At 41.4% G+C, this 118,686-nt stretch overlaps 12 protein-coding genes and 1 long non-coding RNA gene across 16 annotated transcripts; 4 read left to right on the top strand and 9 right to left on the bottom strand.

Moving 5' to 3' along the window:
- Positions 1-3,644: 3,644 nt before the first annotated feature.
- On the top strand, positions 3,645-14,796 carry LOC125879787 (C-factor-like). Its single transcript, XM_049561862.1, has 6 exons — positions 3,645-3,828; positions 12,078-12,132; positions 12,261-12,448; positions 12,540-12,701; positions 12,839-12,949; positions 14,608-14,796. Exons 1-6 carry the CDS (start codon positions 3,685-3,687, stop codon positions 14,719-14,721), a joined length of 774 nt encoding a protein of 257 aa, XP_049417819.1. The 5' UTR covers positions 3,645-3,684; the 3' UTR covers positions 14,722-14,796.
- Positions 8,145-9,393, bottom strand: LOC125879802 (uncharacterized). The gene is made up of 3 exons (XR_007447972.1): positions 8,884-9,393; positions 8,499-8,605; positions 8,145-8,247 (listed from the first exon to the last, which is right to left on the bottom strand). It is a non-coding gene; the product is annotated as an uncharacterized LOC125879802 (long non-coding RNA).
- On the bottom strand, positions 14,772-22,030 carry trim35-12 (tripartite motif containing 35-12). The gene is made up of 6 exons (XM_049561832.1): positions 19,893-22,030; positions 19,520-19,615; positions 17,188-17,418; positions 17,084-17,106; positions 16,878-16,996; positions 14,772-15,462 (listed from the first exon to the last, which is right to left on the bottom strand). The coding sequence occupies exons 1-6, from the start codon at positions 20,442-20,444 to the stop codon at positions 14,903-14,905; spliced, it is 1,581 nt and encodes a 526-aa protein (XP_049417789.1). The 5' UTR covers positions 20,445-22,030; the 3' UTR covers positions 14,772-14,902.
- Positions 22,031-22,163: 133 nt separating this feature from the next.
- On the bottom strand, positions 22,164-27,311 carry gipc1 (GIPC PDZ domain containing family, member 1). The gene is made up of 7 exons (XM_049561857.1): positions 26,964-27,311; positions 25,952-26,514; positions 25,668-25,853; positions 25,301-25,481; positions 24,090-24,202; positions 23,915-23,996; positions 22,164-23,819 (listed from the first exon to the last, which is right to left on the bottom strand). The coding sequence occupies exons 2-7, from the start codon at positions 26,249-26,251 to the stop codon at positions 23,668-23,670; spliced, it is 1,014 nt and encodes a 337-aa protein (XP_049417814.1). The 5' UTR covers positions 26,252-26,514; positions 26,964-27,311; the 3' UTR covers positions 22,164-23,667.
- A 3,578-nt stretch (positions 27,312-30,889) lies between these two features.
- Positions 30,890-34,525, bottom strand: dnajb1a (DnaJ heat shock protein family (Hsp40) member B1a). Its single transcript, XM_049561856.1, has 3 exons — positions 33,912-34,525; positions 32,326-32,909; positions 30,890-32,225 (listed from the first exon to the last, which is right to left on the bottom strand). The coding sequence occupies exons 1-3, from the start codon at positions 34,120-34,122 to the stop codon at positions 31,995-31,997; spliced, it is 1,026 nt and encodes a 341-aa protein (XP_049417813.1). The 5' UTR covers positions 34,123-34,525; the 3' UTR covers positions 30,890-31,994.
- A 4,747-nt stretch (positions 34,526-39,272) lies between these two features.
- On the top strand, positions 39,273-49,744 carry tecra (trans-2,3-enoyl-CoA reductase a). The gene is made up of 11 exons (XM_049561855.1): positions 39,273-39,803; positions 41,431-41,482; positions 41,585-41,629; positions 41,733-41,836; positions 43,958-44,073; positions 44,296-44,401; positions 44,552-44,624; positions 44,713-44,756; positions 44,867-44,924; positions 45,027-45,115; positions 47,349-49,744. Exons 1-11 carry the CDS (start codon positions 39,636-39,638, stop codon positions 47,520-47,522), a joined length of 1,029 nt encoding a protein of 342 aa, XP_049417812.1. The 5' UTR covers positions 39,273-39,635; the 3' UTR covers positions 47,523-49,744.
- samd1a (sterile alpha motif domain containing 1a) lies at positions 49,528-60,454 on the bottom strand. 2 transcript variants are annotated; one of them, XM_049561838.1, is made up of 7 exons: positions 59,845-60,454; positions 56,999-57,353; positions 56,500-56,639; positions 56,305-56,365; positions 51,871-51,952; positions 51,457-51,571; positions 49,528-51,084 (listed from the first exon to the last, which is right to left on the bottom strand). In XM_049561838.1, the coding sequence occupies exons 1-7, from the start codon at positions 60,205-60,207 to the stop codon at positions 50,938-50,940; spliced, it is 1,263 nt and encodes a 420-aa protein (XP_049417795.1). In that variant the 5' UTR covers positions 60,208-60,454; the 3' UTR covers positions 49,528-50,937. The 2 variants fall into 2 exon arrangements, with proteins under 2 accessions (XP_049417795.1, XP_049417794.1); XM_049561837.1 differs by having other exon boundaries at positions 56,500-56,642; positions 59,845-60,447.
- Positions 60,455-61,974: 1,520 nt separating this feature from the next.
- prkacaa (protein kinase, cAMP-dependent, catalytic, alpha, genome duplicate a) lies at positions 61,975-84,222 on the bottom strand. 3 transcript variants are annotated; one of them, XM_049561851.1, is made up of 10 exons: positions 83,416-84,222; positions 73,040-73,101; positions 72,369-72,497; positions 70,817-70,915; positions 70,629-70,711; positions 70,420-70,546; positions 70,212-70,307; positions 69,879-70,001; positions 66,177-66,341; positions 61,975-65,084 (listed from the first exon to the last, which is right to left on the bottom strand). In XM_049561851.1, exons 1-10 carry the CDS (start codon positions 83,459-83,461, stop codon positions 64,959-64,961), a joined length of 1,056 nt encoding a protein of 351 aa, XP_049417808.1. In that variant the 5' UTR covers positions 83,462-84,222; the 3' UTR covers positions 61,975-64,958. The 3 variants fall into 3 exon arrangements, with proteins under 3 accessions (XP_049417808.1, XP_049417807.1, XP_049417810.1); XM_049561850.1 differs by lacking the exon at positions 83,416-84,222 and adding an exon at positions 81,312-81,598; XM_049561853.1 differs by lacking the exon at positions 83,416-84,222 and adding an exon at positions 77,381-77,757.
- A 624-nt stretch (positions 84,223-84,846) lies between these two features.
- Positions 84,847-91,316, bottom strand: asf1ba (anti-silencing function 1Ba histone chaperone). Its single transcript, XM_049561875.1, has 4 exons — positions 90,892-91,316; positions 89,956-90,071; positions 89,019-89,195; positions 84,847-85,651 (listed from the first exon to the last, which is right to left on the bottom strand). The coding sequence occupies exons 1-4, from the start codon at positions 90,998-91,000 to the stop codon at positions 85,460-85,462; spliced, it is 594 nt and encodes a 197-aa protein (XP_049417832.1). The 5' UTR covers positions 91,001-91,316; the 3' UTR covers positions 84,847-85,459.
- A 1,908-nt stretch (positions 91,317-93,224) lies between these two features.
- On the top strand, positions 93,225-98,819 carry crb3a (crumbs homolog 3a). Its single transcript, XM_049561876.1, has 5 exons — positions 93,225-93,523; positions 93,721-93,790; positions 94,071-94,267; positions 96,722-96,768; positions 96,863-98,819. Exons 3-5 carry the CDS (start codon positions 94,135-94,137, stop codon positions 97,070-97,072), a joined length of 390 nt encoding a protein of 129 aa, XP_049417833.1. The 5' UTR covers positions 93,225-93,523; positions 93,721-93,790; positions 94,071-94,134; the 3' UTR covers positions 97,073-98,819.
- A 956-nt stretch (positions 98,820-99,775) lies between these two features.
- On the bottom strand, positions 99,776-102,691 carry tubb4bl (tubulin, beta 4B class IVb-like). Its single transcript, XM_049561778.1, has 4 exons — positions 102,426-102,691; positions 101,508-101,616; positions 101,234-101,344; positions 99,776-101,138 (listed from the first exon to the last, which is right to left on the bottom strand). Exons 1-4 carry the CDS (start codon positions 102,480-102,482, stop codon positions 100,081-100,083), a joined length of 1,335 nt encoding a protein of 444 aa, XP_049417735.1. The 5' UTR covers positions 102,483-102,691; the 3' UTR covers positions 99,776-100,080.
- Positions 102,692-108,821: 6,130 nt separating this feature from the next.
- Positions 108,822-112,956, top strand: LOC125879230 (zinc-binding protein A33). The gene is made up of 6 exons (XM_049560965.1): positions 108,822-109,427; positions 109,681-109,776; positions 109,860-110,090; positions 110,177-110,199; positions 110,277-110,395; positions 111,135-112,956. The coding sequence occupies exons 1-6, from the start codon at positions 109,038-109,040 to the stop codon at positions 111,671-111,673; spliced, it is 1,398 nt and encodes a 465-aa protein (XP_049416922.1). The 5' UTR covers positions 108,822-109,037; the 3' UTR covers positions 111,674-112,956.
- Positions 112,957-113,089: 133 nt separating this feature from the next.
- On the bottom strand, positions 113,090-117,577 carry LOC125879570 (G-protein coupled receptor 183-like). The gene is made up of 3 exons (XM_049561520.1): positions 117,565-117,577; positions 116,420-116,515; positions 113,090-114,050 (listed from the first exon to the last, which is right to left on the bottom strand). Exon 3 carries the CDS (start codon positions 114,038-114,040, stop codon positions 113,090-113,092), a length of 951 nt encoding a protein of 316 aa, XP_049417477.1. The 5' UTR covers positions 114,041-114,050; positions 116,420-116,515; positions 117,565-117,577.
- Positions 117,578-118,686: the final 1,109 nt, after the last annotated feature.

The raw sequence follows: 118,686 nt of genomic DNA, 5'->3' as shown, positions 1-118,686 counted from the left end.
CTCATCTGCCACAGCCCGTCATGGAGAGGGTGAGAGGCAACCCAGTCGCCAGAATAATTGCTGGTCATAGGAGAAACACTAGCGTTGACCCAATTGATATGAGTACAGAAGGGGAAGCAGGCAGCAGGTTCCACTGAGAGCAGAGCAGTTTTATTTCAAAGGCAGGGTAGATAAGTGTGTGTGGTTATAGCTCTGCAATGACAAAGCAAACTTATTTAAAAAAAAAACAAAACAACCAAAACAACAAACACTATGCGATAATAAGATAAATTAGGTATTAAAGGAAAGTAAGTTACAGGACGTACAAATCATGGCTACTGTACAAAGAATGAACAAACAGAAGAAGGCTGTAAATAGCCTCTTGTCTACAAAAGAGTTTGCGCCTGACAAAGGTGGATGCTTTCCTGCCAGGCGTGTTTGTTTTATCCTCCCTGCCTCAGGCAGGTAAGGTAATCTCTAGTCCCACCACCAGACAATCAGAGATCTCCGCCTTCTGATAGTCTGGGGACACTCCTTTCTAAAGTGTGTTTAACATACCGGCGAAAACAGCCGGCAACAAAGCAACGCCTCTTGCATTATTGAAAAGGACACGCCTTCTCGGAAATGTGCGCTCCCCCTTTTCTCGTCAGCAAGGAAACAAACACACAGAGAGCTTGAAAATGGATGCTGAGAGATTTAACTCCGTTTTATCAAACGTGTGCTCATCCGTGAAGAAAATATTTTTTCCAGCAGATGTCTTAGTTACAACTTTATTGAGCTAACTGGAGTAGTTTCATGTCGTATCCGACAACGGGAGGCTTTAACAGATGACGTCCTGATGTTAGCTTTGCTGCTGCTGTTAGCTGTCCCTGTCAGCTGCAGCCACTGATGCTTTCTAGACATTGTGATTTCCTAAAACTGAATAAATACCACAAATAGCAACACAAAACTGCTTTGCTAGCTCAATCATGTTGTAACTAAGATATCCGCTGGAAAAGATATTTTTTCACGGACCGTTTAATGAGTTATTACCTATTACAGACACTGCTAACGGCTAGCAGGGCTAACAGCTAATGGTTAGCCCAGCTAAATGTGCACACAGAAATAGTAATGTTTGTTCAATCATTGTGTTTATAGACTTTACAAACATCGGATTAGTCCAAACGGTGATACAGTGATGTGAATATGTGATATATAGGCTATATATATAGCTAAAAGCTCTGCTGGTTTTCTACCCGGAAGTATTTGTAAACAACAAGGCGATTCCCTCTAACGTTATAGTCCGGCCGGACGGATGAGTCATGGCCTTGTAAAAGGTTATGTTTGTTTCTTTTAGTTGGCGAGAATGTGTCGCCGCAAACGCGACAAACATCCACTAACTTTGACGGCGTTTCAGCGAGCACGACTGAGTCATTTTGTATCGCTACACGTACTTCTAGTGGGACTATGTTTACAAGCACAAGAGTTCAGCGAGCCAGAAGGACCGCCCTGCAGATTTACTATTGGTTCTGCAACGTAGGGAGTTTTTTTAAACTCTGAAATTGTATCCGCTCATCTAAACACAAAATCACAAACAGTTGGTATTGTGTCTTCAAACCACAGATATGTTACATTTCTACATTCCATATGTGGTGGACATGTTAAATGTTTGTTTCTTTACATTTTATTTTTCAATTTTATGTTGGGGCAGCTGGAGTTAATGTGTGGTTAGATGTAGGCACAAAAACACTTGGTTAGGGTTTGGAAAATATCATGTTTTGGCTGAAAGGAATAGTGAGTAGTTGTTGACGTTCTGGGACTGTGTCAAATTCTGCATGTTACAGGCATTGTCTTCTTTCAAAATACACTTCCGTTGTCACAGGAAATATAATGTTTACATACAGTCTCTTATAAAATAAACACACTGCTTCGGTACGACACCGCCAATTGTCGTTATTTTTCCTTCAACAACAAACGCACATGGTTGGGTTTAGGAAAAAAGAACAGGGTTTGCTTTAGAATTTTACGGGACGCGAAAACCGCTCTCTTGGGTGATAGTTGGTGTTTGTTGAACCCATCCACCACCCCGAGGCCCCAGATGGATTTTTGCCACCATAACTTTCGTCCTTGTCCTGCCACGTTTACCCCTGACACCACTGGGTGGGCACCGTAAACTATAACAACAACCGTCCATGTATCATCCTGACATTAAAGAACGCCTTTTTTTGTTGGTTTCTGATGCAGCAAGTCACTGCACAAACGCTGGATTTCAATGACTTCAGAGTGAAACCGGGCTCTGATTGCAGATTGCAACCAGCTGAAACTCCTCTTAATTATAATTCCTTCAGTGTTCATTGTTCAGGAGGTTTTTACTGGGAACCAATTTATCTGCAGATGTCTCTTTCTCTCCACAACAAAGGGACCAGATTATTTAAACCGGTAAAAGCACTCAATGAAGCAGTTTCACATTACAAGTCAGTGCTTTTCCGATGCTTTTGTCGTGGAAGGGCTGCTAACTATGGTGGAGATGCAAAAAACATGAATGGCACTATCTAGAGCCAATATTTGGTTTGTCCAATCTAGGCTAGTTTAAAAATATGGTGGTGTAACATGGTGGTGTCTTGTCTTTGTTGATGCATCCAACAATGGAGGAGTTGCTGCAAAAAAAAATTCTAGGTGGTACAAACCTGAGTTGAACCAGAAGAGTTAAAAGAAATGACACCAGGACATTTCCTTGAGGTGCACCGCTGGTGTTGCTTATCATAATCTCAGTCACTGCCATCCTCTCTGACATGCTGTGGTCAGACAGTGAGGTAGTCATGACTTAGGATACAGCGTCCGGAGCTTTTTCACTTGAAGGCAGGGCTGGATGTTGTTGAAAGCACCGGAGGATTCCAAAAACATGACCCTCGCAGTGTTTCCCTGCTTCTATAGAGGGCTTTGTGGGTCAGAAAGATGACACTGGCTGTTAGTTCACCCCACCCCACCCCCATTGTGTGGTGTATTGTTGCTTTTTTATTGTAGCATAGCATGTGCCCTATATTCGTGTAGTTATCATATTGTGCAATGTCAGCTGGTGTGTGACTAGTCCACACCTGCCCAGGGAAAGTCCAGTCAGTTTTGAGTATATGTTGTGTTATTTCAATATAGTTAATAAATTGAGCCAAAGGCAAGGTTGTCTTAGGCTAATCTTTGCACTGTTTGCATAAGACAGTTCATCTGGTTTGCAAATGCGCTCAAGTTCCCCATCAATGTGTTACAAAGATCAAAGTCTAACATGACTCAGCATGTGCAAACTGTTGGTTAAGTTGTGTCTTTGACTAGAAGTCAGCTCACTAGACAGTTTCTTTTGTGTTTGTCATCAGGAAGTCCTTCACTGTGTGAGAGTTGCTTTGCACTCTTGTTCTTGGAGCTTTAAAAAGCAACTACACTCCCTCTTTTCATCTAGTATATTTCGATGTTATGACCATATATTTTAGTATGTTTGTTATCTTTCATTTCTGGCAACACTACATTCTCTCAGCATGTGTGCTAAATTCTGCACATGCCTGACTTATCACAGTGACTTGCACATTTATTGAGGTGGAGCAAAGAAGCAGAGGATGGGATATCCTAAACAAACTGCCACATGAGAACGTGGGAGTGGCCAGGCTAAAAGCACTGAGGCTTATATAAGAGCTCAGAGAGCTCAGCACACAGAGAATTGTGTAAACTGAGGCAGAGGAAATGGCGGCTAAACCAGTCAGCGTGCTTATCACAGGAGCAAACAGAGGCCTGGGCCTGGAGATGGTTAAGCAAATGGTGGAGTCCCCCCGTCCATTGAGAAAGCTGTTTGCCTGTTGCAGGGACCCAGATGGACCCAGGGCTGAGGTGAGATTCTGTACTTCCTCTGTGGCTCATTGAAGTCTTCAACAAATAACAGAACAGACAACACCAAAAAGTTGCAGTGATTGAAACCCTGCACAGGTAAAGGCAGTGGTGGGGAAAGTATTCAGATAGTTCTCCTTTAAAACGTAGCAATACCTGATAAACTACTTAAACTGGTCAATACTCTGCAGGATTGCCAGTTAAGCAAAAAGTTTACGTTAAAGCCAACCCTAAATCCACTCTTGTTTGACATTTCATCTGTGGTTCTTGGATGCTGCCTGCTGCTTACAGTCTCACACCTGGATGCTGCCTTTTTATAAAGCCCCAACCTCACCTGAGCAGGGTGGGGGTACACGCCTATAAACATCCCAAACACAGAAAATAAGAAAATACAGGCAGAAGACAGTCTGTGCAGAAAATAGCACAGCCACACACCCCTAACGGGCGATCAGTGATGAATGAAAACAATGACACTCCCAGGGTGGAGCTAGCACAAAGGTCATGATATCTTACTAAACGGACAACCTGAGGCATCCGTTGGTACCATACTGGCATAACTTGTTGGTAAGAGAACTAAACAATGCCCCAAAGTTTGGCTAAATTTTGGCGAGGTAACAACATGGCCTTTTACAAAGGGTCCCTTTAACTCTCACCTCAAGATATCTGAATGAAAATGTGTTGTATGGGTACCAAAGAGTATCCGTATTAGCCAATATTGGCTTTAAAATGAACTATCAGAAAGAGCCAACATGCTTTTTCTTATTTTGCATAAGGAATGAATGTTACATACTCTGAAAGCTTTGTGTTTAATGTCTCCATCTGCTGGTGGGCCATCACGATAAGAGTATGCATGCATGCACTTTTTTTTTTTTAATCACATGTTGGACGACATACTATACTGTGATATTTTTCATCACATTTGGATAACATACTATACTATGACTTTTTTCTCATGATTTTGGACAACATACTATACTATGTCTTTTATAAATTATTTTGGATGACATACTATACTGTGACTTTTTTCTCATGATTTTGGACGACATACTATACTATGTCTTTTATAAATTATTTTGGATAACATACTATACTGTGACTTTTTTCTCATGATTTTGGACAACATACTATACTATGTCTTTTATAAATTATTTTGGATGACATACTATACTGTGACTTTTTTCTCATGATTTTGGACAACATACTGTACTATAACTTTTATAAATTATTTTGGACGACATACTATACTATGACTTTTATAAATTATTTTGGACGACATACTACACTATGACTTTTTTTCATGGTTTTGGACAACATACTATACTATGTCTTTTATAAATTATTTTGGACGACATACTACACTATGACTTTTTTTCATGGTTTTGGACAACATACTATACTATGTCTTTTATAAATTATTTTGGACGACATACTACACTATGACTTTTTTTCATGATTTTGGACGACATACTATACTATGACTTTTTTTCATCACATTTGGATAACATACTATACTATGACTTTTTTTCATGCTTTTTTGACAACATGCTATACTATGACTTTTTTTCATGCTTTTTTGACAACATGCTATACTATGACTTTTTTCTCATGATTTTGGACAACATACTATACTATGTCTTTTATAAATTATTTTGGATGACATACTATACTGTGACTTTTTTCTCATGATTTTGGACGACATACTATACTATGTCTTTTATAAATTATTTTGGATGACATACTATACTGTGACTTTTTTCTCATGATTTTGGACAACATACTATACTATGTCTTTTATAAATTATTTTGGATGACATACTATACTGTGACTTTTTTCTCATGATTTTGGACAACATACTATACTATAACTTTTATAAATTATTTTGGACGACATACTATACTATGACTTTTATAAATTATTTTGGACGACATACTACACTATGACTTTTTTTCATGGTTTTGGACAACATACTATACTATGTCTTTTATAAATTATTTTGGACGACATACTACACTATGACTTTTTTTCATGGTTTTGGACGACATACTATACTATGACTTTTTTTTCATAATTTTGGACAACATACTACAATATGACTTTTATAAATTATTTTGGATGACATACTACACTATGACTTTTTTTTCATAATTTTGGACAACATACTACAATATGACTTTTATAAATTATTTTGGATGACATACTACACTATGACTTTTTTTCATAATTTTGGGCAACATACTATACTATGACTTTTATAAATTATTTTGGATGACATACTACACTATGACTTTTTTTTCATAATTTTGGACAACATACTACAATATGACTTTTATAAATTATTTTGGATGACATACTACACTATGACTTTTTTTTCATAATTTTGGACAACATACTATACTATGACTTTTATAAATTATTTTGGATGACATACTACACTATGACTTTTTTCATGATTTTGGACAACATACAATAATATGACTTTTATAAATTATTTTGGACCACATACTACACTATGACTTTTTTTTCCTGTTTTTGGACAACATACTATAATATGACTTTTTTCATGATTTTGGGCAACATACTATACTATCAGTGGCGGCTGCTGGTCTTTCAAGGAGGGGAAGGTCATTTTTGGCCTTCATCACAAAATGTGTCTGTTTATTTATACGTAAATTCTACCCTCTGGGGCTGCTGTGCAAGGCTAGTGTGACCACCTGTGAGTGCTTTGGGATGGTGGAGCGGTTCACAGCAACACCTGCTGCTCGTCGGGGACAGTAGCTGCAGAGCGACAGAAGTCAGAGTCTCCAAACACGAGTACAGTCTCCAATAACACCAGAAAAAGATGCTAGATTTGTCGCTAGTCGTTTTTAACAAAGAAAAAGTCACTATAGGATTAGAAAAGTCTGCCCCATAGACCCCCAGAGACGCTGAGCGTCCGATGGGCGGGACAAAACCGAGCATTTATCCAATGACTGTCTAGTTTCGCTGCAGTGGAACAACCCACTCTATGCTTCCCCATTGAAGTCTTTGGACGCTGAGCTTCCACTGTTTAATGCACTATGACTGTACGGGAATGAATGAGAAGAAAGTCGCGTCAGTGACCTGTGATAATTACTGATTCTGAACAAAAGTTTGACGCGTTCTAGCGCATATTTAGTCAATGAAATGTAAACACAACAGTACATATTTGACCACTTATTTTTTTGACAGTGCAAGGGAAGCTGAGCTTCCCTTGCAGTTTTAGAGCAATCGCCACTGTATACTATGATAGCCTGAGTGCCGGACTGAAGCTCCCAGAACCTTCAGTCTGACATGGCTAACATTGAAGGCGATTTACAAGGGGGAAGGAATTTGATTTTTCCCTAACCAATCAGTAGAGATCAATGACTCACCCATAATCTGACGTCATTAGTATCCATGCCTCGGGGGTGCCGAAAACAAGCGAGCATTGCCCGTTTAAAATGTCTCCGTCGTCGTGCACGCCCAGCTGCATCGCCGTTAAATCCAGTTTAGCAGCTTCCTTAATTTGGTCCTCCATTAACGCGAGTAGTGGCGAAATACCTCGATAGCATCGTTAATGTGGTCTGTAGGATCTTTAGCTGCATCGCATTTATCCTCACTCTAGTTCCCCATTGACAGCTTTGGACGCTGACTGACTAATCCACTGTTTAATCACTATGACTGTACGATAATGAGAAGAAAGTATGCCAGTGACCAGTAATGATACCATTCTGAACAGTTTGACGCGTTCTAGCGCATATTTAGTCAATGGAACCAACAGTAATATTTGACCACTGATTTTGACAGTGCATACTATAGCTATGACTTTTTCATGATTTTAGACATACTGTATACTATGACTTTTTCATGATTTTGCGACTATACTATGACTTTTTCATGATTTTGGACATACTATACTTTTGAAGGCGATTTTTCATGATTTTGGAAGGAATTTGATTTTTTCATGATTTTGGACAATGACTATATAATCTGACGTCATTAGTATTTCATTTTGGAAAACATACTATACTATGCCCTTTCATGATTTTGGACAACATACTATAGTTCATTTTTCATGATTTTGGACAAATACTATAGCATACTATACTATTTTTCATGATTTTGGACAACATTGTTGCTATTCACCAGTTACAACATATGACATCATGGACAACATACTATACTATGACTTTTTTCATGATTTTGGATGAGATATACAAATTTTTCATGATTTTGGACAACATACTATGACCTTTTCTGATGATTTTAACATACTATACTATGACTTTTTTCATGATTTTGGACGACATACTATGACTTTTTTCATGATTTTGGACGACATACTATACTATGACTTTTTTCATGATTTTGGACAACATACTATGACCTTTTTTCATGATTTTGGACAACATACTATACTATGACTTTTTTCATGATTTTGGACGACATACTATGACTTTTTTCATGATTTTGGACAACATACTATACTATGACTTTTTTCATGATTTTGGACAACATACTATGACCTTTTTTCATGATTTTGGACAACATACTATACTATGACTTTTTTCATGATTTTGGACAACATACTATACTAGGACTTTTTTCATGATTTTGGACAACATACTATACTATGACTTTTTTCATGATTTTGGACAACATACTATACTATGACCTTTTTTCATGATTTTGGACAACATACTATACTATGACTTTTTTCATGATTTTGGACGACATACTATACTATGACTTTTTTCATGATTTTGGACAACATACTATGACCTTTTTTCATGATTTTGGACAACATACTATACTATTAGTTTTTTTAATTATACTATGACTTTTTTTTCATGATTTTGGACAACATACTATACTATGACTTTTTTTTCATGATTTTGGACGACATACTATACTATGACTTTTTTTTCATGATTTTGGACGACATACTATGATGCTTTTCATGATTTTGGACGACATACTATACTATGAATTTTTTTCATGATTTTGGACGACATACTATACTATGACTTTTTTCATGATTTTGGACAACATACTATGACCTTTTTTCATGATTTTGGACAACATACTATACTAGGACTTTTTTCATGATTTTGGACGACATACTATACTATGACTTTTTTCATGATTTTGGACAACATACTATGACTTTTTTTCATGATTTTGGACAACATACTATACTATGACCTTTTTTCATGATTTTGGACAACATACTATACTATGACTTTTTTCATGATTTTGGACGACATACTATACTATGACTTTTTTCATGATTTTGGACAACATACTATGACCTTTTTTCATGATTTTGGACAACATACTATACTATGACTTTTTTCATGATTTTGGACGACATACTATACTATGACTTTTTTCATGATTTTGGACAACATACTATGACCTTTTTTCATGATTTTGGACAACATACTATACTATGACTTTTTTCATGATTTTGGACAACATACTATGACTTTTTTCATGATTTTGGACGACATACTATACTATGACTTTTTTCATGATTTTGGACAACATACTATGACCTTTTTTCATGATTTTGGACAACATACTATACTATGACTTTTTTCATGATTTTGGACGACATACTATGACTTTTTTCATGATTTTGGACGACATACTATACTATGACTTTTTTCATGATTTTGGACAACATACTATGACCTTTTTTCATGATTTTGGACAACATACTATACTATGACTTTTTTCATGATTTTGGACAACATACTATACTAGGACTTTTTTCATGATTTTGGACAACATACTATACTATGACTTTTTTCATGATTTTGGACGACATACTATACTATGACCTTTTTTCATGATTTTGGACAACATACTATACTATGACTTTTTTCATGATTTTGGACGACATACTATACTATGACTTTTTTCATGATTTTGGACAACATACTATGACCTTTTTTCATGATTTTGGACAACATACTATACTATGAGTTTTTTTCATGATTTTGGACGACACACTATACTATGAGTTTTTTTCATGATTGTGAACAGCAACCATTATATACATTCAAATTAAATCCACATCAACTGTGTAGAGAACCCTCTCACCTAGAGGTGTGTTGGTTTTAGTTATTTTGTGAATGTATGATGTGTACTTGTTAACACAAAACTAATAAAAAGTAAAACAAGAAAAAAAAAAAGATTGTGGACGACATACTATACTATGAGTTTTATTTTGTGATTTTGGACGACATACTATAGTATGACTTTTTTCATGATTTTGGATGACATACTATACTATGACCTTTTTTCATGACTTTGGACAACATACTATACTATGAGTTTTTTTCATGATTTTGGACGACACACTATACTATGAGTTTTTTTCATGATTGTGAACAGCAAGCCATTATATACATTCAAATTAAATCCACATCAACTGTGTAGAGAACCCTCTCACCTAGAGGTGTGTTGGTTTTAGTTATTTTGTGAATGTATGATGTGTACTTGTTAACACAAAACTAATAAAAAGTAAAACAAGAAAAAAAAAAGATTGTGGACGACATACTATACTATGAGTTTTATTTTGTGATTTTGGACGACATACTATAGTATGACTTTTTCCTGTTTTGGGTCAACATACTATACTATGACTTTTTTCATGATTTTGGACAACATACTATACTATAACTTTTTTTTCATGATTTTGGACGACATACTATACTATAACTTCTTTTCATGATTGTGAACAACATACTACACTATGACTTTTTTTTCATGATTTTGGACGACATACTATACTATGAATTTTTTTTCATGATTTTGGATGGCATACTATACTATGACTTTTTTTCATCATTTTGGATGACATACTATACTATGACTTTTTTCTCATGATTTTGGACGACATACTATACCATGTCTTTTGTAAATTATTTTGGACGACATACTATACTACAACTTTTTTTCAGAATTTTGGACAACATACTATAATATGACTTTTATAAATTATTTTGGACGACATACTACACTATGACATTTTTACGTGATTTTGGACAACATATTATACTATGACTTTTTTTACATGATTTTGGACGACATACTACACTATGACTTTTTTCATCACATTTTGACGACATACTATACTATGACTTTTTTTCTCTCATTTTGATGACGTACTAAACTGGGATTTATCGATATCGGTATCAGTTATCAGTCAAATGAGTTTTTACATGTCTGCATATCAGATATCGTCAAAAAATCCAATATTGTGCATCCCTACCTTCAACTTGAGGAGGCTTGTTCCCATAAGTGTCTTGGTCCTTACAGGCAATGTGCTCTTTCAAATGAATGCCTCAACTCTCATACTGCATAGTTTTCAACTAGACTTTAACAGCATAATGAAATTCCTGAAATTCCACCTCAAGATTTTCAATGGCCTCACTGGACCACCATTGTAAAAAAAAAAATAAAATAAAATCTGGGAGCACCACTGATTAAGAGGGATTACTTCTGTATGAGTCTACATTGTTTTGTAGGAAAATCCTGCATAGTATATCTTTAAGTAAAGTTGTGAATGCCCTAAATTGTAGTCAAACTAACAATGTCATGTCACACGGGTCTGAAACTAAATAATGAAATGGCTGATAAGATTAACATCAGTAAACAGGACAGGAGAGAGGCCATTTAGGCAGTGGTAATGAGAGGTAAGGTAAATCTGGCATATGCTCATGCGCTGATGGGAGGGGTGTATTTTTTTGGGTGAGTTCAAATATCAGTAGTCTTTCTCAAGAATCCCTGGCTACACATTTAATCTACCAACAGTAAAACACTCTACTTATGTAGAATGGCCCATTTTAGAAACATATGTTACTGGATTATGACTAGTGATGCATTAATGTTTTCATCATTTTAAGTTGCAGCAGGTAAAGGGGGGATTTAACTACTTTATATAGTGCTTGGTAGTTTAACCTATAATGATATGCATCATAATGCATTACCTGATTTATATTTTCTATTGATAATCTAAATCTGCAATGTAGTAAAAAGTACAATATTTGCCTCCAACATGTAGTGGAGCATAAGTATAAAGAGGAAATACCCAAGTAAAGTGCAAGTATCTTCAAACTGTACAATACGTTAATTAACATGTACTTGGTAACTCTCTACCACTTGATAAAAATGAGCACAAGTGATCAACAGTGTGTGGGATTCTTTGCTGAATTACAAACATGTCTTCTCTGTATATTAACAGGCCTTACAAACACTGGCAAAGAAGCATCCTGACATCATCTCCATCATCCGTCTGGGTACAAGCTCTCTCATCCTGTTTCCATGTCCAGGCCTCGACTCTATGAACAGTGCAGAGCTCTGATATTTATCTGACTGTCTGCTACTGACCACCGCTGATGTTCCACTTTCTTTCTCTCTCTGTCAGACGCCAGTGACCTTTGTAGCATTAAACAGTGTGCCCAGCAGGTGGGCTCTCTGGTGGGGACGGGTGGTCTGAACCTGCTGATTAACAACGCAGGCATCCTCGCCAAAGCTACCCTACAGGAAACTACAACCGAGGACATGCAGAGTTCCTTCAACACCAACGTCATGGGCCCTATGTACATCCTTAAAGTGAGAAACAGGACAACCACAAACACAGAACTTTAATGGTGTACAATGAAAGTTTCCTCTTGTTGATTCTCTTTCTGGTGGTTGTCATTAGGAGTTCCTGCCTCATCTTCGTGCAGCAGCGAAGGCCAGTGGGATGTCAGGGATGTCCACCAGCAAAGCAGCCGTCGTCAACATCAGCTCAACTTTGGGTTCAATGGAATTTGTAAAACACTCATACGTTAGTTTCCCTGCTGTCGCCTACCGCATCAGCAAGGTGAGTGACAACCTGATAACACTGTGACCTGCTACTCGAAGGTCTCATCTTACATTTGTTAAGTGGAAAAGTTCAATCACCTATCACCTAGTTGCTCTGTCTGTCCATTACTTTTCCTCTCTCTCTTCTCCTCTCAGGCAAGTTTGAACATGCTGACACTGTGTGCTGCAGAGGAGCTGCAGAAGGATGAGATCCTGTTTTCTCTGCTGCACCCTGGCTGGGTGCGCACCGACATGGGTGGAAAGGATGTGAGTCAGCAGATTTCATATACGGGAAACAATCAAACAATGTAGAGGAACCAGTCCACTCTGAATCATAGTTTACTTTATTAAAGACGCCCTCCAATGAGAATCAAGACTTTAATTTTGTGAAAATGTCCTTGTGGTGTTTTTTATATGCTACAAGCATGATTGAAATAAGCTGTCAAGGCCATGAGCATTTCCCCCTTGAAACTGCAGTCACACAAGCCCCTTTTACACTGCTTCTTAAGGCAGGGGTTTCACGCTGTTACTCTGCCTCACTGTTCTGCATAAAAGGTATAATCGCAGTCTCGCCTCTGACCTGGGAAGAGAAGTAGTAACAGCGCTGAAATGACTTCTGTATCAGGACAGCTGGCAGGACGGAATCATGGGCAGCAGGAGTGTGACATTTTGGTGACGTGTTATGCCACTGCAGTGGATATAAAAAGTAGCTGATAGCAGTTAGCGACTAACTCAAAGAACAGCAGATGAAAATGTCTGCAAATTAGGAAAACAATGAGGTCTTGGAACTCCTTACGCTCTGAGTAGAGGACAAGACCAGCTGCCATATAACAGGGATGGTAAATGATTGGTATAGCCATTTTATGCCATTGTCATTGTTTGGAAAGCACTGCCAATGCACTACATTAGAGACCAACACTGTTATCGTACATGTCTCACCTGTCATGCCTCTATTGATTTGTCCATGCCAGCATGTTACCTAAAATGCACACTAAGCCACCCTCTTTGGTGCTGAGTAAATACACAAAGGCAGCATGAATAAGCAACTTTGTAGCGGCTCTATAGTGTGATCTCTTTGTAAAAGGGGCTACAGATTCAGACCAAGCCCCCAGTGGAATTACAATTTCCAGGTCCATCACGTGATGCCATGGGGCCCAAATGACTTTGTCCCATTAACTTAAATTAAGAAAGAAATGTTAACAAATCAGTTAATATGTACCAGTATACCATTTTAATCTACATTCAAGTTAGCAGAGTGCTAAAGCTGAAGTGAGCTGCTCGGCTGGCAGAAGTTAGATCACTAATTTAAGGAACAAATCCCATCAAACTGCAAGGTAGAGCTCTCCATATCATTAGCATAACGCTAAGGTGAAATAAGGGGTATTAGAGGAGAATCCAGGTGTAGCTATGTATCAGCATTTTGCAAGCCTAGTTGTATTATTTTGCAGAGACATGTATTTACAGTATGTAATATAATTAGGTAATAACAATGTGATGAGGAAATGTATTTTAATTGCCGCTAATCTGCCATTAGCATTGGCTTCTTTAGCCAAAAGGAAAACTTAAATTGCCTGGTATCAGACAGAATTGTCAACTTGTTTCACTCCCTTCCCATCAGTGTGATATTGCGTCCATTTTAACTGATTTCTGTGGGAGAGGGGATTCGATTTTCCCTAGCCAATCATTAGAGACCAAAGGATCTGCTTGAATGAGAGAGAAAACCATTTAGATCAGACTTAGAAAATGGATCACCATTATTAAATTTTTTTTTCCACACTTGTCTCTCTGAGCTTCTGTAGACATTCAAAAATGCTGTCAAGTCTACAACTGGTCTGTTGGTAGAAACATTAGACTCTTAACTAAGAGTGAGGAGAATTGACCTCCTTTGCCAGCCTTCATGTACACTGTGTGTTTCTGACCACCAGGGGGAGATTGATGCTCCGGAGAGTGTGCAGGGGATGCTTAGTGTGATGGCCTCCCTGACTGAGAAGAAGAACGGAGCCTTCCTGGATTACAAGGGCGATACTGTCCCCTGGTAGTTTTAAACAACTGCTTCATAAAATGATGTCAATCACTAAATGAACCCATGTGAAATAAACCGTTAGTTTCAATTATGTTGCTTGTATCTCATTTTACACACAAACACGCTCTTAAATGATTTGATACACACTTCTGTAATTTCTTAAATTTTCAATATGTCCTTTATAAGGTGTTTTTAAATCACCATGTGGCACTGTTCCACACAGCCACCTTTGCAGGACAGATCTTAAGTGGGTTGGGGTTATTCCCATTGATGTTGGCTCCAGGGCAGAAGAAGGGATACATCGTCTCAGTGAAGACATCATTAAAGGTGTAAATGGGCGTCATGCTGATGGGGTTGGAAAAGGTTACCTCCCCAGAGTCGTAGTCCAGCTGCACCCTGACTCGGGTCAGCTCTCCCTGCGGATGCAGCGGGATGCTGGGCCTAGTCATGGCCGAGTACTCACCCTCATAGTGCGAGATCATCCAAAACCCACCCTCAGGGCAGCCTGATATGCGGCCTTTCCTATCAATGGACTCCTTGACCACCCCAAGCATCCAGTCCGCCTTGTCGCCCACCTCTACCTCCCAGGCGTGGCGGCCTGATGTAAAGCCCTCTGAGCCAAGTATGAACACAAAGTGGCCAAAACGTTCTGGATTGTCTGGGAGCTTCTGGAGGCATCCGCTGTTGGCGACACGGGTCAGGTCGGTGGAGAGGGACAACCAGGAGTAGGCAGTGTTGGGGTCAAGGGTGATGGGAGCTGAGAGGGAAAGACAAAAAAAGGGAATTAATTCCTCTTAAAATTCAACACACACACCTTTATTAAAGTACAACACATTTTACTGACATGTCTACTGTAAGGAATAAAGGTTCCAAAAGGATTATTGCTGAAGGGCCAAGGTTCCAGCCACAATCAGGGTGGGTCAGTTCTACTGCTCGCTGTATGTGCTTATGCCCTGCTCACTCACACACACTCATTCTCAATGACTAACTGACCGGCATTGGTGATTCATATTATGATGGCATATTTATCGTGAATACAGTCCATCTGATGCTCATTTTGTTAATGTTTTTTTGCCATTTCGTCACTACTAGAAATGCAGCTGTAGCCAGTATCTCACTATCACTGTCCTCATTCATATTTTAAGAAGCTACAAATTATATTCAGCCACAAAATAGGCCTAAAAAGCTGGAAGTACAGAGAGTTGTTGCATAGAGATGATACACTATCTCATGTAGTTGCATTGGTGTGACCCAGCAGGTTTTTAGAACATTGCACAACAGTGCATTGCAGGTAGTTATCTGTTCAACTTGTCTCATCGCAAATCTCTGGTCTGAGCTGCGCTTAATGAACCTTTTCATCCAACTCCTGAGGACCTTTTCTGACCGTGGTGGCATCAGTCATTTTCTATGGAGTGGTCTGCTGGGGCAGCAGCATCTCAACAGCTGACAGGAAGAGACCCAACAAACTGATAAAGAAGGCCAGCTCTGTCCTGAGATGCTCCCTTGAACCAGTGGACGTGGTGGCAGAAAGGAGAATGATGGCCAAGCTATCATCCCTTCTGGACAACATGCCCCACCCCACGGAGGACACAGCTCCTTCAGTGACCGGCTGCTACACCAGTGATAAATGAGGGAGAAATACCTCAGGTCCTTCCTGCTGTTGTCAGACTATACAACCAACACTGCTCCCAGCAATATCTACACTTGATATGTGCAATAATGTAAATTCTGCAATTCAGCTTGTCTATTTATTATAGCTTGCTTTTATTTTTTTATTGTTTAGTACATGCTAGACTGTGCAACGTCTCTAGAATTTTTTTTGTTAGTTACAGTTATATAAAAATTCACCTCCTGTGCAGTTGTCATGAACAGATAAATTAGCTGTAGTGACTAAAACCCATTTTTTTGTATCAGGCTGTAAACACTTTTTATTTTTGCTATAAAGTTGGGCATTTTAACATGTGGCTCTAAGGGGATTGATTTGCTTTTGAAGCCTGCCTCAAGTGGCCATATGAGGAACTGTGGGTTTTGGTACTTGACATGATTTCATTCTTCAACCCCAGAGGTTGCTGCATGTTTAACACCTGTTACAAAGAACTACGCTGACTTGAATCACAAAAGTATATTTGACATGTTTCCAAACATCACACACAGAGTCAAGTAAGCGCTTACTGTACTGGACCAGCTCCACCATCTTCTCCCACACATGGTACTTGAGGGAACCGATGTGCTCGGCCACATTTATAAGAGCACCTGACACTTTTTCTGGATTGTTCGGTGGGATCTGTGCTCTGTGAGAAGAGAATCACACACATCAGCCTACCAACATAAAACAATCTGGTACACAGAACAGATGCAGAACATTAAAAAACTGTTACCTTTTCTTTGTGTTGGCGTAATTCTGAAGCCAAAAGAGAAAGAGAATTTTACAGACTGTAAGCATGGTCAAATGAATTCAGAGAAAAAAGGTATAAACACTTACCTTCAGGAAGAGAGCATCGCTAGAAGCAATCTCATTCTCAATGGCAATAACGGCGTGAGAGAAGGTGAGGATACCTCTGGTGATGCTCTCTGACTTTTTCTTCACCAGCTCTTTCTTCTCCTCATCCTCCTGCCGCAGGGCAGCCAGTCGAGCTGTCTCTTCCCTCTGCAGAAACTCCCGCAGCTGCTCAAACTCCTCTTTGATCTGCTTTTCTGTGGCCTGAGTCTGGTTCTGGCAAACATGGAAATAAGGCTTAACATGAAAATACAGTGAGTGCACAATAATGTGACTGATGCTGAGTTGTAGTCTGTTGTTATATTCTACTTATATATTGGCCTCTGTCTCTGAGGAATATTACCATTACTTAGATTTAACACACCTGTGTACATCTTAAAAAACGAGTCTTTAATATTTTGCACATTAAATGTTGTCTAAGGCCGTAAAACAAAAAGAAAATCACTATAATATCCTTCTATAACCCTGCAGTTTCCATTTCCCTGCATTTGTTATCTCTAAAAGCATCACTATGATAAAACCTGTTTGATTTTATCACTTCTCCCTCATTTTGTCACAGTATTCCTCAGTTCAGTTACCAGAAGAAAATGTTGGCATTGTACATTTCTGACAGACCACTGCAGACTGCTGAAAACATTCATGGGCACTTTTATGTGCCATCCAGTGGTAGGAAGGGTACAATACATGAATCTGTGTAAAAACAATATGGCAGCCATCTCTGCAAAGTCAGTCTGGCAACAAATTTGACTAATTTTAGCAACAGTAATGCTAAGACACTGTTAATTAGGAAGTACTTGTTTGGAGACATTGGGACTTTATCATAGTTTAATTTGAGGACAATGGGACTTAACTGTCTTTGATAATGTCTAGTTTTTTATACATTTCGGGTACTACTGATCCCAAATAGCTAGGAGAATTTAAAAATGCATACCAAACAAAAGTTCAGGTCTCAGGAGAATAGTGTCACAAAAAACAGTTGTTTTTATGCCTTCACATTGGCGATAGCTGTAGGTACTAAGTTCTTGGGTTGTCCATTTATCCATCCCATTCTTGAGAAAGCAATATCTCTCTCTTGGGGAAATTTCTTCAAATTTGGCACCAACATCCACTTGGACAAAACAATGAACTTATAAGGTTTTGGTGGGCAAAGGTCACTGTGGATCTTGCATCCATCTCATTCTTGTGAACGCGATACCTTAAGAACACCCTTAGGGAATTTCTTCAAATTTGGCACAAATGTTCACTTGGACTTAGCAATGACCTGATTAAAATTTGGTGGTCAGAGGTCAAGGTCACTGTAACCTCATGTCCATCTCATTCCTGTTAATGAAATATATAAAGATTGTCTAAGGAAGTTTTCTAAAATTTGGCACAAACACCCACTTCACTCAAAGGTAAAGGTCACGGTGACCTGACAAAACATGTTTTCCGCCATAAATAAATAATTCATATGCTAATTATAGCAAAATTTCTAATAGGATATAATAATAAAGTGATGACATGTTTTTATCCAAAAGGTCAACTTCGATGTGACACTGTTCTGCAAACACTTATGGCCATTACTCGGTGTCATCTCAGGAACAGACGGGGAGACATTTGGTCAGATACATCAATCTTGGGTGTCCGTCTTGAAACCATGCTCATTGTAAAGATCTTCTGTGTTGCCGAGGAGAAAATGTGTGTGACGCACCCATGTTTTCATAGACATGGATATAAACTGTAAGTGCAAGCAGTTGTTTTTACCAATACATCTCTTTGTTTTTTTTGCCAAGATATTGCCACTAAAAGTGGGCATTTTAAGCAAAAACATAATTTTTTCCTAACCATAAGCAAGTGATTTTTGTACCTAAACCTAACCATGTTAACCACAGAATTGTTAAAATATAAAGAAATGTAAAGTTTTAAAATGTCTGCAATATAATAACATTCATATGTAACACATCTGTGGTTTGGAGAAATGTACAATGCCAACATTTTTTCAGGCAGGTGAATATACTTAATTTTAGGGCCTCTAGTTCTGAGTTTAGCAAACAATCAAAATTCGAAAACCCCTCCTAAAGGTGTCATATTTGCAACTTTGTGTTCTTGTTTTTGAAATAAATAGTAAAAAGCACATCCTGTAGCTCTGACTGTTCAGCCCAAACAACACTTAGACTCAGCTTGATAACTTGTACCCTAAAAACAAACTGGTTGGCTCTTCCAACACCTTGACTGACATGTTTACACACTAACAGTGGGTGGCTCAACTTCAGTCACAGGCATGTCAGCGGTCATGCTGGTGCCTTCTTGTTTCATGGAACTCTGTGTTTATTGATACCTTGATGTGCACAGTTGTGTCATCACACTCCTGCTTGGCTTCATACAGGCAACGCAGGTTCTTCTTCAGAGGAATCACATCATTCCTCAGCTCTGCCTACACGGTGAGGGTAGAGAAAGTGCCAGAATGTCAGACAAAATGTAGTGGGTAATTACATTTGGGAGCTGAAAATGATCAGTTTGACACAGACTAAAATGTTTCTGATGTTTCTGACTTTGCACAGAAGGGAGGTCAGATGTAACTACTTTGCTTAATTTCACTGCAGTGGTGTGGAATTTGGTTTACAAATGGATTAAACCCTTCAGTGAATTTCTAACAATGATTGAAGACATGAGTGTTTAAAAGCATAACAGACAAAGCAAGAACACATTACCTTAAGGTCCTGAGCTGCCTCATCTATGGGGCAGACTCGGTGTCCCTGGTGCTTCTTAGAGGTGTGACATATACAGCAGAGGACTTCAAAGTCATCCAGACAGAAGAGCTTGAGAACTTCCCCATGTGTGGCGCACTCCACCTCCACTATCCCTATCCCGTCTTGCCCTCCTGTCCCGTCGGCCCCTTCCCCTGTTCCAGCTATGGCCGCCCTGCGATTCTGCTCCCTTAGGAAGGTGTCGGCCACGTTCTTCAGCGCCAGGCTGACCGTGGGCTCTGTCAGGGAGCACTTCCTCCTGCACACGGGACACTCGCGCCTGGCCTTCTTCTTGTTCCAGAACTGCTGCAGGCAGTCTCGGCAGAAGCTGTGGCTGCACTTGAGCACCACGGGCTCCTTGAAGATCTCACAACAGACAGGACAAGACAGCTCCTCTTCCAGCATGGAGCCCGAGCGCGAAGAAACGGCCCGCGGTCGAAGGGCAGAGGCCAACTTGGGACTCTGGAAGAAAGAAAGTTTTCCAGGCTGAGAGGAAGCACGTGGGCGCAGCGCCATGGCGGGTTCCTGTTGACGGGGGACTGCTTTTATAGCTGCAGCTGTTTGTTTTAGAAAGAGCAGTTAGGAAGAAGCAGTGCTCCTCTCTGGCTTCTGTGTGAGACCACAGGGCAATCTGGACACAGTTTATGAGCAACCAGGGTTATAGATCAACAGGGACTTGAAAAACAGGTTTGCTTCACTTGTAGTAAATACAGGACGTGTCACCACCCCTCATCTGGTTCTCTGCTCTGTCAAACAGGGCAGACTCCAGCTGAGTCAAAAAGATGACATTTCCTTCTTTATGGAAAAATGTTGCTTGAAGTTTTCTGTCAGTTTTTTTAGTGGAAAAAAACCAACAAATGCAGGAGGTGTAGAAGTAAGACACAAGAAGGTGAGCAGAATTCAAAACAGCTGCACAAACTTTCCTGGAAAAGGTATTTAGTGTTGAACTGGGGCACAGGCCTGGAGATGACCCCACTGAGCTTGACCAGCACTATCAAGTTTACTAACATGTATCTTGTTACGCTACCTCTGATGGCCTGCTGACACTCAGAGTGATCTCTAGTTAGATGTCATATATATTTCAGGAGGACACAGGAGTGAGAAGAAACACAAACACACCAACGGGTGGTTTCTGTCAATGCTGGAAAACACTCCAGCAGATTGTAGCCCTGTCTCTCCTTTTAAAGGAGGACTTAGGTGTAGGATTTACGGGGATATATTGGCAGAAGTGGATTACAATATAATTAGTATGTTTTCTTTAGTGTATAATCATCTGAAAATAAGAATAATTGTGTTTTCGTTACTGCAGAATGAGCTGGTTATATCTGCATGGGGAGCAGGTCCTCATCCACAGAGATTGTCATTTTGAACTGCCATTTCTCTACAGTAGTCCAGAACAGACACTGGTTTTAGATAGAGCCATCTGCATTTTTTGCCCACCTCCTAAATGTCCAGATCTTAAGTTATTAGAGAGAAAATGTGAGCACCATTTGCAGGTGGTGGGCTCGTGGCCCGTCTGCACCGTGCTAAACAAGGAGAAACACTCATTTTTAATGTGAAACTGCTTTATTCAGCATTTGTACCAGTTCAAATCAGCTCGTCCGTTTGTTTTGAAGTGGAAGAGACCACTTTGTATAATTTGGCCACCAGTAAAAACCTACTGGACAATGAAGACTAAAGGAATCATAACCAGGAGAAGTTTCAGCTGGTTGCAATCTGCAATCCTCACCACTAGATGCCACTAATCCCGTAAATCATACACACTGGATATTTCTCCATCCATCCATCCATCCATCCATCTTCATCTGATTATTCGGGCTGGTTCGTTGGGGCAGCAGGCCGAGCAAAGCGCCCCAGACGTCCCTCTCCCCAGCAATGCTTTCCAGCTCCTCCTGGGGGACCCCGAGGCGTTCCCAGGCCAGATGAGATAAGTAATCCCTCCAGCGTGTTCTGGGTCTGCCCTGGGGCCTCCTACCAGTGGGACTTGCCCAAAACACCTCCAACGGGAGGCACCCAGGAAGCATCCTGATCAGATGCCCAAACCACCTCAACTGACCCCTTTCAACACAAAGGAGCAGCGGCTCTACTCCGAGCTCCCTCCAGAGGGAAGTGGACCTTTACACAGAGTTTAATAAACTGATCTACATAAACGTCTTTTACAGACCAAACCAGTGTGATGTCTGAATGTACCAGAGCTCTGTGTTGTGTTTTAGGAAAGAGCCACAGAAGGAGAACTGCCATGTCGATGTTATTATTGCATTATAATTGGACATTGACAACAGTGTAATACAAAGCCATCAAAATAATGTGTTCTTTTCAGTGTTACAGTGTTCTAGCATCAGTTTCATTACACCTAGAGATTCATTGACTCTGAAGAGTGAAACAAAACTACAAAATAGCTTCATACATTTGGATATACTGAAAAGGTTAACACCAAAACTGTCTGTTTTTTTTAAGATGTGTTTACCTACGCTGAGTAGTTGGTGCAGCATTGCCTCTTTTTCCTTTCAATAAACAACACAGGTCACTGCGACACATGATGGAAGTAGTTTGGTATCATTCTGCTCCAATGATGGGATACTTGCTTTTTCAGCACCATGCACCAGAATGCTTACTTCTAACAAAAAAAGTAAAAAAAATAAAATGCATGAAATGAGAAGAAATGAAGGCATTTTGTTCGTAACAGATTCCTTTGTTTGTTTGTTTTTTTTACACGACTTCTCCATCTTATTCTCTTCTTTAATACTGCCTTCTGTAATGCTTCAAAATAAAGTAGTTGCAAGACAAGATCAACTTCATAATCCATTACACAAACTCTGTTTTAAAATAGACATCACATCACTTTATATAAAAACACTAGCTATAAAAAAATAAGTCAAGATAGCCCACAGACCCGGAACCAATCTGCTTTTCCAATGAAAGGTCAATTAACACTGATTTTCTGTAACACTGTCGAATGTATGAAAGTGGAATGTGCTGTAGTTAACGTCATTACAGCATGGAGTGTGTTAACGGTGAACAAACACCACTGGTCTTTTAGTCAGCGAGCTACAGTGACCCTTTTGGAACTACAGTTTTTTTTTTCCTTTTACCAAAAAAATAACACAAACCCAGCAGAATTCATTATGAAGATAAAAATATAACGGCACATGCTTGTAAAACTGATCCATAACTGTAACAGCGAGTGGTTGAGGACAACACTGTAACTCAGGGAGGCCTTGAACTGTGCAATAACTGCTCACCGAGTGAGGTACAGTGCAATCTCTGCTCCCATCTGTTGTTACTTTACAGCGCAGTGCAACACAGTGCAACGTGGAAAATAATCACATTTTTTGCTAAGTATGAAAGATCTACTCTGTGTTAGCGGTTGTCTTTCATTTCTCCCCTATTAGAGACTTGTGCTGTACTCGTTCCACTGCCAGCAACTACAACAATGACATGCAGGTTCATGTGATGTGGTCAAAGGGAATGCTCATCAGCGTGCTTGTAGTTTCTGGAAAAAAGCCGGAAGACAAATAAAAGCACTTGTGTAGTCATCGCAGTCGCCTCCTTCTCCCATTAACTGCCATTATCCTCTTTGTCTTGGCAGAGTCTCCCAAAACGGTACACTCTAAATTAAAAATAGTAGGAGTATACACTGGAATAAAAACAAACTCATGACGGTAGTGTTGTGTTTCCTAGTAGTGCTGAATGTTGTGGGTGTCACGCACAGGCTGTTCTGCTCCGTTAGTTTCTGTGGTTACACTCGGCCAACTTTCGCATCGCCGATGGCACCCCAGACGTCGAAAACAAATTCGTCTGGGAAGGCAAAGTCCCCGAGGGTTTCGTCTAAAGCCTCTGCAAACTCATCAGGGTTCTTTTTGTCCTTTCCCAGCTCCACCATGGTAGCCGCTGAGGAGAGGGAGAGAGGGCAGAGAACATTAAGTGGAACAGCGTGTGACACTAACTTATTCTGACACCTGTGGAGCCAACAGATATACACTCACCCAGCTCGCTGTCTCTGATGCCCATGTAACTCTCAAGCAGGTCATCCACCTTCTCAATGGCCTTTTCCTCAAACGCAGAGGGCTGGAGCAACAAGAAGTAAAAATACAACCCACACACTCAGGCAATGCAGAATTATGTTTTCTAAACGACACAGAAACCTGTAACAATACTCACCAGCTCCTCCACAGTAGCAGGACCTTTGGAGCGCAGCCGCAGAGTGCCTCTGCCAGTCCCAAGCTGAACCCCTGATGATGACCTGGACCCTCCAGACCGCTGGCTGATCATATCTACACACAACGATTAAACAGAGAGCCCTTAACACCTCTTACAGGGCTTTTACAGGGCTGAACATCCCCACACAATATCATCTTTACAGACAAACTCAATCTCATTTTGCCCCCTACTACACATTTCTAATTATTCCTGCTGCTGTGACTCAGTACAGTTTATTTGGACCTGTTAATCCTTTTAAAATGGACCCAAAGGGCCCCTAAATGACTTGTGCACTGTGTGTCACATGTGCAGCAGGGGCACTTAGCTCATTAAAGGAACAGTGTGTAAGATTTAGTGACATCTAGTGGAGAGAACTGAAGATTGCAACCAGCTGAAACTTCTCCTGGTTAGAATTCCTTCAGTGTTCAGGAGATTTTTACCATGAGCTGAATTATCCACAGAGGTCTCCCCCTTTCCAAAACAAATGGACCCGATGATTTAAACCGGTAAAAACACTGAATAAAGCAGTCTCACGTTAAAAAAAAAATCACCGTTTACCCAGTGCTGCTTGTCGCAGAGGGGCTGCTAACTATGGTGGCCAATGCGAAACGTGAATGGCCCTACCTAGAGGCACTGTTTGGTTTGTTCGTTTGGGGCTACTGTAGAAACATGGCGGTGCAACATGGCGGACTCTGTAGACAAGGACCTGTTTCCTGCATAAATATAAACAGCTCATTCTAAGGTAATGAAAACATGACAATTCTTATTTTCATGCGATTATACACTAAAGCAAACATACTTATTATATTATATTTCATTCCTGCCAAAATATCTGCCTAAATCTTACACACTGGATCTTTAAGTCTATTAATTTTATGCATTAAGATTTCGATTATCAACTATAAATCTGGCAGCAGCACTGAGAACCAAAATAAGATGAAAAGAACATTAAGTATGGCGACAAAAAAAGACTGTGAGATCTAGACCTAAATACGGCACGAAACAATTTATTGCTATGAGTGATAATTGGACTACACAAATAAGTCAGTGTGAGCTGATTTTCGAAGGAGAGCAGCATGTTGTGCTGTCACACCACATCTGAGATTGTGGTGCTGAACAAACAAAAAGCCTGTCTCTCAGATGAGGCCACAGTTTCCTCCTCCCACACCTACCAAAGGCTTTGAGAGGCTCCGTCAGCTTGATGGTGAACTCCTTTCCCTTGGGCAGCTCCTTCAGCATCTTAGCCACCTCATAGTGTCGACACCCGATCAGGCGCTGGCCGTTGATCGACTCGATCATATCACCCACGTTGATGACCTGGATCTGGTGGATGATGCTCCCCTCGCGGATTCTCTGAAAATGGCAAAACTCAAATAAACTATACACTATCCAACTTGTCACTCTCCATGCCAGGTGCAATTTCTTGACATTTTTTCTGTGCAGAAATTATACCCTGATATAGTCCAGGGTCTTGCCTTCTCCTGGGGATCCTTGAGTCAAAAGGAAATCCATTTTCTAGGCTATTTTAACATTTCTCACCTTGATGAAAGCGTAGCCAGCTCCATTATCAGTGATCGTCAACCCAAGTGCATCCTCTCCTTTGTAAACCTCGATTTCCTTTCGCTGTCCTTTGATGTGGGCAAAAATAAAGTCCTCCAGCCCTATCTGACCTCCCAACAGTTTTTCCATGTCCACCTTGTGAGTGTTCAGTGTGCAAAACATAACCTGCGGAGAGACACAACAACCAAGTAAGATTTACCATTATGCTTCCTGAACCAAACCTAGTTATCCTCAAAGCCATCTCAATCAGCAGAGTGACTCACCTCAGACGGCGGTATCCCAAAGGCCTCACCAATCTTGGCATAAAGCTCCCGCACATTACTGAAACCCTCGATGCGGCCTGTGGGGCTGCCATGAGCGAGCTGAGTGTGGAAGATGAGGCGAGGCCGCATGCTGCTGGGTGGAGGAGGGAGACCTTCAGAGGTGGCGCCTTCTCCCAGCCCGACGACACCCCCATCTAGGCCATCCATACCTGGCACATTGAGACCTGCGCGGATGGGCTCCGCTTCCTCATTCTCCACTAATGGAGACGCCTTCTTTCTTCTTCCCAAACCCAGAGGCATAGTAGTGCTACGGGGGAGCAGAGGGAGGGGAGGGGAGAAGGCTGCTCTGGGGAGTTATGCTACGATCCAGGCCAACATACACCTGTTCAGCCAAATCAGCTGCAGGGCTGTTGGAGGTTTTACTTCACAGTATTAGTGTGGTCCTCCAGACCAGCTTGAAGCTGTCTCAACCAGGCGCTGAACAGATTTATGAGTCCACACATCAGAGCAGCTCACATAGCTGGATCTGTCACGTCCAGCAGCCTGCAGTGGGTAGTGTTCAGCTGTGAAACAGAAACAGAAACTCTTTATTAAAGCTGTGGCATTTCTGTTATTATATCTATGTAAACATGCTGTCATCTCCAAACACAATGTACTTTCAAGGCATATTTCAATAAGAAATCCCAACATTTCTCTTCTGTGACGTTTCACCTCAGCTTGGACAGTCTGGACATCACATAAAGCTAATGTTAGCTGCTAACTGTGAGGCACATTTTCCACATAGCTCTCATTTCTAGCAACACAAACACTTACAACTCTCAGGTAGCTAGCAGCTTAGCATGTAGTTAGCTCCTACAAGCGGAAGTCACTTAAATCACTGACTGTTAATCCCCAAATTGTCAGCGTGACTGTCTGTAAAGTGGCCTGAGCAGCTGAGGTTAGTTAGCTAGCTTAACAATGGTCGCTAAATGTGAAGAGAAGGGAGTAAACATGGCAGGCCAGTCATTCTTACCGGAGCAGGAGTTTCAGCCAACTGTCGTTAGCTCTTCCTGCTAGCTTAGCCCGCTATCGGTGCTGCTGTGAGTTGTCAGAAAATAACGTGACGCTTGCAAAGAAGGTTCAGTGTATTTTGTTAGCTCCTGCCAGATTGATCCTGTCCGGGTAGACAGTAAAGTAAATACCGGATCTGTGTGTCGGTATGCTGCTGTAGATTTAGCTCTCTGCCAGCCCAGCAGGGATGGAACAATGACGCCTTCAAGTCCCCTCGTAAACCTCCAATTACCAGTGAAGCGATTGTTTTAAAGGTGTAATTAAGCCTGGTGACGCTTCTGAAAAACGTACAAGAAACAGCTCTGAACTTGAGCTGAAGCAGTCTTTCACTAGATGATGTACAATTTTGGATTTCATCTGCACTTCAATGAAGAGGGCGGAAATACAAGGCATGAGTGTTCTGTTTTACGGAATTTTTTAAAAGTAAAGGAAGGGGTTAAATTAGCTTAGCTGTTGTATCCAAGTCACTAATGTTGTCATTTTATTAGAAGCTTAAAATGTCAGTATGACACTACGTCTGCTTGATAGAGTTGATGTTTGCTATAAGAGCGCTGATAATTGTGACTATACACTGCCCTCTGGTAGTGTCGGTGCATAACTACACCGCTATGTACTATAGAAGTTTTATTCTGAAAGGTTGTAACCGGAAGTCAAACGATGCTATTGTTTCCGACTTGATTGTGGACATAGTTTGTTATTGTATGCAATAGTTTTTGTTTTATGTTCCTTTCTTTTATGTTTGGCTTTGTTTTTGACATGAAATATTGAAATGATCATTTTCAGTGTTATATAATGAAATAAATTACTGTTATATTTGAAATATGATCAAAATATATGATATATAATAAAAAAAAATATGATTAAATGATTAAAGGCACCATAAAAATTAACACTGTAGACATAGACTAGTTGTGTTATAACACTTGTACGGTTGGAAGGTTTGTAACCTTTGCAACCATGGATGGATTACTGAACAGGCCTACTGAGCACAGACCCAGGTGCCCAAAGTGTCAGGGGCCCCATGGCCTTCACTTGAAAGGCCATGCTCCAACAGGGAAGAGGCTCAAAATGGCCACAAAGAAATAGAAAATCACTACAAAGAGGCACAAATAGAACAGAAAGAGACACAAAATGACTACAAAGAGATGCAAAACAGCTTCAAAGACACACAGAGACTCACGATGGCTACAAAAATAGAGCAAAACAACCACAAACATACACAAAATCACAGAGACTTAACACTTGAAAGGTCTGTCCGTCTTACTCTTAGTGGGAGAGGTGGTGGGGCCTTCTGCACGTCTTTGCCTGGAGGCCCACCGTCTCAGAACCCGCAGGTGTTTGTAATTCTTCAGTGAGTAATTGCAATAGTATCAGTGGCAAGTTAGACACAACAGCATCACAATACTTCTGGTCCACAGAGCAGGTTTAACAAACTCTTAATCCAACCCAAAGCTCTGAGGTGATGGACCCTGAGACGGAAAACTCAAGCTCATGCGTGCTGAATGAAAAAAGCCATCATCAATAGAGCTCCGATGCTATGATTTACGATGGCAACAGGTAAGTAAAAGGCAGTCTCCATTTTAATTCAGTGCACATAGAGGTATTAATAACTGGGATAGCAAGCTCCTAATTATGATAAATTTGTCATGTATTTTTAGGCCTATATGTGCACATTTATCTTAAAAGAAAAAGAGCCTCACTTAAAGCGAAAAAAATTAACACAATCCAGTTTTATTCAGTGTTGTCCATTAATTCATCATTTAGGCCATAGGCTACATTACCTTTTATATTTTATATTTGTTCAGCTTTAATCTGATGGAAACAAAATTCAGGGGCTAGAAACTGAAAAATATAGTTAAAGATTTAAAAAATAGATCAAAGATAGAGACACTATGGCCTCACGATGTGGTCCAGATGTGGTTGGTAATTTGCATTTGAGTACAGTTATGGTAGAGCAGTCAGTCAGTGGCTTTGCTTCAACAAGCCTACTTCTACAAATGTAGTCATTTTAAACATTTTCACTGAAATGTGGTGAAAACACAGTCAGGCAAACTCACGGTCTGCAGCTGCACCACCATCCTGCTCACTCAGAAATAGGCTATTAATACAATCTTGATCATCATAGGAATTCTGTTCCATTAGTGTGAACAATCACATCTTGAGTGACTGGTATAATTATTCATTGATGCCTGTACCTCTTTTTACAATTTCAAATGCGATCACACCTTATGTGCAATAAACATTTTAGTGGAACTGCGTCAACAAACTCACAGCTGTCTGCAGTGTTTAAAAAAAGACGGTCATGCGGAGGTTAGTCAGAGCTGAGGGCGACTTCATGCCGTGTAATGTTCAGATAGTCATGAGTAATAAACTCATATCCAACCAGGTTTTGAATCTGACATACAGTATGGTTAACCTTAACTAATTAATGTGCTTCAATACGGACTGAATCAATGTGGAGAGGAATCAGCGTGTCTGGTTGTCAGAGGGAGGAGACAGAGTTCAGTTTGTTGAACAGTTCAGAGTCAGTTACCACAGAAACTGACCCAGAGATTAAGTCACCTCTCTTTCTGGAACCAAATACCCAGAATTTCTCTAATCTCAGGGGTAACAACCGGACTATATCACTGGTTAAAACCTTTCAAAATAAAATCATCAATAAAAAGATGTAGTTACAAGAAGTCACCACTACAGAGCAGTGTGTACACGACTGAATGAATCTGTATGCATTGAATGTGAGTTTGAGGTCCCATTTCAGTTCGTTTTTGAATTTTGGGAAATGGCAACTGACTTTTGCAAAGAACAATAATGTTAACAGATTAATTTGTATGAAAAAATAAAAATAACAGAAGAGGCGGAGCTTAAACTACAGGAAATGGCTGAAAACTGCAAGAAGACAAGTCATTTAAAACATGTTGCATATTGAGTGAGACCACTTTTAATCTCCCCTCTTATTGCAACTTAAATTTTGTAGAAAAAATGAAAATGCTGCATAGCGATATGAAGAAAATGAACTTTTCTTGAACCTTATTGAGATATTAAAGACAACCATGAGATTTGCTTGCAATGCTTTAATTGCTAAAATGTCCTCAATAACTAAAAACAAACAGGCCATAATTGATTAGATATTTGCCAGTCTCTTTCATGTGTAAATGCAAATAATCACAGCATGGTAAGAAAATATTAAAAACGTCCATCACGTTGTCCAGACGACAAAGGTTAACCCTAACCCTAACCCTAGTCAAAAAGTCAAAACATCTTGAATCCCAACCTGAGGAATTTCAAAACATAAACAGGAGGTAAAACAAAATAATGCTTACACTTTTTTCCCTTAAAAAGGAAAATGTTTAACAAAAATAAACAAGAATCCTTTTTCAAAACAAAAAAAGTTAACACATTACAGAGATTAAACATCTCTACATTCATGTTTAACCACATGTTTTAACTTAAAACTCCGGCAGGAGCGGTAAACACCAAAATAATGATAAAATAAAATGTGAAAATGAACTAACTTATCTACTAACTTCAGTCAAAGGTGCACAGGGCTGAATATGACACATATTTCCAGATACTGTGCATCTTGGAGCGAGTGCTCTCAGGTACAAGCTGTAAGACAAAACAATAAAACAATATATTCTGCAGGCCTTCGAGTCGGGGGTTTAAACTTATGTTAACATCTCAATCTGCACTATTTAGCCGGGACCAGACTGATGCATGTTGGGTAATAAAAGAAATAAAGCTTTAAGAGCCTTAAAAATAATAGTAATAAGGAACTAAAATAGACATACTGTACGTTAAACATCCTCAAATGGTACGAATGCAGTAAATAGCTTTTGGTAGTTTGTTCACACGTGACAGGATACACACATGCTCTCAACATACCTGTAGACACACACACACACACACACACACACACACATATTATAACTACATATGGACAATTATTTGGCACAAAAAGTCTTCCCACAGATATTTTACATGATAAACTGCGTGGTGTCTGATAAACAAGGTGTTGTAAAAGTAAACATTTTCTCTCTCGATCGCAATTTGAAACCTAAACCCAGATATGCGAGGACATAAAAGTACTGATCGGTGCTCTCTCTCTTTCCTAAATTTAAAATCTGGAAGTCATAGTTACGTAACTGTAACTTCATATCTCTTCTTAATTATAACCAGAGACATCCGCACATCATTACTATTTTAAGGCTTGTGCATATTTTAATTATATTCTTCTTCTGAGGGTACGGCTCTAACAGCCGGCAGCCTGCTGTGACTGTGAGTGGAGACAACTGAAACACTGACATAGACACAGACGGTGTGTTTAACCCAGATCTGTTACATCTGGCCGATACTGATCTCCTTCATGAAGTCTGTAGTGGTGCTGATAGCAAGTGTTTTCACCTCTCGGGATCCACACTGTATTTAAGCCTCAAACAAAAGTCACGTCCTGTTGAGTAATGTAGGTAAAGCTACATGAAAGCATGCGTCACTGCACCTGAGGTATTGTTAATGAGCTGGCTGTGTGCTGCCTTAGAGCGCTCCCAAACACTGCTGCTGCTGCTGCTGCTGCTGTGAAAACAAATCCTCAGCTACTAAATTACGTTTTAAGTGAACTTAAAAACACTCTGGTTCTCATTTTTGCAACCAAACCAAAACCTATTACCTGACACCTTATATTATCTACAGTATATACACACTATATACTTTCCACTTCTTGCTTTTCCTCCTTGAAGCAGACTGTAACGTAACACTGTTTATCAACCTTAGCTAAATGCACACACGGAACATTTAGTCAGCTGTTCTGTCTCCTTCCGTTAAACTGACTAGATGCTGGGTAAGAATATGGATTTGGTATTCAGACGGTAAAATTTAGAACTCAGCTGGAACCAAATCTGCCCTGAGCCTCATACGTCCAGGCTGAAATGCACAGGAGAGTGTGTGGCTGGAAATGTTAACGTGTTAGATTTTCAGGGACCACTTGTGTCGTTTCAAGTCACGGCGGCAGGATCTGCTTGAGTGCATCTCTTGTGCTTTGGCCCAGTTTGTCAGGGAACTTTACTGAGAAGTCTAGGATCATGTCGCCCCTCTTCTCGGGGCACTTGGATAGAGGGAGCCCTTCTCCAGTGATTCGCTTTTTCATTCCGGGTTTGACAATGTCTCTCGAGGTTACAGTGATGGTCCGGCCGTCTAGTGTTGGGGCGTTGACTGTGCATCCACACAGCGCCTGGAGAGAGACGGGAAGAGAATGGATGATAATCAGCATTTTAGTCAACATATTATTGGAGCAAATTTCCTGATGTTTTCTGACATCAGTGTTCACTTACTTCTCTCAGTGATATTTTTGCAGGATAGATTATATCTGAGCCCTCTCTTCTGAACACCGGGTGCGGTTTATCTTTAACAACAAACACCACGTCTGCAGGAATGTTGCTGGGAGTTTCATCTCCCTCCTTGGGAAAGGTGATTTTCGTCCCCTCCTTCCAGCCCCGCTTGATGTTGACTGTTAAAATCTTGTCTTCGTTGCGCATGGTGCACCCGTCCGGGTTCAGTCTCTTGCGGGAGATCTTCATCTTTTTAGTGCAGCCGGAGAAGACCTCCTCGAGGCTCACCTTCAGCTCATGCATCACGGGCGGGTCCTTCTTCTTCTCGTGCGCTCTGTGTGGGCCTCCATGGTGGGATTTGAAGGACCTGTGAAACCCGCCCATGCCACCCATTCTTCCCATGCCAAATGGCGCGAAGGGATCATTGACGTCCATGTCATCCTCCCCGTTTTGGTTGAAGAAGTGATCGAAAGGGCTGCGGCCACCGAAGAACTCGGCAAACATTGCATGAGGGTCTCCATGGAAGGTGTAGTTGTAGCTCTGACCGCTGTGTCCTCCACCTCCACTGCCTGCTGGACCCTTTAACCCTAAAGAGGAAAAAGTTATTGTAATGATTATAAAAAAATAATCACACTTTAAAGAACGAGAAGCACCATCTTAATCATATGATACCCAGGAAAAAACCCTGCACCCTGACGAAGACATTCGGGTCGAACCAGTCCGTATTTTGTTATAAGCAGCCATGTTTTGAACTAAAGACTTTTTAACTTAATTTAAATGCATCTGCTCCTGCTCCACACATGAGTGCCTGATGTTCATGTATTGTTCCCATAAAAAATAATACTGGATGGCTTTTTAAACTCTTAAATACTGATCTGCTCTAATAAACACATTACTGATCAACATCTTGGATGAAAGTGAATTATCATAATTACTAAAGCTTTTGCAAATACACCATTTCACTTGTACTAGTAAACATTAAAATTATAATTTGACAGTGGAGAAAAGTGAAAAGTTCAGTTATATAATTGACATGAATTCAACAGATTGTAATTTTGACGATCAGTTTGTGATCACTTGAGTAAAAACACCAAAATATTGCCTGTTTCATGATGCAAAAGATGAGATGATAATGTCATGTGTAAATGGTGTTGTTTTTTTTTACTTTTAATGCCTATAAATTAGATCTCTATCTCTGCCCCTGCCCCCAATAAGTGTACAGACAGTAACACTGCAGCCTAAAGGCACATATAAGAGCATTTTGAGCTGGTTAAACCAGAATTATCATTCCAGTGACAATCTGGCAGGACAGGCAAGAACTCGTTGTTTCCAGCAGGTTCCCCAGCTAACGTTACACACATTGTACACACACACACACACACACACACACACACACACACACACCTCTTCATTGTGTGGTTACTGATGTAGAAAGATGCCAGAAACAGCAATGACCTATTTAAAGGATGCATCAGCTACATCTAAAGTGCACATGCATGGTTTGCTAAAGAGATTATAAGGTTATAAATGGGATCAAGCACATAATGGCTACTATAAAACCACATGCAAGTTGAAGGGAGCTCAGTTACCTTCTTCTCCAAAGCGATCATAAATGTCCTTTTTCTTGGCATCACTGAGGACATCATAGGCTTCAGCGATCTCCTTGAATTTATCTTCAGCTCCGGGAGACTTGTTCTTGTCGGGATGATAGCGCAGGGCCTGTTTTCTGTACGCCTTTTTTATCTCATCTTCGGAGGCACCTTTGGCGATTCCCAGCACTTTGTAGTAATCTTTACCCATGACAATAACCGGTCACTACTTCTTCTTCTTCTTCTTCTTCTTCTTTTTCCACTTCACACAAACATCGTCAGCGCAGACGCTTCAATTTCTGATAAGTGTCAACAACACATCCAGCATGTCCTGTATGTGGGCCAGGTTAACGGGCTCCTCCACCGCCACCGCCGCCTCAGCTGTCACTGCTGCTGACGATAGCTGGCTAGCAAACGGTCAAGGTTAGCTTCCCTCACTTGACACAGTTCGGAAATAACTTTCTACTCTTCACCGAGACACGGACATCAAAGTCACTAAACTCAACATAAAAATGCCGTCTTCGTGCAGGAGTGTCCGCGTGTAGCCCCCGCGATAAAAACCGTGCGAGGAAACTTCTGGAAGAAGCTGGTGCTGCTGATGTGTGTCATCACAAACCAGCAGAGAGGACTCACTGCCAGCAACTTCCGGTTCCGCTTCAACCGCTGTGGCCATCAAGAAGCGGCCATGTCTGTCTTTAAATTAAAAAAACAACGACGCATCCAGTTAGCAACAGTTCGTCAAGATACAATAAGTCTTGTTTGGGTTGCTGGAATAAAATAATTGTGCTTAACATCAACCGTTGGCCTTTTCAGTAATATTTTCATATTAGTACGCATGCGCAGTTGCTTTTCGCTTCTGCTGCTGTTTGCTGTCCACACAGCCAGGGGCTCCACCACAGGTTGAAATATGCAGTGATGGAATGTGACTGAGTACATTTACCAATACTCAACAACTTTATTTACATGCAGTTTTGAGATACTTATAATTAACTTGAGTATTTCCATTTTATGCTCCTTTATGCTACTTAATACTTTTTTTTGACCATTTTTTAAATTTTATTTTATTTTCAAGTGGATTGGCGATAACAGAATATTGTACAGCATAGATGCAATATACACATAGAATATATCCATTAAATCCATAAATAAATCAAATCAGCCACATCCGTTGCCTTTATCTGTTGTTATCCACCTGAGCTTAAACCCTATGATCCGAAGCTGCTATCTATCTCATTCTAAACCCTAAACCACATGTCCTAAGGGTAACACAGAATATAGTACAACAACAATAAATGAATAACAATAAATCTCCTCCAAAAATATCCAATATATACTTATATTCTTCAAAGAAATATTATTATGCAGGTCATTCACTAAAACAAATATACATCATATTTGGAAAGTAGAATGCACAGTATATTATTGCTGTTCCCAATTATACAGGTACTACCAGATAAATCAGAGTAGAGCTACTTAATACTTTCCACTCCACTGCATTTCTTTGACAGCTGTAGTCATCAGTTACTTTACAGATTAACAATTTAAAATATGAATAAAATGATAAATTCTGATGGATTACTATAGATTAAGCAATTCAGTTGACATTAAAATTAGCTCCACTTTTACCAGCTGCAATATTAAAGCAATTTACACATGAATGCATCACTAATAATCCAGTAATATATATGATTCTGACACTGGTTATTCAGCACAATAAGTACTTTTACTTTTTTGCACTTTAAGGATAAATTTGGATGCTAAGACTTTTGTGCTTTTACTTAAAGGAACAGTGTGTGAGATTTAGGGGGATTTAGTGGCATCTAGTGGTGAGGATTGTGGATTGCAATCAGCTGAAACTTCTCCCAATTAGATTTTTTTCAGTGTTCATTGTTCAGGAGGTTTTAACCATGAGTTGAAATATCTGCAGAGGTCTCTTCCTCTCTGAAACAAACAGAACTGGTGATTTAAACCAGTAAAAACACTGAATAAAGCTGTTCCACATTAAAAAATCTTTAGTTTTTCAACACTCTTGTTGCAGAGGGGCTGCTATACTATGACCAACATGAAAATGTGAATGGCCTTATCTAGAGCCAGTGCTTTGTTTGTCCGTCCTGGGCTACTGTAGAAACATGGTGGTGCAACGTGGCAGACTCTGTGGATGAGGACCTGCTCCCCATGTAGATATAAACGGCTCATTCTGAGGTAACCAAAACACAACGATTCTTGTTTTAAGGTGATTATACACTAAATACAACATACTTATTATATAATATTCTATTTCTGCCAATATATCTGTCTAAATCCTACACACTGGACCTTTAAGTAAGAGTTTGAAGAGTATTTTCCTACCTTCATCAAAGTAATACTGTTATTTAGTCTCTCCTGGACAAAATGAAACAAACCCATCTGGCAACTGTGACACATACAGGTAATATGACATTTGTTTCAAGCAGCATTAAGTGCATTTACACAGTGACAAGAACAAGTACAGTGAAGGAAACATACACAGAAAAACACAAAGCTAAACTAATATTAGCAAACATGAATATATGCAGCTAGTATGTACAAGTGCATGAAAATAGATATGGCTATAAAACAACCATACAGTATTTATATACAGGGCTGTGAAGTGCATGTACATGGCTGTGCTGTGATTGGCACTGTATATATAAATAGTGCAAGAGTGCATGCAAGGTGTTGGAATAAATATTGTATGGCTAATGTAATAGTTAGTATACAGAGGTAGTTCATGTCAATGTGCTTATGGAAATACAGAACATACAGTCTGCTGAGTAAAGGGATTTCATGTGCATGTAAATGTCAGTGTGTATGAATAATTCGTAAGTGCAGTGAGGTGGTTTGAAGTTGCAGGATTATTGCACAAGGGTTGCTCTGTTCATGGGTGTGTTGGTTTGTGGAAAGAAACTATCCATGAGTGCAGCTGATCACTGGTTGTACTGGTTGTCAGGTGGTCTGTAGCGCCCACCAGAGGGGGCAAGTCTGAAGTTATGTCCAGAGTGTGAGGAGTGTGTAATGATTTAACCAGCCTGTTCCTCAGCCAAGAAGTTTACAAGTGCTGGGGGGTGGGCAGGTTGGCATCAGATATCCCCTCTTTAATCACAACTACAGACTCCAAAATCAAAAGCTGTCTGACACAGTGTCAACAACAAAAAATAACCCCCAAAAAGCCTCACATAGTTATGCCATCTTTTGCAGGATTACTGTGTTTATATTGTGCAATAGTTGTTGTTACTGTCCACCAGCTACCGTTCACAGGAGGGAAACAAAGCCTCAGTTAAACTGAAGTTACTATACATGAATTTGTTGTATCCTCACAGAATGCCACACATTTTTTTAATAATCCCAAATAAAATTCAACAAATTAAATCATTAATTTACAAACATACATCCGAAATAAAATAAGATTACATTTATGGGAGACCGGGGTTGGTTGGCACACATTTCATTCTCTGCCATATTTCTGCAGCAGCAAATCAAAGGTCAGGGTCTCAGCTATAAATAAAAGGGGGAATTTAGGGGAATTGGCAGAAATGGAATACAATATAATTAGTATGTTTTCTTTAGTGTGTAATCATATCAAAATAAGAATTGTTGTGTTTCTGTTACCTTAGAATGAGCTGTTTATAGCTACATGAGGAGCGAGTCCTCAACCATTAAGATCGCCATGTTGCACTGCCATGTTTCTACAACAGCCCAGAACAGACAAATCAAACTCTGGCACTAGACAGGGTCATTTGAAATAATAATAAAAATTGATCTATATATACGTTGTTATAAGTCTTTAAAAATAAGTTCTTAAACTATCAAAATACGGTTACAACTGTTACAATTGGTTTCCACAGGTGCCAGTCAATCCTAAAACCAGTGTGCCAACCAACCCCGCTCACATTCAACCCAACTTTGTGATTAAATTATGTTAGCCAGCAATTATTATTTATCGCAGACATTCACATCTTAAATCAAAATGTAGCTGATTTCCTGTCTATGAACCAGAGGTAACACTTTTCTAAAATCTCTGTCTAACAATTTTATAATATGTTAAATCCACAAGCCATTTTCTTCCTTACCTTACCTTTGATTCTGTGAAACTAAACCCTCACCAAAAACTTAGTGACTTTCAATTGCTTTAACATCATAGATGAGTGCAGGTGAAGAAAGCAAACATTTTTATGTTACATTTTTGTTTCTGTGACCTTCAGCGGACCAGAAAATAGCTGCACTGTGAAGAATTTCACTGTAAACAGTGGAGTGTTGGCAGCAGAGATGCCAGCATGTTAGTTATTTTACCATGAAGATCTACTGTATTTTATCTTCACAGTATACTACAGAATATTGGATTTCAGTATTCAGCCTCAGAATAACTGTAGGTTTAACAGTAATTTCACAGCAGCCTATATGCCAGCATGTTACCGTTTATTTACAAAAGGTAGTAAAATCTGTGCTAACCGACCCCTGTAGCCAAACACCCACCTTCTTCTAATATCAAATCTTCCATTGCATTAGGAATAAGGGGCTGTTTTGAAGACTATGAATGTGACAATGTATCTACAAGAGTGTAAAAATGACTGACGCTCTGAGGATAGGTGATCTCATGGTTTCCCATGTCACAGCATTCCTCTTATGTCAGTGTTACCACCTCTGGAGAAGAAGTAGGTCCTGTTCAGCATGTGTTTGAAAATGTTTTTTTTCCCCATATATTGTTGTCTTTCTGATCACCAGTGTAAATAAAAAAGATTTGAACAAGTATTTTTTTAATACAAGATGCAAAACCAGTCTTGGAATGCAAACAGTGATCCTGCTGCTTGCTGCTGGCTTGGACTGCTCCTGCTGGTTATAAATAGTCTACAGAATATAGATATGCAGTTGGCTATGCGCAATGATCAGTTGACCCTGTGTGACGAAAGGCATCTTTGATCCTCTCCCAATCAGCATTTTCTTCGCCCTCCTCCTCCCACCAAAAACCTCCTTGAGGTATTTTGGAAAACGATGTGGCTCATTCGGCACACAAACCTTGAACCGCACAGGCCCTGAAATAAACCTGTCTGTCTTTGTCATGGAGGTCAGAAAGAGAAAAGAATACCAGCCACACAGGTGGTCTTGGGGGGAGGGGGGAAGTGTTGGCATGTGGAGGCTTTTAATGGGACCGTCACTGTGCAACCAAGCGAGGGAAGAGCAGACAGGAGATGTGTCTTATACGTCTAATGTCAGCACATTGGCATCTGTCACTGGCTGTATGTGGCTGCCCAAGGTTACCAAGCTGGTGCAGAGCAAATCAGGCGACTTATATTTAGCCTTGCAAATGGCGCTGTATGGATTATGTCTTGGGGCTCTCCAGTTTCATCTTCAGTGCGTTTTGTAGCATGAAGGGGGGCTGTGGATCATGAAGAGGCTGCCATTCAGGTGAGGAGCAGGTCTACTTCATGTTAGACCAGCTCTCCCTCCACTCTCACCCCGACTCTCTCACATGGACACACTCAATCTGGGACAAAGCAAGTGTTTATGATCTCTCATACTTCTTCCTGGAGTGAGAGGGCTATTCAGAGAGTCCAAAAGACACCAAAGAAGACACGCTTGAGCTGGACTGACAGTTGCGTTGAGGGTGAGCAGGGGGCTGCTTCCCATAGCAGCAGAGGACAACCAATGTGATCAGACATATCACAGATTACTCCACCAGGCTACTGAGATTTGGGATTAAACGGTATCATGGATGTACTCGCTTTGGAGGCAAAGAAAGAGGGTTCAGCAGAACCTGAGAAGAAGTCTTCAACAAGGCCAAAACCGAAACCTCCCAAAAAAGCCAAAAGGATTGTTTACTTTGAGGTGGAGATCGTGGATTTAAAGACTAAAGAGAAACTGCTGCTGCTGGACAAGGTGAGTGTGAAGATGATGAAGGGTTTCTGATTACACTCGCCCTTTTTATGTGTCATAATGGTTTTAGAAGACGGATAGTTCTTCCTCTAACAGGTGCATGACAAACACAGATATTTAAAGCTACAGTAGGTAATTTTTTTTTTAGCAAATATGGCAGAGGAGGTTATTTTTTACAACGGCCACTACATCCTGAGGATCGTACATGAAGCAGATAATCTGTGAGAAAATCATATTCCTCTGCGTCCTCATAGTGCTCCTAATGGCACTTGTAAGAATCATAAATCAACCAATCAGAGCCGAGAAGTCTCTCACATAGTTGTCAATCATGTCAATCACTGCATCTGAGCTGCGGTCAAACTGTCAAACAAGGCAACTCTGCTCAAATATGAAACTATATTCTGTTACTGCATTTCCTATTTCTTGGCTCAAATGTTTTCAGAAACATATTTTAGTGTACTGCTGAGCTGTGAAAAGGAGAAAGTTTGACCTGTGGTAGGTTGGGCAATGCTTCGTTTTGGCTCGGCTGTTCAAAACATTGCGGCCAGGTCAAAAACTTTGCCATTTTACAGCTAAACAGTACACTAAAATATGTTTCTGAAAACATCTGAGGTGATAAATACGCAATGCAGTGACAGAATCGTCAATCAATGCTCGTGAACTGCAGTCCAACTGTCAAACACAATGCTGGTCAAATATGAATCAAGATTCTGTAACTGCATTGCCTATTTCTTGTCTCAGATGTTTTCAGAAATGTATTTTAGTGTACTGTTTAGTTGTAAAGTGACACAGTTTGTGACCTGGCCAAGCCAAAACAAAGCACTGCCCACCTGCAGTAGCAAACTTTCTCATTTTACAGCTAAGCAGTACACTAAAATATGATTCTGAAAACATTTGAGGCGAGAAATAGGTAATGCAAGTTGACGTACAGAGGTCTAGTTTTCTCTGAGACCATTTCAATTACAGTATTATCAAAGGTTATAATGGTATTTTTTCCCAGTGCTGCCAAAATAAAACTGCCTACCCCAGCTTTAAGTCTGTGCTGGAAAACTTGAATGCCACAGCTTTTGTTACCAATGAATCCCTTTTAAAGTTCAATTATTTAAACATTTCTGTTCTAAAAGTAGCACAAACACAGACTGTGCTCACTTTGCACTGAAGTCAGAGGAAACATGTTTGTTTTAGCTCAAGAACTGCAGGGTCATTACTGTGAGCAGACAGGTAATTTTACAGATAATCATCTACTTCACAGGCGGCCAGTCAAGTACAGCCATTACGTTTCTATTGAGCGAGAGCTGTGGTTAGGAGGTGAGAATTCCCTCTTCGTCTCATAGGAATTTTCTGTTCCAGCTACAGTGCATGCCTGTGCTGCACTGGGCCAACAGGCAGGCGGGCAGGTCGACACACACATGGTTAGCGGCTTGTATAAACGTGCAGGGCCGTGTCGAAAAACGTTAGGGGTTGCATTGCGGATGAAAATGGCAAAATGCAAGTCTGACGAAATGTAAACTTCCGCAATGAAGACAGAAATACAGATACTTTTGTATTTTTAGTACTCCATGTCCTGTAAAATGACGTATGCCATATGTATGTCTGCACACTGATGCTTATTTTTGCATTTTGTTTGCAGGTGGAGCCCACTGCTACTATTCTGGATATAAAAGCTTTGTTTCAAAAATCATGTAAGTTTAAGAAAAATAATCTTTAATTTCATATTTATTTGTATTTTAATTTTCAAGCATTCTCAAGCATGTCAGAAGTAAAGCTCCTCTCCATTCCAACAGATCCAAAGTATTATCCAGCCAGACAATCCCTGCGTTTGGATCCAAGTGCGTTCTGCTTTTTACAATAAATTCTGCACATATAAATCTCAGCTGACTAACAGGTGTTGTGATGAAGTTATGTGATGCTCTCGGCTATCATGTTTTTCAGAGGCCAAGTGTCTCAGGGATGAGGAGGTTCTGCAGACACTTCCTGTGGGAACCACAGCCAGCTTTTACTTCACTGACCTAGGACCCCAGCTCACATGGGCGACCGTGAGTCCACACGTGCACAGACACACAATATGCAGGACCGTACAGAGGTGTTGCTCGTTTTAGCCAATTAACAACACGCATGCTTCACAATACTGCAAGCTTGCTAAGTGTATAAGTAGATTCCTGCCTTCCACCTTCATTCCCTGTAATAAATATCACCTTTCCAAGATTTGAAGGTGGTATGTTTTGTCGCTGCTCCAGCATTCATGATTCTCTGAACAGCAGCCATTTTAATGCAAGACATGATGGAACTGACATGGTTTTTCAAGTCTAACTTGCATGCTTGCTTCTAGATGTGTGTATGCGCGGCTCATGAATGCAGCATTCATCAGCTGGCTGACAGGGAGAGAGGCTTGCCTTTAATAACAGTGGCAAAGTGTACACCATTTGTACTTAATAGGCTGAAACATGCAAAACTGCCGGTATGGCCTTTTAAGATTCTTGTACTTAAAATATAAACAGACACTCTCTCACCCACTCAGTAGCTTGAATATAAATATCAGCCCACAGTGACAGATAGAGGTGATTTGCTGTGGTTCGTTTTTCTCTCACCTCCTGCACCGCCTGTCCTCTGTCCGAGGACATATAATCTCACGGCCCAGTTTCTCCCAAAGGTGTTTATCTCCCCTGACCTCTCACTTGCCTTTCACTGCGCCTCTTTACTCACCCTTGCCCGCCCACTTCTCTACATTCCCTGTCCTTACCAGCCCTGACACATCCCCCCTGCGCCCTGCCAGGGTGCGGAATGATGCCACTGTGGGTGAAGTGCCCAAGCAGAGATCACCAGTAGCTATTGGTCAGGCATGCTGAGGCAGGGCTCTGCTAGAGGTGCTGATTCAGGGGTCGATTTCACCGTCAGCTGTGTTGCTACTCTTGATCATATCATTCGTGGAAAGCTGGTATTACAAGCTGCCTTAGCCTCTCATTTGCTCCACAGGCACATGTTGAATACCATTATTGTTACGCTGAATGGTTGTAGAATGAGACGGACTGTTTTTGTTTTAGGATTACAGCTTTGATATGTGGGTTGTCAGAGAAACTAGAGCCACACTGGTGTCAGCTGCACACTGTTCCTTTGGCAGAGGGTTTAGACTGACATAGCGCTGATCTAACAGGGAGAAAATATTTTTAGTTTCATGGGTTGGTGTATTTTTATTAGACAGGGTAGCTGTTTATTGTAATTCTGTTCATGAATTCATTCACGACTGCTGTGTTTGTGCTGTTTTGTCATGTTTCTCACTTCTGGTTGCAAACCAAGAACAGGGTCTCTACAGCTATCAGCAACTTAAATGTAATGCTTTTTAAAGACATTTCAAGATAATTTTTAAACAAATATAAGACAATTTTTTACAGCATTGCAGGTAAGCATAATGGTAAGTTTAGATGCAGAGGTAGGTTTTATGTAGGCACATAGTTATTAGAGTAATATATTTTGCCACCAGTAAAGTGCAAGTACACAGTAAAATGACAGATTTGTACCACCAGAAATGCGGACCCTCATGCAGATGAGCTTAAAGGTCCAGCGTGTAGGATTTTGGGGGATATATTAGCAGAAATTGAATATAAAATAGTCGGTATGTTTTCTTTATTACCTGAAAATTTTGTTACCTTTGTTACTCTGCATATAATTCGGCTCCTGGTTAAAACCTCCTGACCGTCTGGATCTTAAGTTATCAGAGAACAAACGTGAGCACACATTAGCTGGTGCTGGACTAGTGGCCCGTCTCTGACATGCCAAACGGCATCAGAAAAACACCGATTTGTAACATGAAACTTCTTTATTCAGTGGTCGTTCAGGTTTTAATCACCTTGTTTGTTTGTTTTGGAAAGGAAGAGACCTTTGCAGACAATTTGGCTCCTGATAAAAACATTCACAACAATGAACACTGAAGGAATCCAAACCGAGAGTTCACATTTCTACTGGTTGCAATCTGCAATCCTCACTGCTAGATCCCAATAAATCCTTCTTTCCTTTAATGAAATTAAAAGATGAATGAATAAAACTAGATAAAATGTTTGTGGCAATTAAGACCTTGCCAATTCAAATTTAAGACGAATGACTTTTAAGTTCTAATATTTAAAAATGTAAGACGTTTTACAACTTTTCTTTGCATACTTCAGGTCTTCCTGTCAGAGTGTGTCGGCCCGCTGGTCATCTACTTAATGTTCTACTTCCACCTTCCCTTCATCTACTCTCCGAAATATGACTTCACCAGCAGCAAGCACTGGGTGGTACAGTAAGTGTCAGCTTTCTTTCATGTTTTCAGGGATCTGCTGCGATGTTGCTGCAGCATAATCACACAATCCCAGGCTTTGCACTGATGCCCCCTCTCAACATGACAAACACGAGTGAAGCGTATTGCTATGGTGACACTGAGTCAGGGCCAAGTGTAATGGACTGCAGTGAGGCGATGTATTAATCTTAGCTAAATATGTAAAGTGTGTGTGTCCTGTTGCAGCTTGGCCTGCATGTGTCACTCCTTCCACTACATCAAGAGAATCCTGGAGACAATGTTTGTCCATCGTATCTCCCACGGGACCATGCCTCTCAGAAACATATTCAAGGCAAGTCAGCTGCATAATTTTGACCTTTGAGTGTGATGTATGGTTTATTATTATTTCATGCCGTGCTCTTATTCTCAGAAATCTGAACCAAATGTATGTGGAGCCTTATCTTGACAGTATGACTTATTATAGTCTCTCCTTCTATTCCAGAACTGTGGCTATTACTGGTGCACTGCAGCGTGGATGGCGTACTACATTAACCACCCTCTCTACACCACACCCTGTAAGTGCTGACTGCTGCAATTCTCACTTTAACTCATCAGTCGAGGTTGACTGCCATCTTAATCCATTTCCCTGTGACACGTCCACAGATTACGGGCAGCAGCAGGTGAATACAGGACTTTACATTTTCCTGGTAAGTTTGAGATCTTTGTATATTCATAGCTCAGTATAGGAATCTTCCAGACATTAAACCATCTATTGTTCAGTGAATATCATTGTATTTGGATGTCTTTATTCCCGCAGTTCTGTCAGTTAGGAAATTTTTCCATCCATGTTGCCCTTCGTAACCTCAAATCACAAGGTGAGCATTTTCTAACAAGGAATATAGTGTTGCAATTTTTAAAAAAGGAGCCTACAGTGCAGGACATTACAATAGTTTGCTTGTTTTTACCCATCATATCAGGTTCAAAAACCAAGAAGATTCCCTACCCAACGAAAAATCCCTTCACATGGATGTTCTGGCTGGTCTCTTGTCCAAACTACACATACGAGGTAAGCTGTAAATCCACTCATACTGGAAATGGGACAATAAAATGCTGTCTGGAAAACACAAAAAGGAAACGTTATATTAAAAAGGCCATAAATATGATAGATATCTACTCGATTTGACAGCTGTAGCTCACACTTTAGCCTCCTGTGACCCTGCACCCTCATATGTGGACATTGCATTTTGGGTTTGCTGCACCTTACACTTCACTCTGCTTAACTTAAAACTGCTAGCCTCGTATGTGGACATTTTTTTGTGCCATCTAGTGGGAGTAAAACCAAAACACACAAATTGATGTGAAAACAAGATGGCAGCGATCACAGCCCAGTCAGTCTGCAGCCGACCCTGACACATAAGTGCACAAGGTCCCAAACCTGATTGGAGTTTATGGTTGAAACTTGTTGATATGCGCTTAATAACATTTGTAGCTTTATATGGAGTACAAACTTGACCAATTTTAGCAATAGGAACAAGCTAAGCTAATTAGGAAGTACTCGTTTGGGGTCATTGGGACTTAAACCTAACCCATAGAGTTACAAAACATTAAACAAATGTTGCATTGTTTGCAGTTTTGTTTGTGCACAACAATGCTCAGGCATTGAAATAAACTGTTTTAAAATGTATTACACACTTTCATTCATTCATCTTCTAACTGCTTCATCCTCTTGAGGGTCGCGGGGGGGCTGGAGCCTATCCCAGCTGACATCGGGCGAGAGGCAGGGTACACCCTGGACAGGTCGCCAGACTATCGCAGGGCTGACACATAGAGACAAACAACCAACCACCTACGGACAATTTAGAGTTACCAATTAACCTAGTCCCCAATCTGCATGTCTTTGGACTGTGGGAGGAAGCCGGAGTGCCCGGAGAGAACATGCAAACTCCGCACAGAAGGGCTACCACGCCCGGGATCGAACCGGCAACCCTCTTGCTGTGAGGCGAGAGTGCTAACCACCACACCACCGTGCCGCCCTAGTACACACTTTCAAAAAATAAATTTATTGTCTCCATCTGAGGACTTTTTTTAAAATCTAAAACTACTAACTGTTAAAAGACAATGTTTTGTTTTTTTATACTTATCAGTTCCTACTTTTCCCAAATACTAGTTAGGAGAAATTAAAAATGCACTCCAATGAGAAGCTTGGTTCTCAGGAAGTCAGAATACATATTTGAACAGAAAATGACCTGTGAATTTTGTCCCCAGTCATTTTCTTGGAAATACATTAGTAACGGAGTTTTACTCGACCAGTATGAACCAGAGGTGTGAACTCGAGTCACGTGACTTGATGACTTTAGATCCCAGCTTGACAAAATCTTCAAACTTGAAAATACTTGATACCTTTCCCTAAAGCCTAAAGTTTAATAAGTATGTTATTTAAAAGTGTGTCACAACTCAATTAATTTACCTTCATTTTCTGAATCAGCTATTCATTCGCAGTGAGTTGACACTTCATTCCCCAGATCCACTTTGTTTGAACCAGTACGACAGCATCCAATCAAGTTGCAGGACAGAGTCATGAAGAGCTAACGTTACGTTACTGAGCACCAAATGGAAAAATTTAATTTCATTCATGTAGAAAAACTATGACTGATCAACAAAATTGCAATATGCAAAACGCAACACAACAACTTCCAATTAACTTTTTTTTAAACAAATAAATGCAAATTTTAAAAAGCAGGCATGGTTTAGGACTCAAAACTCAAAGTTTAGACCTAAGACTTGATTTGGGAGGTGCCTGTCTTGACTTGGGACTTGAGTACAATGACCTGAGTCTTACTTGTGACTTGCAAAACAATGATTTGGTCCCACCTCTGGTATGAACAGGAGGAATGATTTGAGCAAGCTAAACCTGTTTGAATGTTCATATGAGCACATCACTTTTTTGTTAAGGCAGACAACACAAATTTTGAGCTTAGCCTTTAATGTTAATTTATTATGTCAGTGTTCTTCTTCTTTATGACTAATAATTTGCTCGTAAGAACATTTCATTCAAGGTATTTTTTTTTTGTCTCACCTCAGTTAAGTATCTTAGTTTAGTTATTAATCTTCCACATTTCAGTACTCAAATCCTGAAGGCAGCCGCTGTGTGCATGTGTGTGCAACCCGCAGCACTAGTACACAGTGCCTTGCAATATGAGATGCACTATTGCTGCCATCTACTGGTTACCTCCTACACATGTATCATCATCGCACTGTGTGTGTGTTTCTGTGTATGTTTGCAAACTTCTTGCTCACAGCTGGGCTCCTGGATCGGCTTCACGGTGATGACCCAGTGTGTGCCTGTGGCTTTCTTTACTGTTGTGGCCTTCATCCAGATGGCTGTGTGGGCCAAAGGCAAACACCGCAGCTACTTAAAGGAGTTCAGCAATTACCCGACCCTGCGCTCCTCCATTCTCCCCTTCATCCTGTAGAGCCTGGCAGAAAAACGACAAACGCAACCCACATCCACCTTATCACTGATGGGCGCCTTCTTCAAGGCCTCTCCATCCACTTGATGTCAGGAAGTGTGTGCTGAGGTCAACAGTGTGGATGGATTTTGGTCATATGGACTCTGTGTAACATTTTCTGACATGTCCCTCCATAACAAGGAGCGGCTGCTGGGTGTTGGACTGGTGAATGCAGGACTGGCAGAGGAAGCCATCAGAGTTGAATGCAGCAAAGTCTTAATTTAATGTTATATGTGATCTTGAAGAGCAAGAAGACGAGAGATTATTTTGCTACTTTGGTAAGTTGTAACATGTTTGTTTGAGAGTGCTGTTTAGTTTTTCAGAATCGCATTATTGTCGTAGCGATTGGCTTCCTGATCAGTGAAGTTTCCCACCGAGCATGAAAACTAAATCTCATTGTCAAACTGGTGTGCAGCCTGGAGCTGACAACTTTGTGGCCTTGTGCAGTATTCTGATCTGACTGTAGCCTCCACACTGGTACCATCTGAAGGGGAAATTGTATGCCGATTCCCACGTTTTCCACTATGACAGCATGCACAGACACATGTCCTACAAGTTTAAGTCATCAAACCAACATCAACATACATTTTTCAAGGAAGACATTTTGAAATGTCACAGGAGAAAAGCACAGGTGTAAATTATAAAATTAGTGATGCCTGATTTCCATTTAGCTGCTTTGATTTCAAAAAGAGGAGAAGTTACATCACGGCATACCAATGGGTACGACACACGTGCGGTAAAGTCTGGTCTGCACTTGCTAAAGGCTCAATAGCTGGCATGCTATCATAGAACATGGGGGATGATTAATTCAGTCCACTGAGGCATCTGCAGCCAGCCTTGAGTCTGAATATTTTCCTACAAAAAGTAAAGACATGATTAGAATTACAATTCTGTAATCATAGAAAACATCTGTAATAAAAGACCATGAAGACATGCTTTCTATTTGCAAACGTTCTATTGTATATCGACCACCATCAAGTTGAGTGCACCCAAAAGTTCTGTCAGGCCTAGTGCACCCAAGGAGGCTAAAAACATGCACCCAGACAGCACTGTCTGATGTAACCCCACCAACACTGTAGTTCCAGTTACACTGCACACGTGTCATACCCCATAATCTCAAGTGTTGTGCATGCTTCCTCACTGTCATACTCACAGCAGGGACACTTTAATAGCACAGAACCATTATTAGTGGTATTAGTTACACCGCAGACTGTAAAAATAATGGACATAGCCACCCGTTGGTTTGTCGAGTCATGTTTTGAGGCCTCGAGTTCGTCATTTTGGCCTCTGCCATGTTGTTTTTTGGAGCCAGGAGTGATCATATTTGGGTGAGAGGCTGGAGCTGTGGAGGAGCGAGGAGTGGATCTGACTGAGAAGTTGAGGACACTATTGGCAGACAGCTTGTCACTCAGAGCAGCCAACCCTTAATTATGTGTAACTTTAAGCAGTGATAAAATGTAACCGGGTGACTTGTATAAAAATTTACCCCTGTACAGTTGTCATGAAGTGGGAAATTAGCTATAGAGACCAAAATTGTTGTTTTGTACCAAGCTGTAAACATGTTTATCTCTGCTGTAAAGTTGGGCATTTTAACATGGGTGTTTAAGGGGATTGACTGGCTTCTGGAACCAGGCTTAAGTGGCTGTTAAAGAACTAGGAGTTTTTGGCACTTGCATGTTGGCTTCACTTTTTTATCCCCAGAGATTGCTGCTTAAGTAACGCCTGTGATTTTCCTACAATGACAAGTCAAATTGTCTGCTGTGAAAAAGGCCAATCATGTGTCTAGCATAATGTTTCTGTGCATTGACCTTTTCCCACCCGATTATTTTCGTACTAATCTGGAGAATGGCTCAGATGCAAATACAGACTGAAACACCATTTGACTGTGCTTTACAATATCGGCAAAGGACATTAGAATAACACACTGAATTCACTGAATGCATTTCAAAGAGCACTGCATCGACTGAACCTTCACATTAAATGACGAACTTCGATGTTGTTTCTAAAAAATATCCTGCTGCAATTTTTCTGAGAGCATTGAGTGTTTTTTTTTTAAACTGAATGTATTTACAATATTTGATCACTTGTCCTCACAAGGTTATGCCAACCCATTAAAACAACTGTTTTTAGCCAAATTACTGATGCGATGAGTGTAATAAACAAGAAAACAAGTGAGTGAACAGAGAGAGACACGAGCTTTATTTGCGACTCTGGAAGAAGAAGAAGTGTGAATGTTACAGATAAAAAGGGGAGGAGATACACGGGAGATGTGGACTACATCGTATGGAATGTTACAATCCAAGAGGCTGGTTTGCATAAAAACACAAAGAGACACCGGACAAATCATAAATGGATGATAACATGAAATATTGCATTTGATCGATAAATCTGCTCCGTAAACAGGCACTGAGCAGCGGTATTCAATTTAAAACAATATATTCAGTATTACAATAACATTTCACAAAGTTTATTACTTTATTTTGTGTGTGTGTGTGTGTGTGTATGAAAGCCAATTCCATTAGGCTGCACATTTTCCTGGTCACGTCTATCTGCGATTGTTCCCCACAATGCAACTGTATTAAGTTGGACCACAGTCACATCTAATAGAAAAAGAAAGAAATACACATATTGCCTTGCCAGCAGGTAGTAGTAAATCATATTGGTTATATCTCTGTGAGACACTGAAGACATAATCCAACATCAGCAGCTATTGGTGGCATGATAAGTCAGGAATCAGGCGTGTGATGAAGATATGTAGATAGCCCGACTTTCCCAGCACTTTGATGATATTTAATGTAACAAAATCAAAGGAAAACTCACGACAGATGTGCTTTATGTTTATCTGTGTGACGTAGAAACAGATCCTGGACTAACGGAAGGTGCCATTACAGATCGAGCGAGGATGAAGCGAGACATTTTAGATCCAACATGTTCTTGTGGACCCCAAACTCTTTGCTCGCAGCACTACGCAGTCATGTGTCCGTGGGTACAGTCGCCCACTGGTGGTCCACTAGGTGGAAGGCTCAGTCCATTCAATGGCTGCATCATCCATCTTTTCCTCTTGCCATCCACTTTAAAACACACTCCGAACGTACCAGTCTGTTCCCTTAATGACGCAATCGAACGGCCACGTGGGTGAAATGAGAACCATTTGAAAACCAAAGACCATAATGAGAGGTAGGATGACTGTCTTTCAGTTTCTGGTCATTCTCACAGTGAAAGTTGATTCCACCGCAGCCATCGCCGCCCCCCCACTCACCTTCTACATATTCTGTATATGAAGGTGGGTGGAAGGATCTAGATGGGAGAGAGGGCACTGCATGCACGTTTGGGTCGATGCAGCATTGTCTGTCTGTCTGTCATGTGAATTATTACCACTTCAGAGGTCTTCATATTCCAGGAAGTGGGTCCTCTGCAGCACCTTCACGTGGCGCTCGTAGATTTTGAGGGCAGGGCCGAGTCGAATGGACAAGCCAGTCAACACATCGCTGCGCTGCATTAGGAGAAGGGACTTCCCATCAATTTCCTGTTGGAGAGACCTCAATTAGTCATCCACGTGGCATTTTCTGAAGGCTTAATATCCTTTAATATACGTGTTTTAAATGACCATCAGCACACACTGTAGAAAGTTAAAGTAGCTGTTGAAACCCTTTTAAAAATGTCTTAAATCTGATGTTTTTCCCTGTCACATTAAGACAGAGTTTTCTTTTCTAGCAGCCTTTATCACACAGCTTAGTGTACACAAATAAATTGATACAGGTCACAGCATACACTGCTTTCAGACTGTCCAACACACTTACTATGAACTGGCTGCAAAACTGCACTGGGTGATGGGATATGTGTGGTTTTCAGTGTACATATAGTGCCCTCTGTGGCAGTTTTGCAGTAGTGCACTGACCTGTGTTCGAAACGCCACAGCCTGCTCTGGAAAGCCTGCAGCTGAGAAGTAACTGGCCACATCTGCTACAGTCCACTGCATTAAGTTCTGGCTCATGGTCTCCTTCTTCACAGAGCTGGAGGAAGATCAGACAGAAAAGAGTCAGAGTCATAACCACAGAGTGACCTCTCTTCTGCAGGTACTGTCTTGTTTTGTTGTTTTCTATTCATGTGGCCTTCTGTGTGGTGAGTAATTATTTAAAACATGAGATTGTGCCTCAGAAAAATGTATTCATTATTAAAGACGATTACAGAAAAATAAAAGTCAAGAGTGTGTAAAATAATTGTAGAATGAGAGGGAATGTGATTGCAGGAGTTTGCTAAAATGCATTTTTAGTGGAGAGTGTAATGACTTGTTTAATAACAGAATACTCACACTTCATCAACTTTGCCACCGTTCAGAAGGCTGTCCTCGGCTGCTGTGAAGGAGGATATGTCTATCTTGTTCTTTAATGTACCTGTGAACAAAATGGAAGCAAAGTTATTACAAATGCGCTGCAAATAATACCACTAATTTAATGGATGTCATGACGTGCTCCGGGAGAACCCCCGACTGTAGGCTGTCTGCAAGTGCTCCCTAAAACACAATGCAGAGCTGATTTCACTGATTTTCTGTCAAAGTGACAGTTTGACAACATGTGGGAGAAACACTTCAGTATTCTGCCTTGTCCTAGAAAGTGAGAACACACAACAGTGCCAAAGAATGTGAACATTTCGGAATCAAAATATTCTGCGGTTGTTAATTTCACATCAAAACCAATTACTTCTCACCATATCAACATCCAGCACACAATGAGTGACTATGGGAAATGGGCAGTTAAAGGGGAGTTCATAAGCTGAATGACTGTGATGGCACACTAACAACAACTACCACTTCTAGGTATAACTGGTAATCGTTTTCAATTGCAGAGATGACGATGACGATGATGATGATGTGTGTTATGGAGTAGGTTAGATGAGGAGTATAGCCTATTTAATATCTAAGACTGTTGTTTACTTATCTATATAATTTATTCATTCATAACCATAACCAGTCACAGGGGGGCGGGGGCTGGAGCCTATCCCAGCTGACATTGGGTGAGAGGCAGGGAACGCCCTGGAGAGGTCACCAGACTATCACAGGGCTGACACATAAGAGACAGACAACCATTCATGCTCACATTCACACCTACGGGCAATTTAGAGTCAACAATTACATGTCTTTGGGAGGAAGAAAGCCGGACAACACCCAAGCTGACACGGGGAAGACATGCAAATTCCGCACAGCACCCGCACCCGCACCCACCCCAGGTTCAAACCAGAAACCTTCTTGTTGTGAGGCGACAATGCTAACCACTGTCCCACCATGACAGCTGATAGGCCACATAGATATGGAAGATTTAAAATGCCTAAATTAAACAATGTATCTATGTTAATGATTGGAAATTAGTTTGGGATAGTCGCTGACAATTTCATTTTTTAAACAAGACATGTAGGATTATATAAGTGCACATGTCTTCCTACTCCTTTTCGAGCATGTCTGTTGATGTTTTGTTTTTATTTTTTTGTTAAGCTTGATTATATAGTCATCTGTTCACTCAATCATTCTTTCAAGATAAATATTAACCACCGCTAATACTTTACACACTAACTAACTGATGGAGGCAGCAGTAGCTGAGCAATTTACGTGTTCTGCAAAGTAAAATGACGATGTCAATGGAGTCCGAGGGCTTCGAGATAAAGACTACAGTTCCCCATCAGGAAAGGTTGCCTGACAGTAAGATAAAGTTGTTAAAACATTCTAGGTATGGTGGGCTTTCTTAGGCGGCTAAAAGCTAACCAACTGAGGCAGAGTTTGCCCAGCGCTGTTTCATTTTATGCTCATGACGCAGGGGTTTTCTACTCGCAAGTTACTGTAAATAAACACTGTGATTTGGTCTATAAGAAGAAAGAAAGAAGGGTTCTGACCATGGTTCTAACTTTTTTTTTAATTCTGCAACAATGTGCGAAATAAAATTCAACAAAACTGTAATTGAAATGATCTTTCTGGCATTTTAAATGTGCACTTTCATCTCCCTGACACTGAATGGTGTGATGTTGAACCAACAAGCAGCAGCAGCAGAGTCAGGATGAAATGGAGGTGATGCTTTCTCCACGGTGCTGGTACGCCACACTGAGGCTTTTACAGTCACGGTACAGTATGTTTTCCTATTAGAGTTCGTTCACGGTTCAGTACAGTGTTGATACAGCAGCTTTACCATACAGTACCAGCCCACTGTCACAAGATGCTGGCAGGGTTGTGTTCATGCATGTGATGCATAACAGGGACAAAACCCTAATTTTAAGGTGAATACTGCTCCTGCTAGCCAAACCATATTTAAGTACAGTATACGGTGGCATGGTTCTTGTGTGGTGGTAAAAAACATTTTAGTGTTGTTTATTTCTGTTGTGCCAGGTAAGTGATTTGCTTGGAAGTCTCTTGGTAATGTCTGACTAAGGAGGGAAAATCTATAACCACTTTTCTTGCATTAAAAGCCAGAAAGTCACACAAACTCTGCAAACACATGCATTCTGCTGGGAATCAAACCCTGTGTCTGTGAGGTGATGGATAGGAACTTTACCCTAACCTAAGTCCATACAAAAATCTTTTTATGTGGCCTTGTCTGTCAGCAACCCCAGACATACCATAAAATATGAACAAGATCATTTCTGAATTATTAAGAGCCATCTGTAAGCATACAGCAACAGCTCTGACAGCCATTTTATGGACAGCTTTTAGAAACCCTCTGCAGCTGTGTGTTTAATTACATGGTCATGTGGTGATTTTTCTCAACTGAAAATCCTAATGCATCAATTTCAGAACTGAATCCAACTCTATCAAGTCTGCCAGTTTCCACCTCTACAAGCCAAGCTGGTAACAGTGCAGTGTTGCACGAGGGCCGCATGTTTTGAGCAACAACTTTGAACAGTCACCACCTGGATTGGAAGGGAGCTGGACAAGCTTGTGAGGCATTCAAAACATCTTGAGCAGGCCTCGAGGCAAGCACTAGTCAAAAAGGCCAAATTACCCAAACAGCCCGAGCGGTACTTGAAACATAAGCTGTCATAGAGTGCTGCGGGGATGATGTTTGTTGTAGGCCACTGGGAAGGTTAGCGGCGGCCTGGTTCCCTCTTGAAAAAGCCAAAGGAATTTTTCCATTGGATTTTGGATTACTGCAGGAAGTAAGCTCTGTGGCAAACAAAAGTTTATGAGACGTACATGTTTTGTTCTGCAAGATAATCATCACAAATGAACACCACTTCTAGGATGCTGCTCTTGGGCTCTGAACAAACTACACCAGTGGTTCCCAACTGGTGGGTTGCGGTCCAAAAGTGGGTCACGGGTCCATTCTGAATGGACTGCAAGTGATTTGTCAATGTATCAAATTTGTAAAAACACACTTCGATTTTAAAGGCACTGTATGTAAGAATGTGGCCAAAACAGTTACTGCACTCAAATTCAAAATACTGCCAAGAGTCGTGTCCGCCCCCCCCTCCCCTACAGATTTGAGGCTGCTGGACAGCAGCACGCCGGAAACTGATTTGTTGCCCACGGGCGGCTGCCGTGGCAGGGCTGCGTCGCAGCGTCCTTGATCTGCAGTTTTCCAGCGGACCGTTCGAGCAAGTCCGGCTTCTCTGCCGCTAACGCTGCTGCCAGGACACAGCTGAGGAGGAGCTGGCTGCTAATGCTATGTACCGGGACACTGCTAACGCTGCTGCCGGGATACAGCTGAGGCGGAGCCGGCTGCTAATGCTATGAACTGGGACACTGCTAACACTGCTGCCGGGATACAGCTGAGGCGGAGCCGGCTGCTAATGCTATGAACCGGGACACTGCTAACACTGCTGCCGGGATACAGCTGAGGAGGAGCCGGCTGCTAATGCTATGTACCGGGACACTGCTAATGCTGCTTGCCGTGCTGCTGTAGCTCAGTCGAGACTGTAACTGATGCTGAGACTCTACTGACTGCGTGACTGGTAGATGGCGGTGGGTGGCGCAACAGTCTAAAACACAGACGCAGACTGTAAAAATGTTTTTTAAATGCGAATATTCTGGCTGTACTATTGTTGTCGGTGAGATCAGTATCTTAAATGAACATTATTCCTTAGTCTCTGTGACATATTAGGAGGATTTACGACTATTTGCTTTAGATTTCTTGCATATAGCTCCTTTAAGTACGGTGAATTTTTTATTTTGAAGTGCCATTTCCTGCTGTAGAGTGAGTGACTACTTGACAGAGACAGCAAACTAGCTCGACAACATGGCCAACTGAATATATGAAACTGTGTGGACCTTGAACTAAAGACTAAGGAGAAATCTGGACCCCGTGGCTGGACCAGACAGAAACCACTGAACTACACTGACTTAACGTCACCACCACAACGAGGCTGTCAAGCTGCGTTCTGCATGGAGACGTTTTGTAGTCTCATTTAGCCACCTGTTAGCAACAGCCTTTTGAAAGACACTTAAAAGCTTCAAAATTCACGAGTGGGGTAATTACTGACATATTTTATGTCGTAGAGCAATATGTGGAAATCTCTCAAGCTTGTGTTAACCACAGACCTTATTTTAGACGTCTAACCAAAAACCCATTCAAGAAACCGACTGACTTTGAGACAAGGGAACTCATTTCTGTGTTTATGACTTATTCATGCAGCACTCTAATACTTAACTCCCATAATGTGTGTGTTTTCTTATAAAGTGTGGACTAGTGATTGATTTATTCCCTGCAAAAAGACGCATGCTACACAGCAGCTTTAAAAACAAAAAATGAGACAGTATGTTACTCACAGTTGTCAGATGGCAAAGACAGTGCCTGTGGTCTCCCATCGGATACATTCTTGGTCTCATCCTGTTGGCCACACGAAACACAACAAAACAAATTAAATATGAAAGCGTCAGGTGTGAAGCGACAAGATCAAAGAAGCAGGGGAGAGACGTATACAGGTGGTGTTGTTTGTCGCAAAAATATTCAAGGACAATCACCGGCCCCGCTGCATAGTCTGGCACTAACTGGTCAGATGAAAGGCCACTATCCACTGCCTTGCCTCCATCTTCTTTCTTCACGTTGTTCTTCAAAGCGCAGGGACTGGTGGCTGGAGATGGGGTTGCTGGCTTCGTGGCTGCTGCTAACAGAGAGAGAGAACAATTTACTGACTTTATTATTGGCAAATTCAGGTGCTAATAAAAACTAATGCAGCTGAAAATTCTTTTATGTGTGGTTTTTAACACTGTTCATTAAAACCTGAATAACTGGTACAAACAAGCTGATGGATGACTGCACTTGTTTGACGACATCATGAAGCCATGGAAATGTATGCAATCTAGCTTATATTAACTGAGACGTTTCTACTGTCAATACCCATCCAGCATCCCTATTTCACATTCAATGCAAAACTAAGCATAAATCTTGCATGTGAAACAATATGCCAGTGCTCCATAAAGCCGGGTGCGCATATTCGACTGTGTCTAGCAGTGTGAATACCTTTGTCTCTCTGCATTCCTGGGTGCTGGCGCTCTGCTGGGCAGACAGCAGAATGATAGGCCCAGTCATTGTGTGTGAGGGCCCTGGGGCTGGAGGGGGGCAAGGAGCTGGGCCTCACACCAGCCTTCTGGAAAGAGGCACAGTCCAGACCTGAGCCAGGGCTGCAGACGGGGCCGGGGCCAGGCCGAGTGCCAGAGGGGGAGCAGGGGGCAGAGGCGGCTCGCACAGAGGCACAGTGCACGGCGGCATCTTCATATGGGCGGCCAGGAGAGGGTCTGTCCTGCCCGTCCCGGCTCTCGTCGGCCCCCTCTTCGTCTGCATTGCTGTCTGTGTCTATTGCCATAGAGGTGTCAGCCTGCAAAACAGACAACATATAATTTCCATCTCATTGTGTTTTGTAATTGAGATCCCCAATGATTATGATTTAATATTGAAATCAAGTGTGTCATGATCTTTGCTTGGATCAATGGGGCATGAGGGGATTAAACATATTTAACTACCACCATCAACAATTAAGTTCATTATCTGACAACAACTTAAAAAGCAGGGCAGTCCAACGAGGCTACAAGGGATTGTTGCCACGACTGAGTACTAATTGCAGGCTGAGCGTGTCACATGAAAACACGCTCGTACAGATGTCGCAATGTGACCGCTGTGGTGGTAAATTATTGCCTTTGACTGCTTTCGTCCCTTTCTGCGGTGCAGCGTTCACTCCGCAGACACACTGAGCCCCCTTCAACCCACAGACGCGTTTCCACGCAATTAAACAACTGACTGTAATGTTATGTGACTGCACACAAGTAGTTATACGCACTCATTCCTGTCGTTGGGGGGGTTTTGTCGACGGCGCTCTGAGTAAAAAATTACCTTGTGTGCGACTGCGTGTGCAAGACCCAGCAGTCGAGCACAAGAGCGCACTAAAGCCCGCCCCGCTCCTGAGAGGAGAGCCGCTTGTACGGCATTCACCCATCGCACTGCATTTCACATAACTTTCACCGAGACACGGTGACAAAAACAACATGCCCCCGCGGAGGATCTCGATCCGGCACGATTTCCATGTCGGCTCACATTAAAAAGCAGCCGATGTGCTCGGTGCGTCCCGGTCTTTACAGGCCTTTCTTGATTGGTAATTCTGACACACGGGGAGTACAGAAAGGGCCGATGGGAGGCGTTTTAGGCTTTCCTCAAATTTCCTCCAAAGTGCGCATGGAGTTGGGAGCCGCGGTAAAGACCTCGCCATTGTGTCTGTGCTCTTTAACGGAGCGCTTCCCGGGGCCGAGCCACGGCAAGGCACACCACAGATAAAAAAATAAAACGAGCTTTAACTCGACGCAGCATTCCGATCACAAAGAGCATCAGTCGCCTCCTTCGCCAGCCTACTTTGACTTTGCACCGGGTCAACGATTTACAGTGCAAGCGACAGATCAGAAAGAGTAACGCAAATGAGTCCGTTATCGGACACGTCACTGTCTCCATTTGACCCTCGTATATCCAGGTAAAACCCGGATAACACGCTCCGGGGGCAGCCTGCACAAAGTAATCAAACGCATTCGTTTTTGCAGCGACGCACACGCCTTTCAGGAGAACAAAGTCAATTTGATCTCAGCTTAACCCAAATCGGATAGGGCATCCGCCAGCTATAGCGCTGGACGAACAGTTTGCGGTCGCTTCACGTTAGTTCAGCTCTCACAGTGCAACCGGCTCCATATTTCATTACTTTGCAGCGATGTGTTCTCGTCTGAAATACTCCCAACAAACAGTTGCCAGACACGGAGAAGTGATGCCATTGCTGCACGGGACGAGAGAGGCCATAACAGGCAACACCAAGCGTTAGACGTGACCGGGCTCGGCTGCGTGTCCGACAATGGATCCAGGGGTTCGACTTATGCACTGCGTCGGCAATCGTGCATCGCTCGGAAAACAGACGCAGTTTGCACAAATTAGCTGCATGTGTCTGCGCGAGGAGTACTTTGGCACCGATAGCAATCGATTTGGTGGCTGTTCCACGGGGCAAAACATAGTGATGTGCATGTGTTAAAGTGCAGACGGAGAGGGGTGAAATGTCGTCGCGGGGAGACAAGATATGTGTCAGCACACAGCTCTGGTGATATTTGGGATTTTGCCTGTGTTCGTCAACAACCCAACAATGTCCCACCGTCCCCCATCAGGCTCCAACATCCGCGGTGTTTGAGACTTTTTTTTCCCTCACCCACTCCCACATATACAAGTCTGTGACAATGAAAACACACACTTCCAGTACAAGCTTTCAAAATGAAACCCTAACAGGCAAGCCAGTATGTGGACGCTTTTATTTTGAAAGTGGATTCAACCAACTTCCGGGCTGCGGCTAGTCCTCTGTTGCTAGCTTAGCAGAGTCCTCCTCCCCTTCGCTCAGCACCGAGTTTGGGGCTCGAAAAGCGCTTTCTGTTCCCGATAATGGTGGCTCGGGTTGTTGCGGACGGGCAACGACGGTGCAACTTTTCCTGTCTTGTATTTATGCGCTAACATCGACCGTTAAAAGTGCGCAGCAACCGGCGCTATGCTAAATATGCCACACTCTGACTACACGCGCACCTTCTGTTGTTTTTTTTTTTTTTCGTCTCCACCTCGGCAGCGCTCGAGCGAGGTCCAACCGCCGCTCCCCGTCTGCGGCAGTTTTGGGTGCACTTGCAAATCACTCCCCTCACCACTCCCCGTGTACACGCAAAAAACACGCGTTTGTGTCTTTTAAACCACACACCACCCGTGCCTAGCGTTCACCTCCACCTGTTAATGTACTAAGACGTGATGACAATGAGATGTGAGCTCGTGAAACATGCCTCCAAGCATCAACCTCCACCACATACCTCCAAATCCTCTTCGTCCTGGTCCACGGGACCGAAAGCGCTGTCCCCGTTGCTTAAGTCAGAGTGACTGGCTTCTTCCACCGCGCTCCTTCTCGCAGCCGTCGTTAACGTTACATCGTCTTTTTTTCTGCTTCTCCGCTGAACCTTGGCGGCGTTCCGGTACGAGATAGAGCCCTTGTAGTTAACTTTGAGCACGGTTTGTTCCTGGATCAGTTTCTCCAGTTCTGCGCAGGTTCGGTCGGGCTCGGACCCGTGTCGTCTCCGGACCATTCGGCAAATCCTCTCCAAGTCCGGCCGGGCTTTTCGCGACCGCAGCGAGTCGATAGTGTCCAGGATCCACTCGCGGTACTTGGGTTCAGACATCTTTTTTTCCCCCCTGCTCGCTCGGTTCTCTTTCTTCTTGCTTTTTCTTCTTACCTTGGTGCGTCAACCTCGTACGTTACACACGGTGCTTTTTTCGCGAGCCGCGGTCCGAGCCCAACTGAGAAGCGGAAACCTCGCTGTACGCCTCCTGCGTTTGCGTGTGCGCTTAAGGTGGACCGACGGAGTTCCAAACCAAACTTTCACCCGACAGGGGGTTTAAGGTGGAATTTGCAGTCCTGGACGGGGACGAGCGCGCGCACCCGGGGCCCCATGTGCGCCAGGCCATTATGGGTGCAAAAGGTGGCCATTTGTGACGCCAATTTTTGGTGTAGTTAGTGAAGCTTGTTCACAAGTTGTGCATCTGTAGCTTCACAAGATCAGTTTAAGTAACCAAAGGCGTAGCTGAGAATTTTGACCCCCACGTGTTGCCCTACCAAGAGATCAAGACAGAATTAAGTTGACAATTAAAGTCGGTAAATAATTCTAAATATATTTTTAAAAAAATAAAATAAAAATGAATGCAGGATGTACATGTACATTGTGCACATATTTTTTTATTTAAAAAAAAAAAAAAAAAAAAAAATATATATATATATATATATATATATATATAATGTATGTATGTATGTATGTATGTATAGTATTTATTATATCGTATTTTTGTACACAGATTTTTTTTGTGTGCGTTGTATACAATGGACCTCTCTGTCCTCAGTCATTATTATTATTATCATCATCATTATAATACTGCTTTATTAAATCCAATAAAAATGATATATTTTTATATATATTTTATAGATTTTTATTTTTATTTATTTTCTATATGTATATATTTTTTAATTATTTTCATTTTTATTTATTTATTTTGTTTTTTTTTTAAATTATTTTTATTTATTTATTTTTTGGAATTAAAAATGGAATCATCCCTTTCCCATCCTTAATTTTTACATATTTTTATCCCAGTGTATTGTTTTTTAATACAGTCACTATAATATACAGCTATTCTGTCTGTAAATCATTGTTTTCTGATGCTGCAAATGAAAAACAAGCAGGTCTCTATTGTCAGTTTTAATCTGATAAGAAATTAACAAAATGGCTTCTACTGATAAATCACCATCTCTTAATTGTGTTTGTAAACATACCTGTGATTTATGTAGTCAAAAAATCACTGTGGGCTTTATATATCTTAAAACTGTACATCTAGATTGTATTACATTTAGATTAATTTACTAATTTTGTTGTCATTACAACGTGTCCCATGGTCATCCAATTATAAGTTACTTTTCATTCTTTAATGGCTTTATAAATGATGAGGTCTTTGTCTTCATCTTAATTGCTTTCCAACCATCTGGAAGACTCTCTGGGCCCCTCAACATGCAACTGATGCAGATAGATGCAGTCCTAAAAAAAGAGAGCACTCACTGAGGGTGGGAATATATCTGGAGAGAGGGTTTGCTGAAAGCCGGCTGGTAATTGATCCTGTACCGTGACGGGATGTACACAACAACACTGCATTATTCAATCGCACCTGCCAGCCTCTTGAAACATTCACAATAATAGACAGGACAGTTAAAATACAGCATCTGCCTCCTCGCCTACCAACAAGTATGTTCCTCTGATCCGACCCATGAGAGTAACCCGAGTATGGAAATACCTTCTTTGAGATTTGCATGTCATAAAATAAACATTATTTTCTAAACATGACAAGCCTAATTCAATGTGACAATGTGCATGGTGAAGAGAGAGCTTACATATAACCCAGACATATTAGTCTTAACAAGTAAAAGTTTATTGGAATGATACATTTTGCAAAATATTACTTTATGTATATATTTTTTTAACATACTCATTGTGTTCTAAGGGTATCTGTCAAGTTCTCCAGAGGGTAAGATAGTTAAGACTGTCAAAGGCAAGGATATACAGTATTGTTTCCCAAAAGGTACAATAGACTACACAATCACTGTACCCAGGTCATGAGGAAAAGATTAATGTTTTGTTCTTTCTTTTTTTTTCTTTCTTTTTTTTTTTGAAAATACAATTAGAAAATATGAACGCAAAACATCTCGGATGTAAAAAGTGTTATGTCTGAATAAAGAGTGTGTGGAAACTTGATGAGAGTAGAAGGCAAACACAGGAGAGAAACTCAAAACTAGCACAGAGCGGTCGATAATGTTCAGCCGAAAGAAGAGAATTTAAAGACGACTGACAAGGAGTTGTGTATGGGGGGAATAAAGCCAAGTGGTGGCCTCAGTGTCTGAAGTGGATCAAGCGGTGTTGCCTTCCACCCACCAACTCTGATTTAGCAATTTGTCAGAATGTAAAGATCAAAGATATTACATGTGCTCTCGTCAAAACAGAACATAGTGCCTTAAAAGTTTCAAATAATTAGCACAAATCAATTAAATAGGAGATTTCAAAGGGTGTGGCATGTGCTTCAGTATTCATAAAAGACTGGACAAGTTGGTCGGTTCAACGTGATGCTCGAACATATCAAAGGTTAAAGAGCGATGGCTCCAGAAACAATGATTTCTCAAACATGTCTTGGGTCCAGGAGATGTCCTGCCGTCGGGTTGCTCTAACACATGCAAGAAAAACCCAAGCTCGCCAGAGAAACATGTATTATAAAAAATACACATCATGTTTCCAAACATCACTGAAACATCTCCATCAGACAATTCAAGACATTCAAAAAGGTATCCTGTGTTTGATCTCAGTTACATTAAGAGACAGCCAAAAAAGAATTACTCAAGCCTACTGAAATCATTTAGAGTCGAAAAACATTCTCAAAAATGTCATGTTACAAGACTTTATGACAAATCGATGCACATCTAACAATTCACAGAAGCGTTTTTTTTTTTTTCAGTGAGATGGACAAAGTCTAGCACCTAGGGCCTATGGAGAGGGGCGGGGGAGGGGATGGGGAAGCAAACATCCTTCATCAAACCAAGTGTTCAGTCAACAAACCAGCAATAAGATTCGGTCTGCGATTGTCTTGCATCCACAGAAATAAACTTGGCAAAAGGGGACAGCTTTAGGATCGCTTCCTTAGTTTAATTTGTTACATAGAAAGCTGGAAAACGGAAACAAAAAACACTCCAATCTCAACAGTCCCAAAAAATCTGGTTGGACTGCAAATCTATCTGAAGGTGTTACATGTACAGTATATACAAGAGAAAGGGGAAAGAAAAAAAAACAATTATCAAGGTGAGAAGCACAAAGTTCAGTGACAATTATCATCAAACCTTTTGCCCTAAAACTGAATAACGAACAAAGCCCAAGTGAACTCTCTGACACGCCGAACTGGGTCTTGTTCCGTCTTCAAAATAGAGCAGCTGAGAGTCCGTTTTAATAGTTATAAGCATGTTATCCACGATCTCAGGTACCTCAGCACAAATAAAGCATAATATGCTCCGCCGTCTTTCTTTAAAAGTGATATTGTACAAAAATAACATGCACATTTTGTTTTGCTACTTTTTTTGCGTATTAAAATCCACCACCATCATAGTTACATACAGAAAAACTTTGCAATGTTCTCAATTTGCAAATTTGGCAGAATTTATATTCGTTTATTTATGAAATCTTAATTTCACAGCTATGAGACAATGTTGAAAAAGATGGATAATTCATGTTCTCTATCACACATACATATATATATGTATATATGTGTGTGTGTGTGTATATATATATATATATATATATGCATGTCTGTGTATAAATGTACTATGAATTAAATAAACAATAGTCAGGAGTGTGACCACAATGTTAGTTGCTGCTAAATCACAGCTTTTTAACCCACCCTTGAGCACTAAATAACACACAAGCACAGAGATTGACATAAAAGGACAAAATGATCACCAATAGGAATCTTAAAATGCTCTAATAAATTCAGCTAAGAGAAAGACAGACTTAAATGCAAACCTCATGTTCACCATTTCTCACAGGTCCCCAAAAGGAGTAAGACCTAGATGAAGTTTACTGTGATAAATCATTTGCACTCCGATCAAAGAGGTCACCGCTGCTTCAGCTGCAAGCAGTGAGTACATCATCTACCCAATAATCATGCCACATTGAGCAGACAAAGGCAGGTGCAGAGGGGGTTTTCTTTTTTTTCAAGCTTTAAACCAAACGGGCACGAGGGCTGACGCCACCATAGCCAAAGCTCTGCACCAATGCTTTCGACACAGTTTTCCAACCAGTTGGCATAATGATAGGCACATCTGTTGGAATTGGTATTGCTTGGACAGATTCAGGATGGAGAGATGGAGGAAGGGAGGGGCGAGGGGGGGACCAGGGTGACAAGATACAACAATCACTCTTTGAGAAGCCTTTAGAGAGAGCCCGTTCGGAGAAAAAAAAAGGAGCCTAGCAGATTCAGTACCTTAACAGAAAATCAATGCCTCAACCTGCAAAGACTGAAAACGTGTCATTACACCATCAGAAAGATACAAGTATAGCTGGACAGCCATAACCTATGCCTGTTCTCCTTGAGCCCCTGTCACAAACACAAGAGGGATAAATAAAATGAATAGGTAACAGTTGAGAAACAATCAGAAAAGGCAACACTGCTGGTTCGGTTGGATCTTTCTTGACTTGCCTACCTTTCCACTGGGGGGGAGGGGAGGGGGTTTACATTGTTGTCGTCATTACAAATAAGCAAGTTAGCAGTCCACCCTAGCGCTTCCTTCCTTCCGACCCCCTTTTTACGTCCTAAATCTCTCTCTTTTTCTCTCTCCGCTACTTGTGGTTGGGATCTAGAACTCAGCAAACTCCTTTGCACACTTCTCTGTGAAGGAGACTCTGATTTCCTCTTCCTCGTAGTCGTCGAAGTTGCTCGTGTCGCCGGGGCCTTTGCACTTAGGAATAAAGGGAGCTTCCACCTGCAACAGACGGGACATTCAGATCGTCAGAGTGATGTGGCGTGGTCCGGCAGAGAGCGGCAAAGCCACGTCAGGGACCATAAACTACTGTATGACATTGGAATAGGTCCCAGGAGATAAAGAGACAATTAAGGACAGATTTAATTCCATTTATAGTTGTATATTGTAACTTTAACTGATTATAATGGGAGTATAAGGCGTTCTGCAATCAAGCACTCATGCTTGAATGCTTGGAAGAAACACTGCAGAACTAATTTTGTGATCATGTGTTGCTTTCCCTGAAGCCAACTCATCTATTTCTTATTCAGCTGGTGGTTTCATAGATTTACCAGAATTATATATATATATATATATATATATATATATATATATATATATATATATATATATATGAACTTGCTGGATTTATTTGCATCATGTGGAGGCAGAGAAACTAGAACACCAAAACCCAAGTCTTTTTCTGTTAAAATAAATCAAGACGAAACAAATTAAATGTGTGTTTTAAATCACATGTTCTCACAGTGTTTATTCTGTGCATTGTGTGTGTCTGTGCTGTTATCAACATTTAACCTTTGTTTGCACACTGTCAGCACTCATTACATGCCTGACTGCCCTGGTGGAGGGGGATCCCTCTCCGTGCTGTTTTTTTCCCCAGCTTTGCCTAATGAGTCCAAGGTTAGGAAGGGGTCGTTTTAACGTTCCTTTTATAGAACGGTTGTGAGGCCCTCTGACAACTTTACGTGGACCAAAAAACGTGGCACTGTTTGTACACATGTTGTAATATCACAAAGAGAAGGAAGTTTGTTGTAGTGTCCCTCTGAATCCACCAAAACACACAGGAACACATGTTTTGTGTGTTCAAGACATTTTCCCATTAGTCTCCACTGTAATATCATCTGTGCAGAGGAAGCACAGATGGCGTGAAATTACCCGTAGCCACAGATGTAGACTAAAGACATTTCAACTGACCGTTGGCACATTAAAGCCCTTTTTCTTTTGTCAGCAACACTTTATTTCAGCTCTTCTGATCTCAAAATGGGAAGCAGGCTCCATTTGTACACGTTACTGCTGTTTAAGGGCTTGCCCTCTCACCTTCCTCTGGTAGATGGCGATCCAGTCGGTGGTGGCAAACCACTTGTGGCCCTTGATATCGTTGACTCCGTTCCTGAGATTGCCAAAGCGCTTGGTCAGGTCCACCTGCAGCAAATTTCTCAACAGATCCTTCAGGTCTGAGCTAAAGTGGGAGGGAAAGCGAACCTGCAAAACAGCGAGAGCAGAGTGTGAAGCCCAGCGTTTTATACCTCATGCTTTTATTTCGTGGTCTGCAGCTGTACATGTACGTTTGTGTTAGCCTATGACTGGTCTGAAATGGCACTGTGTCCACTAATTGTGACATGTGCTTGTTTGCACTTTCCACTCTCCTGTGACCCCTCCGATGCATTATCCATTTTTCTCCACAGGGTCGCTCACCACCAGCAGCTTTTGCTTTTCTCACCAATGTTGAGTTACTGAACTACCTTCCATGAAAGCCAGAGATATCAGCCATTTGGGAGATGCTTAAACTGGCTTGCTTAAAGTTGACTATGACGCCATGTTCAAAGTCACTGAGGGCACTTATTGTTTAGTTCCAATTCTCTGGTGACCATTAACGGCGTTTTTCCATACACATGTTATGGCTTGACTTGAGTCCGTTTGGCCAAGCAGCAACCCCTGGGGCTGAAAAGTGAAGCCAACACGAAAGTGCAGTTCTTGAGTGGCCACTTGAGACTAACTCCAGAATCCAGTCAGTCCCCATAGACCTCCATGTTAGAATGCCCTTTACACTTTACAGCAGAAATAAACATGTTTACAGCCTGGTACAAAAACAATTTTGGTCTTTATAGCTAATTTCCTCCTTCATGACAGCTGTACAGGGGTGAATTTGGTTGCAACTTGTTGAGGCTTAAATTTACGCATCATTAGGGCGGCGGCTTTGAGTGACAGGCTGCCTGCTGATAGTGTCCTTGGCTTCTAACTCAGATCCACCCCTCACTCCTCCACAGCACCAGCCTCTTGTCCAAACATGGTCACGCCTGGCTCCAAAGCAACCAAGATGCCAAACTTGAGGCTTCAAAACGGGAGTCCACAAACCAGTGGGTGATGTCATGGTAGATACGTCCATTATTTTTTACAATATATGGGTTTGACTTGACGCGTCAAACCAGTTCGGCACAGATTTGCATCTCCTTTACAACAGAGCTACCCACTTGAAGGTGTGTCTTTAACACACAGCTAAAGGAACCCGTTATTTTGTTGTGAGTGTTTTTCCATCGCACCGTATGGTTGGAGGAAAGCGGTTTGCAGGGTGGAGCCTGTTGTCTGCAACATCTCACTTTGACTGTTTCTGCTTGGACTCTCCCTCCCTGCTGTTTTAGTAGACTTATTTTCATAGAACAATCACCACTAATAACATTAATTTGTCATTTTAAAGTTTTCACTGTAAAGCAGCAAAATAAGGAAATGTTGGGTTTTCATCAGGAGTAACTGAACACGACTCCTATACAACTGAGTGAACATGAAACGGTAAAATAAAGCAGATATGTGACAGCACAAACAGGACCGAAACTAAGAGATTCAGTTAGAGGCTACAAAGGTACCGAGAGCTGACCACACAGAGACTTTCAAAAACATCCTTCTCTCTGATCTCCTGCACAGATATGAGTCGAGTCTTGCAGCACAAGCTTGTTTGTGGTAGAAAAGAGGGGTCATCAGGAGCTGGCTGTGGTTGGTGAGACGTCACCACAACCTGCTGTCTGCTTGATAAACACTTTTCATTGTAGTCACATGACAAATTACTTGCTGGAACGTACAATCTGAATGACACTGGTGTTTGTACCTGATAAACTGACAAATCTGTGACTATATGCTCATGTACATGTGCTGTGAAATCACCAGGACACATGCTACAAGTTTGACATTATTTATATGCCAGTGTACCCCCAAGACAAACACTTAGGTACTCTGTACATTAAAACAAGCTAAAAGCAACATTTAAGATTAAAATATCTTTATATCAAAGTCAGAGAAAATAAATAATGTTAAGTGCAAGAGGTATGAAAAAAAAGTGAGGTATTCTAATGTTATGTCCCATAAATTAAAGATTATATAATGCACACAAAATTTCACCAGGGACTGTATTTCAATGCAGGGGGGAGGGAAACTGATGACTTGAAAGCAGTAAATTGTTTTTTTCTCTTATACTGATGATGCAATGGTGCCAAGAGTGCCAAGAGGAAGAGGCAAATTAAGATCAGGCACTTCACTCACTGATGCCAAGAATTTAGGGCTTTTGAGAATGTTATTTACCTAAAAAAATCTGGTTTCTTAAAGAGAAACGTCCTAATACAGGAAGTAAAAGTCCCATTGTTAGACCATTATTCTTAAAGGGACAGTTCACCCCTAAATCAAAAATTTACAGTGTTGGAGATATTGCCCATAGAGATGTCTGCCTTATTTTGAATATAATGAAACTAGATAGCACTTGACTCATGGTGCTCAAAGTGCCAAAAAATCCATGTGAGACACTCAAGAGCAATGTCTCTTTCCAGAAATCATGACCTGGTTACTCAAGATAATCCACAGACCTTGTTATGAGCAGTTTCATGTGGGAACTGTTTTCCTGCTACTGAACTACGCCCTATCACCACGCAGAAGGAAGTGTGCGTCTACTGCTAGCTCACCTAGCACCACTGACCTAGAGAACATTACAGGAGGACGCATTAATGTTTACATCTCATGGTGTTGCTAGCACATGCCTCTTGTCCATGAGTAGATGCACACTTCCTTCTGTGCAGTGATACGGTTGGCAGGTGTAGTTCAGTAGAAAGAAATAGTTCATACATGAAACTGCTCACATCAAGGTCTGTGGATTATTTTGTGCAACTGGTCAGATTTCTGGAATGTTTTAGGTGTATTTTTTGGATGCTTTGGGGACCACATGCCGAGTGCCCAAAAGGCCGTACAGATGCCGCATCTTTAACCGCCTGGAAAATGCAAGGTCAGGTTCTGGGCGCTACTTTCGCGCCTTTTTTGAGCCAGCTATCAAGAGCATAGCGACACCTTACGTCTGAGGTTGCTAAGCACCAACATGATCAACTTTTCCACATTTACACAGACTGATATTTACAGGAGACAGGAAAGATATCTTTCAGCTGTGATTGGTGGTTCCTCGTCACATGACATGCCATGCGCGCCACTGGGTTCGAAAATTGAACTCTGTTTATTTCGGGGCGCGGCTGTCGCACCCTGAAAAATAGTCACGCTGGTGTCACTCTGGCGTTTGAGCGCGTCTACATTGAAAACAATGAATTTGAGGGCACAAAAACGCTGCATGTGTACGGCCCCTGTTTCATTTATATTGAGAGAAGGCTGATCTCTCCAACATCAACTCACACCAAGACAATTTAGACTGATAAATGGCACTAGCGGTAAGAGAGAAAATATGCATTTTGATTTTGGGTTGAACTGTTCCTTTAACTTCTAGTCTTTACACTTGCTGCAGAAGTTTTACAAAACCATCACAATCCTTTCTGTGTAATTAAGAGTGATGTACTATAACAATGCCAACACTTAGAAACAATTTCACACTTGAGGAAAAAAGTACTCTTATGAATTATGGAATTTCAAAATACATTTTAGTTTGCAAAGCACCACCTCCTTTTTAAGAACTGGGCAGAATTCATCATGTTGTGCTGGGACACTCAAACAACCACAAAAACATTAAACAGATAATTTAGGCAGCTTCTCTAAACTCACCTTCCCTGATACAATCTTCTCATAAATCTGAATAGGCTGGTCGGCAAAGAAGGGGGGGTAACCAGCGGCCATCTCATATATCAGCACTCCCAGAGCCCACCAGTCCACTGCTTTATTGTAACCCTGGAAATCACAAAGGAAATAAAGGGCGTTCAGATGTGTCCTCAAACAAAAACTCCCACACGTTACAGTGTTGACAATAGACAGTGAGCAGTAAATTCTACCACAGTCCTTAAGTTGAGGACATTGAAATGGTGTCCTAAATGAATCCTCATGTTGAGAGCTTCCCTGCCCTCGTGACATAAAGAGCAGTTGGCTGAGCTAAGCACTTGCCTTACTGAGGATGATCTCTGGTGCCAGGTACTCTGGGGTCCCACACAGCGTCCAGGTTCGGCCCTTCACCCTTTTCGCGAATCCAAAATCTGTTACCTGATGAACAGAGTGCACAACTCTGAGCACTGACCACACTTCTGCAAGACCACAGAGGCCAACCAAATATAATCACTGTTGGTGACTAAGAAAACAAACATGCAGTCCGTACCTGTATGTAACCTTGCTGGTCGATGAGCAGGTTCTCCGGCTTAAGATCTCGGTAGATGAGATCCAGCGAGTGAAGGTATTCAAAGGTCAGTACAATCTGGGCTGCGTAGAAGCGGGCGTGTGGTTCACTGCAAAACACATGGGGCACAATATTTACAGCCAACCAGAGGTGCAGGGATATATTTAGGAGTTCCCTAAAAGTCAACTCACCTGAATCTACCGATTCTCCTTAAGTGTGAGAACATTTCGCCGCCAGGTACATACTCCATTATCATATAGAGATTACTGTAGTCCTGTGGAGACATGAGCAAAGTCTTACTTTGACAAGCAAAACACTACAGTACGAAAATGAGGTGGGCATGCCTAAAAGATAACCAGATCAACTGTTTAACGCTTACCTTAAAAGAGTGCTCCAGTCGCACCAGGAAGGGAAAGCTGACGGCTTGAAGGATGCGTTTCTCATTCAGTGTGTGTTCTATCTGCTTCAGCTTCACTACCTGGGAGGGAAAAAGATGGGGGCGAAACAGGATGTCATCAAACATCATCAATATATCATTCAAATTCAGCCCAATATTAATATTTACAATGTACTCATACATTGTATAACCAGGCTTATGTATTGCCACTGCCACTATCAGCATGTGGTTGTGATACATTCTGTCCACTAGAGGGCAATAACAATACACATGTGGAGTTACCAAAAAGGTGATCAACTGCGCAGTGCTTTCAAGATCAGAGCTGCCGCACAGGCACATGGGAGAAGTCATTTTAACCCAAACCGTGATCTTTGTCCTTAACCTTAACCTAGCCCTGAAACCAAACTGCTCCTAACATAGCCTCTTATTGGTTGACAAGTCAGGAACACGGCCTCTGGTTGGTCGACAGACTCAAAGGCATCATGGACAGCTAACAATGGCAGTAATGGTTGTTAACACGGAAAAATGTTAACATTTGAATATCACAGATGGTATTTATGTCATCTTTATCACTATTGATTCATTTTACAAAGTCTTCAAAATGACACTGCAGTTTTAGGATGGATTATAAAGTTTCTGAAAGGGATACGATCGAACAGGAGCCCTTATTAGAGTGACATGATAACTACAGTCAGCTTCTGGGCAAAGCAAACTCAGCCCCTCTCACATGTAGCATTCCAAAGATATTTAATGTTAGTAACGTTGCGTTGTATACGGTCTCCACAACCCCAGAGTTAATTTCTATATTGTCCAGAAAGTCAGATTTCGCACACGCAGCTCAGCTAGAGAAACTCTGCTTACTGTACAGGTTTATACTCCTCTCCTGAAATTCATTCCAAAAGCCCTAACATGTTGTAAAGCCAGGGATTCTTTCAGTCAGCTGGGGACTAGGTTCATGACGCTGTAGGACATTTTAACTTTTTTTTTTTGGCTTTTGCTTTTATTGGACAGGACAGACTTAAGTATGAAAGGAGTAGAGAGAAGGGATGACATGCAGCCAAGGGCCGGGCGCTGGCTGCCTTTGTACATAGATGGGACGCCTACTCTAACCACTAAGCTACTTGGTGCCCCAGACATTTTAACTTTAACAACAAAGTGATCTTTATGCCAGTGAGGCGTCACAGATTAGAGATAACCGGGAAATTACACTGGTTATGACTAACAATTAGGAGAATCAGAAGGTTAAATCAATGTGCAATTTTCCTTCAAACTTCTGACTACAAAGTCTCCGCTTAATGGTCAACTTCAGGCTGTATACTTGTCAGTACATGTGGGTTGTTCTGGACTCTCTGGTTTAAAGTATAGTAAGGAAGGAGCTCGATAAACTCCCATTAAGAGTCTTGGTCCAAGTCTTGGTCTATGTACTCATACAGTTTCTACAAAAGAGACATTATCATCACGTCAGAAACACAACCTGGAGCGTCCACGTCAAGCATTCACATATTCTTGAAAGTCATGTCTAAAGGCACCGTACCTTCTGTTTGTCAAGTATTTTCATGGCAAAATGCTGGCCCGTCTCTTTGTGTTTAACCAGCATGACTCGGCCAAATGAACCAGTGCCTAAGGTCTTCAAACGCTCAAAGTGGTCCAATGCCGCAGTTTGCTGAGGGGTAGAAGAGAGTGTCAGTATAAGGAAATGCTTCATAACAACTTGCCAGCAACATACCATGAACAGCAATACTTCAGTGCAGTGTTTTTCCTAAATAACAAATCCACTAAAGTGTACAATAATGACAATAACACCTATTCATAAAATAATTCCTGCTGTTTTAATGTGAATTGGACATACTGCATCTTATTTGAGTCTACATTAGAGGTGCTCTCAAGCTAAAAATATATATTTATATGTATTTCAAATTAGCCCAGCAGAGGGTGCACTGCCCCTCTAAAATACACAGAACTCAATTTGTTCATGGGCGGGACTTTTTCCATGAGTTCGCCTGAGAGAGTGAATAACCATGTGAAACCACAGGTCAAGTTGATTCAGGATTTATTATAGGATGCTTTATCACACTGAGGTGTCTCAAGAGCCAAAAATAGAAACAACATTATCCAAAGTACAGTAACACTGTACAGTGATAAGAATGGCGGAGTCATAAAACAATGATTACACAGAAAAAGATAAATTCTCTTTCACTCTCTCACCTGTGCTGGATTCTCCCATTTCTTCAGGAAATCTTCTTTGGCTTTGGCAAGAAACTCCTTCACTGTAATTGGGAACAGAGTGCATATTCATTAAAGAGAGTTCATCTGTTTTCATTTGTAGGATTTTGCATAATAATTTCCCTAACCTAATCACCAAGACCCAGAGACGACCACAATACTGTTGTTTTACAATAACCACAGATGCGTCCTGATGCGTCCCCAACAAGGACTAGTCATAGATTAAGGATGTGATGGTTGTTTTGGTGACAGCTAACACTCAATGGACGAAGTGTTACGTGACCGTGCATCATTTTGCCCCATGGAAGGAGATGTGCTGAATGATCATACTTACACAACTGCTAACGTGATTAGCAAGCAGCTAGTGAGTGCAAGGCCCTTTGACCTTTTAGTGTAAGGCACATGATAGGCACATATATGAATGGCTCTGTGTCTCAGCTGTCCACTCTGTAAATTGTTTAAAATACCCATACTGTACTTAAACTAAAATCACATCTGACTGTTTTATTTTTTCTATTTGGAAATTCCATACCAACATCCTCACGTGAGACGACAATTGAGTTAAACAAAAGAGTTCATGCTTTAAGGTTCCTCCATGTCTGTCCGAATCATGTTACCTCTGCTTTGCAAGAGAGCATAATTTGCAAGATCACGCCAGAATCATGACATCATGCAAGAATCCAGGCCTGATTCACTAGATAGCCATTGTATCGTCAAACCTCTACCTGTGGACACATCTCTACCATTGTACGACATATACTGTCATAACACCTAACACTACCAGAGAGTTGAACAAATCACTACAAACTGATTTAAAGAAAGCACAAAAATAAAATACAAAACAGTATTGATTACCTAAGTATTTAGGTGTTACTATACCACACCATTATTACAGGTGTAGAAAACTGCTTTAAGAAGCCACATAACCAAGATGATTAGAGACCACCTTTATAAAATCGAGGTGTGTGACAAGTAATTACAGGTGAAATACACCTGCGTCTGCAAGTTCCAACTGCTGACGAGCTACGATGAATGAAGACCATCCAAACAAGCTCATGGTAAGTTCACTGGAAAGCACAAATCACAGGAGAGGAAAAAACTCCAAGGCACAGAACATGCCTCACAGTACAGCAAGGTCAATTATTTAAAACAAGGACTAAGTATGACACTGCTGTAAATATCTCTTGTGCAGGCTACCCTATAACAGAGTGTGCAAGACAGGTCCCAGTGATGGAGGCCAACATGAGGCCTGTAACTCTGAAGAAGCCACAGAGCTCCACGGCTGAGATTATACACACAACAACAGCTAATCGTGTGTTTCACGAGTCACAGATTTATGGGAGAGTGGCAAACAGAAAGCCACATGCGTGACATCTCAGCTAGTGTTTGGCAGAAGGCATGCGAGTCAGAATCGAAGTCAAACACTGGACATCACCTCATTATCCCCAATATGATTTACAGTGGAGACAGCGGGGATGTGGGGATACTTCTATGCTGCAGGACCAAAAACGGGGTAATATTAATGCAGCAAATACACAGAACTCCTCCTGGAGATGGAAGCTTATTCTACGGCATGACGTCAACCTCAAACATAAAGCCAAACGAACGACCTAAATAACCTGGAGTGGCTGAGCCAGAGTCAATACTTCAGTCCTAGGACATGAGACAGGACTTGAATATTGCTGTTCCATCATGGCGCCCATACACAGGCCAGGCATTAGGAAATATGGAGGAAGGGGGGAAAAATCACTGTGAATATCACTCAAGGAATATAATCCAGTAATCACATTCCCACTTGTATTTTGTATCAACACTGTGTTAGGACCTTATTTTAAAAAGTAGAGGCAGTCACATGTGTGTCCTGGGCCAAATGCCCTCCAATGAATGATTGGTAAAAAAGTAAAATCAAACACACATTGAGTAAATTAAGGCAGAAAATTAAATCACAAGATCAAATCATGAGTGAACAAATCATTTATTCATTCAGTCTTGAGGCCTATATTAATCAATTACTGATCAAATTGTGTGCAGAGCTGAAACAGTGTTAAGAGTATAGTGCTATCAACTCTCAGTTTCCAGTCATATCCAACTTCTGCAATTCCAAGACTGTTCAGGGACCACAGTATGCAGAAATATTTAAATACACCACTTAAAAAATGGCAATGTCCCTTTTTCCCCTCGCCACAATTTAGCATAACTTCGGAACCTAATTTCACCTCTTTCCAACAACATAGCTCAACATGGTTGGTATCAATGGATGCCTTAGGTCCTCTAGTTTAACGATTACTTCTGCGTGTCATACCTGGTGCTTCTTCACATTTTTTGGAGGACATCTCTTCTGTTTCCCTTTCTTGTTCTCTCTGTACCCTGATTTTTCCTGATTTTTGGTGAGACAGTCTGACTTAGCTAGTCAGGCCACAAGCAGACTTTACAACAGTCTGCCTAATGTGAGGCAGACTGTACATTAGCGCTTGTGTGCTCTGTGCATCGCCTGCCTGACCCCTCAGTCAGATGGGCCGCACCATTTCACAACACCTGCAGGGGATGGGAGCATCAGATGGCAACTCAATAAGCATATCTTTATTTATCATGTGAATACATACAGCTTGTATTGTAAGTGATTTGAGTCAGTGAGCAAGTTGCTGTGCTTGATCTCATTAACTGGTCAACCATTGACCTTTTCATGGGCCTCCCCTTGGCCTTGAGCCAGGGTCATCTGTAGCCTTTGACAGCCTCTGATGGCGGGCCTGCCCATACAGCTTGACACAAGCTGAGCATTTCTGCAAAAAGGACATTAGGCGTGCATGTGCTTGTGGCAGCCACACCGCAAAACCAATGCTGCCGCGTTACGGTCAAAGTGCACACTCAGTGACCTCCTGAGATGTTCAAAGTTGACTTTAAGTAGAAAAACACCATTTGGAGTCCTTTTTTTAACACATATGGTCAAAGAAACTCCTGGTCTTAAGTGAGGGGTTCTCCACTTATAAATATTGTGGAATAATGAATAGATCTGTATAATAGTTTGATCTGTGTAACTTGCAGTTTAATGGCTGAAATGCTTTTAAAAGAAACATACACCTGGTCTCTGTGAATATGTTTTATGACTTGGCACTATAACAACACACATGCAACCCTGTGCATTCACACTCATCCTTTCCACTGTGGACCAACAGGCCTGGGCCTTCAGACAGAGTTTGACAGCTTGGCACACACACTGTCATATGCAGTCATTCATTTTTCTTGCTCTTATCTTTATGGGGCTAATCACAATGCTCTGTGGGAACATGTAGATAACCAGTCCTTCCTCATTCCTCCTTACTATCTGTGTACAAGTTTTGAGGGCACTATCTGCCGTGGCAGATGAGGGAGGACAGCTTTTTCTACTGGAGCACGAGATGGTTGAGGCTGTAAGTGTATATCTAGGACATGAGTTTTAATATTACTGTATTTAATTACTATAGTAAATATCAAGCAATAACATGCTTAAAATTCTTTAAAAAAAATAAATAATAGATAGTTGCACTGATATTGAAAAAATACCGTTTATATCAATTTATAAATTACTGAAAAAAGCAGTTACATAACACATTACCATTTCAGGATAATGTGGACTGCCCATCTGCCTTGGTAATCGATACAAAACAAAAGCCAGTGGCACAGTTTAGAAACCATCAGCTGTCAAAAGTGAAAGTGCATACTGTAGTAATGTTATCTCCAACTTTTGGATATTAATATTTAAACTAATGGGCTTTTAAAGCTTTTAAATATGTTCAGAGTAGGAAACAAAGATAAATATTATGCAGATGTTACAAACAAAGAGCAATGACCGACGCAGTGATTTCTCACGAAAACATATGTGCATCTCTCACACACGTACACTTGAAAACCACACAAAGGCTTAATCCTCATCTAGCTAATGTGATTTCCTGCAAATTCTCCAAAGACCGGCAGCTCCAACAATAGGATGGGAGAAAGCCAGCAAGAACGGCAGAGACCAAAGTTCGCATAAACATGTCGAGAGCACTGCTGCTCCCACAGAGAGCACTGGAGGCAGACATTTCCCGTGAACGTTGCTCAACCCCCACTTCCAAAGAGCCACAGATGGGGTTATTACTGTCATAACTTGGAGCTGCAGAGGGAGAAGATGCGGGTGTAGCTGGGAGATAAATGGGCAAATCAACAGCTGTCCTTGAGGAATTCTCTTGATCGCAATAGAGTCCCTTTTTCCATTTAGGAGGCTTAGCTGCCATAACTACCACAATAATTGCAGGTGATCAACTAAGGCTCAACACCTCAACTGTCCTGTAACCCCAAATTCCTTACCATCTGGGATGACTATTGGTACCTCTGGTGCTGCAGCATCTGCCAAGCGCGACCCTGATTCACTTGAGCGCGAGGATGACTCCCTCTTTCCTGCATGCCTTCTGGAGCTCTTCCTGTCACACATTAGCCCTGCTAAGTCTCCCCTGATCTTCTTCCTTGGCCTCTTCCTCACAGTCACTGATTCATGACCTATCCTCCCCCTCTGAGAGCACTGTGGTCAGATCAGCCGCCCCACTCATCCGCAGAAACCGGTAAAGTGTCCTTGCCAGCGGGGTGTCTTCAGTCTTTCCTGTGACTGTCACTTTGCTGGGGACCCAGTTTAGAAAGTAGCATCCACATCCAGTGTGCAGTCACACGTAGCATGGAGACCAGCACTGCTCCCGTTACACTCACACAGATCAATTGGACCCTTGCTTTGGTTTGTATCAATATTTATTCTGTACACAAAGTACTCTCTGCCGTTCCCTCCCATGTCAAACACACACACACACACACACACACACACACACACACACACACACACACACACACAGGCTATATATTGATCTAAACAGGGGCATAATCATGAGGGGGAGGGGCGTAAAACACTAGCTGGTATATTTATCCAACCCAGAGAGGAAGTCCTATGGAAAACTAGGCCTAAGTGAAGACCCTTGAGATGAACTAGACACATCTAGTCTAGAAACTTTCCTTAATTAGCAGAACCAATCAGATGTCACATCTGCTGCAAAATAAAAAAACTCTGAGTTGATCTGAATGTTTTCAAAAACATAAAAGTGTCTCTCTCAGGAGACAGTAGCAAAGCAGGAATGCACAAACCACAGCGAAACTTTTCCTCCCTGTCCAAACGCACCAGAGTCTGTTCAGTGCCAGTGCTGAATCGATCCTCCAAAAAATCAATCCGACATCACTCCCCTGGGCCTCACTGGCCCACTCTGACGCAGGAACAGAGGGGTTATATTAGGGCGAGCTGACCGACATTTAAGCGCAGAGTGCGCCAAATCTGGTCCCAGGCTGCACCAGGCCTTATTCAGATAACATACATCCCCCCTGTAGTGCATCAGAAATCAGTCAGAGGGTAAACTAGGAAGTGTGTAATGGTGAGAAATCAATTGAAGTCATCAGTTCAATACTGGCGGTGGATATTTTACTGCGACTGGTGAGCTAGCAGCTACTCACACTACCACCAATGGGACGTTAGGTTACATCCTACTGTCCGAATTGAACTGGCTTGTTAAATTACTGATCAATTCAGGAGCAGAGGAGCTGACAAACTGCACTGACTGTCACATCACACTTGCATGTTGACTCCATTCAAATGCACACAGAGGACAGGTAATGTGCATGTATTCATCTGTCCCATTGGTTACGTGTATTAAGCCCCAGTGATGCTCAATATCACCATGACCCCTTTGCAGAAAAATCAGACACTGAGGGCACATTCACACCAGGATAGTATGGGGGGTTCGGTTCGATTGGGTGGGGAATGCCAAAAAATTTCACACATTCATTTGGTTGGGTTTACTTCCAGACTGCACTTTTTAAAGTGGACCAAACAGCCATCACGCAGTTGCAACAGCTGCTCGTGTGGGGGCGCTATTGCCCAAAACGACCATTGACCAAGAAGAAAAAAAGCACGAGGAAGAAGAAAACTCGGCTCATTGATTGGCCAGGACCGAAAACGGAAATCCATCCCCTTCAGCCAGCTTGATCACCAAAAAAACACCAAACACCAAAATGCACTGCGCTCTACGTGACTTCCTCTCTTTGGTTCGCTGGATAGTCTGTTTGCATTTCCCACTCTAAGTGAATCCCACAAGCCTCCCAGTTTTCGCTCGTTTGGTCTGCACTGAACTATCCATGGAAGTAGACCAGGGTTCGTTTAAAGTGGACCAAATAGCGCCCGTGTGAATGCATCCTGAGAGTCTAGCTTTGTGTTTTTTTCCCCATATTTTTGCCCGGACTAAGGCACTTCCACACTGCGGGCTTTTGTGCTCTTAATTCTGCTTTAGAGCGGACATGCAATTACCTTGCCTAGTATCACCAAATGTCTTTAAGTGTTGCCAGCTTTATCATCTTTTACTTGACAGAGAGCTCTTACTAAGCTTGAAAATGTTATTTAATTTAAATAGTGTTTTAGGCAAGAAAATAACTATTTAGATTCCCAACATGTGATCACTGACAAAATGGCGCCTATTTGGAAATTTACACAGATGTTTTTGGAGCTGCTGGCTGGCATAACTTTCCGAAAGCATGTGTTTTTGTAATCACTCTCACTGCTGGCATAAAATGTTAACACTGAACACTGATAATGATGATGGTGATCTATAGCCAGTTGCTATAACTAATGTTAAAGCAGGTTTAGCTGATGCTGGTGAGGTACTTGCTATTAATGTTTAGCAACAGGCTAACAGGTGACCTGCAGTTAGCTGTAGGGGGCAGTAACAGCAATGTATAACACTCCTTCTTGAAACTAGGATTTCTATGGCAGAGAAATCAGGAATCTGTACACAACACTGAAAAGTTAGCACCCAGCGATTGATTAAAAACGCCCTCATGTGTGATTTTAGGCCATTTTCATATTTTGTCCTCTCTGTCACTAATGGCTGATGGATGTGGTACTGTTAAACCACTTGACTGCTGCTGTGTAGCGGCTGAATGTTCCCCCAGGGGTCCTTGAGGGAGTTCGATGGGGTTCCCAGAAAAATTGGGAGTATTTCATTTCACTACCTTATTCACTGTTGAGGTGAACCCAATGTGAGTAAGAGTCATGAGAGTGACTATTCTGATCATAGGTTTCACTTCCTCCACAGTTATCTCTTCAGCTTTAGTTGACAACTACAGCATTTTAGTTTCAATCATATCTAACTACCAAGGTCTTTCCAGATAAAGCTCCATGAAAGCCTGTAAATGTGACAGCAGCTTTACAAGACCAACAGACAGAAGGATTACCACTGTGAGAATCCTGTTCCCTTTCTGAACACTGAACTCCAGCCACAGTTTTGCTTTGCCTGCTGCTGGACTCTGCGTCTCAGGAATCGTTCCCTGGCAGCATGTCAGCTTTCCAACTTGCCAGTTCAGTGCTGTAAGCTTATCTGAGGTGGCTGATTGGCATTTCAACAGTAAGGTCCACTGGTAATCAGTGCGGGCTTATAAACAAAGCCCTTTTAACTGGAGACAGGAAATGATGAGCGATCCAAACACAAACCTTCCCCTGTTACACAAACCGGCTGCGTGCGGAGCAGGGGCAGGACATGAACCACACAGTTATTTATAGATAGAGGGAGTTGCACTTTGACAGGGTGCCACCTCATTATATGAGGTTCAATTCAAAACACAAAAGATTCAATACTCCAATCCCTTATGTCATAACTGGCTGGAAGCGTGGTGCTCAGATGTTTCAAGAAGTGTGTGAAGTATGGGATAATATTTCCAAGTTATCAAACACTCATTCAGTCAGGTAGACTCACAGGAGCCCAACCGGTGAAAGACAATGATACGAGAGCTTTTTAACAAAACAAATAAAGTACGTGGCTTTGGAAAGGTTTCCTAATGTACAGCTCAACAGTTTAAGGCTGATAGTGTTATGCTGAGCAGCTTGGCGCCTGACAGACACTTCCACAGTCACTGAGAAATGCCTTCCTTTGAACTGTAACTAGAAAACAATAGGCAACAGAGCGGAGACAAACAACAGGCTGCTCTGTGTGTCTATTTGTACACAGGATCACTCCGCCAATGCCGACAGACACACAACTCACCAGGTCATGATATGAATCTAGTAACAATCATGATTCAGAAAACAACAGCTTGATTATCTGTGTTAAACGCGCAGAATGAGTGCAGCCTCTGACTGGCTAAGCTAGAGACATAGCATAGACAACAGCTCCATCCCTAACCCATGCTCCTGTCCAGCTCCAGAATGAAAACTCACACCAGCAGCGAGCCTCTAGCTCCTCCTGTGGTTGGTAATGTCTGCCTTCTCCACTGCCCGTGTCCACCAGGCAGGGCCCAGCTCGGTGAAACAGCCTTCCCGCCAGCCTGTGAATAACAGACATCATACAAGGCAGGGGGAAGCCAGCTGATATTCAGTGCAGAGTCTCAAAAACTGCAGTATGTCCGGAGGGTTTCACAAGCAGGAAATCCAGAATATGTTACACCAACAGCGTCTTAAGGGCAAAAACTTCACGCTATCGTCATGGCTAACTGTTTAGTTGAAAGAGCAGTAGAAGCGATGACCAACTGCAAAAAACCTGGGCTGGACCTTCCTTGCTCCTTCACTTCCTGCTGCGGTTCACAGTGTCTATCCGCCCTGCTTCCTCCTGTGGGCCAGGAATCAGCTTTGTGTACCAGTGCAGCGGCCCTGCGCTTGTCTTCTCCAGCCTGGAAACTTCAGGGGAAAGAGACCCTGTGCACCGGAACAAGCGCTCAACACCCTCTTTCCATTTTCTGTACAGACCAAAACAGGCTGCCATGTTCCCCTTAATCTATAGCTGCTCTGTGGAAAATTGCACTCCTGGGTGTGGGCTCCAGACCTCTGGTTTTCACCCAACTCTCCGGAGCAGGGTGGACCCTCAGTAATTAGGTTGATAAGGATGTGAAGCATGATATGAACAAGCCTCTTACTAGCACTGCCTTCTCTGTCCCTGTTTCATTTACATTACTTCTTGAGCTTTAAAAACAAACTATAACACTAATACTACACTACTCATACTATAACTATAATACCTGAAGGTCACGGGCTGTGTTGCAGGAGTCGATGGGTTAATGTTACAAAGGGACTAGAGGCCATTCTTCACACATACTCTCTACCAGCAACAAGGAGCTGATACTCATTTTGCAGATACCTGTTCAGACTTTGCACACTTGAGCGTTATTTATAGTGTCATGGATAAAAAACATAAAACAGTGTCCTCCCAAGCCTTCTGCACTACTAGTGATCCTGACATGGAAAATGAAGCCTAAACACTTGGACTGAGGCAAGTGTTTTCTTCATAAACAGGATGACATTTTCCCCTCATATATTAGTTAACCACTAAGGTTCAGACTGTAGGTAACTGTCACTGTGATGTCCAACAAGCTCATCAACAAAATTAAAAGTCGTAGGGAGCAAGAGGGGAGCATCGCTTCCTTACCGCTTTGCACACAAACATGTGCCTCAGTGACACATACAAGTGCCCTTGTTCTAAATGCTGCTCATCACATGATGTTCAAGAGACTCCTCAACTCCCAAGTTTCTGCCTGGAGAGGATCACCCTCATGCATCATATGACCCCTGTCCTGGTGGCTTCTTCCCTCTCTGATAACAACCAACTCCCCTCTACTCACTGTCAAACACAGTCTGTGGGGCTCAATACTCAGGTCCACACTGCATCAATCACATATACACACAAATATGTCTACCTACATTCCTGCTTCAAGTGTTTGCATTCCTTACAATTTCCTTTTTCTAGGAATATTTTGAATACATTTAATTAGGTTATTAAAAAGTGCACAAGAAAACTCCACACCAGAGTTTAGGCTTGCTAGTGGAGCCTTTCATAACCTTATGAGGAGGGAATAAAACTGTCTGAAAGCACGTGAACCACAAAGAAACCTATGACTGTTGTATAAGGCTACTTGTTGTCACCCTCACTGGTTCCTCGGATTATAACCTGGGGCTTTTAATCACGAGCTTTCCCACAGAATCAGTGGAGAGAATGAATAACATCCTCTGCTGTTCTGATGAGATGAACATGGTGTGACACTAACAGCTTGTGTGAGGATGTGATTGGCGATGGGTGTCTTTCATGGTGTTTGATGTAAAGTTCACAACTCAGGAAAGTTTTGCATAATCTGCTCAATCACTTCTCCATATTAGAACAGGCTGTCGAAAGCAATGTAACATGGTGTCACTGTGGAGGTCTCTGGGCCTTGATGCATTACATAGGTGGTTAGTTTTTAGTGCCATTGTGGGAAACATGACAACACAGCAGATTGATTCAACGACAGACGGCATGATAAGCTAGCCGCTGCAGCTATGGGTAAAAGGTACTCACCGCTCTCCATCTCATTGCCCTTCTTTGCGGTGGGCGTGTTGCCCATGATGGCAGGCTGGTGGTGGAGTCCCTGGGCTCGGACTGAGTTTCCTTTACAAGTCGCTGAGGGATGCTACACCGCTAACGCAGTCGCTGGGCTCAATGACGCTGACAGCTAGCTACTAGCTAACAGCTATCATTATTGACTACCGCGTGTAAATGTATTACCCCAATACTTCTCTTGAGTGAGTTCGGAAAAGTCCAACCAAGCAAGTATATCCAAGTCTGCAGCTAACACTAACGCTTTGGGGTTAGCTAGGCTAACACGCTAGCTAGCAGAGATGGTCTGTAGATGTTAGCTTTGCAGTGTTAGCTCGTCAATTTCCAAGCAAGCACTGGCAAATCAAGATGTCACTCGACTGTCGTTTATTTCCAGAGACGGCTTGGTCTATCCACAATCCAGTCCCGACCATTTGACAGATCGTCGAAAGCTGTTTTCCGTCTATCTAGCGAGCAAGCTAGCGTTAGCCTTTAGCGTCTCTCGCAGTCGTATCCTGGCCTGAACTAACCAGGTGCTATCTCTGTGTAGGCAGGCCGTTTCAGTTGAGACCTGGATAACAAAAGTGGTGTCCAGGTTCTTCGTTTTTCCCGTCGTCGGTGGTTTCAAATTAATCTCACTCCATTCGTTTCTAAACCAGGCTTAAAGTGCAACGGTTTCCTGGGACCGACCATCTGATAGTCGATTCCTAAGATCAACAGACCCCTTCCATTAATCTTCAGACCGCAAGGGAAACTCCAGTCATCCATCCACCGGGTCCCGCCTCTAGCTGGCTTTGATTGGCTACACACACAGATACTTGCGCGACAGAAGTTCCATCTCGGGCGCTGATTGGATAAGCATCAATACATCCAATCATTGCATTGATGCGATTCGTCTGTCAAATGGCTTTGTCCCGCCTCCCGGACTTGCTAGTAGCCAATACGCCCATAACTGTAAGTGTGTTTTTTTCCTTTTGGCTTTAAATTATCAGCTGTTTGTATTTATTGAATTGAGTTTCGTACAGAACACAAATCAAACGCCGATGCAATCTGTAATCATAATCATAATTGCATAGCAGTATTTTCCAAAGCCAGTTCTCTAGCCTAGCCACCCCTTTTACCCGACTGCTCTGTGATTGGGCGTGACGTTAACACGGGCTATTTTTAGTAAAATGTGAAAATATAAGGGGATACTCACACTGATATTTGTGTTACAGTTTGGGCACTGTTGTGTTTGACCTTATCACGAATAACTTAAAGTAGTTGTTTGGTACATTCTTAACAATTATTAGTGCAGATGCATTTTTAAAAAATGGTTCACATTGTTTTCCTGCCTTTGTGAAGACAAAATAAGACAAGTAATTACGAGGAACACAGCACTCACTATCACACAGACATCCATACACAGATAAATAACAAATACAATGTTATTTTATTTGGAACACAAAGTTGCAAACAAACAAACAAACGAAAAAAAAATACCAAGAGGAAGTTACGTAGCTCATTCAAAACTCCGCAAAGTGGGAAAGAGGTTTAAGTGCAAAAGAAATTTGAACACAAATATAATGGCAGATTATCAAATTCCTGTACAGCAACATGTAACATTTTATTAACCTATTGCTTCAGTGCTGAAATCCTCTTAAATGGGTACAAATTAGTTCTGCACCAAAGAAATAAAGAGAGGTGAGTCACACATCAGCTTCCTGTGCTGTGTCAGTTCAGCTGTGTCATGTCATAGTTACCTTTTCCCTTCCATGAGTGAAACTACTTCGATATTGCTTTTAACTTCATGGCAAGGAACTCCCCGTCTATAAGTGATGATTATACAAGTAAGATGTTCATAATCTTCCTTGGAACAAACACTCGTCTGAAGCCCGATATGAGAGCTCGTATTTGACAAGCTTCAGGTAAATAAGGGCAGCTGTAAGGCAAAGATGTCTGTACATCCACGCTAGAATGTCCACAGGCATTCTTCAAAAATAAGGTCTCAAGCTGTGAGTAGTCACCTCTGGGGCAGAGGTCATCTCTATAAGCAGTCCATAGAGTTATCTGGTAGTATCCCTAAAGGTGGGGCTTTGCCCGGGAGACAGGATGGCGGGAGCATGGAGTTTGACGTGGGGTCCACATTTTCAGAGTCTTCCATTCGCTCTGCACAGCCTTCCCAGTTTATATGGAATCTGGTAACACGTGGGTTTGATGCCAGAATATTTCTTTGGAGCTGAAAAGAAGAATGGACACATACATGAAAACTTACTACAGATATTTCTATTACTTCTAAATTTTAATGTTTTTTTTTTTTAAGACAAAAACCCACAAAAACTATTCTAATGGGAAAGGTTACAATCAGCATTTGTTTCCAAAACAAATGACTCTGCAGGAGTCAAATACCACAGCTGGGTGAAAGCGCAAATTTTAGCTCCTTTCCCGGTGTGATGCAATGACGGGCTTGCAGAAAATACCGTCCATCTCCGCCCAAGCAGTGTACTCGAACAAATTTAAAAATATATAATTTAGAGACCGAATAAGTAAGAGACGGGAAATAGAAGTAACCATGTTAAGATTTTCATTGCCTTCTACTGTTTATTAACCTGTTTTCCAGCCTGTCTGTGACATCAAATGTGACACAACAGCAAAAAAGAGAAGAAATACACATAAGAAGAAGATGACAGAGAAGAAGAGGAAGAGCCCTGAACGCAGTTCTGGTCTACTGGCAATGGAAAAGCCTTCTATCGCCTATTTTAACAGGTTTTCCCACATTTAGAAAACCTGCCTTCACACCCTAATTTTGTTGAAAAAAGGATTTAAGTGTAATTAATAAGAGATTTTAGACAATTTCACCATATCTGAACTTGGTCACCAGCAACAGTACAGAAATTACAAGTCTGCATTCACATTTTACAACCTAAATGGAGATACCCTGACCACATTTCCACGGAAGAGTGATTAATATTCCTTTAGTTGCAGATCATTTTTTCTAATGTGCATTGTGCTACTATCTAGTTAGCAATGCATCTCATTTTCTTTGGCATCTTGACTCGGGGCACGAAATAGAGTTGGGCGGTATCCAAATTTTGTTACCGTTAAACCTTCACCACATTTTCCCGGGGTATACGGTATTACCGTGACTAATTAAAATCACTTTGAAGGGCTCAGAGGGAGTCGCCAAAATGTTGGCTTGCGCCTATACTGTTCAGAAACAGAATAGCAAACATTACATAGGCCTAAGAATACTGAAAAATAACAACAAAACATGTACAACATTGACGACTTTTAGTAATAAATATTTTAAAAAGTGCAAATGCAGCAGTCAGCCAAACAGAATGAAATAACAACAAATTGTCTGTGGGCTACAGTCCACTTCCAATAAAGTAACAATAACTAACAACGGCAATAAAGATAATGTGTGTTATACAGCGTATTCTCAGACCGCAATGGGTAAAGTCCGCTGGTTTATTTTAAGAACCTATCAACATAAATAAATTTAAAGCACAGCTCTACGGCATCCAGTACTAGGGCTCATCAAATAAGAAAAACAGAACATTAAATAACAAGGTATGACTGAAAATGGGCATTAATAATCCTATCCTGAGAAGCAACGGAAAATGCTGTTTGTTGGTTTATTTTTAGAGCCTACCTTTAGTTTGAAAAGTTCACCCTCTCCAAGTCCAAACTGTTTTGACCGTCAGAACAGACTACTCCTCATTGAAAATGAAATAAAAACAAAGTATAATGATAACTATAGCAGCATCCTATGCTTCAAAACTATTCAAGGTTTTTCGCCAGAAAAACCAGCATGTTAACTTTTTCCAGCTGGAGTAGGGCATGTAGTGGATTGACAACTTTGGCCACGGTTCTGATTATGCGCTCTGAGGGAGAGCTCGTGGCACAAACGCACAGGTACTTTCAGGCAGCCCTCAACATCAGAGGTAAACGCCTGGCTCAATCACATTTCCAACTGAGAAGGAGGTCTCTGTCTCCCTGAATAACAGGCTCACGACAACAGGCAATTATGTCTGCTTCTGCTCGCTTCTGTATGGTGTTGACCAGACCTGCCACGGCATCGGCTCTTCTTTGAAGGAGACGGCACATAGTCATCTGTTTTTCGGTGGTTCATGTTGCGCTTCTTCCTCCTCCACTCTGATGGCCACTGGACCTGCTGCTGCTGCTGCTTGCACAAGTTGTGAAGTTGTTTTTTGCAACCAACTTGCTTGACGTGTGGCTTGCCATCTTTACTTCTCTTTCTCACGTCCGAGCTGTCACGTGACGACGTCACATCCAAAAACTTTATCAAATGTCCCGACAGTAGTTAAGGGCAGTTATAAGAGAAACATTATAGCCTACTATTAGTTTTAAATTGTAATAGTATTAAATTGAAAACTCAACCACACATACATGGGTGCTGGACAAGCCCTCATTATTTAGGCATTAAATAAATTATATTTAATATTTTATCTGGCTCCTGTAGGCCTATATGGGCGGCAGATTTTTTTTAAAGACGGTAATGAAACTGATACTGTTGCTATTTTTAGATACTGTGGGATACCTTATTACTGTATTATCGCCCAACCCGAGCAGGAACATCTGAACCCTACAGATAAGAATGGTACAAAGGTGCCAAAAGGTATTCATCCATCCATCCATCCATTTTGTAATCGCTTATCCTCTTGAGGGTTGCAGGGGGGTGGGGGGTGGGGGCTGCAGCCTATCCCAGCTGACATTGGGCGAGAGGCGGGGTACACCCTGGACAGGTCGCCAGACTATCGCAGGGCTGACACATAGAGACAGACAACCATTCACACACACACCTACGGACAATTTAGAGTCACCAATTAACCTGCATGTCTTTGGACTGTGGGAGGAAGCCAAGTATCCGCACTGACACGGGGATAACATGCAAATTCCGCACAGAAGGGCTCCCCCACCCAGGATCGAACCAGGAACCCTCTTGCTGTGAGGCAACAGTGCTAACCACCACACCACCGTGCCACCAACAGTAACATATCAGCTATATAATAGCCTACATTAAAGTACAGCGTTGCACCTGTAATCACTCAGTATTTTCTTTGTACATGTGAGTTAAAAGTTATAAAGAAAATCCTTTGTCACAGTGGCTTACGAAAGAAGTCACTATCTGAATTAAGAACATTGCTTATAGAGAGGTAACATTTCTGCTTAACTAGTTATATAACTGAGGGAATTTGATAGGATTACTAGTAATTTTTAGAGGACCAAACAATCTGTTCCAAAGTGCAGGCTCAACAGAAAGAAAAGCTTCAATTCTGCAAGGTATTAGTGTACCATGCTGCTTGATTACCCTCAATCTTGCTAATTTTGTATGATTAATAGAAAAAAATGCTCCTGGGCTTCTAGGGTTGTGTTGTGTATCGGGTCTTTCGCCTAATATTTGTATAGTGCATTTTGGGGTTGACTTTTCATTGTAAAATTCCTTCAAAACTGTTTTTTAACCTGACACAACACTGTACATTCAATCTCATGAAATATTATTATCCAAATGATTATTTTAAACCAGTGAAATAAGCATGAGGCAGTCACAGTGGCAACAGATTATCCAGAGATCAACCAACCTGTGTGTAGTCTGGCTTAATTGGTGGATTTTCACGAAGCTCCGGTTCCGTGTATTCGTTGTTCACATAGTAACCAATGCGAATGAACTCCTGGCCACGGTATGTGCAGGTGATCAGCACCACAGTCACACCAACAGCATCACTTTCAGGAATCAATCCAGTGTTTGGAGCATCAGCCTGATAAAAAGAAACACAACAATAAAAAATGCAAAACTATAAAATAACTTTTCCCATACATTTATTTCAGAATTTAAACTGTCTACTTGTGAGATGGGGATTATGGCACCAGGGTTGTGATACGATAATCAAAATCTGTCAGTGTGAAAGACGGCTTGTAAATAATCAGTCACAATCTATTTGGACCACTTGTCTAAGTGGACTATAACATGGATAATTTAAATGCCCAAATGGGCTTTCTGACTGATCCTGCACCACAAAGGTTTCTAAGAACTGAGACTTAAGACAGACTTGACATGATCCTGCTGACAAAGTACAACAAGAGGCTGCTGGAGCCGGCCTGTGTTAGTATGCTATGAGCAGATAAAATTGTAAGTGGTTTTGCTATACTGAAATAGGCTTTTATGAGGCCAACATGTACTGGGTAGGCCATTATACACTTGAGAAAGAAACCTGTCACTATGCCATGGTGGACAAACTATAGAATGTATGCCAATGTATCCACAGTGAGCTACTATAAACCGATACATCAGCCTGATTGTACAGCATCTCATCCAGTTTTGTGGCAGTAAAAACAACTACCCACTGTGTAAACAATTAGAAAGTTATGCAGTAGAGAAAAATTCTCAAAAATTTTAAAGGAAAGAGAAAGATGTAACACAATATAACAAGTCGTTATGAAATTACCATCCCTGGGTATGCTATATGGCTTAAGCAACACAAGATGATGTTTAAGTTTGTTTGCCCCAACCAAACACACCTGAAACACAAACATATGTCTCCCAGCAGGTACCGGGCCAACTAGGACAGAGTCGAGGATTTGGTCGTACTCTTCACTCTCCGCTGAGCCAACATAGATGATCTTCCATTCCAGGTCTATGAAAGATGACAAACAAAACAAAGAAAATGAAGTTATGTTTCACTTTCAAATGCAAAGTTATGGTGGTGTGGAGTGAATGTAGTGCTGAGACATGAAGTCCATTAACCAATTAGGTGATGAACAGAAAAAATGATAACTGATTGATCACATTTGTCACTCATAGCAAGAGCTTGACCTACAACATGTGTCCAAATATAGTTACATTTACTGGTTAAAAATGTTCAAGTTAATCTATTGCCTGTGCAACAGTGCTGTGTACAAACAATAGCCAATACATGTAGTGTGTGAATACTATTTCACATGCTACTAGGAACAATAGAGGACACAGCACGGTTGATTGCATGGCTATAACAATGTAAGTATACAGTACATTGCAACACTAAATCCATTTTGTGCACTATGTGTTGTAAACCTAGATTAAAGTTGACACACTGAACTTTACTGTGCCCATATTCAACTCACTAATGTTTATAACATAAAATGAGTGATGGTTGAAGTTGCAGTGCAACCTCTGAAAAACACTTTCACAATAAGAGATGTATGCACTTTTAGCTGCGTTATCAACTGTTGCTTACATTTGACATGTATGTATTAACATATTTATCTATTAGTTACACTGATCTGACCTAATGATGCGTCCACCACGGACAATGACGTTACACACACCAAGCTGTGTGGGCACAAGTTAGCAAATGTGGCTAACCTAGCTTTAGCCGTTTCAGTTAGCAATCTCTAGTACACGGGCAGAACTACCAACGGGCTCAAGCTTTGGCCTCAGACACACAATAATGACAGCTTTTCTTTGACGGTACTTGCCTTCGGGAAGGTCTTCCATACACTCAAACGTTATTTCAAACTGAAAAGGGTTTCCAAATGGACTCGGGTTATCTAGGACAGCCACATTCAGCACCTGTACCTTCGCCATTGTTGCCGAAGCGCTAAAAACGAGCTAACGTTGACTAAAAACAAACGTTCAAACCAGATTCCCGGGGAATGCTTTAAAAGCAGCACTAACGTGCAACGACACAAGCCGTTCACAGAGTCAGCAGTGTTATCTGCCAAACGCCTTCAGTTTTACCAAACGTAATCCTTATCTGAGAGTCTAAACGCACACTTGTCACTTAATTAATGTTCAATATAACTAGCTGATATTAAATTTGAGGATAAATATGCCACTCTCCCGCCGCTTTCACCGTCCTACTACGACAGTGAAAACATGACCCGCCCCACTCTCCTTCTGATTGGCTAGTTCTCGTTGCCTCCGATAAGAATGTCACGGTAAGCCATTCAGAGGCAGAGTAAGGCAGACTAGGGCGGGACATTATAGCTTGCTGTCCTAGGGAGAAAAAAACTCACTACCCAGGTTCCACCGCGCCTACGGCAAGCGGTATGTGCGCGAAAGAAGAGCCGCTTGAATCAAAAGAAAGGCGAAGTACCTCAACTGCCCCCTAGTGGCACGGGTTTACAAGAAATAGTTGCACCTGCCCACATTATTAATTGTAATTATTTTAACCAGATAAAAAAAAAAATCCTCACTCCAAAGTGCTAAATCAGTTTGGAAGCTTTATCACTGATCTATCAACTCTCACATCAGTCCATACATTGCAGGTATTTTGCTACTGTGTTCGTTACCAACAGTTAAACATAATTACTTTGGGCTGAGAGGTGCAGTGAATTAACTTTGTAGTGTCCCACCCTAGGAAGGCATTTTCACAGTATAGCCTACTGCAATCAAATACAACAAACGACACTGAAAATCATCATTGATGATTTCTGAACAAAAAAGGATGCATATAAGCTTCACAAAGATAATTATTGCAAGGCTATTATGAATTATATTGTCAGGCACATGCCATTGTGCATGTGATGTTTCCACACCCTGTGTAAACCACCTGCCTGCTGTCATAGTATATGAGACAACTGACTGGTATGGGCGTTCTCTAATAAAATGACCATACTGCCTGAGGCAACTGAAAGGACAACTGTGTCACAAACACATCACTAATAATGTACGGTTTTTATATGGACACTTGTCCATACAAATACATACAACACGACAAAGGCCTACAACTTGTTCATGGCATCTTCACATACAAGATGGTAAAAATTGCTCATTGGTTATCATGCCTTATTTGCAAGAGCGTTTGAACACTAGGGGTGCATATGAAATGGCGGGTTTGGGGTTCCTCTGACAGAAAATTTTGAGCATCAAACATTTTATAAGCTATCCTGATTTCTGGTGAATTTCCATGCACGGCATGCCTTTTCTGCACCAGCTGATGTTGCACATGTCTTTAATTTAGTCGAAATGAAAGTCCTCTGCTCAACTTATTCCAAATTTTCAGCTCTCTATATTACTGTAACCCTCTTTTCTTGATTGTAGGTGTTCTCTATAGTTCTTCTGGGCTGTGGGTAATAAGCAGGCTACAACATTTGTTTCTTCCTCTTCGTACAGAAACTTCTTCTCTGTTAAGCAGGAGGCACTCACTGTCTCTTGTGTCTCACCAATACCTGTCCCCACAAAACAAGGGCAGGTAGGAGACAATTAAAGTCACTCCACTTAATACAGCAAATGAAAATACCAATTAAACAATACACAAAGTACTATAAATGACAATGAAATACGAATTTACCAGTAACTCAATAATGCTGAATCTATTACTACTTGAATATGAATAATGTACCCATTAATAAATAACACAGTAACTTAAGTAATAAAAATAACCCTGATTCATAACCTGTCTCTCATGAATAGTCACATGAAATACTACATCACTAAAACACAGTATCAAACAGTAAAAAATACAATAAAACAAGCTACCCTGCCACCTCCTCAGAGTGTCTCATTGCTCATTACAGGAGTAATTTTCCACAGCAGTTTTCTCTGCTCTTGAAAAACGCCTCACTGCCCTCACACACTGTTCAAATGAAAACTATCTGAGCACCACAGATTAGGCCTGACGCTGCCTACATTTTCTTTGCCCCTGTGAGTCTGTGAGGGGGAGATTAGGTGAGGATTAGAGCCCACTGGACCAGCTGGCCGCCGAATTCATCCTTAAAATATCTCAGGAATGCTGATATCCTTTCTCATGTCTGGTAACATGAAACCTGATGGAGGCGCTATTTCATGCCAACACCATCATCAGGCAGGTTGCTAGGTAAGAGCTGGGGAGGGGAGTACAGTTAGGCATTGTGCTCCTGCTGCAGGTTGAGTAAGAGCGACCTGGTAATCAGGAATACAAGTTCAGTTTAAATAAAGTTTCAGGAGCTAAATAGACTTTAATGTGACTGAAGTTATCTTTTAGATAATGTAGAGTATTTTGAGGGAGCTGTTTTTATCGCAACAGGAGTGATCGGGTCTGATCTGCTTCAGCAACCTGCGCTTTTCCTCGGCTTTAATACAAAGGAGTATCTGTCCGCTGTGCTGCAGGTGGATAACTGCGCTCAGGTAATGTAACACGAAACTCACCCATGTGACCAATGGCGATTTGAAGAGTAGGCAAACTGCTTTACATAAACTGGTAGTGCAGAGGAGGATGTAGTCCGGCACTGGAGCCATTCAAGTAAGCACGGTTTGTGCCTTGAGGTGTTACCTGTTAGTTTTCAATAGACTGAAGTATTTGTTGCTGTTTCATTTTGGACAAGGTGAGGCGGAAGCGAGGAATCAGCCTGCTGCTCGATGTTCCTGGATCACCTGAAAACAGCAGGATCACTGGTATGTGTCTAAAACAGGATGTGGGAAATGAACTTTACAAGTTATTGACTTATTTATTAGTAGTAATATTGTTGCAAATAAGACATTTAAGACAGCTGTGCTCAGTTTTAAATACGTGTTCTATTAATAGCTTATTATTTTCCTGTGGTGTGAGCAGGTTTAATGGTGATTCAACATCAGGCAGAATGTGTGACTCAGTGGTTGCATGGTGTTCCTGACTCAACCTCAGATTAAAGGAGTCTATAAGAGTGACAAAAAAATGACATTAATGTGTCTTTAGCTGTTAAAGATGGGCGATAAATCCATGCAGTGAACGCTGGACCCAACGAAATGGACCCGAGCTGATGAGCCGAACTCCCATTCTGCCCTCACTTGGCCCCTGCTGGTCACGGGTAGAGATGGCAGCGTGTCTGGATGTGCCTGGAGTTGTGGTCGGGAGTGTTTTACTGCTAGTGCTGAGCAGTAATCCTGCGTGCGGTGAGTCATTGACCATCCCTACATCCTCCCCACACAAATAAGACATCCAGATGACCACACCTGCAGACGCAGCATTACATCCTGCAGTGATAGATAAAATAAAAGAGATAGGGAACATTCCGGAGCCAATCTGAGACATGCACGGGCTTGTCAGCATGTTGTAGGAACATTTGACTAAAGATTGAAGTAAGAAACACACACACTGTGAGAAAGAGGTGCATTTAGTTCCGGTTTTATCTTATCAATAATTATGCATACAAAAGAGTTTCACAATAGAGTCGGCTCTCCTTTTAGAGCATGTCTGCCCCCTCCGGTGACCCCCGGCTTCTTGTTATCAAGTTGCACTTCTGTCCTTGCAGAGTTTACTATTTGACCTGGTGAATGATTGACTCAGAAAATAGTGAGGGACGGTTGAAGTCTCCAAAACAAAACCGTCTTATTAAAATGACTTTCAGTACTTTTGTATTGCTCAACACAAACAAACAGGACAACAATACATTGAAGTTGTTTTCCCATATATTTCTTGTCGTTTGACTCAGCTGACTGTGCCATAGCTTCAGTGCACTCTGCATTCCTGAGCGTCTCCTCCACCTCATACACTCTGGTCAAGTAGTAACTATGTAGTTTCGTGATGTCACTGAGTAATCACATGGCTGGTCATGGATAAAATGGCTGGGAACAGCAACACACAGGCCAGATAACTGGTGCTGTGTGCTGCGTTTTGTGTTGCATAAGGCTCAAAGCAACTTCTGCTGCACTGTTGGTTCCTGTTTTACTCTACCTGTGTAGAATAGTGTTTCCATTACATAAAAAAGGATGTGAATTAGGATTCCAAATAATAATTATTTTCACTGTCAATCTGAATATATTCTCTTGATTAATCAGTTAATTGTTTGGTCAGAAAATGGTTAAAAATGTTGATCAGTGTTTCTCAAAGCCAAAGATGACATCTTTAAATGTGTTGTTTTATCCACAACCCAAAGATTACTGTCACAGATGAATACAGAAACAAGGAAATATTCACATTTAAGCAGCTGGCATTGGAGAATTTTGCCTTTTTTCTTTTAAATTACTCTTACCGATGAATCAGTTATTAAATTACTTGGTGATTCATTTAATAGTTGACAACTTACAGATAAATCAATTTATTGTTGCAGCTCTAATGTGAATAAGTGCCTCCTTTTAGTTGGTCAACTATAAAAGTTAAACATTTATTTGTGTTTTTGTCTCATTGGCGTGATCTTTTGGACATTAGTAATAAGTTACAATCACACAGTGTGCACTTTATTATTCAGCTGGATTTTAAAGACGTATGCTTTCATTCATCAATGTATGGATTGTTTAGTGACTGTGTTTACATGTACTTAAAGGAAATTCAGCAGCTGGTTAGCTTATGTTAGCAACACGTCTGGAAACAAGTGCAAAGAGATTTCTTGCTTTCTCCTCTTGTTAATTTTCACTGCAGTCATTCTGCTGTTCTCTGCCACTAACCAAGAAAAGAAAAGTAATCGTTATCATGTACTAGCCTAGTTATATTTTTCTTTTCAACAACATTTTTAATTTTATCCCCTCACTGTCAATCAGATCAAATATAGAAATTTTGGTATCATGACAACGCAAGTGGCACCTCTAAAAATTGCTTACTGAGACATTATATGTTGTTTGTTTAAATACATATAAACTGAAATGTAAAAACAGCAATTCACTGTTTAAGGGGGGCTATGTACTGGACATTGACTAAAAAAAAATAATGGACGTAGCCACTGTGATGTCACCCATTCATTTGTGGACTGCCATTTTGAAGCCTAGAGTTCGGCACATAGGTATTGGACTACTTCTTGGCCAGTACTAGTAACCTCCTGGAGTCTCTGCTGATTACTCTTGAAGTAAAAGTCCTCTTTGTCTGAGACTGAGACAAGATCGAATGAAAATGCAGATGATTCTGTAACGAGACCGAGACCTTCAAAAGCTGGTCTCCACACCAAGAACGATCTCAAAAATACTGCAATACTGCTCTGCTGGTTCCCTGTAAACTAGTCCATTCATTCTTTTATTTCCCAAAATATCAAACTAATACTTTAAATCAGTGGTTCCCAACTGGTGGGTTGTGGTCCAAAAGTGGGTCTCAGGAACGTGTCGAGTTTTTATTTTGAAGTACAGTGAATTTCCAGCACAGAGCTTTTATTTTGTAGTGCAGTTTCCTGCTGTAGCATGAGTGAATAACATATAGCTACTTAACAAAGACAGCAAAATAGCTCGACATGACCAAAGGACACTGAATATATTACAATATGTGGACCTTAACTAAGAATTCTTTTAGTTAACGGACAGCCCCAATAGGTTACCAGTAGTGCAGGCCCAAATGTATGAGGTAAACACATGAAGCAGGTAGAATTAGCCTGAAAAGAGTTTGCATTATTACCAATGTTTCTGACCCGTCCGCTCTTTTCACAGGGAATTTCACTATGCTTGCAAGTGACAGCCATTCTAATAACACCGCTGTGAGTACCAAATCTTCATCATGACCACTAAATGACATCAGAAAGCATCCAGTGTCACCACATTGATCAAACCTCCGTTTATTTCCATTTGCAGGGACCCAACATTGCAGCTATCGTGGCCCCAACAGTCACCCTGGGTGTTCTGGCGATAGTCTTGGCTGTTGTTGCCTGGCTCCTCTGCGTGGTGAAAAAGAGGAGACAGACTGAAGGGACGTATAGACCCAGTGCAGAGGAACAGTCCGGTGCACGCGGCGTGACGGCACCTGATGCACTAAAGTTACCAAAGGAGGAAAGACTCATCTGAGAGTTTCTGCTTTTGTGTTTGGACAAAATCCTGTGAGGACACTGTGTGACGAGGTTCTCTCCCCTGAGCCGATCAGAGACAGAAACGTCTTCCCAGGTGTAAGAGAGGACAGACCGCCAAGACTGAGGCACCACAACTGATGCATTTACTTACAGCTTTCATTTCAACCTGCACTGACTGGGTCCTGTATGGCACTATGAAGAAATGCACCTGGACGTATGGATCTAGCTGATCTTAAGAACAGTTGAACATTTCAAGGAGGTTTTGAACATTTCCTCTGCACGAATGAAACAAGAGCTTCAGTATTTTATCACAACTAATAACTATAGTTTAGAGATGTTTTCTCATTTCAGTTGCCTTAATATGTCATTTACTCCACAATGTGATTTTGAAATACAGTCACTAGCAAAATCAACACCAATCTTTACCTCAAGCTCATTTCTTTTACTACTGAGAGTCCTGATGAGTCCACTGCATTTTAAATCGAGACAAATGTTTTTTAGCTGAATGAGTGTGATTAAATATCTTTTAATAATGCAAAAACTCTTGTATTTAAAAATTAAAAATGAAGTTATACAAATTATATTGCGCAAAAGCAACGATTGTTTACACTTCGAACTAGTTTAAAGTCTTGTCTTTCATTTCATGAGACCAAAAATGCAGATATGCTTTTACAATGTTGCATGTTTATTTAAGCTTTTGTCAAATAAAAAATGTTTGTGTTCACAAAACATTCAAACATTTTAAAGCATCTCCGAGGACAGTTTATACAATGCATTTAGTTACTGAAGCTATGATTATATTTCCCCTGCAATCCCAGTCAAAATAACACTTTGGTAGGAAAATATAAATGTACCATATCTAAAAAAAGATCTTCACAAAAATGGGAAAATGTAAACAAGTTCATAACTTTGCACGATGAGTCACTGGATGATGAAACACCTTAGCAGATAAGCAGGACTGGTTGTCATAGGGAAAAGTTCATCTCCTACAACAACCTGTGAGATGTTACCTGTGAAACACTGAGGCCTTTGTTAGTCTCCTTGGAAGGAAAGGTCACCATGGTGTAATGAAAAATTGCGGAGAGAGTTTAATCTTTTTTGTACAGGTATTTGTATAAACAGAAATATTTGGAAAGTAGAGGAAAGCAGGCCAAAATAATTTAACATCAACTTTTACTACAGAAAATAACACTGTAGTCTAGATTTGGACTAATGAAGGGTGGGAAGGTCCCCACACAGACGCTCCCCTCACATCAGTTGATTTTAAACTCTAAAATGAAATCACCTTTTTCTTAAATTAAAGAACACATCCAGGCATGGTTCATAAAAAAAGACATTTATATGAAAATCAAAGTACTTTTTTATTCCATCCAGATCCATGGTGTCTGTGGCTTAGAGGTAGAGTGGGTCTTCCACCAAATGGAAGATCGGTGGTTCAATCGTGGCTCCTCCAGTCTGCATGTCGAAGTATCCTTGAGCAAGATACTGAACCTTAAATTTCTGTCGATGGCTGCTCCACCAGTGTGTGTGCGTGTGTGTGTGTGTGTGTTAAAAACTGACTAACAGGTGACGCTTTGTATAGTAGCCTCGGCCACCAGTGTGTGAATGGATGGATGTGACTTATAATGTAAAAAGTCCTTTGAGTGGTCAGATGACTAGAAAGGTGCTGTACAAGTGCAGGTCCATTTACCATTACCAGATACTGATAATATTGGACTAATTGACTTAGACTGAAAAGACAGGTACATCACTCCTATATACTGTACAACGTAAGTGCTCACCAGGGGCGTAGAAATAGACAGTGCAGACAGTGCAGTTTACTGGGGCCTGTGAGGTGGGGGGGTGGGGGGGGGTAGAGAGAGTAGAGAGATTGGGTCCTTCACCAATGTGTTGGGTGGAGAATGGGCTCTTAAATTGCTACCTTGAAAATATGCCTGTGTTCAAAGAACCCTCAGTAAATTAAAAACAGTGCCATTTGCTATATATGCCCTTGAAAAACGCAAACTCATCTTCGTCATATTTTTGTCCTTTTTTGTAAAATAGTCAATGGCATCTATAATAAAACAATATGCTTATTCTAAAACTATTAATCAACTATTTAAATTGTTAAATTAATTTCTTTTTTATTTACAGATATGCAGTGATGATTGTTGGGTAATATCTATGTTGATGTTCTCCAATATCAAGTCTCTGATCATGGGACAAGACGATATGTGCATGATAGCGTGCACTAGGGCCCATTGTAACTACCTTACACCACTGCTTCTCACTGACTACAAATGTCAATAATTGTTTTCACCTTTACAATATTTGCATCACGGCTTAATTTACAGGCAGTATTCAGGGTTCAGTTTTTTCCCCAAATCAAAAAACATGTTTTTATAGACCACATGAATAATTTTGAGATCAGTGGTGTAGTGGAGGGTATATGAGGTATACCGGTCTTTCAATGGCCCTTTACAGTATGCCCACCTATTAGCCAAAAACCATTGGAATATATAGGAGAGTATGCCCACTTCCTCCTTGGTAACCAACCCATCTACCTAGGAGTAAACCCTGCTAATCAACTTCTACCTCACCACTGGTTGTGACCTTCCTAACCTTTGGGTTGAGAGTTACTTGGCAGTACAGACACTGAAGTGCAGTCATGTCAGATCACACATTAAGTGAATCAATAAAAACTCAGAGGCAGCAAATGTGGCCTTTCATTGGATTTTATTCACCCTACAGTTTCAAGGCTTCACAGTTAAAATCACTTGCTTTTCAATTCCGCAAGGCAATGAGAGGACAGATGTAAGGGTAAGTCAGAGCATTCACAACATACAAAAACAGTTAAACCAAAAACGTAACTAGCATCAGTACACATCGATGTCTAACACTAGAGCAACAGTGATCTAGACAGTGACAGTTTCTCAGTGTGTCGGGTCATTCGATTCATGATGGAGGAGGATGATGGGGAAGGGGTGTGTGTTAAAATGAGGTTTGGCAGCTGGTTAGGTTGAGGTTTTAGGCGACTTCCTCCTCTCCCTCCTCCTCAAACTCGCCCTCCTCAGCGGTGGCATCCTGGTACTGCTGGTACTCGGACACCAGGTCGTTCATGTTGCTCTCGGCCTCGGTGAACTCCATCTCATCCATGCCCTCTCCTGTGTACCAGTGGAGGAAGGCCTTACGGCGGAACATGGCGGTGAACTGCTCGGAGATGCGCTTGAACAGCTCCTGGATGGCTGTGCTGTTGCCGATAAAGGTGGCAGCCATTTTGAGGCCACGAGGTGGGATGTCGCAGACGGCGGTCTTCACATTGTTCGGGATCCATTCGACGAAGTAGCTGCTGTTCTTATTCTGCACATTCAACATCTGCTCATCCACCTCCTTCATGGACATGCGGCCCCTGAACACGGCAGCCACAGTGAGGTAGCGGCCATGACGTGGGTCACAGGCGGCCATCATGTTCTTGGCGTCGAACATCTGCTGGGTGAGCTCAGGCACGGACAGGGCGCGATACTGCTGGCTGCCCCTGCTGGTGAGGGGGGCGAAGCCTGGCATGAAGAAGTGCAGACGGGGGAAGGGCACCATGTTGACAGCTAGCTTACGGAGGTCAGCGTTGAGCTGGCCGGGGAAACGCAGACATGTGGTCACGCCGCTCATGGTGGCGGACACCAAATGGTTGAGGTCTCCATAGGTGGGGGTGGTGAGTTTAAGTGTGCGGAAGCAGATATCATAGAGAGCTTCATTGTCAATGCAGTAGGTCTCGTCTGTGTTCTCCACCAGCTGGTGGACAGAGAGAGTGGCGTTGTAGGGCTCCACCACAGTGTCTGACACCTTGGGAGAAGGCACCACGCTGAAGGTGTTCATGATGCGGTCAGGGTACTCCTCGCGGATCTTGCTGATGAGCAGGGTGCCCATGCCAGAGCCAGTACCACCACCAAGGGAGTGTGTAAGCTGGAAGCCCTGGAGGCAATCGCAGCTCTCAGCCTCTTTCCTCACCACATCCAGGACGGAGTCCACCAGCTCGGCTCCCTCGGTGTAGTGGCCCTTGGCCCAGTTGTTTCCAGCTCCACTCTGACCTGTCGTCAAAAAGTATCACAGTTCATTGATGGAGGAAAAACCATCACTAAATTCAGACGTGACTGCAGGTTAGTTCACTAAATTCACAGCTTACCGAAGACAAAGTTGTCGGGTCTGAAGATCTGCCCGAAGGGACCGGACCTGACTGAATCCATCGTACCAGGCTCCAGATCCACCAGGATGGCTCGGGGCACGTACTTCCCACCTGAAACCAAGTCGGATGCTTGTCAAGCTTGATGCATTATGTAATAAATGTAAAACACATGTATGCAAATTATTTTGCACGGTAGGTGAGCTGGGCAGGTGAGGGACGAAAAGAGATTGTTCAGTTTGCTCTGCTGTGTGTTACCACTGTATCTGGAGCTCACCTGTGGCCTCATTGTAGTAGACACTGATTCTGTCTAGCTGCAGATCGCTGTCGCCATGGTAGGTACCAGTGGGATCAATGCCGTGCTCATCGCTGATCACCTCCCAGAACTGAGAAAAACAGGCGTGGAAGGAAGGAGATAGATGTTAAGTCACGGTAAAAATAAATAAATAAGCCGTGTTTTTCGATATAGCACACTGCAACTTTACAGGAAGCTATTTTTACACCAGCAAATCTGCAATGGCTGTTTAATTCTCTAATTGAGTGCAGGTCAAAAGAGCAGTCTATTAGTCTGAAATGCAGGCTGTCTCAGGAGTAATCAAGCAGATGGCAATAATCTGATAAGCAAGCGTCTTTGATGCTGTGAGAACACACTGTACAATAAACCTCAGCAAGCTTTAAACTACCAAAATATGCAATCATATGTGTTAAAATAACAAAATAACATCATGGATTTGTGTGAATCAGACATTTTTCCAACTGGAATTTGCTTGAAAAGAATTAGAGCCCAAAATAGGTCATATAGGTGGAGGGGGAGGGGTGGCTACTACTACACCACACCACACAGACAGTGGTTTCAGTGCTACTACCATCAATTCTTTAAATAATTGATTGCAGCACTCGACAAAAAGTGTTTAATGCTCAAATCTTAATTTTGCAAAGCAAATGTATTTTATATGTTGCATAATTTAACACGAACGCACCCGTGCACGAGCCTTAAGCCCAGTGTAAACCGTGCAGAGAATATGAATGAGCAAAACGTCTATGATTTCAATTTTCATCCATTGCACGACGCTTGGATCAAGAGACGACACCGCCTTGGGTTTATTCTAGAGGATTCTTGGAGGATGGATTAGCTGCGGGCTCAAGTGTCGCCACAATGTCAAACCACACAGAAAATGGAAATGAGAAGAATTACCTTGGCTCCGATCTGGTTTCCGCACTGACCGGCTTGCAAATGCACAATTTCGCGCATTTTGGACAGATGGAGAGGAGGATGGTCGAGTAGGAGATGTGAGACTGAGCGGCAGAGATTCACACAGGATGATGACTCTTGCAGTCGGTCGTCCGGGATTTTGTTGCACCGCCTCTGAGACCGTCTACTGGGCTGAATCGGTGGTGCAACTTGACGTCATCGCCATGGCAACCAAAGACCGGAGGAGAAAGGGAGGGACCAAGACCCGTGGAAATGGCGGATAGGGTGTGAGGAGCTGCATCAGTCATCAGTTGGGATTCTCATTATTCTCATGAACCGAGTGCACTCACACACGCACACACACATCCTCCAATCACACACACAGAAACACATGACTGAGGCGTTTACTATGAGAGGTCATCGAGGTTATTGATGTGCAGTTTTAACAGTGAAGTCTATTATAAAGTAGGAGTTTATTATTTTGACTTTAACACACAACATCAGTCAGCCATGATTTGAAAGGACATGGACAGTAACATATAAAGTGTGTCAACTGGAGTTAGGGGACTTCTTGACTTACAACTTCATGTTATCCTACAGTATTATGTTTTGGTGTTTTGGTGCCATGAGGTCTGCATGTTAACACAGGACAAAATGAGTAAAACAAAGGATGTGCAGCCAAGGGCAAATCTTCTATAGAGGGAGTCAACACCCATTTGCCTTAGATAGATTCAACAAAGTGCTGGAAACATTCCTCAGAGATTTTTGTCTATACTGGCAAGGTAGCATTGTGCAGCTGTCGTAGATTTGTCGGCTGCCCATCCATGATGCAAAACTCACTGCATCCCAAAGGAGCATTATCCTGCTGGAAGTAGCCATCAGAAGATGGGTACACTGTGGTCATAAAGGACATGGTCAGCAGCAATACTCAGGTAGGCTGTGGTGTTTAAACCATGCTCAGTTGGAACTAAGGGGCCCAAAGTGTGCCAAGAAAATATCCCCCACACCATTACACCACCAGCAGCCTGAACCATTGATACAAGGCAGGATAGATCCATGCTTTCATGTTGTTTACACCAAATTCTTGACCCTACCATCTGAAATCCAGACTCATCAGACCAGGCAATGTTTTTCCAATCTTCTATTGTCCAGTTTTGGTGAGCCCATGTGAATTGTAGTGGCACCTGGTGTGGTCTTCTGCTGCTGTAGCCCATCTGCTTCAAGGTTCAACATGTTGTTGGTTCAGAGATGGTCTTCTGCATACCTTGGTTGTAACGAGTGGTTATTTGAGTTACTGTTGCCTTTCTATCATCTTGAACCAGTCTGGCCATTCTCCTCTGACCTCTGGCATCAACAAGGCATTTTCCCCCAGAGAACTGCTGCTCACTGGATATTTGATAGTGATTTCTGTGATTGGCGGATTAGGTATTTGCATTAGCGGGCAGTTGAACAAGTGTACCTAATAAAGTGGCTGGTGAGTGTACAAAAAACACAAAATCCACTGAATCCCCCTAAATCTTACACACTGCACCTTTAAGTAAAAGTACAAAATTCCTAGCATCAAAATATACCTATATCACCCTTTTGTTTTACAATCAAAATGGCATACACGATGAAGGACAAAGTCCACAGACCTCATTTTGTGCAAAAATGTATTCCAAAGTTTATCTGAAGCTAATATGAGGCATCTGAGTTAGGCACATTAAAAGGATATTGTCCAAAGTTACAGGCTATTTAGTACCAAATTCCGTGTTTTTGCTACTAGCCCTCCACTGCAGCTCAACAGGGAAACACTGTTGAGGGAAAAGCACATTTTTACAGTTGTGAAACTCTCCTTTAAAGCCCTCAGCCAGTTTCTAAAGTTAAAGATGTTTTTGTATTATTTTTGATTTGAACATTATTAAAAGACTGCGGAAAACCTATTTATTCACTTTGGCTTTCGTTATTTTATTTTGAAATAATTCTCTCCTTGTTAGTATTCTTACAGGTCTTTTTATTGTCTAATTGTAGTGTCTGTTTGGCCTTGTTTTAATGTGTTGCATTTGTATTTTTTATTGCAAAGCAATTTGAGCTACATCTCTTGTATGAAAAGTGCTCTACAAATGCAGTTTATTACTATTATTTTTATGCTATTATGACTATAAGAAAACTCTGCATGTGAACACTGAATATTCGTTACCTGTGGGCCTAAAAGGCAGACACTATTATGCATAATGTTGAGTTTTATATTCAGAATCAAGGACACCTTTAAAAATTAAATTATGCTAAAAACATGTCACTTTCCATTACAACTGGAAATGCACTGCCACTTCTCTACAGAAGTTCACTGTGTCATTTAATCTATTTTTAGCTGCCATGTATTTTACATTTTGTCTTTCTTGGATTTCTCTTTCAGAAAAGATATTTTCTGGTCCTTTATATGTGAGCAAAAAATGACCTTCTGTATAAATGTGGTGTGTTAAGAAAAAGACTAATTATGTCACACGCATGCATATTTCAATGATATAAAACTGATGAAATTCTCATCAGCAGCACTGCTGATATACCTTTATGAAATAAGATAAATGTGTCTTTCTTGTCAAGACTTTCAGATCTTGATGGTAAAAAAAAAAAAACTGCACAAGTTGAGGCATATTTACATATTTTCTGTCACAGAAGAGGGATTACAGAACATTTTAACCAAAAAATCCTAATTTCTTAAAAACATAACTGTGGATGCAACCTTCCAGGAGGATGACACAGATGTATATGAATCCTTTTTGACTGTCAGTACACAGAGGTCATGTGATTCTGACAGGACAGATGTGAAATCTACAAGCACACGTGAAAGCAACATCTTTAAGAGGTTGTAGTCGGTATGGAAACGCTGCATCAGATTAAAATCAAGGAATAAGGTCCAGCAGGCAACAGAACAGGATTTGGATGAGGTTGTCAAGTCAGAAAGCAGTGACTCAAAATATGGCACTCCTTGTCCTGAAGAGATGTCTCCCACTGTGTCAACCAGTTCCAGTTAGGACATCAAGACTGCTGAGGAAGCAGACCTGACCTCTGTCCCTCTGGAGATGGTTGATTATGTGGAGCATGAGGACGTCACCCCGGAGACTGGAAATGTTCCATGAGACCTTGGATCAAACATCGAGTCATCTGACCGTGCGTCTCCTCCCACTGCCTCAACCGCCTCCAGTGAGGACATCAAGGCCGCTTTGCAGGCAGACCTGACCTCTGTCCCTCTGGAACTGATGGATGTGAAGGATGACGACATCACATCAATAGAGAAAACTGTTGCGCCAAAACCATCCACCACTAGTAGAACATCACGGAGAGAGGTCTTCATTCACAGATTCATTCGCTGGCTCACTGGCCTGAAAAACATCCTCTACACCATAATCAAGGCATTTTTTGACAGCCTTACTGAAGAGTAAGTAGTTTACTCACTGAAACTCCTGCTTACACTTGAATGCACATGGCATTTGTTGCGTGTATTTTTGTTTTTGTGCTTTACCTTTGTTTCTCTGTGTATTTTCCTTTTTGGCAGCAGAGAGAAATAAGCAAATGTATTTCTGCTGCTGAAGTGAAGGACAAGCTGGCTAACGTGTGTGTGGTGGTGCTGACACTCTTCATAGAGACAATCAGTGATATTCTACCACAAGCCATGAATCAGTTTGCTCTGAAATTGGTACCTTGACCAGGAGGAGTACCACCTCCTCCCAGGCATGTTGTTCTTTTGGCCAAAATTGGCTTTTAGAGCCTCTCAGGGAAAAGTCTGTCAGTACTGAGGACAAACTTCACCTAAGTTTTAAAAGCTCCTTTGGAGAGGTTTTCAGTAAAGTGGCTGGTGCGGACAAATCTGTTGGCATAACACCCAAATGTATGGAGCCCATTGTGACAGTGATCTCTGATGAGGTCAACTCTGTTCTGTCTTGTTCCCTACAAGCCTCACTAAGTTTAGGATCCTTCAATGTCCGTTCTGCCACTTGCTGCAAGTTAATTTGCAAATTTAGACAGTCAAGATGGACAAAAAAAATAATGATCGTGAGATTGATGGATGCACATACCATCAAAGTCCACAAGAAGTCAACATGGTGGAGCTGCTGACAGAAGAAAAAGGTCCATCTGTTTTTAGACGAATAAATGGACAAGTCTGTCAAGTTGTCATCAAGTAAACTATCATCTGGACACAAACTTTCCTCTTCTCCTTCAGCCACATCCAAAGCCTGCTCCAGTAAGATGAAATCCACCTTTCTGCAGTTAGTTGATCATGTAGAAGAGGACGAGCTCCTTCACACTCCATCGGACCACAGCAGTCCGGTGACCCTCAAGATGAGAGAAGCGATGTTGGTATGAACGAAGGTGTTACGGCTACATCTGATACTGATGAAAATGAGACCCAGCTCAAGAAGAAAAACAGACTCTGCCAGATTTTCTGCAAGGTATGGATGCATTCACCTGGGAATTCAAAGTGGTCAGACCTGATTGAAGGGTTGAAAAACAGAGGAACTAGACCGGACCTGAATCGAACAGTGTAACAATGACCTTCACTGTTCATTTTTCATACACAAGTACGTAGTTGTGTGTACAAAACTGTCTGTTGCAATGAACGATGTTTCCATTGCATTCTCAAATTTACTATGTGTTTAGTTAAGGATGTGAAGTTGTGAAGTGAAATGTCCTCAAGGCAAAACAATGTCAGCTGGCCTCAAGACAGACAGAGTACTTTATCATTCCCACAGGAAATTATTCTGTCACAGCAACTTATTTGCACAGTATTTAAGACAAAAAGAGCAAAGAAATATACAATACTGGTAGACAAAAACTTGTAGACGCCTCCTGCCATCTTTATGCTTAACTATACAGGTTTTTTTTCTATACTTAGCTTTTCAAATATCCCACAAGGGCATATAGGAGGAGGATCAGAAGGCTTCAGCTCAGGACCAAAGATCTGGCTACTACTCCACTACTATCAGTACTTCGACTACTGTCTATTTCACTGTACGTGATTGTGAGAATGATGTAATGAGCGAGGGTGTGTTGGTGAATATGTGAGTGTATGATGGTGCATGTGTAAACATTATATGCTGCTAACTGGATTGCTCCACCAAAGTTTCAATGTCAATAAAGGATCTATCTATCTACTTTATTCCCTTTTCTACTGCCATTCCTTCTCTTATGCCTTTGTCTACTAAATAAATAAATAAATGAATAAATAAATAAAAACTGTAAAAAAAAATACAATAAAACCACAAAACCACAATTTACAATAAAAAAAAATTAAATAAATAAAATAAATATTAATATTTTTAGCCACCAGACAGGGGTGTTAATATTTCTACTATCATGTTACATATATGATTATTTTTGTTAAATACGTATACTATTATATATTAATATTTACATATAACATGTATACTATCATATACTGCTCCTATTATCACTTGTACATCGCAATTGTATCGTCACTCGAACTCCCTCAATTGAGCACATCACCCCTTTTCTTCAACAACTTCACTGGCTCCCTGTCAAACACCATATCGACTTCAAGATTGTGCTGCTCACCTTTAAGGCCCTTGATACCCTAGCCCTATTGTATCTTTCTGAACTCCTTCATATTCACACTCCTTCCCGTACTCTAAGATCCTCTTCCGCTATCCAACTCGCCACACCATCTGCTCACTTATCCACCATGGGAGCTAGAGCCTTCAGGTGCTCCGCCCACTGACTTTGGAACTCTCTCCCACAAGATATCTGCAATATTGACTCTCTCTCCACCTTCAAATCCCATCTTAAAACACATATTTTTAAACTGGCATATGCCATCTGATTCATCCTTGATATCTATTTTGTCTCCTGATATCTATGTTGTCTTGCCTGTTGTATTTTTTTTTTTTGTATTGCTTGCTTTGTGTCTTTTTGTAGCCCTTTGGCTCACTTTGAAGTAATTTTGTGCCTTATTGAGGTTTTAATAAGCAACTTATTGGTTAGTCTTGCTGAATTCTCTGAACTGGTTTAGCCAGTCTGGGTTAAAACTCAGTGCCTAGAGGTCAGAAACCACCCTCTGAACACAGCAGGGCAACAATGCCACAGTCACTGAATTCACTGATGTATGAAATTAGTTGCAATGTATTGTTTTACATGACCTTCACTTGTTTAAATGGTCAATTGCTAACTGCAGAGTGAATTAATAAGTAGATTAAAATGATTGCTCATGCTGCCTTTGGCTGTTAGCATGGAAGTCAATGCTGGAACATTCACATTCACATTATCCTGAATGATGACATTCCAAACATGCAGTTACCAACCAGCTTAAAGCGACCCAACGACCAGCCAATAGGGCTTCATTTCCTGTTTCCCAGCACGGCTACATACAGTGTTGTTTCACTGTGCTGCATGATTTGAGTTACTCCCACAGAAGTCATGCACAGGAAAGCCGAGAGCACTTGCTACTTCGTGTCAAGAACAATGCAGGGGCTGTTAGTGTGCTCTGAGGCTTTCAGGAGACAAGTTTAACCAGGCACGCTAAATCATAGTTGACAGAGGAATTATTAAGGACTGAAACCTGGGGACACATGCTGTTTTTAACTTTGGATTCTCTACATTGTACATGAGAAGCAACTTATCATGTCACTCCCAGAGGAGGATCTCACATGCCCAATATGCTGTGACATCTTTACGGACCCAGTGTTGCTGTCATGTAGCCACAGCTTCTGCAGGAGTTGTTTGAAGCGCTTTTGGGAAACAGGGATACGTGAGTGTGCAGTATGCAGGAAGAAAGCCTCCAAGGCCAGTCCTCCCACCAATTTGGCTCTGAGAAATGTCTGTGAAGCTCTGGTGGAGGCCAAGAGGAGTTCAGTGGCGCTGGAAGAGAAGATGAACTGTAGTCTGCACGGGGAGAAGTTAAAGCTCTTCTGTCTGGTTGACAAACAGCCCATCTGTGTGGTGTGTCAGTCCTCTAAACTCCACAAGACTCACGACTGCTCGCCTATAGAAGAGGCAGTGCTCGACTGCAAGGTAAGGGAAATAAATTTATGTGTTTCCCACCTGTGAAAACACCCTGCTAAATGTGCTCAGCTGTTTCAGTCAACATTAAGTATTCATGGTAACACCTAACGGTAGAATGCTGTCCCACAAGTCTGTCCTGATTGTTAGCCAGGCTGTAATCTTTCACTGATGAACCCAGGCCTAAAGTATCCAAAGCACTCAAACTACTGACACATTATTAAACTCTCTGATCTCTACTGACGGAGGCCTGTTTGATTTTTAGGATGAACTTGCCTTATCCCTAAAGAACCTGCAAGAGAAAGTGGACAGCCTCAAAAGAATTCACATGACCTCTGCGGACATGTTCAAGTACATTAAGGTAACCTGAGATGAACTGACAGATAAATGGTTTTGAACTAAAAAGAAATTTGGTCACATAAAAATGTCAACAATCTCTTGCAGACTCAGTCACTGAAAACGCAAAAATCAATCAAGAGCCAGTTCGAGCAGCTTCACGAAATCCTCCACCAAGAAGAGTCGGCCAGAATAGCAGCTGTGAAGAAAGAAGAAGAAGAAAAAATGGCAGGAATGAAGGATAAGATCAAAGAGCTTTCAGCAGAAGTGCTGTTGATTGCAGAGACCATCTCAGTCATACAGGAGCAGCTGAAAGAAGAGGATATGGTATTGTTGAAGGTCGGTACAGTCAGGTGTGCATTAACTTTTTAACCACTGTTCCCAAAAACTTCTCACATTGATTGTGTATTTTCCTTTTTTTCCAGAATTTCAAAGATACCCAGGACAGGTAGGTCAACAAAGTTATAGATTTACACTCCTACTTTGTGATATATTCTCAATGTAAGATATTTGTTTTTATCACAGAGAGAAAAGCATAGCGTTTGGTTCAGACAACATGGCCGGGTTTCTGATTGATGTGACAGTGCATCTCTGCAACCTCAAGTATAAAGTTTGGGAGAAAATGCTGGACCATATTGACTACAGTAAGTACATAGGTGTCAATTTTCTTCATGTTAAGAGGTCGAAAGAGTAAAACTGTGCAACCCAAATCCTGTTCAACAAACCCAATCGCCAGAATATTGTTGGCATTTTACATTTCTGCAAATCACGGCTATGTTACATTTGTATGCTATTATGTAGTGGATACGTTGGAGCTTTACTTTTCTTTCTATTTCAACAACGCTGTGGATAACCAGTAGTAAAGTTTAGGCACAAAAACCACTTGGTTATGGTTAGAGAAAGATCACATTTTGCTGGAGAAGCTGTTGTCATCTCTGTAAAAAACTACTGTTTTTTGTGGTTCAGTCCCAGCCAAAACTTCAGCAATGTCTTGGGAAAAAATGTTCACCTTTCATGGTACTATGCCAGCAGAAAAAATGGCAATGTCTCAGTTAAAAAGACTAGTTTTTATAGCACTATTCTGGCAGGAAAAACACTCCAGTCTGGTGGCTAAAAAGCTGCTAGAAATGCAGCTCTGACTCATCAAAAAACAACTGGCTTTGATGTTTGTTGGTCTCAAACAGCAGTCTGCAGCTTGGCAGGCATTTTGACCAGGTGACATACCATCCACCATCCCCTCCCCTCCAACTTTATTATACATGTATACGAAACATACCAATGTAATGTATTCGTGGTGTGCAGAAACATACAATGCCGACATTTTCTTGTGGTGACTGTGCTGCTTTAACATATCTATCTTTTTGCTAATATCCTGCCCTTCAGCTCCTGTGACTTTGGACCCAAACACAGCACACCCCTGCCTCATCCTGTCTGACGACCTCACTTCCGTCCATTACTCAAAGCAGCACAACAGTTGCCCTGACAACCCAGAGCGCTTCCACATCAGTGCAGAAGTGGTAGGCATGACCGCACTGGGCTCAGGAAGCCACCACTGGGTCGTGGAAACAGGAAGTAATCAAGACTGGCTCGTGGGCGTGGCCTCTTTGTCTGTACCTAGGGACTCTGAGATCTCCGCTCGGCCTGAGAATGGATTCTGGACTTTGTGCTTTCGGGACGGAGAGTTCAGGGCAATGACCTCGCCACCCACGCCGCTGACAGTTAAAAGAGCGCCAAAACATGTCAAAGTGCAACTGGATTACAACAAAGGGACGGTGTCTTTCTTCAACCCTGCTGATGACACACTCATTTATGCATTCACAGACACGTTCACAGAAACTTTACTTCCATATTTTTATACACAGAGCAGTCATCCACTGAGAATAATGCCAGAGAGGGTACTTGTCACCATGTTGCGACAATAAGAGGATGAAGGTTTTATGCAAGAAAATATGGTTCCAGTTGTGATTTGATGGATGAGTGGGATTGGTGACAAATGGTTTCCCCCTAAGATAACTGGCAGCTAGCTCCAGTTAAATCTTTACTGGACATTCGAATCAATCATAAAGGGTTTAAAGGTTCTGTGTGTGACATTCAGAGCATTAATACAGCAGCAAACTGTTATTTGCTATGTACAGATACACAGGAGAATTGCCTTCTTTCGTAGAGAATGAAGTCACGTAAACTTTGTGTGCTGTAATCTACCGCTTTGCACCACCCTTGTACAGCATGTTATCACTGATACCGGGATGGCATCGTCTTGGGAGCAAAGCACCCACCCTCTGGGGTCCCCCTAGTTAACACTGTTAGCTCCGTCAATGTTGTAGTGCTGTTTATAGAGTTAGCACGGTTAGCTGCTAGCCACCAGCTCAGCCACTTCCACTTTATGCTCTGAATTTCACATGCAGCCCCTTTGAGAACAGAGTGTGCTGTATGCTGTGCAGACTGCGAAGCCCCTTGAAGCAAATGTGTGGTTTTGGGCTGTATAGAATTCTTGACATTTAACTCTTGGCAAGAAACCAAAAAGGGTATTTCCCATATTGTAGCACTATTGCTTTGAAGGGCAATGCTCAGAGAGTGTCTGGATTATGAAATGATTTAACTTTGAAGACAAGCTGTCGTGTTAAATTGCCATAAAATCCAGAAATGGTTCCTAAATTGCTAATGTAAGAGGATAAATATACATTGCTGTCTGTGGTGGAAGATGGGAAAGCACATTTACATAAAAAAAAATGTTATAGGTAAAAATCAGAAGTTTAACAACTAGGTTTTGGTGTGTGGCAAGCCCTGTCTTTTTCACTCTTTTAAATTGCCTATGACTTACATCAAAATGAATGACACTGCTGTGCGGGTATTCTGTGATTCTTCTATTGATGATTACCATATTATGTTGCACTCAGATGAGGGAGAGGTTTCTAACTTATTGAGCACTATGCACTTTAAAGAATAAATATCACACACATGCACAAACACAAGTCTGTGTCACATTCATGATGAGGGGTTTAGACTGTACAGTACTGTTTATTTCTGTCTTTTGTACACATGATGGCGCCAAAGTCAAATAAATATGTTGAAGGATTTCATTACAGTTGAGATTACTTTAACACAGAAACCTTGAGCTGTTTGTAGACATTTTACCCCCAGACTTTTACAGTTTCACAGTTTACATAAGAATCTACTTAATGAAAACACACATCTAGAAAATTAAACAGGAGTCACAGTCACAAATTCACAGATATATGGTATTCATAGTATTTCCTTTCTCTTACAAGTTTTCTTTAGAGACAAATGTTAAACTGAGCATCCATGAGTTACAATGTGAATATAAGATCTTCCTAAACCTAAGCAGGTGGCTTTTGAGCAGGTGGGGTTTTATTGTTCTCTGCCGAGACACAGGTGCAGTACTTCTTGACGCAGCTGTCTGGGAGGAAAGGCATCCTATCCAGACGAGACAGATAGACGAGTGGCTGGATGGTGCTGCTGATGTTGAGGAAAGCAAAGCCCACAGGCTGCACATAGCAGCGAAATACATTAGGGGCGTAGTGGTCTTCAAAAGGGAACATTGCAACAGGTGGCAGGTAGTTAAACACAATGATACAAAGGATAGACAGCACCATCTTGAAGGCCTTCTTCTTCATGGGGTGCATCTCATCTTTACCTGTGCCGCGGGACTTCTTCAGGGCCCACAGGATAGACACATTGCACATGACCATCCAAGTAAATGCTGCCAAGATTTCACCGGTGAACACCTTCTCAAAGTTGGGAAGACCTCCCACAACCTTGGCTGCAGAGTAGGCAAAAGTGAGGCAGAACACCAGCAGTGAGAGGCTTATCCTGTACTTGATGTGTTTAAGCTGCCCAAACATAACTGGAAAGAGCACGGCAATAAATCGATCCAGGCAGATACAGGAGAGAAACAACGGCCCACTTATATCTTTCACACCATAGGAGAACTTCAGGGCTGACCAAACTTCTTTGCTGTGCCAGTGGTAAAGGTTAAGGAAGCTGACAGGTGTCATGGCGCTAAAGTAGGCATCCATGGCGGCCAGGCAGCCCAAGAATATGTCTGAAGTGGTGGGTTCTTTGCGATTGCGAATGAGGATGGCGATGACAAGTAAGTTAGCAGGGATTCCCACAGCTACATTGATGGACTGCATGGTCAGGTCGAAGAGGATGCCCTCTACCATATGTTCACATCCATCAAACACACTGAAGGGTTTCTCTGTGGCGTTAGCAGTGGTATTGAGTGGGAGAGCGGTCGAGTTGAGAGTTGATGATATATTTCTTTCCATTATTCTGCAACTGCAAAAAAACAAAACAAACACAAAAACCAGTACTCTGATGGGAGAAGAATAAGAATAGTTGTGAGAGTCAACCCAATCGCTACAAAATTTTGACACTGTACGTTTCTGCAAACCATGGATACATTACATATGCACGTTATTGTGTTGTGGATCTGTTTAACCTTAAAATTTCAAAAACACTGTGGTTCGGTTTTGGCACAAAAAACAGTTGGTGAAAGATCATGTTTTAGGGGCACAATTCTGGCAGGAGACGCAGTGATGTCTTGGTGAAAAACAATCGCTTTTCGTGCCACTTTCCCTGCTAAATGGCCACTACAGAACACCTACATTTGGAGCCTAAAAAGCCAATGGAAACACGAAGACTGGCGGCTACAAAATGCCCGTTTGTATGCTATAAGCCGAATGAAACACACTGACAAGTTGCTGCAAAACACTTCTGTTTGGAGTCTAAAAAGTTGACAAAAAACACACTGACTGGTCACTACAAAAAATCCACATTTGGAGCCTAAAAAGCAGATTAAACACACCGACGGGCTGCTACGAAACACCCACATTTGGAGTGTAAAAAGCAGATGAAAACAGAGCGACAGATTGCTACAAAATGCCATGTTTGGAGCCTAAAATGCAGATGGAAAGACACTGACAGGTAACTAGAAAACACCCATGTTTATAGCCCAAAAAGCTGACGAAAACACCACCAACTGGTTACTACAACAAATCTACGTTTAGAGCCTAAAAACACCCTGACGGGTTGCTACGAAACACCTATATTTGAAGCAGAAAAAGCAGATGAAAACACAGCGATGGGTTGCTACAAAACATCCATGTTTGAAACTTATAAAGGAGATGGAAACACACTGACCAGTTACTACAAAACACCCATGATTATAGCCTAAAAAGCTGACGAAAACACACCAACTGGTCACTACAAAAAATCTACGTTTGGAGCCTAAGAAACCAATTGAAATACAGCAACAGGTTGCTACGAAACTCCCACATTTGGAGTGTAAAAAGCAGATGAAAACACAGCGACAGGTTGCTACAAAATTCCCATGTTTGGAGCCTAAAATGCAGATGGAAAGACACTGACAGGGTGCTTCAAAACACCCATGCATGGAGCCTAAAAAGTTGATGCAAACACACCACCAAGTAGCTACAAAACATCTACATCAGGAGCCTAAAGCTGATGGAAACACAGCAATGTCTCGCTAAAACCCAACCACTTTTGTTGTTTGCTAGTCTTGGCAGCTATCTTGCACTGGTGATACACTATCCACCATCCCCTCCACCTCCCAGTGACAGTCAGCTCATACATTATGTTACTTTAGAAACGTTAATGTGATAGATGTGAAATGTAAAAAATGTAATTTATTTGTGGTTTGCAGAAATGTACAATATCAACAATTTGTTCTGGCAACTGAGCTGTGCAGGTTTAACATGTTTAACCACTTTCTGCACAGCACTCACTCACTACATAGACATAGGAGACACATTCTTTATATTCTTTTCTAGTCTAGTCTGTGATCTTCTAAATGATACAGCCTGTCATGATCATTAGAATCCTTGTTTCTAATCTGTTGAAAAGTTTATTCTCAGTAGAGTTAAACTAGCTGCAGAGTAAAGCGACACAGTCCCCAGAGAGCAATAAAAAACACGTTACAAACACTGTCAGGGCTTCTCCTCGGGCTGTTATTGTGTTATTGTGTCTGCACGTATCTTCCTCTGGGAGGCGTGACTCCGCGCATGCAGGGACATCTAATTCACTTATGGGACTCAGACCAAAAGCACCACCCTCTCACAGCAGAATAAAAAGGGCAGCTATTCCCAAATAAAAATGGCAAGCTTCATATTCTGCACGTAGGCGATTGCTTGAGACTATTGTTAATCAGTTCATTTGAAATTTAGTATTGTCCTGGAGCTCTTAAAAGCCTGTTTTTGACATTAAACTATTCCTAAAGCTAATTTCTGACCAGAAAAGGACAATAACCGGGAAAATAAATGCAATAATGGCTGGATTGATGGAATCATAACTGGAGTCAGACATGAAGTAAAGCATTACGGGTGAACTGGGCCTTGAGCTCTGTGTCTCTGTCTTTGGGCCCTATTAAGCACAAATGAACCACAAATGGAAGCTTTTTTGCATGTTGTGATTGTTTGTTCTGTGCTCTGGGATTATATTACAAATACTGAGTCAGAGTCAAGCTGATTTGCATGAGTCTTTACATGCAGTACACCTGAGCTCCCTTCACTGAAGGGACCATTGGAGCCAGAGGCTGTGATCGTTCCTTGTACAGCCATCAAGGGGCCTATTCGGATTAAATGTGGACCTTTCTTGCCCCTCCTCCCTGAGTGAATGGTGTTTCTCACCTCCCACTGCTGCCGGTGCTACTTCAGGCCACGCACGTTCCTGTGGGGCTAATCACACAGACGAAGGAGTGAAGCTCTTTGCCAAGATGATCGTCCCTGGAGATGGCAGACTTAATCAACTGTTTTTTTCTTCAGGCATGTCTAGTGCGTATGAAATTAACAAAACAGAATTTTAAATAGAAGGCTATTTTGGAGCCTTTAATTGGGTGCTTACACTATAATGACCTGTTTAAGATGTATTCATTGAAATTTTCAAAAGTAAGGTTATACCTGGAAAAGGAGACTTGTTTTGTTATAAAATCAAAAGCATGGGTCATTAAAGGTTGGAAGCTATTTACCTATTTTACTGTTACCTTTTGTTATTATTAAGACTGATTAAAGACAAAAACAAATATAACTGTAAACATAAGTGTATATATAAGTGTATATACTTTTCTATTATTATTATTTTTAATTCTATCCTATTTGTAATTTTTGTTGTGTTTTTTATCTTGTTTCATTTTTATTTATCACTCACTCGCTTCGTCACTTTTTGCCTTTGCTTTTGTATCTTGAGCTGCTGTTATCAGTGAATTTCCCTGGTGTGGGATTAATAAAACTTATCTTATCTTATCTTATCTTATCTTATCAATTATTGCCTGTTACTAGTACACCGATTAATAACACTAATAACACTTTTTCTCCAGTTTTTCTTTCTTGCAGTTGCATTTAACTATTTGAGTAATAACAACAAGTATAAATTAAGTGTAACTATCTTTGCAGATTTCTGAAATATTTCAAATGAAAATACAGAAATTTTCTTATCAAAGATTTAAAGTGGAAAACCTTTTAACAACTGAAGACAGATTAAATGTATTTTATTCCCTGCATAAAGTTGTGAGGAAATCCACATAAACTCAATGCAACCACATTGTTTTATCCACAGTAATTTGCAAGATTTCTCTAGGTTGACATTGATCCTAATAAGATAAATTTATTGCATCAATCTTGATAAATAAGATAGAGGTGATGTAACTTAAATTCAACAGTTAGACAGTCATGCCTGCCTCTCTTAATTGACTGAGATGCTTTGAGCAGGTACAAAACAACATACAAAATGTAACTGACCCATGAAGCTCATTAAAAGTTCAAATTGTTTTACTCACCAGTATAGGATATTCTTCTTTGCTGTGTCGTGTGATGCAGTGTGTGTCTGTGTGTGTCAAACATCAGTGTGTGATCCAGGGGTTCATTTATAACTTCTCTGATGTGTCATGGCTTTGACGCTGACCAGGAGGGGAGGATCTCCTGGAGTTTCTGATTTCATGAGGAACAGTGACTCTCCCAGTCAAAACCTGGTGCCTCCAGGTGTTGAAAACAAAAAAGGGGCATGTCCGAGTACCTGATCCTGAAGGTCGGGTAATCAAATTTAGAGATATACTATATGTGCTTTACTTGAGTATTTCCATTTCCTTCTACTTTATACTTGTACTCTGCTACATTTCAGAGGCATATTATTGAACATTTTTGATGTGTTTTTAATTGCTCCAAGGAGAAAAATAAGTGAAGTTAATACAAATTTCAGTAGCACAGTGGGTTTTTTTCCCTGTCTTTGGTTTTTGCAGCCACTGGAATAAACTGCCTAACTGTACATGGAGCTGCTTATACACCCATGCATCACTACAAACTACATAATATGTCATATACAGTGATATACAATCCAGTGGAGTGGTGGTATATTATCATTTTGCAAATATTATCCATTTTGCAAAGGATGATATCATGCAAAGACCTGTGTTAGACACACTTTCAAACATGTATACTTGACATATACACACTTTTTGTTTGCATGACTGCAGTGATCCAGGACCACCACATCCATCTGAACCCCTGCTATTGCTAACTTAAGACCATTAATGCTATGTTGTTGTCACACAGACAAATTTTCCAGGATCAGCATGTCAATGATGCTCTTGGATCAGTATATACAAATTAGGCAGGGTAAATAGGGATGGTCTTGGATCAGCATAAGCAAATAATCCAAAAATCAACATGTCAGTGATACTCCTGGATCAACTTAAGCAAATTATTCAGGATTAATGCGATTTGTCTTGGATCAACATAAACAAATTATCTGAATTATTAGTTTTTTAAAAATGGTATCATTTTCCCTCTTAAATGTTAGTAAACAGTATTCTAGCTTGTTGGCAAGCTTGCTCGTTAGCATAGCCGACCTAGTTAGCAAGCTAATTCACTGACCCTGCGGTGGTTCAGAAGGATTTTCTTCA

Source organism: Epinephelus fuscoguttatus, linkage group LG19 (assembly GCF_011397635.1).
Source record: "Epinephelus fuscoguttatus linkage group LG19, E.fuscoguttatus.final_Chr_v1".
NCBI classification, from domain to species: Eukaryota; Metazoa; Chordata; class Actinopteri; order Perciformes; family Serranidae; genus Epinephelus; species Epinephelus fuscoguttatus.
The sequence above is the reverse complement of the archived record's forward strand: the minus strand, read 5'-3'. Positions and strand labels throughout refer to the sequence as shown.

Bases quoted from the DNA above. Each gene is read 5' to 3' on its own strand.
- LOC125879787 (XM_049561862.1), top strand. From the start codon at position 3,685: ATGGCGGCTAAACCAGTCAGCGTGCTTATCACAGGAGCAAACAGAGGC. The intron at 12,449-12,539 runs GTGAGAAACAGG...GGTTGTCATTAG, and splicing joins GCCCTATGTACATCCTTAAA to GAGTTCCTGCCTCATCTTCG. The intron at 12,702-12,838 runs GTGAGTGACAAC...TTCTCCTCTCAG, and splicing joins TCGCCTACCGCATCAGCAAG to GCAAGTTTGAACATGCTGAC.
- trim35-12 (XM_049561832.1), bottom strand. From the start codon at position 20,444: ATGGCGCTGCGCCCACGTGCTTCCTCTCAGCCTGGAAAACTTTCTTTC. The intron at 19,616-19,892 runs GTAATGTGTTCT...CTCACCGTGTAG, and splicing joins AGGCAGCTCAGGACCTTAAG to GCAGAGCTGAGGAATGATGT. The intron at 17,419-19,519 runs GTATCAATAAAC...CATGTTTGCCAG, and splicing joins ACACAACTGTGCACATCAAG to AACCAGACTCAGGCCACAGA.
- gipc1 (XM_049561857.1), bottom strand. From the start codon at position 26,251: ATGCCTCTGGGTTTGGGAAGAAGAAAGAAGGCGTCTCCATTAGTGGAG. The intron at 25,854-25,951 runs GTGAGTCACTCT...GTCTCTCCGCAG, and splicing joins TTGGGATACCGCCGTCTGAG to GTTATGTTTTGCACACTGAA. The intron at 23,997-24,089 runs GTGAGTATTGTT...TTGTTGCTCCAG, and splicing joins CTGCTACTGTGGAGGAGCTG to CCCTCTGCGTTTGAGGAAAA.
- dnajb1a (XM_049561856.1), bottom strand. From the start codon at position 34,122: ATGGGTAAAGATTACTACAAAGTGCTGGGAATCGCCAAAGGTGCCTCC. The intron at 32,910-33,911 runs GTAACTGAGCTC...TTTCCTCTTTAG, and splicing joins TGATCGCTTTGGAGAAGAAG to GGTTAAAGGGTCCAGCAGGC. The intron at 32,226-32,325 runs GTAAGTGAACAC...GTCTCTCTCCAG, and splicing joins CAAAAATATCACTGAGAGAA to GCGCTGTGTGGATGCACAGT.
- tecra (XM_049561855.1), top strand. From the start codon at position 39,636: ATGGATGTACTCGCTTTGGAGGCAAAGAAAGAGGGTTCAGCAGAACCT. The intron at 41,630-41,732 runs GTGCGTTCTGCT...CATGTTTTTCAG, and splicing joins ATCCCTGCGTTTGGATCCAA to AGGCCAAGTGTCTCAGGGAT. The intron at 44,757-44,866 runs GTAAGTTTGAGA...TTATTCCCGCAG, and splicing joins CAGGACTTTACATTTTCCTG to TTCTGTCAGTTAGGAAATTT.
- samd1a (XM_049561837.1), bottom strand. From the start codon at position 60,207: ATGTCTGAACCCAAGTACCGCGAGTGGATCCTGGACACTATCGACTCG. The intron at 57,354-59,844 runs GTATGTGGTGGA...TCTGTTTTGCAG, and splicing joins AGGACGAAGAGGATTTGGAG to GCTGACACCTCTATGGCAAT. The intron at 51,953-56,304 runs GTGAGTAACATA...TTTTGTTCACAG, and splicing joins GTCTTTGCCATCTGACAACT to GTACATTAAAGAACAAGATA.
- prkacaa (XM_049561850.1), bottom strand. From the start codon at position 81,438: ATGATGTCTGTTATTCACAGGCTGGCGGGAAGGCTGTTTCACCGAGCT. The intron at 70,916-72,368 runs GTACGGTGCCTT...TTTCCCTCCCAG, and splicing joins AAATACTTGACAAACAGAAG to GTAGTGAAGCTGAAGCAGAT. The intron at 66,342-69,878 runs GTGAGTTTAGAG...GCTGTTTTGCAG, and splicing joins AGAAGATTGTATCAGGGAAG to GTTCGCTTTCCCTCCCACTT.
- asf1ba (XM_049561875.1), bottom strand. From the start codon at position 91,000: ATGGCGAAGGTACAGGTGCTGAATGTGGCTGTCCTAGATAACCCGAGT. The intron at 90,072-90,891 runs GCAAGTACCGTC...CATCTTTCATAG, and splicing joins TATGGAAGACCTTCCCGAAG to ACCTGGAATGGAAGATCATC. The intron at 89,196-89,955 runs GTGTGTTTGGTT...TCTTTTTATCAG, and splicing joins GACATATGTTTGTGTTTCAG to GCTGATGCTCCAAACACTGG.
- crb3a (XM_049561876.1), top strand. From the start codon at position 94,135: ATGAGCCGAACTCCCATTCTGCCCTCACTTGGCCCCTGCTGGTCACGG. The intron at 94,268-96,721 runs GTGAGTCATTGA...CTCTTTTCACAG, and splicing joins GAGCAGTAATCCTGCGTGCG to GGAATTTCACTATGCTTGCA. The intron at 96,769-96,862 runs GTGAGTACCAAA...TTCCATTTGCAG, and splicing joins GCCATTCTAATAACACCGCT to GGACCCAACATTGCAGCTAT.
- tubb4bl (XM_049561778.1), bottom strand. From the start codon at position 102,482: ATGCGCGAAATTGTGCATTTGCAAGCCGGTCAGTGCGGAAACCAGATC. The intron at 101,617-102,425 runs GTAATTCTTCTC...TGTTTTTCTCAG, and splicing joins GAAACCAGATCGGAGCCAAG to TTCTGGGAGGTGATCAGCGA. The intron at 101,139-101,233 runs GTAAGCTGTGAA...TTTTGACGACAG, and splicing joins ACCCGACAACTTTGTCTTCG to GTCAGAGTGGAGCTGGAAAC.
- LOC125879230 (XM_049560965.1), top strand. From the start codon at position 109,038: ATGTCACTCCCAGAGGAGGATCTCACATGCCCAATATGCTGTGACATC. The intron at 109,428-109,680 runs GTAAGGGAAATA...TTTGATTTTTAG, and splicing joins AGGCAGTGCTCGACTGCAAG to GATGAACTTGCCTTATCCCT. The intron at 110,091-110,176 runs GTCGGTACAGTC...CTTTTTTTCCAG, and splicing joins AGGATATGGTATTGTTGAAG to AATTTCAAAGATACCCAGGA.
- LOC125879570 (XM_049561520.1), bottom strand. From the start codon at position 114,040: ATGGAAAGAAATATATCATCAACTCTCAACTCGACCGCTCTCCCACTC.